The sequence below is a fragment of the Hermetia illucens genome, chromosome 3 (genome assembly GCF_905115235.1).
Source record: "Hermetia illucens chromosome 3, iHerIll2.2.curated.20191125, whole genome shotgun sequence".
NCBI lineage: Eukaryota > Metazoa > Arthropoda > Insecta > Diptera > Stratiomyidae > Hermetia > Hermetia illucens.
The window spans coordinates 116,922,019-117,066,197 of NC_051851.1; the positions used below are offsets into that span (position 1 = coordinate 116,922,019).

The following is a 144,179-nucleotide window of genomic DNA, read 5'->3' on the forward strand; positions in this document are numbered from 1 at the left end:
TCATCCATACGGATTAAGTGACCCGCTCACCGTAATCTATTGAGCCGGATTTTATCCACAACCGGACGGTTATGGTATCGCTCATAGATTTCGTCATTGTGTAGGCTACGGAATCGTCCATCCTCATGTAGGGAACCAAAAATTCTTCGGAAGATTCTTCTCTCGAACGCGGCCAGGAGTTCGCAATTTTTCTTGCTAAGAACCCAAGTTTCCGAGGAATACATGAGGACTGGCAAGATCATAGTCTTGGACAGTAAGAGCTTTGACCCTATGGTGCGACGTTTCGAGCGGGACAATTTTTGTAAGCTGAAATAGGCTCTGTTGGCTGACAACAATCGTGCGCGGATTTTATCATCGTAGCTGTTATCGGTTGTGATTTTCGACCCCAGATAGGAGAAATTGTCAACAGTCTCAAAGTTGTATTCTCCTATCCTTATTCTTCCTGTTTGACCGGTGTTCACGCCGCCTGCTCGATATGGATGAAGGTAGTTTGTACGTCTCGGGTGGTTCTTCCCATGATGTCGATATCGTCAGCATAGGCCAGTAGTTGGGTGGACTTGAAGAGGATCGTACCTCTTGCATTTACTTCAGCATCACGAATCACTTTGTCGAGGTCCAGGTTAAAGAGGACGCATGTTAGGCCATGATAGTGATCCTGCTGCTTTTATCTGGCCTCTCATATTGGTAAGGGTCAGCCTAGTCAGTCTTATAAAGTTCGTGGGGATACCGAATTCTCTCATGACCGTTTACAGTTTTACCCTGGCTATGCTATCATAGGCCGCTTTATAGTCGATGAATAGATCGTCAGGCATTGATTCGCTGTCCCATACCTTGAGCACAAGTTGATGAACCACTTGGTGTAACTGGTTACCTCCATATTTAACCAATCCGGCTGTAATTCCATCGGCTCCTGGCGACTTATGATTTTTTAACCGATGAATTGCAGTATTTGTCCGTCGTCTTCATTTGGTGAGACCTCCAACTCGCCGATGTTCTGGTTGTTCAGTAGCTCAACCCATCACTCCAATATGCCCATTCTGTCGGAAATCTGATTTCCCTCTTTGTCTCGGCAGGATGAGCATCGAGATGTATAAGGCTTCATCCTGCTGACTTGTTGGTAAAACTTGCGCGCCTGGTGCGGTTGCTCCCTGTACTTTTCTATAATAGTTCACAGACTTGTTGGTTCTCCCAGGCTTCCTTTTTCCGTCTGGGAAGTCGCTTCTCCGCTCGACGGAGTTCGTGATAAGTCTCTGCACGTGCCCGCGTTCTTTGAGAATGCAACATTACTCGGTATGCGACATTCTTCCGTTCCGTTGCTAGCTTACATTCATCGTCAAACCAGCCGTTCCGACTCCTTTTGCGGCTGAGGCTGTATCCATGATAACGTTCTTCAGGTGGTTGTGAACACAACACGTGGTCAATTTGGTTGAAAGTGGTCCCGTCTGGGGAGGCCCACGTATGTTTGTGAACCGCTTTCCGCGCAAACCAGGTACTTCCAACAACCATTTCGTGCGATGCTGCTAATTAAATAATCCGCAGTCCGTTATCATTTGTATTTTCGTGTAAGCTATGGGAGCTAACGTATCGCCTGAATACGGGCTCCTTCCCTACTTGGCTGTTAAAATCCGCAAGTATGATTTTGATATCATATCTGGGGCAGGCTTCGAGGGTTCGTTCTACTGCCTCGTAGAAGGTATCCTTCTCCGACTCTGCAGTCTCCTCTGTAGGGGCGTGAACGTTAATGATGCTTATATTTCTAAACTTGCTTTGCAAGCGCAGAGTGCATAGCCGTTCGCTTATGTTTTCAAATCCGATAACAGCAGGTTTCATTTTTTGGCTGACTAAGAAACCTACTCCGAGCACATGGTTTACTGGATGGCCACTGTAATATATGGTGTAGGGGTTTCTTCTCCAGGAAACCGGTCCCTGTCCAACGCATCTCCTGTAACGCTGTTACATCAGCCCTATATTGGGACAGGGTATCGGCTAGCTGCTTATCAGCTTCATCTCTATACAGCGAGCGCACGTTCCATGAGAAAATGTGCAAATCATTATTCCGTTGTCTTTGCCGGGTTCGTCGTTGTATAATCCGTCCAGTCCGAGGCTCCTGTTGTGGCTTCGTAACAACTTGTTTTCCATGTAGGGTTGTCAGCCATACCCAACCCCCAACCTGAAGGACCAGTTGGTACAATTTGTCCCGTTTTTAGGCGCGGCAGACTCGCCTTCATCCTTCTCCGTCTGCAGCTTTTCGTTAAGAAAGAGCTTCCAGTGGTCACCACGTGGAGGTGGAGATAGGGTTTGGTAGTAGAGCTGTTGCTGTTGGTTCAGCAGGCATTTCCCAGGTTTTATGCTCGATGTTTCGCCCTGGGACCTATACTATCCTTTGACCACCACCAGAGATGTTTGTTGAAAGTAACGGAATTTGGAGGGAAGGCTTTGTGCTTCCTTTTGATATATGGCTAAACTACATCTGAATATTTCCGCCTCATACGCCAAAGTGAAAATCACTGGCACTGAAAGTATACTTATAAAAAGTGGAGTAAAAGTTTCTAGACCCTCTATTTTCTGTATGAAATTTATATAGACAGTGGTTACGTAAACCTTTGTCTGGCTGTCCGAAACTTTTACACAACTTTTTTAGATCCACTGCCGAAATTACGGCCTTCTCATCTTGTATTACTTCAATCAACTGCTACTTATTATTAGATCGCGACTCCAGAAATCTTCTTCTTTGAAAGCTGCCAGGCTAATCTGTCCAACCAAGTACTCGTAAATCACTTCGGAAGCTATCAAAACTGTATGCGGTTGAGCTCCATCTTCCACCAAATTGTCTACTTTCCGTCCATAAAGTGATAGACTAAGTTGGCATGACTTTATCCGTTGTTGAGACACAACTCTCATTCGTATACAGAGTGTTTCATAGAAGACGACGGCAACTACTTGGCTTCCATAGTAGGTCTCGTTAGAAGGAAGGAAGGAAGTGGTAAGGAAAAAGTGGATAATGAAAATAGTGTATAAAGCTACTATTTCCGGAAATACCGGGGATAGGAATAAAGACAAAGCGCGGAATGGTCTGTTTTAGTTATATTTAAAATTCATTTTATTTACTTGTGTGTTATGTTTTATTATTGCGTCAGGTTTTAAATTTTTTGTCAAATCAATTTTCATCGAGATCGAGCAGGCGCACTGGTCCAACGGGAAGAATAAACGTCACATCATAGGGTCAAAGCTCTTACTGTAAAAGACTATGATCCTGCCAGTCCTCGTCAATTCCTCGGGGACGTGGGTTCTTAGCAAGAAAAATTGCAAACTCTTGGCCGTGTTCGAGAGAAGAATCCTCCAAATAATTTTCGGCCCCCTACATGAGGATGGACGATTCCGTAGCCTACATAACGATGAAATCTATAAGCCGTACCATGAACATCAGGTAGAGGATAAAATACGACTCAATAGGTTACGGTAGGCGGGTCACTTAATTCGTATGAATGAGGATGATTCAATATCTATGGTAGAAAAAGAAGACGAGGCAGACCCGGCCTGAGATGCAGCGACGCGAATCTCTTTACCTGGGAACCGGTTTCTGACAATTTTCGGACTGAACCATGCACCAATGGAGAAGGATGCTTTCTACAAGCAATTACACCCAGATCAGGAAAGACTTCCTAAAAATGGCGTTATGATCGTGATGGATGATCTGAATGCCAAGGTGTGATCTAATATTATCGTGACGGATATACGCTGCGGACTGCAATTTTCACCGCCCCGCCATTGGTGACCCATTGTTCATGCGTAGAAAAACTACGAGCAACCAGATTGACCATTTTGCGATTAGTAGTAGTAAGAGTTGTCCTCCTCGAAAAGGGTTACCATCTTATGGTTGCTTACGTTTGCTTGCGCCTTGCGTCCATCATTTCTCACATATTTTGAGAGCTGCGACTCACCAGCCGTTTGTATGAGCCAACTGTCGTTCAACAGTGGGAGAGCTATCTTACTGATCGATCAGCAGATACACTAAGTAACCCACCTGAAAATATCTTTCAGCATTGGGCCACCATGAAAAATGTTCTGCACAGGTCGTCGGCATAAGATGTAGTTGACTGTGGAAGCGGATCGATAAACAGAAGGGATTGAAGGTGCTTTCGGCCAGTGCGAAATCTCGGGAGGTTCAGCGTAATCCGCGCTGTGACAAAATGCAATTCGTTATTGCGCCCGTCAGCGAAACGGAAGATAGTGCAAAGCGCAATGACTTCAGAAGTGTATATAGCATCGCAAAAGAGCTTGCATGCGGCCATAAGTTTTTCCATGGTATTGTGAAGGGTTTCAACGGTCGACTTCTCATCCAGAATGACGAGCAGCTGAAGAGGGGATGGAACACTTCACCACGCCTCTTGTGGGTAAAGTGGTTAGCCACCATGTTATTCCACTCGAATGGAATAAGGGGATGATCGTTGAGGTTCCAAAGAAGAATACCCGTTTTGGGAGTGACAATTGGAGGGGTATTTTTGTGCCCTCTGTCGACGCAAAGATAATAGATAAAATAATCTTGTAAGACATATAAGAAGAGCTTGATCCCCAGAAGTCAGGCTGGTTTCCACCCCGGAACCTACTGGATTGACCACATCAACACAATGCGAATCACTCTGGAACAGTGTGTGGAGCTTAGATTTTTGCTTCACCTGTTTTTCATCGATTTCGGGAAAGCTTTCGACACCGCGAACAGAAAGTGTATCTGGACTGCTTTAGGCAGGAGAGCCATCCTAGACAAATTTGTAGTTATTATCAGAGTGACATGTGATGGTGCGAAATGTCACGTGCTGCAACGAGGTGAAATTTCAGAGGAATTTGAGGTCACAATCGGCGTCCGCCAAGGTTGCATCTTATGGCCGATATTATCTTTCCTCCTTATACGTGCTGCTTTGTCACTTGGATGTGGAGAAGTTCAGTAGATTGTTACAATTTTCCTCAACCACCTGGACGACGCTAATGATATGTGCTCCTTCACCAGGTCACCGCCCTTGGCCAAATGGCTTTAAATTTAGAAAGAGTGGCAAATTGAGTTGGACTGTGTATGGTCTTCATATATGTACACAACCAAGGTTCTTAATCTAACGGACGCTCTCTATCTACATCATTAGGAAGCGTGAATGAACTGAATGTTGCTCGGCGCATCAACAGTGCTAGATCCTCTTTCACTGTCCTGTCTAGAATCTGGAAATGTAGTAACCTCAACACCAAGGTCAAGTAGAGGTTGTTCTATGCTAGTGTTCCTTCTGGGTTACTATATGGAAGTAGCACATTGAACCACTATCACCACCTGTCTGCATCGTATCATCGGAGTAAGATAGCCTGTTACTACTTCAAAAGAAGAACTTGAGCCATGCAGTGGAACCCACTCTCCCCCAAGAACACTTGGCGCAGATCTATTTCTTTTTCTCTTTCAGAAAAAATAAACAAAAATATAGTTCGAGTTACTGCATTAAGTTCGACCTTACCTGATGTCTGGCTCGCGACAGCCTGACCAAGTAAATATATTCAATACTGTTATAAAAATGGTCATGCCATTGATGGCTCGGAAAAATGGTAGGACTTAGTCGACGTGGAAGGACGGTCCCCGGTCCTGTTAGCAAAATGAGGAAGATTTCTTAAACGCATAACGGCTTTAGGACGTAAGAAAATTAGTCAGAGCTAAACAAATGCGTGTCGGCACACTCATGGTACCTTTAATGATAAGACGAAGAAACTTCCAAGAGCTCTTCGGAAGGCCATCGAGCTTTATGCCATAAGCTTCGATGTAGAACTCGAAAGGTGTAAAAAGATTACACATGGATTTCTTTGTTTCGGTAAACCACATACATAATATGGTGTTGCCATTGTCATCTCGGGGGGTTTCCCCGAAGGCATTGAAGAGGTCGAGCGGTTTCATGACTGGCTGATTTAGCTTAGTTTAGTTTAGTTAACTGGGGGGAGCCACAGCTCCGAGCACTCAGGCCGTTATTAGGCCCATTGTACTATCCCCGTAAGTTGCCTATTCAATGGCTTCCCGCCTACGGTGTTCGCAGGCTTTAGCGAATCTGAGAACATTCTCAAGAGGCAGAGAGTGTGCAGATTCTTCATTGAAGAAAACCTTGCCAAGGTGTCTTCGTCTGAGATCTGAGGATGCCGGGGAGCTGCATAAAAGTGCAGGGCTGTCTCCTCCTCCTCCTCACATTGGCTGCACACAGCCGAAACCACTACCCCAATCTTTTCCATATGGTAGTTTAAGGGGCAGTGTCCCGTCAAAAGCCCTACTAGGGTTTTCATGTCCCACTTCTTAAGGGACAACAAAAATGCCGCTCTAGTGGCCCTAGGCTCCTTCACAAGGATTTTCGCTTGCCGACAAGGGTCCAAATTTCTCCACTCGGTTGCGAGGATCCTTGCAATTTCACCCTTCAGAGTAGACTTGACAGCAGATGGTCGGATTCCAAGAGCTGGTTCTGGCCCCACCATTGTGGATCCAGACCCTCGGCGAGCTAGTCTATCAGCCTCCTCATTACCGGCGATGTTAGAGTGCCCCGGCACCCACATCAGGAATGTTTCGTTCAGTCGGCCAAGTTTCAGCAGCACCTGATGACAACTCCACACCAACTGGCTTGATATGTTGGACAACAGTTGCAACATCTGTTCATCGATTTTAAAGCCGCCTATGATAGCATGGCCAGGGTAAAACTGTACACGGCCATGAGAGAATTCGGCATCCCGACGAAATTAATAAGACTGACTAGGCTGACCCTGACCAGTGTGCGAGGCCAGATAAAAGCAGCAGGATCACTCTCAAGACCATTCAACATCAACAGCGGTCTAAGACGCGCTATCATGGTCCATTGCAAAGATTTTTATGATAAACTGGATACTTGAGATGGTGCCTTGCCAAAAGCTGACACCAATGTACACAGAATATTGACCATTTTTGTTGCGTTCGTGACCAGAAAGATACTTTGCTTACTGAGCGACGAGAAGGATGCCGAGATTTCAAGTGAAGTGCTTGCTCATCTTTCGCTTCTACAAACACTGCTGACATTTGGAGCAAATTCCACCCGCTAGCGATATGGAAGTTAAAGGAGTAATGAAACGAATGAAATGGAGGAAAGCAACAGCACCTGATGACATTGCAACTTAGTTTTTGTAAGCGACTAAGCCAAATATTGAATCCCAGCACTTTAGCTCGGTGTGTAATTGAGCTGCGTGGTTACTCATGGAGAAACACCGTAACCAGCATTGTCCTCTCTACATTGCATTTCTGAATCCGTGCCAGAAGACCTCTTGCGCTGGGTTAAATTGCTCTACCGCGATTCGATGAGTAAAGTTTGAAGTGTGGCAGATATATCAAGACTATTTCGAGCACTCTGTCGGTGCTCATTAACAAAGCCCGTTTTTGGCCTCATGCAACACGATCTCAGACTGAATTTTAACAAAATACTTTTTTGACGATTGACATATAAGAAAAATCGGATACTATCACTGTCAGTGGCAAGCATCTCCTCAGCACTGAGCGGTTGTATGATGCTGTCAGCCAATAATGATCTGCATTATGAAATTGCTTTATGCATCAGCGCAACTTGGTTGAAATGGTGGCACATAACTGGCGTTCTTTGTGATGGATCATCAACGAATATTTCCAATCCAAAATGTACGGCAATGTCGTCCGCCTTGTCACCCTATGTGATTCTGAATGTTGACTTCGCAGCAATGGAGACAAAGAGGTTGCCTTGAGCCAGTGACGTTACTCGCATGATCACATCCAAAATTGTCAAAATTGTCTTCGATTGTATTTACATGTAATTCACGCTAACGCGAATGTTATACTTATTAATATCCTATCCCATTTCATTTTCGACCTAATATTGAACCTCATTCCAAAGAGAATCTAAGGCGTGGGAACGGAGACTTTTAGAGAAGGCAAGGGGTTCCGGAAATGTATTCATAACTGACTAAGGTAAAAAAATGTTAAATCGTAAAAAAATATTTATTCTAGAGTGAAATATACAGTACATAAAACAATCCATATATTTGCATATACAAATGTTTACATCACATTTGCTGTTTTCTCGTCAATGTCCACTTTACAGTCGTTTTCACTATTCTGCGCCACCATGCACGTCTTGATGTCTGGCCGACTAATTTCCTTGCGTTGAATGTAGTCAATCAATAGCTGCCTATCCTTGTCATTTAAATTCATATCCAACGGGCTGGGCTTCTTACAATCAATGACACTAACTTCGATCTCTCTGCCTTCATTTGCAGGCTTGCGGCATCCTAGACAAAAGAATACTGCAAATATCAGTGTTTGCGTTACACCACAAAAGAGCGATAAATAGTCTAGATGGTTTTCAGTTACGTAGCGGAAAATCCAGTTCAAGATGTAGAGCGATCGGTAGGATCCAAGGGCAAGCAAATAAATGATCATGTGTTTAGTGAATCCTCTTTTGCGGGTGAAGCACAATTGTGGTATAATTGCAACAGCTTCCAGGTATATGGAGAATGACCACAAAACCTCGTTCCAGACAAATTCATAGTTTATGAACATAGCCGCTATCAAGCAAGGAGTTATCACGTATCCAATGTGAACCGTATCGTATTCTTGTTCATAGGTTTTCCGGAACCTCCCATATATTAGACAAACCGTAGTGAGAGTGCATGCGATGTACGCCATTTTCATTCCAGTGTTGTACATGCTGAGAAAGTAGACGAAGAGATCCGAATAACGTGTAAGAAACACTATCAGAAGGAGAATTTGTGTACGTCCAGAAACTCCTATGCAGGATTTAGTTTTTGTAATTTTGTATAATAGCAGGAGCATAGCGAATAAGTGGCACATGTCCCCAAGGAAGCGAAATATATTCATCCTCCCCCATAGAATGAAAAGGTACATGTCTTCCCACATTTCTTCCTTCCGGGGATAGTAAAACTGAGTCTATCTGAAAATAAGAAAAAGATGTGTAAAAATAAGATAAAGATGCGTATGTTAATATCATTCATGCGAACGTTTGGAAATATAATATGTTTATGCTGTTTGCTTCTATCGATTGAACCTTTATTAAATTGAGAGTTTGCATGATTTTCTCACAATTAAAGTGTGTTAGTTTAAAATACGATTGTTTGACAAATGAATTCATGATTTGTCAATACACATATTGTTTCAAGATTCGTTGAACATTTTGGCGAAAATAAAGAGAGTTGGAAACGAAATAATATGATTGTTAATTATAGAACAGATTCAGAAGAAACAATACATAGGAACAATAGAAAAAAGGATATGCTTAAAACCGAATATCAAATGACAGATTACCATATCAAAAGCAGGGAAGATGTATTTAAATATACCAGATTGAAATGGACAAAAAAGTCTCCAAAGAAATGCAATGTAGTCTGCGTCTCAGCCTATTTGCATGGCTTCAACTAAATATATTCATTTTTTGCTCATTTTCGTTATCTCTCTATTAACATATGTCATAATTTTTAGTTATACGAAATAAAATTGAAAGTTTATATATGGCGAAAACCATAAAGTTGGCATTCATACTGAGGGCATAAATGACAGACACCTAAATCTTGCAAAAAACGTGTTAATTGCGTGACACACATTGACAGATCCTCTGAAGTAATTAACAGCTTCCTTTGCATCAGCTCCCAATAATAAACAAGGACAAATTGATCCCTCAAATATTTAATTAACTTATGAAATTAAATATCTCCGCTTTTGAATCTGATTTGGCCAGCGTGCCACAGCTCATGAATTGGCCGACACACCGAAGCCAGATCTCATCTACATTACACAGACTCACTTTGGCAATTCTCATGTTATAAATTTTACCGGATGCAATACTATCTGGGACCACCAAGGGGCACCATAGTACATTAGAAAGAATATGAGCATGTCCCGATCCTTGACTTCCATCTAGTTTCTGAGGCTATAAAAGCTGTTAGAAGCAGAAACACTAAATTAATTAAAATGAATGAGTCTGAACATACATAATTCTCTTCTTAAACATACAGTTTCACTTAAAAATCAGGCAAATCTGGGGATAAAATCTTAAAAGATTTTTTTTGTAGACATGATAGCAAACCTAATGCCAAGTATAAAGCATTTCTCTCCCGGATAACCTGCTTAAACACTCTAATCCGTTCGTTCTAATTAATAACAACAAATCTGTCTGTGACAATGCAAAGATAGCACCAATCCTGGCTGAAGCTTTTTACCCTTAACTTAAGACCGTTCAGTCTTCAAATAACCGTGTTATATCCTTTGTTGTGCATAGTCTGTTGACTCTAATAGTCGCAGAATCATTTGGGTGGAAATTGGTCCCATCTGCACCTAGGTAGTTCGTAATATATAGTATATGCATACATTATGTCAAACTACTGACTTTAGTGCAATTCTGACATTCAGAGTCTTAGATTGCAGTAAATATGCACAAAAACGACAATTTTGACCTATCATTACTTTGTTATTAATCGTGCGATTTCCAGCAAACATACTAGTATCATATTTTTATATTAATCTAGGCAACATGGTTGCAAAAATTTATGGTGCAGCTTTGTTTTTTTTTTTCAAATTTTTCGGTTGAGTGGCTTTTGAGAATGGACCCGTGAAAAAATTTCAGCTTTCCAGCTCCCGCACATTTCCCGCTTGTAACAGCTGAGTTCAGCTTTGAAAAGTACTAATCGAAACTCTTCATTTCATGCCAGAGGCTCAAGCGGAGAAAACCTGCTGAGCTGGACAGGAGCTCCAGGGTGAAAATCATACGGGTTTTATTTCTGATGAAAGTAAAACAGGTCTCGTTCTCAATACCCATTCAACCGAAAAATTTGAAAAATTCACAATAATGCATCTATATGAAATCTAGGGCTCAAAATACATCCCGTTCCAATATCTGCACAAATAAATTTAATAATAGTATATTACCATGTCTTAGAAATTTACCGGAAAATCCCCTTCCCCATACCAGAAATACAAAATCTGGCAGCAGCCTAGAACATAATACTCAAAAGTTTGAAGGCAATCCAACTATTATTAACAAAGTTATAGAAGGTTTCAGGTAAATTTATTGCACCCTAAGAAGTGTATAACGTCATCATCATACAAAGTGAACTTATATAAACGGCGGGGTCCATGAAGACGTTTTGGTTTTCTTTTTTTGTTTTTTAGTTATCTGCATATCAGTGTCAATTACTCGAGGGAGACATGTATATATATATGTAATAAAGCCGGCGAGTAGTAACCAGTATAATAGACATGTGTGTACATGATTCCGAGCTGTTTTTAAGGGAATTATTTTATATTATATTATTTTTTTGGCAAAATCGATTTCCTAAAAAACACTGGTTTTGCGTTCAGTATATATTCAGAAACAGAGTACAAAAGTTTATTCAGGTTTACTCACTCTAAAAATGTATCTATAGCGAATATTCTGAGTGCGCGCGTAAGCGTGATTTGGGAGGGATTCAGACAGCTGGTGATCGGAGCGGTGTAGTTGCTTTTCTTTTGTGCACCCTCCAGCGCTACGCGAAGAAATTTAATCTTTATAAAAAAAGATTTATGAAGATCTTGCACCGGAGCACACATACAAAATACAAATTAAAGCTTCAACGGTTGTGTTTGGATTATAGTTCAAAAACAAATGTATTCTGGAAGCAAAATCGTTGAAATTGCAGCCCATTGTGTTGTATGCCTTTTTAAAGAACCTTTATTAAAAATCATGGAAACCATGGGTATTTCGATTGGCAACACAGCAGCGGATTTTGTGCAGAGACAGGGCAACAATCGGATTAAGCTTGCCTTGCAGCATTGAAGTTTCAAAAGAACGCCGGTCAAGGCACAGGAAAATGAGTTTTTTGAAGAGCAGGAAGGAAATATGTATGGAGCTGGCATCGTTGATTGAGTGTAAGGTCTTTTTTTTCTTAATTTTTAAGACAGTTTTTTAAAAAATATTTTAAAAATGTTTTTCTCGAAACATTGACTGATTGATTTGATTTTACAAAAACTATTTAACCGATCGAGCTGAAACTTTGAGGGATTATTCGTCATATATATGGTTATAGCTCGTAGCAGAATCATGAATATCTGTTGTCATTTGAGCACCTTTTTAAACAACATAACCTCAAAAAATAAGTCGAAAAATCGAATAGTACGCCATTTTGTTATTATATTTTTTACTTAAATTACTTGATTTTGGTACGGGCTATAGCGACTTATTTATAATTTAGCATACATTTTGAGTTTTTGATTTCAGAGGTCCCTGAGTCGAGAAATCAGGCTTTGTTGTGGCAGCCATATCTGGGTCACATTGGATTATAAAAATTAAAAAAAAAATGTATTTTTGCATTTGTGAAAAAATCATACTATAGATATTAAAATTTAATATAAAAAAAAATTCTTAAAAAATTTGTGCAAAAGACTAGAGATGCCTCCTCAATTTACGTAAGTGCTTTTGTGCACGGAGTAAAGTGGAAATGCGTGAAGATTTGTTAGATCAATTTATCAGTGTTTATTTATTTAGGATGAACACAGTATTATGTCGTTGATATGTATGTACATACTCTAAGATACACTTAGAGTTTAGAAAAATATTGCGGAATATTTTGTATTCTTAGTTACATATGTACGAATGGAAAACGTGAAGTGGCGAGCTTTCGGTATTCCGACTGATTTTTAAATTTATATGGAGCTTTTAGATAAGAAACTTACCTTTCTGGATAAGTATATGACATAATATATCTTCGTTCAACATTATTATGAAAAATCAAAGTAAGAAGAAATTGGCAAAAATACAAAAATACAAAAGAATAATCGGAAACATAGATAATTTGTTCCTCCTAGGTACAGTTTTTCAGGGGTTGAAATTTAAAAGTAGTATTCAAGTTTTCTTCAAAAGGAAAAGAATGCGGAAGCAACAACGCCGACATCAATATAGACAACAGGAAATACGTCACCTAATAATAAAGTACTGCAGACAGGGAAAAACTGTCCGAACCATCAGACAAATTGTTGGTCGAAGCCACTTCACTGTTTACGACCTAATGGAACGTTATAAAGGAAATTTTTAAATCCAAAATCAGAGCAGAACTGCTCAGGGAGAAGACTAGAGCGCGATCCCTACAAAAAGTTGATAAAAATATTATTCTACCAAAAAAGGATGTTTGAACCGAAACGGTTGAAAATTTTCTTGGGAAATAGGATTTTCATAACAGAATAGCTAGAAAAAAGCAATACATCAGTAAGTAAAAAAACTTCCAAGACTTTAGTTCTCTAAAGAATTTTTGACTTTGAATTATTGACTTTGGGAAAACGGAAGCTTTTACCATTCAAATCATATTTAACTTTTTCTAATATAATACAAGTATTATGAACTGCATGGCTCTGATAGTAAAATATACATAGTATGATGGGCCACTATCAAGGAAGGTCAGGGGTGCGTTTTTCCGACGCAGGAATATGGGATTTTTAATTTATAGATGAGGAAGTGGATTGATTCCAATATTTGCACATCTTAAAGTAAAATATGCGATAAAGCGCTGAGGACCTGAATATATGATGATCCCAACCACATTTAGTATGTTGCTGAAACGTGGCTCATCTAAAACTGCCTAAAAAATCTGAAAACACCATCGCAATTATCGTATCTAAATGTTACTAAACAGGTTTAAGAAGAATTGGTAAGAGAGCTATAGAAATTAAGATTTGAAAATGTAGCGAAGTTTAAGGAGGCTATTAACCAAGAGTGAAATTATATTTCCCCGGAATTGTGTGAAAATCTCGCGCTCTCGATCCCCAGACGCTCAGAAGCATTACTAGAAATAAAAGGAAATGCTCCGTCCTTACTCTGCTGATAAACTCTTCAAGTATGATTTTGCTATCATACCTGGGATCGGCTTCGAGGGTTCGCTCTACTGCCTCATAGAAGGTATCCTTCGCTGACTTTGTAGTCTCATCTGTAGAGTTGGGAGCGTTAATGAGGCTTATGTTTCTAAATTTCACTTATGTTTTTAATGCCGATAACAGCAGGTTTTATTTTTTTGGGTGACTAAGAAACCTACTCTGAACGCATGATTTACTGGATTACCACTATAATATATAGTGTGGCTTTTCATCGGGAAAACGGTACCTGCCCATCGCATCTGGTGCTTAGAGGTGGCGGTGAGGAAGACGGGGCGGCAACTCTGTCGGCCAAACCAAAGCCAAGGGGCCGTGGAGAACCTCCATAGCACCGGGAGACACTGTACTCACTTTGGCTTGCCGGCCGTGATGCAGTAGGCGAATACTCTAAAGGCCTAATCAGAGCGATCAGAACCGAGTCTGCACAGGCACTCATCTGAAGTGGCAAATTGGTCAAAAAAACCTCACCAGGGGTATACTGGTACCATGGGAACCGAGATAGCCCCTGGACTCTCATACTTCGGGTGAACTCCCGTTGTATGTGAGTACAGCTCGGTTATTTGCGGTTGGCCCCCTAGTGGGAGTTTCATGGGGGTTGTTGGTTATGCTCAAGCGAGAAGAGACCTTCGGGCCTCGGGGTGGTGTTGCGTTTCAACACGGGTGCCCTACTCCTTAGTTCCATAGAGATTTAGGTAGGTCTTGCATCCACCAGTATGAATGCTAAGCCATGCACTTGGTATAGACTGGTACCGTTGTTGCTTGTCTCAGCGGGGCTCTGATTGGGGTCACAAAATCAATCCGTGTCCTAAGAAGACCGTGGGATTAAGTCTTCCAGACAGGTGCTCACGTTAAACCCTCAAGGACTTAACTGCCCATCGCATCTATTGTAATGCTGAGCTTTATATTTGGAGAGGGTGTCGGTATCGCAAATCGTTCTTTCGTATTCCTTGCCGGGTTTGTCGTTGTAAAACCCATCCAATCCGAGGCTTCATTTGTGGCTTCGTAAAAAGTTGTTTACTTTGTAGGGTTGCTAGCCCTACCCAACCCCCTGGAGGACCAGTTGACACATTTTGTCCCGTTTTTAGGCGCGGAAGACCCGCCCACATCCTTTTCCGTCCGCAGCTTTTCGTTAAGAAGGAACTCCCGTGGAGATGGAAATAGGATTTGGTAGTAGAGATGTTGATGTTAGTTCAGCAGGCGTTTCGCAGGTTTTATGCTCCATCGTGTGTACCCAATCCACGTTTCACCCTGGAAATTATACTACCCTTTGTCCACCTGCTCCGACTTCGATGTTCAGATCAATCTTGGCAAGTGAGCGGTATTTAAATTTAAATACATATGTTTATGTATCTGAATTGAATTTCGCGCCAACTTTAAAAGCTAACCGATTACTGCTAGTGATAACTGAACCAAATTTAATATCATTGATATCATTAGTTATTTAGTTAGGCTTACGTTTCTTAAACGACAATATTTTTGGTGATTTTGGCAATGTCTGACTTTGTAGAGAAATTTCGGTCGCAGACATTTTCATGTCAAGGAAATCAAGGAATTAGTGCTGAAAATTGTCAATTGACAGTTGGAGAGCTTATCGATATGGTTAGCGTTTCAATTGGATCAGTTAAAACAATTTTGAAGGATCACTTGGGACTCAGAAAAGTGGTATCTATTATAGTTTGATGATAATAAACATTCGTAGTTTTTGCATCATGATAATGCGCCATCTCACACGGCATTGATTCTCCGCAAAAAATCTACTCATATCATTCAACAACCACTTGGGTCAACTATCTGTGACTTTTGACTACGGCTCCGGGGACACCGGAGGCTATACCAGAAAATGACTTTTCGCGAAATGACATGAGCGACATTATGTGGAGTTCAAAGGGGGCTCCCCATACATGCAAAGGACAATGTGAATTTTTTTTTTAATCGAATGTGGGTGTCAAATGAAAGGTGTCGATTAGTACTTTCCGAATCTGGTATTAGTTTTGACATGAATTGTGTGCGCGAGTAAGGAGTCAAAATGTACACACTTAAAATAAAGGCAGGACTTATTTTCGGAAACTACCCAACCAAAAAATACACGAAATCCAAACCGCAAAATATGCCATATTTCGATATCTGGTCAAATAAACTTACTAATAGTATATTACCAGCTTTTAGAATTTGACTCTTAAGTTCATCCTAGTAGTACCAAATGTACCAGCGTAGAGGACAATGTCTCGCATATGCTTGCCAATTTTCATAGAAATTCGGCCATTAGTATCAGTTATAGTAATTCAAACTTATCAAATTCCTGCGAATTTACTGCATTTGAAGCCATGCACATAAGATGCTGAAATCATAACGAGAATAATCGACTTTTAATATATATGAAGAAGTTACTTAGGTGAACATATTTTCAGGTTTTATGTGAAATAAAAGGTTAAGGTTTTGTGTGAAACAAAACCTTATTAGAATCAATCCGATGATTCGATGTCTGTCTGTCTGCCTCACCCGATTTATTCGGAAACAGCTGGACCGATTGTCACAAAATATGGTGCGTGGTCTTTGAATCCCTTTACATATACCAAATGGCGCCACTTTGTGTTGAATTTAAGGGGGCTCCCCATATATGCTAAAGGGGGATGCAAACTTTTTTTCACAGAATATAACCATGCGGGGTATCAAATTAAAGGGCTTAATTAGTACTTTTCGAAGCTTCGGTATTTGATATCGGGTAAAACGTAGGAGAGTGGGAGGTCAAACTATGACCATCGCTCTGGAAAGCGAAGAGCTGGGACCCAACATTGTGGTTCAGTGAATTCTTTAATCGGGTTATTAAGGAAGGAAGAACACCATCTGACTGGCAAGAAAGTACCACTGTTCCAATATGGAGAAAGAAAGGTAGTCCAGCAGAATGTTCACATTACCGTCCGATCCGGTTACTTTCCCATACCATGAAGATTTTTGAACGCATTCTTGACAACCGAATTCCCGAAATCGTTGAAATAACCGTGAATCAAGCCGGATTTGTCAAAAACTGCGGAACTACTGACGCAATACTCGCTGCGCGGTTACTCATGGAGAAACACCGTGAGAAGCATCGCCCTCTTTACATTGCCTTTCTGGATCTAGAGAAAGCGTTTGACCGTGTACCACACGAACTCATCTGGTATGCTTTACGACAACACTTCGTGCCAGAAGGACTCGTGCGGTGAGTTCAATTGTTCTACCACAATCCGAAAAGTAAAGTTCGATGTATGGCGGGTGTATCAAAACCGCTTCGTGTATCTGTTGGTGTTCATCAAGGAAGCGCCCTCTCACCACTCCCCTTTGTTCTTGTTATGGACACCGTCACACGGGATATCCAACGTCCAGCGCCCTACACACTGCTTTATGCATATGATGTTTTCCTTCGCCTCATGCACCATGGTCTCAGATTGAATTTAAACAAAACTGAATTTTTAACGACCGTTCCCCATGAAACAGGCACAATCACTGTCAGCTGCAGTGATCTGCCCAGAACTGAGCGATTTAAATACCTCGGGTCAACGCTATCAGCCAATGGAGAACTGCGTTATGAAATTGCTTCAAGCATGAACGCAACCTGGATAAAGTGGCGTTCCACAACTGGTGATCTTTGTGAGCGACGTGTCAACGAACGTCTCAAATCTAAAATTTACCGCAATGTCGTCCGTCCTGTCGCTCTCTATGGTTCTGAGTGTTGGCCGACTATAAAAGACAATGAACGGCGTCTTACGGTAATGGAGACGAAGATGCTACGTTGGACTAGTGCGTCACACGTTTAGATCACATCCGCAATGAGGATATCCGCGATCGTTATGGGGTTGCACCGATCGTGGAAAATTTGCGAGAGAGGTGTCTTCGATGGTATGGTCACGCAATTCGTGCCAACGAGAATTTACTTGCCAAGATTGGTCTGAACATCGAAGTCGATGGTAAACGACCAAAAGGCAGACCTAAATAACGGCGGCTTGATACGCTAGATGGGGATTTGAAAGCCTCGAGATTGCACCCAGATCAGGCATTCGATAGAGCCAAATGGAGAAGTCGATCACGACGACCCAGCTTGTGAACGGGACAAAGGCTGAAGAAAAACTGCAACAGGTCTCGTTTTCAGAACCTATCCCATCTAAAAAAAAATCACAATTTTGTATCTAAATGAAATCTAGGCTTCAAAATACGTCCCTTTCCGAAATCTGTACAAATAAAATTAATAATAGTATATTAGCACATTTTAAAAATTTGACTGGACGCTTTAAGTGCGTGCTAGAAGTACAAAATTTGGCAGTGGTATAAGGGATAAGGTATAACTTTGATTTGAAGGAAATTCCACTATTTTTTCTGGATTTGAGCAAGCCAGTTTAATGTGTTGATGCTATTTTTCTCTTTGCAGCGGGTACACAACCGACAATTCGCTGGAATCCGTCCCATACAACGATCCGGCGAACTTCAACAATACTTTCTGGTATAATTTCACCACAAACTCTGCGCCCAGATTTCTGGTGCAAGTGAAGTGATTCGTATGTAAATACTACGTTGCTCTAATCTCGGTCAATATTTTCCTTGGCCAAACTTACTCGTTTTTCTATGTGCTTCGCAGACAATGCAGGTTTTCTCTTGTGAGAGATATCGGATTCTCGAAGTCTTTGCCTAATCTAAGCTTAATCTTCTTTTTCGGTAATATTTCCCTTGCTATAACCAAAGATCTTGTACTTGACACTCATTTTCTTGAAATAGCTAACTACTTGTGAATTTAACTGGAATTGAAATGAAAATTCCATTGCGATCTGGCTTTTATACTGGACTATTTAAATCCTGATTACCTCCTCTCTACCTTTATAAAATAAGGAAACTATGTGTACACGTTCTTAATAAACACACTCTAAATCGGAAATTTATATACATATATATGTAATAAGTATAGTATTCGGTAATAGGCAATGTTTGTTTGTTTAGGATGAGTATAATAATAATATTAATATGTACGTACATCTTGCAGTTTGAAAAACAAGTCAGAATACCGGAAGCTGGGCGCTTCGGGTGTAAAGGTTTTGTGTTCATCTGTGAGAAACATTTTTCCATTCGTATATAGTTACAAATCCAACATCTTCCTCATATTTTTCCAAACTACAAGATATGCGTACATATTACAAATTTAGATATTATTCTCACCTTAAACAAACAAACTGGCTATCACCCAATACTGTACATATCCATGCACGTATATAAATTGATCGTACTAATATTTCCGGTTTACTTCCTGCACAAAAGTATACGTATGTACATATATCGTACGTATATTGAATACCGCTGGTTTAGGGTAATTAACATTGATATATAAAGGACCCAATAACTTAAATAAAATGTTTCTTTGGATCCCCCATTCATGTGAGCTCACTTTGTTGTGGTATTGGCGAATTGATATAGGATCATGACGTCATACACAAAAAAAAAACTTGTTAGCACTGATGAAGGGAACAAGTGGTTCCCGAAATATCGCTATTTGCAAAAATAAATATCCACACCAACGGGAAAGAATCAACAAGTTTTTTATTATTTCAGATAATATGTTATGATTAACTTTATTCATGCAGATATCGGAACGGAATGTATTTCGGGGTCTAGATTTCGTTTAGATACATCACTGTGATTTTTTTCAGATTTTTCGGTTGGATAGGTTCTGAGAACGTGACCTGGTTCACTTTTTCTGGGTCATATTTTGAACCCTCACCCCCCTACGTTTTACTCAATATCAAATGTGCGACCAGATTCGAAAAGTACTAGTTGAGCCCTTTCATTTGATACCCCACATAGGCACATTTTATGAAAAGAAATTTTGCACCCTTTATTCACATGTATGGAGAGTCTTCCCTTAAACTTAACACAAAATGGCGCCACTTGCTGCATGTAAAAGGAACAACAGATCGCACGCTTTTACCAATTTTCGTGACAATCGATCTAGTCGTTTTCGAATAAATCGGGTGTAACCGACAGACACACATCGAATCGATTCTAATAATGTTTTATTTCACACAAAACTGTAAAAATATGGCATAATACCAGTTGTTCCCTTCCTCAGTGAGTTTTTGTCAGACAGCTCCTCGAAATACCGGTATATGAGGGAAAAAACTCAATATTCGGAATTTAAAAAATAAAATTTCTCTGTTTCTTTTTTTATTATAAAATAAGCCGAAAAACGAAACACACAACCGAAGAAATTACATAATTTGTTGTTTTTCACCTGGCCCCGAACTCCTCTACTTACCAGTACTTGGAATTGTTTATTGTGCACACAACTTTTGATAAAAAAATGCCACTATAGGACGAAGGGGGACGTAACATACGAGGATGTGTGTAGGCAACTGCTCGTCAGAGGTCGAAGGCAATGGGAGTGTACTATAGTAGAGGCGTTTTTTTTTTCAAACCGATAGTAATATTATCTCCTAACTGTAAACAATTATTTTTCCACATATTTGGCTTTTCCTAGTTACGACTTTGCTCGATTATAGTTGCATTGCCTTTCATGCATCATCGGCTTGCACTTACGAGTATATCAGCACAATTTCATCACCTCAGAAATGGGAAACCCAATAAGTGTTTCTTGCTGGCTATCCCCTTGTCTGTGCAAAGCGTAAGCAACTGAGAATTTGTAAACAAACTGCTCCCACATGCACGAAATGTTGTTTATTCCCCAAATCACTAATGAATACGTGGATATTTACCTAAATTGCGAAACTCAAAACACTTTCTGAAGCAGCAAAACTACAGCAAGTAAACTGCACTTTTTGACCTCCGCACTATCACTTTGCGTGCGTACCAGAACGCTCAAGAATAACTAGAACGACAATTCTTCGATAGTGAAATGTGTTGTGAATAAAATATTTTCATACTAAAAGCATTCGTTATTCGCTGAAAACAAGTCCACATTTCTGTAAAAAGTAAAAATATTGAAGCTTTCGCATGAAGTCCAAGCTTTTTCAATGGGGAGTTGATTTCATGTTATGTACGTACTTATATGTAATACGTAGGTCTCCGATATTTAATAGCAACCTCGTGGCGCCCTGAAAGCTTTGGGTGGCATTGGGAAGAAGTATCTCATTAGGTTTGGGGCACGCCAAATGGTGAAAAATAGTGCACATAAAGCTCGATTGCCGGTCGTTAACATAACAGTCGAAGAAAAATCGAGGGGACCAAGGAATTAACCAAAATTTATATTAGGGAAGTCGGGACAAGGTACCTTAAGGAGAAACCACACTAGGAAATTCGTGCTCGTTAATATTTTATGAGAGAAGAGCCGAGGGATTATCCGGTAAAGGTTCAGGCTTGAGCGCCTACGAAGTAGTCGCTTTATGTCCTCACGTTATCTTGCAGTTCTAAGTAAGTAGCGTATTTATAATTACTTGGCGTCATTTGTAGTTCAGTTCAATTGTATTTTGTTTGTAATTAAGAGTACGAAATGTCTTCATATCCAAAAGGCGACTTTTCAAACAATTTTTTTTTCAAACGCGTTGTTCTCAAAATGACGTTTTTCATATTTGAGGGAGTCGTAACTCAAAAGGTAATGAACGATCACTACGAAATTTGGAGGTATAGTTCTGTGTAAAATTACCAAGAATATGAACCAACATTTGGGACATCATATTTTTAAGGCGGCGAAAATTGAAAGAAAAACATTTCATCATCAACGGCGCAACAACCGATATCCGGTCTAGGCCTGCCTTAATAAGGGACTCCAGCAATCCCTGCTTTGCGCCTCGTCTTCTTTTTCTACCATAGATGTTGCCCTTACAGACTTTTCAGGCTGGATCATCCTCATCCATACGGATTAAATGACCCGCCCACCGTAACCTATTGAGCCGGATTTTATCCACAGCCGGACGGTCATGGTATCACTCATAGATTTCGCCGTTATGTAGGCTACGGAATCGTCCACCCTCATTTTTCGGTGGATTCTTCTTTTGAACTTGGCCAAGAGTTCGTAATTCTTCTTGCTAAGAACCCAAGTCTCGCAGGAATACATGAGGACTGGCAAGATCATTGTCTTGTACAGTAAGAGCTTTGACCCTATGGTGAGACGTTTCGAGCGGAACAGTTTTTGTAAGGTGAAATAGGCTCTGTTGGCTGACAACAACCATGCGCGGATTTCATCATCGTATCTGTTATCGGTTGTGATTTTCGACCCTAGATAGGAGAAATTATCAACGGTCTCAAAGTTGTAATCTCCTATCTTTATTCTTCCTGTTTGACCAGTGCAGTTTCATGTTGTTGGTTGGCTCGTTTTCGGTGTTGACGTTGCCATCATATACTTTGTCTTGCCTTCATTGATGCGCAGCCCAAGATTTCGCGCCGCCTGCTCGATCTGGATGAAAGCGGTTTGTACGTCTCGGGTTATTCTTCCCATGTTGTCGATGTCTTCAGTATAGGCCAGTAGTTGGATGGACTTAAAGAAGATCGTACCCCTTGCATTTACCTCAGCATCACGGATCACTTTCTCGAGGGCCAGGTTAAAGTGGATGCATGATCGGCCATCGCTTGCCGCAGAGAGAAAAGCTGATCTGTTGCTGATTTGCCTAGAGTGAAGCCTGTTTGGTATGGGCCAATGATGTTCTGGGCGTATGGGGCTATCTGGCCTAGCAAGATAGAGGAGAATATCTTATAGATACTCAGCAACGTGGTACCTCTATAATTGCTGCACTGTGTGATATCTCTCTTTTTATGTATGAAACATATAATGCCTCGTTGCCAGTCGTCAGGCATTGATTCGCTGTCCCATACTTTGAGCACAAGTTGATGAACCATTTGGTGTAACTGATCGTCTCCATATTTAACCAATTCGGCTGTAATTCCATCGGCTCCTGGCGACTTATGATTTTTAAGCCGATGAATTGCACGGACTGTTTCTCCTATACTTGGTGGTGGCAGTATTTGTCCGTCGTTTTCAGTTGGCGGGACCTCCAGCTCGCCGATGTTCTGGTTGTTCAGTAGCTCATCAAAGTGCTCAACCCATCACTTCAATATGCCCATTTTTGCAGAAATCAGTTTTCCCTCTTTGTCTCGGCAGGATGAACATTGAGGTGTATAAGGCTTCATCATGCTGACTTGTTGGTAAAACTTCCGCGCCTGGTGTGGTTACTTCCTGTACCTTTGTAGTTCACAGACTTGGTGGCTCTCAGGCTTCCTTTTTCCGTCTGTCAAGTCGATTCTCCGCTCGACGGAGTTCTTGATAAGTCTCTGCGCGTGCCCGCGTTCTTTGAGAATGTAACATTACTCGATATGCGGCATTCTTCTGTTTTGAAGCTAGCTTACATGCATTGCCAGCCTTTCCGACTTTTTTTGCGGCTGGGGCTAAGTATCTTTGTGACCGTGTTTTTGATAACGTTCTTCAAGTGGTTGTGAAGATCGTTTTTTGATGCTTCCTCTCCAGGGTCTTTGTTGACTGCGGTTACTGCGGCATCCATTTTGACCTTAGTTATAGGTGTTGCGGAGGGTATTGTTGTGAATGGCTTCAGTGTTAACTCTCACCTGATTGTCAGAGGGTGGTGTTATTATTCGAGCGAGCTCGGAGCACCATGCCAACGGGATAGTGATCCGGGTCGATATTGCCCCCCACCCCCTATATGTTTTGATATTCATCAAGGTGGCGCCGTTCAATCAGCACGTGGTCAATTTAGTTGAAAGTGGTCCCATTTGGAGAGGCACACGTATGTGTGTGGACCGCTTTCCACGCAAACCAGGTACTTCCAACAAGCATTTCGTGCAATACTGCTAACTGAATAATCCGAAGTCCGTTATCATTGGTATCCCAATGTAAGCTATGGTAACCGACGTATCGCCTGAATACGGGCTCTGTCCCTACTTGACTGTTAAAATCTCCAAGTATGATTTTGATATCATACTTGGGACAGGCTTCGAGGGTCCGCACAACTGCCTCCTTCTCCTGCTCTGCAGTCTCATCTGTAGGGGCGTGAACGTTTATGAGGCTTATATTTCTAAACTTGCCTCGCACATGCAGAGAGCATAGCCTTTCGCTTATATTTTCAAAGCCGATAACAGCAGGTTTCATTTTATGGCTGGCCTACTCAGAGCACATGGTTTACTGGATGGCCGCTATAATATATGGTGTAGCGGCTCTTCTTCAGGAAACTGGTCCCTGTCCATCCCATCTCTTGCAACGCTGTTACGTTGGCCTTATATTGGGACAGGGTATCGGCTAGTTGCTCAGCAACATTTCTTCTGTACAGGGAGCGCACGTTCCATGAGAAAATGTGCAAATCGTTAATCCGTTGTCGTTGCCGGGTTCATAGTTGTAAAATCCATCCTGTCCGAGGCTCCTTCCGTGACTTCGTAACATCGGTTTTGCGTGTAGGGTTGTTAGCCCTACCCAACCCCCAACCTGGAGGACCAGTTGGTACATTTTGTCCCGTTTTTAGGCACAGAAGACTCGCCTTCATCCTTCTCCGTCTGCAGATTTTTATAAAGAAAGAATTCCCAGCGATCACCACGTGGAGGTGGAGATAGGGTATGGTAGTAGAGCTGTTGGTGTTGGTTCAGCAGGCGTTTCCCAGTGTGTAAAATTTCAAGTGTTGTAAAATTTTTAAGCTTATTCGTTTCAGATAAAAATTGGAGTCTCTACACGTCGCTATGTTCGAAATATGATTCATATAATGTCGAAATTTAATTAAATTCCAAATAATTCTCTTCACTTAACAAAATTCTAAAAAAAGTGGGTGAAACTAAGCCTTCCGATGTGGTTTCCCCCTTTAAGGGGTTAGTTTACTGTCGAAGGAAATTTTTCAATTTTTTTGCTTACATATTTTGATAGCATAGTAAGTCAAGAATATCTGTTTAATGCCGATTCCACGCGTTTGGTAATCGTTGCAGAATCCAAATCTCCACAAATGTGTGAGTTGATTTCGGGGACCAAACATCGCCATCCATTTGTTTGCAAGTGGGTTTGTGTTTTATGAGCAGAAAACGAAAACTGTTTTAATTTGTCCAAAAAATTGACACTCGATTGGATTGGCTGGAAGTGCTTACAACCCTACATAATAATAATAATCGTTGGCGCAACAATCCATATTGAATCACGGCCTTGGAGTGTGTTAGAGCACTCCATTCAAGACCGTAACGGTACACTACAGGTTTGACTCAGAGACTCATTCACAGTTGACTCGACTGATATCCGACATCCAGTCACGATAACAAATCCTTCTGCCACCATTGAGATTTGAACCGTGACTTTCCACTACGACAGCCCAGCACTCTAACTTGAGCCCACCCTACATAAGCCAAGCCAAATACTCTATCCATTCGGTTGAATTTGCGATGGCGTGGTGAGGTTTGACAAACTTGTTAATCCGGCATAAAAATTCAAGTCAATATTTAAATTCGCTTAGATTCTACGGCCTTTAAACCCCCCTCCTTTCTGTTACACTTTTCGGAGCATAAGCGACTTCGAAAGGCTCGAACATCTGTTTTACGTAATATATACTTTGCATATATTGTATCTATGGATGTATGTATGTTATGTGAATAATGCGTATTACAGAATGTATACCTTATACTATTCATTCTAATTTCGGAGTATAAACATTATAAGAAGTGTCCAAAATGTTCAACTCTGGTAAAGATTTGATTGGTGCTGGTATCCAAAAAAAATATGGTTTCATAGGCAACAAGTACATTATTTCCGAAGATGCAGATAATGCAAGTTCTTTTGAAAGAAAATCAAATAATAGTACAATATATCAGATTAACACAGATCCAACAATATGATTATTATTGTTATTCTGTTCAGGGGAAATCGCACCGCGTCCTTAAAGAACTATTGTGCCCCTTTTACTGGGTATAGTTTACCTATTAACTATAGTATCTCAAGGAAGCCTATATCCGTTAGGAATTTTAGTATATTCGGTACTTCCAACTCCTGCAACTTTGCATCTGGTATTAAGTGTTCTCCCAGGTGCCTTGGCCTACTTTGTGCAATTGCCGGACACTATCGCAGAACGTGTATGGTGGTTTCAACACACTGCGCATTGAACATGCATGCAGTATCCGTAGATTTCCCTAGCTTCCCTAGGTGATAGTTTAGTTGGCAGTGACCAGTGTGAATTCCCACTTAGATTCGAAGGTTCTTCTTGGTAAGGTGTGGGCTAATCTTCGCTATTCCCCGCTATCTTGGCTCCTATAAAGATGGCTTAGGTCTGTTCTGAGCCTTCTTAAGGGCCTCTTCTGATTTCAGGCCTTCCTTTAAATAACGCAGGTACTATTTATCACCTGTGGCATTGAGACCTGTCTCCTTCCTGGCGTCTGATATATTGATCTCAGACGTGCTTTTGCTTGTCCTTGCTTTTTGGGAAATGGTATTTGCTGATTGTTGTCCTCGCAGTATACCAATGTTGACCTTGGATCTCCTGCTGACTTCCAAATTTCCCTTTTTGGGTGTAATCACCTGGCTCTCAGTATTTCCGAGATGTGCCTCCACCTGGTTAACCAGTTTGTGTCCGGACCGGGTCCCGCTTGTTTTGTTGTAGTTTTCTTTGTTTCTGTAATGTTACTTATTTGATTCCCACGAATATGGGGGTTAGAACGTTCACCGTGCCTTTGCCCCGTAGCACGGTAAGGTCAAACTTACTCACTGGGACCACTAGGTACCAGTGAGACTTCCTTCGAATACAGTCAGTTACCCCCGAGTGCAAACTCTACAATGGGTTCGCATGAAACCCTGTGTTGGGGGAGGTGTTTTTCAACTCCCCAGTCTAGATCCGTAGCGTTTTGTTAATAGTAAGGTCACCTCGTACAGGGCATGGCTATCACCACTCACTAACAACCTTGGTAGACGAGATGATTGGCCCTTGGAAAGCCAGGCATCACCCTAGAGGAAAGACAGCTCGCTCTCAGATAGAAGTAGGTTGACCAAAGAGAGCTATATTCAGTCTATCCTGCAATGCACTGCTAGACCCCAATATGATGTATTATTAGTTTCGGCCTTGGGTTAAGCTTGAAAGTATCTTGAAATATGAAACTTGTGATAGTGACCTATGTTAGGTTAAGAAAAATAAGCAAACGAATCGGCAGAAAAAAGCAGAAATTAGCTGCTGCGCAGATATTAGGGTAAATAAGTCGGCAAACCGGAAGTTGGATGCTTCAGCTATGAAAGATTTTGTGTATTTCTTATATAAAAATATTTGAGTGGATATTTGTCCCATTAGAATCTAGCACGTAATAAAAAAATTACATCCCCCTTTTGCAAATATGGGGCCCCCTCCCCCCCAGACGGACAGACAGACAGTAAACCTCATACATATCGTCAGGCAAGATTCGCAGAATAAGGGTAAGCTCAAGATTTTTTCAAATTTTACAAGAGTCAGTTACAACTGCGCGAAGTAAAAATGCTTCAAATTTTGCACACTATCTATCGCACATTTTAACACAAATAATTATTTTTTTGTTAATTCTCCAAACTTTTTTCGAAAAGTTTTGCGTTTTGAGGGCATGACAGTTCAGCTTAAACATAGTTGAAAATTAATGGCCCAACGGATTAGGCTACCGTAGCGGAAGGTTATGGTTCAAATCTCATTGGTAGCGGAGGGATTTGTTGTCGTGACTGGATGTCAAATACTAGCCAACTCAGCTGTGAATGAGTACCTGAGACAAATCAGGGTAATAATCTCGTGCGAGCGCAAAGCTGACCACATTGCTTCCTATAGTGTACTGTAGTGTACCGTTACGGCTTTGAATGAATGCCCTTTCAAAGCTCTGATCTAATATGAATTGTTGCGCCAACGATTGTTATTATTATTCAACTCGATGTGGTTTTGATATTTTTTCTCGTGGGGAGTAGCAATTTGACGCAACGATGCAAATTTGACCTACTATAACTTTGTTAATAATGGTAGCATTTTCCCCCAATTTTCTAGTATGATGCTTCCTATTAAAGTCTACCTTTTCGTTCTATTGTACGGATCTAGAATGAGCTTAAGGGGCGTTCGCAGTAAATAAAATTTCATACTATACTATTATTGAGCTTATTTGGGGAGATATTGTATGGACCGCCACATTTTTTCCAGATTGTTATATTGGGTAGTTTCGGAGAAAAGGTCTTTGAAACAATTGATCCTTTCCAGACCTGTACTCCTCCCATTTTCAACCAATGATATCTGCCTCTAAAAGTACTTATTTAGACCTCTGGACCACATGACTATATTCAGTGAAAAAAAATGAATAGCCCCCTTTTGCATGTATACTGACCCCTTCTCCCATCAAACTAAAGGTTTTATTTTCAACAAAACCTTAAAAGAACAGGGGAAAATAACTTTTTTAAATATAGGAACTTAGAATTTGACTTGTATGTCAATTATTCTCACTAATTATGATTATATGTATTATATAGAATAAAAAGTTCACCAAGATTTTGCATCGCCCAATTCCTTTTTCTCATTCAGAACTATTGAAGCGCTGGACTAAGGCAGACACTTTTTTGTACTTTTTGTAGATATATACAAGAAGCAAGTCGGAATACCGGAAGTTGGGTGCTTCAGATATAAAGGTTTTGTATTCATGTTACCTCTCACTGGTGGCAGTGAGATTTGTATCGTGATTTGACGTCGGATACCAGTCGACTCAGCTGTGAATGAGCATCTGAGTCAAATCAGAGTAATAATTTCGGACGAGTACAATACTAACCACATTGCCTGCTGCAGTATACTGTAGTGTACCGTTACGGTCTTGAAAGGCCCTGAATTAATATGGATTGTTGCGCCAACGATTATTATTATTATTATTCATGTTATATAAGGACGTTTTTCTTTTCGCGAATAGCTATGAATTCAAAATATTCCTTCATATATTTCTCTGATGTGTCCAAAGTGGCAATGACAAAGTGAGTGGTTACTTAAAAAAATTAGTTTATCAGAAATCGCAAAAAAAACCGTTTGTTGCTAAGGAAGTGAATTTTCTCTTTCTTCAAAGCCAGCGGTTTGCTTTTCATTCCTTTCCTTTTGGCATATTTGAATCTACTCATAACGTAAATAAAACCTTATTAAAATCGGTTTCCTGTCTGTCTGAATTATCAACTGTATCAAATGAAAGATCTCAGTTAGTACCTTCCGAAGCCGGTCTTGACATTTGTTGGAAAGGTGTGGAGTTCGAGGGTCGAAAGTGATAATTTATTTCACGGGCCCATTCTTAGGATCTACCCAGCCGGAAAATTTGAAAAACAAACAAGATGCTGCCACTTTATGGTGACTAAGTTCCGAAAGATCCTCCATACCGATGCCTGTTCAAATAAAGTAAGTAAGTAACTACAATTTTTAGGAATTGCTGCAAAACTCCCTAAGTTCATCCTAGAATCTATAATATAGAGCAGTTTCGTGGAAATCGCACTATTACTAACAAAGTTATAATGTATCAAAGTCTTTGCTTCTGTGCAAAATCAACACTTTAAATGTCAATATCACGCGAAAGTGGATATTCTCACATAATATAATGGGATACATGTCCACGCAAATGGTTTTATGAAAGAAATACACAAAACTTTTCATACCTGAAGTGCCTAGCTTCCGGTTTCCGACTTGTTATGTTTTTATGAAGATAATTCGCAAATATTATTTTGTATTACGTGAAGTGTTGTAAGTGTTATCTAACGACAACTGTTTGTATTACAGTTTAGCGGGCTATTTAATAATGGCGGAGCGAGTAGCTTCTCAAATTACTACCTTCTATAACTTTGTTAGTAATAGTTGGATTGCCTTCAAACTTTCCAGAATTGTGTCTTATATTCTTGCTTATAGGGTTGTCAAATTTCATACTTCTAGCATAAACTTAAGGGTCTTCGGGTAAATTTTTAAAATATAGTTATATGCTATTGTTAACTTTATTTGAGCAGGTATTGGAATGGGAAGTATTTTGACGCCTAGATTTATTGTAGAAATGCATCGCTGTCATTTTTTTCAGATATCTGGTTCACTTTTTGGGGCATACATTTTGAGTCCTCACTCGTCTGTGTTTCACTCAATGTAAAAAACGAGATTATTTTCGAAAAGTACTGATTGAGCCCTTGCATTTGATATTCGACATGACCATATTCTGTGAAAAAATATTTGCTCCCCTATTTCGCATATATGATAGACATTATCTTACATTATAGACAGACATTAAGCCGGTTATTAAGGATTTTTTTTCACACAAAGGGCATCAAATGGCATTGATGAAATGAGGACAATAAAGATAGGAGACTACAGCTTTGAAACCGTTGATAATTTCTCCTATCTGAGGTCGAAAATCAAAGCTCTTACTGTACAAGACAATGATTTTGATAGTCCTCATGTATTCCTGGATGACTTGACTTTTTAGAAAAAAATGCGAGCTCTTAGTCGCATTCCAGAGAAGAATCCTCCGAAGAATTGATGCCCCGTACAAAAGGAAGGACGATTCTGTAGCCCATATACAGACCAAATGTATGAGCGATACAATGATCGATTGGTTGTGGATCAAATCCGGCTCAATAGGCCTTTATATATTTCTAATACAACAACCAATCTGTGATATTGGATCACTAAAGGTGTTTAGGATCTTCTACAATGTGAGATCGACTAGACTAAGGGCCTGTATTCTGATATCAAATCTGTTAGAAGCAACCACGATGAGGTAATTCTGTGTCCAGGAACTAACTGCGGTCATTTTACAATACCAAGTTAATGGTAAGAGGCAAGGTGCCATGGTTACCTCTGTGTATCTTCCCTATGACTTTCTCTGTGCTTCACCGACGCAAGAACTAAGGGAGCCGGTAGTGTATGCGGAGTCAAGGGGTCTTGAACTCTTAACAGGTTGAGATGTGAATGTTCTATATATTGTTTACTGAAGAAGCAAATCCATTCCTCGAGAGAGAACCTACTTGATTTCATCACTTTAATTGGTCTCTGAGTGCGTACGGACAAAGTCGGAATTCTAGGAAAACGGGTTGGGAAAAGTTCAATAAGTTTTTTGCAAATAAAGTGGAATTCCTTAAGACCTTTCGCGATACAACTCAACTGGAAACTTTGAATCATACACTTTTAGAGTACGTTGAAGAGGCTTGTCCCGTTACTCGAGGGAAGGAGTCGTAGGACCTGTAAAGGACATTATCTAAGCAGCGGTGCTAAACGAGGGTACAGAGCACGTACAGCCATTGGACTACCTCTTGGTAGAAGATTAAGGAAATCTTCATACTAAAGCCAGGAAAAGATGACTGTTCGAATCCAAACAACTTCAAACAGTTCAGTTTAACAGCGACAATGGCTGAAATGCCTGGAGGGTCTGGTTGAACGTCACTTTCACGAGAATGCAACAACATGCTTACCAGCGTGGAAAGGCTTTTGCGTCTGCTCTCCCCACAACGCACCCTTTATTTGATTGACAGTAAATAAAGGGAATGTTCTTTCAGAGATTAGAAGAACAACCCTTCAACTTCCCAAAGAAATGAAATGTCTCTAGAATATTCTAGCTAAGAAGTTCCTTGGGAACAAACATATATAAAATATGAAACGAACTCTTACAGCTTATGGGTTGTGGAAGCGGAGGTTTGCTTCGACACGGGGACTTAGACCTCAACAATGTGAAATGAACGAAAAGAAAAAGGTTCTGGAGGAGTAGTTTAAAGAAAATGTGGAGTGGGCTTTTTTCTCGGGACAAAATGCAACCGATTTTCAGGCTGATATGTATGTGGTCCTGAAGACAACAACCTGGGTGATTGACAAGCGATCTGCAGCTCTGAGGGCATTGAGCAGTTTTTTGATCAACTTAAAAATCGGCCAGGAATGTAGAAATGACACTTTGGTATATAGATATGTAGAAATGTATGCACCTGGTAACCGGATGTGCTTACTTTCACCTCGAAAGAGACTGCAGAAGTCAGAACATCATAGTTTTTACCGACAGCTCTGTGGCTATAAATGCACTCCAATTCAAACAAGTAAACTCTCTAAACTGGTGGGGGCGTGGCCTAACAGACTAAATATGCTAATGTGTACAGCAGGGTCTTGATAGTCCAGATACTTAGAATGTATAAAGTTAACTATAAAGCGTCTTAGAATTATGATCGGAATACTCACAGATCATAATAGGATAATCTATCATTTATTAAAACCGTATCCTAACGCAGTGAAACGTCTACACATATTCTGCCCAGCACTCGCGCACTTAATTCTCAGAGGCAAGAAAAAATAAATAAACACGTATAGATTTGTTTATTACACGGAGGTGTAAAAGTCTCGCTCTAACTCAGCGTGTGAAATTCGTACACTGTAGATTGCGCTGGCCGACAAGCCATTGCTGCTTTCAACGATGGGTAGCAACTTGTTGTAGATGACTCTCTCCATAATCTACCCCATTGTATCCAACAAGCAGATCGGGCGATATGATGCTAATTATTGGGTTCGGAAAGCAACACCAACTTTTGCTTTTTACATCGAGCAGGGAATTTTCCTTCTTTCAGGCATGTCTCGAGGGTGTTTGCGAAAACGTCGGGCCTAGTCTTCACTGCCATCTTCAAAGGTTCTGTTAGGAATGCCATCTAAACCTATAGCTATTTTGTCGTTGATTTGACCACATATTAGCCGCAGCCTCCTTCCTCACTTATTGGATGGAGATTGGATTGGTATTACGCACTCGTTTTGCGGCCCCACCATTTGTTCTTCATTGTTTTCGTCGTGAGGAAACCGAGTTGCAACCATCTCTTTCAGGAGTCATGGGTGGGTTTGTGTGTGGCTCCTTTCGACTGTCGCTACCGAGCTTTTTCCTTAGCACTTACTCAAGTCTCCTTGTCCGAAAACATGCGGCTCCAAAACTTACGATTTTATTTTTCCACCAGTAGTAAGCTTCCGTCACCCACTTTGACTTGATCCTTTTGTGAATTTTTCTCTGACTGTACCATCCAGGGGAGCTCTTTTTCGAGTTCGATTCAGCTTTGATTTCCATGCAGATTGTGTGGTGATCACTGTGAGTATAGTCCTCACTGACTTGCTAAGCAACTCTTCCGGCTAAAGTGGCGCACATGTATGTCTATACACCCCGGGCGCCTACTCTGAAAGTGTATGAGGTCCCAACAATCGCTAATATCACCACTAGCTCCGCGAATGATTCGAGCAGAACACTTTCTCTCACATTTGTTTTCCGGCTGCCCCAATCAGGGGCCCATGTGATAAAATCTCCTATGATTTTTGGTTAACGTCCTCTTGCGTCCAGAACTAGGGCACTCAATATCTGCTTATACTAAACAAGGTGATATATGTGGTTGCGTTTCGCTTTCACGATACAAATCCCACTGTCACCAATTAGATTTGCACTGCGATCATCCGTACGACAGCCTTGCGATCTAATCACTCAGCTATCCGGACACAGCACCAATGAGCTTGCAGCATATATTTAATTTTGCGGACACTTACGACCTTGTACTTGTCAATATATGGTTCATTAAATGATTCGTCCATCTTCCTTCATTTCAACAGCAAAACGCAAATCGACTATATTCGCATAAGACGCCGACATATTACAACCATCACTGACGGCAAGGCCGTTCCCTATGGGACCATCGCACCTCAACATAGGCCGTTGACTGTAGTCTTGCGAATAAAGTCACCGATAAAACAGCGTGAGGAAGGCATTGGCTCCACGTATTAAATGGTGACGATTTTGTGAGAAAAAAGCAGAAATAATCACTTACGCGATTACCAACCATTACGAATCTAGAAGAACCTTGGGACCAAGTTAAAAACACGATCTACAAAGTGGCTTATATGAAACTCACCATCTGAGTGGCAAGTAAGTACCACAGTTTCAATATGGAAAAAAGAAGGCAGCCTAGCTGAAAGCTCAAATTACCGTTCGATCTGTTGCTGCTCCACACCATGAAGATTTTTGAATGCATTCTTGGAAACAGTATTGGCGAAATCGTTCAAATAACCGTGATTCAAGCCGGGTTTTTTAAGAACTGCGGAACTGCTGAAGTAATACACGCTACTCGGTTACTCGTGGAGAAACACCGTGAGAAGCATCCCCCTCTTTAAATTGCATTTCTAGATCATGAGGAAGCGTTCGGTTAAATGTCTAAAAAATGGTAATATGCTATTATTAATTCTATTTAAGCAGATATTGGGATGGGACGCATTTTGAATCCTAGATTTCGTATGGTGCACCATTGCAATTTTATCCTGATTTTTCGGTTGGGTAGATTCTGAGAATGAAACTTGTTACACTTTTTGGGGCACACATTTTGAGCGTTCACCCGATATCAAAAATATCATCAGTTTCGACGGATTGAGCCCTTTCATTTGACACCCCACATGACCGTGTTCTCTGAAAAAAAAGTTACGTCACCTTGCACATGTATGGGCAGTCTCCCCTTAAACTCAACAGAAAATGGCGCTGTATGTAAGGGATTCACAGGCCACACGCTGTCGCCTTCTATGGTCCTGAGTGTTGGCCGACTAAAAAAGACAATGAACAGCGTTTCGCGTTAATGGAGGCAAAAATCTTGCAGTGGGGTAATACGCATTGATCACATCCGAAATCAATATGAGGTTGTACCGATCGTGGAAAAGTGACAAGAGAGGTGTCTTCGATGGTATTGTCACCTGATTCGTGCTAACGAGAATTTACTTGCCATGATTGGTCTGAACGTCGGGGTCGATGGGAAACAACCAGAAGCCGGCCGAAACATCGGTGGTTTGATACACTGGATGATGCCTTGAAAACCGGCGTAACTGATCACGACGGGTTGATTCCGCTTGTGAATGGGACAAAGGCTAAAGAAAAAGAAAAATTATAGCCGCATCGATGTTTTTTTCCGCGGATGGTGTGCGAGAGTAAAAACCGCTTTTCCAAAGCCTCGCGAACCTACTCTTCATGGTGATCTAATTCTGCTTTGGTTCAAGATTTTGTCCGCGGTCACATAATTGAATTTCTTGAGCTCTAACATAAGATTTCTCTTCTAACGGGGCTCACATTATTTCGCAAATTGGTGAATTCGAGGTATGCCTTCACTCTGCTGAGAATGTCACCCTCCTTCGATCTTTACTTTCTCAAGGTACCACTTTCTTCAAGCCTTCACATTTCCCTTGTAAGATCCAACTCCCTTTCCTGGAAGCGCAAAATTATTGTAGATTCTTCCTCAGCACACATTCTCGGCTATTGCCCATTACTCACGTATGACTTTATCAAACACAGGGAAAAATGATTAAGCACTTAAAAGTAGACAACATACATTAATGTCGGTTATAGGATTGAATACATCATTCAGCAGTATATACTATAGTAGCTGCAATAGCCTCACTATAATTGTTGCGGGGAACAGATCGTAGTGAACATCATGATTATCAATGACGCGGCAGTTGGGTCAGGCGTAATCGAAAGTTCCAAACCTCTGACAACTATTCTTTTTTGTATCCTAACAAACACCATGGCTTCAACAATGGTAGGACCAAACTCGTGTCAGTGTAATAGGTCGAATAACACCACATCTGCAAACACACAAAGTTCACGGATAATTATTGTGAGTCTAGTGCAATAAGCAATATACCCGATAAAATGCTTGATTTGTTGACTATAATTTCTTTAAAGTATCGAAAATTTATTCGTAGCCGAGCCAATAGAGAAATGTTTCCAGTGCAACTGGGTACGGGTCGCAATTTGTGATTCTACTATGTCTACACCTGTCAAAACCTAAACTTAACCAAGTATAATCGTAAATAATTTAGGATTAACTATTTCACAAATACGACTTCATTGTTGTTATATTATTTTATTTAAATTAAATGCATTAAAATTTATAATAAAATAAAAAATATTCACAATCGATTGAAGGAAAAACTAATATTTCAGTGAAATTCAAACGATGAATATTTTTAAAACGAAAGAACGTAAAGAAGGTTGTGTAGCGAGAAGTTAATGTTGTACATTCGGAGAACCGAGATAGTATGACCGATTTAATAATTGAATGTGGCTAAACTTCACATAATCTTCCTTCTTGAATATTATTGCATTTAATTCGTCACTTCGATCCTATTTGGTTGTGTTTTCTTGTAGTTTGCTGTCGCTTTTGGGGAGACTTTTGGAATTTTCGGCTTTAGAGATAATGTCGATGAATGTCCATACTATAGGAAATATTCAGGTCATCGTAAAAATGGGCCTTATCTGTAATTCTAAAAACCAACTGTCTTTGTTCGTTCAAACAGAAAATGTAATGGTTATTCTACTCTACCTGGAAAATCTCCAAATCTTCCTCTACATCAATCGATTATCCTAGCTCTGATCCATTGACACATTTTCTGAATTGCTATTTGTTTGCGAGTCTTTCTGGATATATTCATATATTTTGTTTAGTTCAGGTGTCTCACGAATTAATTTCAAAAATTCGGCTAATTGTTGATTTTTATCTGGAAAAACAAAAACAAAAAATTAACCTTTGTTTGGATTTGGTTATGTATGAAAAAAAAACAATAGTAAACGAAATGTTGTTTGCAATGCGGGACTGACAGTAGGGGGAAAAGCCAGTATAAATTAGCAACGCCGTATTTCCTAGGTCCTCGAGCACCTAGTAGGTAGTAAATAATAGGAAATAAGAAATGGCGAAGTCAAAGCAGGAACTATCGGAGAAATGAAATATTGGAAGCAAACTTGATATGTTCTTTACATAAAAAGGGCCCAAGCCCCGATAAAATAGCGTTCGAGGTAATGTACGTATTTAGTATTGTCTTCACCAAAATGAAAATAAAATGCTGAGATCAGGAAAAGAGATAAATAAAGTATAGTTGGGAGTACTGTAATACGCTAAATCCTATCTTATCTCTGTTGGTGAACCCTCGCGTTACAGGTGGACCAAAAAAAACCATTTAATATTGTGGAAAAATACTAGAGCATCTACCTCATTGAGTGCGGCACGGCGGGAGCCGCTCCAATCGATAAATGAGCAACATTTCTTGTTGTATGGATGTCAGGTTGTGAGTAATAGCTAAATTTGGTACCCACAATGTTAAGACAGAGGAACGCAAAAGTAATTTGCCGCAACGATATCTGCGTAGTAGCCCATGCACTCAATATGGTGTCAGCATTGCCATCTCTGCGAGTTTCTGTGCAGTTACATTAAAGACGTAGAGCGATCCGATGAGCCGATGCTGAAACTCGTAATTGCACTCAGACAGATCGACAGGGTGCCGAGAAAGTCGCCTTCTGACAATTATACTTTAAAGACTTGTAACATGCATGTCGTCTTTGCTGGTGACCTTAATTGACATCCGAGGAAAAGGTTAATGGAACTCGGTGCTACGGGGGAAAGGCTTTGGACAACGCAATAAGATTGGCAAGCGTATTGTCAATTTTGCCGACACTCACGACCATGACATATTAATACATGGTTTTTTAAACGGTAGCAACAGAATATTGGACCGTCGCGAATTAAACCGTGGCGCAACTGCTGACCATTACGAACTGAAGAAGAGCCGAATCAAACCAAAGGTACAATCCACAAAGCAGCCTGCGCATCTCTCGGGGTAGCCAAGCCTGATAAGCGGTTCATTAACCGAGATAATTTGCTTTGAAATGACAGTGTCTATGAAAAGAAATGCCTCTATCACAAGTTTTTTCGTTGATAAAACGCGGACCAATTGGTAAATTTACAAGAATACGAACCGATAAGCATTCCTGGGTCTAGAGAATGTGTTTGACTGTGTGCCTCACAAACTCATCTGATGTGGGCAGCAATATCTAGTGCCAGAGGAATTCGTATGCTGGATTAAATTGCTCTACCGCGATACCAAGAGTAGTGCAGAAATAGAAAAACTAATCCATGTCTCTAACGGTGTTCATTAAGGACACTGCCATGCGAGATATATAACGTCCAGCGCCCTATAAACTTCTTTATGCAAGTTTTCTTAGCGTTTCACAACAAAACTGTTCTCAAACAAGTGGTCCAAAAGTAGAATGGGCATCTTACGCAGAACGGATTCCGAATGAATCTGATTAAAATATAATATCTTTCGTTGGCACCCACTCGCCCAAAACTGAAGGTGCAACATACTGTCAAAATGCTCATGATGATCGATGTGTAAACGCTATTCGTTGAAAAACGAAAAGTGATATCAAAATGTTGACTGCTAATTTATTAAGGTTTAAAAATAACATTTTAAACGGGCTGTTCTTGCCATTATGCCAGTATCGTGATCATAGACTAACAGTTGAGTGGACTTGGGCATTCACATCGGTATCACGGTTGATGATGAAAAGTCTCTAAGGCGATGGTGCTGCTTTTATCTGGTCTCGCATATTGGCCAGGTGCAGCGTAGTCAGTCCTATTAGTTTTGTCGGGATACCGATTTTTCTCATTGTCACGTACAGTTTGACCCTGATGGTGCAACTGGTGGAGTTTTTCCATCACTTGCCGGAGAGAGAAAATATGATGTTGTAGATTTCCTTGGAGTGAACCCTCTTTATTTTGGGCCAATGGAGTTGCCCAATAAAATAACGAAGAATATCTCATAGAAGAGATACCATGTTGCACTGCATGATAGTCCTCTTTCTATATATGGGGCAAATAACCCACCGTTGCCAGTCATCAGGCATTGATTTACTGTGAAAATTATGAGCATGAGTTGATGAACCGTTCGGTGTAGTTAGCCGCTTCCATATCTGATTAGATTGGCTGTAATTTCATTGGCTCTGAGCTCTTCCCTATTCCAAGTATGAATTGAGCAGACCCCCTATTGGCTCGTCGGCTTGTTTTGAAATTGTCAAAACAACAATTGTAATTCGAGTAGAATCCTAGTAGTTTAACGTGAGTACGTGCAGCATAGGCCAACCCCATAATCCTCTTCGCACACGGCTTGATTTGTAGAGCACAATCAGACCCCCGGCGGCCCAATGCAGGCTCAACATTCATACCAGTAGATGCGAGGACGAAATAACACTTTTACCGGAGATACGGGGTACGAAGCCTGAGTTAAACATCGGAATTCCCCCTTGAGCCCACAAGCTCTACCGGGGATAAGGAGACAGTCACAGTCACCAAGAACACATCCCCTAGGAATTCTCCTAAGGCATATGCTTTGAGGGACAATCCTGGTACGCGTGGTACCGATAACCTCTGTTGAGGCTTCGTGCCAAGAACCACTTCAGATGAGTTTCATGCAAACTCGATCAAATCAAACTAGGCCTCAGAGCATTCGCCTATGTCACTACTTAGAGGTTGATTTGGTGCTGACTCACCAGATAGGTTTGTTGCTCTGTGTGCTTGCTCGCCACCTCTGTGCATCCGTTTAAAGAACAGATATAGACAAGCCAGAAGCCGGAAGCTCGTCAGCGAATGCTCTTCGCTTCAGGTATAAAAGGTTTTGTTTGTTTCTTGTGCAAGTACATTTGAGTGGAAAACCATACCATTTGTACGTAGCCCATAATATATATATATATTTACCATGTCAAATTTCCCATAAATATAGTAATGTATTCCTATTAACTTAATTTGAGTAGATATCGATATGGAGAGTATTTTGAGGTTAAGCGGCAGCTTCAGGACTTTTTCAGATTTTTCAGTTGGGTAGTTTTTGAGAAAGAGTCCGTTAAAGAAATCATCAATTTTAACGCTCTGCACACACACACTCTGCAACAACCTTTACAATAAATGTCAAAATTAAGACCGGCTGCATGCCCGTAGAAACATGTAATCTACCGCATGTGTGGGCGTTCACCATCTTCTCATTAAATTTCGTATTAATCGGTATAGCCGTTTATGAGAAAAATGTGTGTGAAAGACAAACAGACAGACATTGAACCAATATGAAAGATTTTGTTTTACAAACAAACCTTTAAAAACTAGGGGAAGGTCATCCTGGAAATAAATCTAAGGAGCGCAATGCTGAAGTTTGCAGTATTCTCTTGCCTGAGTACGTAATGTAAAATTTTACCGAAATGACTTTCAGATTAATGCTGTATACGTCTCCGTTTCGTTCAGTCATTAGTTGGGTTAAAATATCGCTCAATGTTTCTTCACTATTAACAGTGGCATAGGTTCAGATGAACTATACCTGATAAACACTGCCCTGACTTTGAGTATAAGACTCCATAAGAGCTTGCGCCAACCCTTGCATGGCCTCACTGCTTTCATAGATATGTTACCATACACCTGAACATTGATAACAGCTTTCAATCTAGAAAGAAGTAACATGGATACAAGTGGGTAAACAATGCAGGAAGTACCAATAATGGTGGACTCGAAATAGTCGAATGAACCGAATCCGTTCGGGAAGGGGTTTAGAAATACCGAGAAAAATCGGCGCAAGTTCACAACGAAATGTCAGCGAATACGAACCCCAAACGACATTAAATGTGAATATAAAAGTAGATTTAGTCACAGAAATTCGCTAAATAATAAATGATGCAGTTGAGAATATTAAAGTGCTCTATAAGTTAACAGAATTTCAATGGTGGCGCAAGAAGATCAAAATAGAGATTCGAAAGAATAACAACGTTACAGCTTAGAGACGGGTGGGCGATAGAGGAACATGAACGAAAGTGGCTAAGAAACCAATGACGGAGAGCAAAAAACTGAAGCCTGTCTCTATTTTGAAACAAAAAAGGGCAAAATGTTGTATATGAAATTGCAAACGGGTGTATGCAAGGGACTCAAAATGGAGACCTATAATAGATCTTCAACTTAATGAGCGGTAGATAAGGCAACTGAACCGTAGGTGAACATGTGAAGCCATCAAATGCAAGGACATACCAAAGCGATCACAGCAAGCAAAATAAATAACTTTAAAACTTTCTGCTTCTTCTGATCCAAACCACCTGGGGCGGTTTCTAAACGAAAGAGCAAGGAATCACGGAAAGATCGAAAACTGTGATTGAAGAAGCCAATTCAGAGGATATACGTCGTATCACAGAAGGTGAATTGTATAAATTTGCGAGAAAATATTCCGAAGAGAGCATTGAAAACTGTTGCCCACAGATATGTCTGCACGTATCATGTAAAAATGCTTCGGTGAACTTAAGATAGTTATCGTGCTAATTTAGAAAATGGTAATAAAGTACTTAGGTTAATTCTAGTCATCGATATTCAGGTTTTAATCAAACTGTGATTTCTCTAATTGATAGTGGAATTATGATTGCCGCATTTAGACCAGGAATTGCTTGTTACAACGTTGCACGACCACTGACTGGTTTATCTGCATGAAACACCTGCGGCTGTGATTTCGATGCAAGCCAAATAATTCACTCCAGTTGCACTTTTGTCAAACTATGAATTGCTGTGTTGTTGCCGTTCGTGAAATGTATCAAGTCAACCCCGTATTTCTTCGAATTCACTGTTCACGACTGAGTCCCATTTTCGCAATCGTAAATAACAATTTGGTCGTCTTCCTTCTAAGAGTTTGAAGGGTCCAACGATGAGTAACGCGGAAAACTCTAATGAGGCTTTGCTTTGAACGATTTGTAGATCTTACTGGGACGGCACTGTAAATACTTGATCAGAATGATTTATGCTTATCGATACTATCTTCGAACAAACTCCACTTTATTATTTTTTTCTGTTCATCAGTTAAACCACGACAGCGTGCACTCTCCACGGCGGCTGGAACAGAAGAGACCTGTTGGTTTTCCATGCGGTCCCTTTGCTTCCAACCAACGGGACTTTTTCAGCGGTTGTTTTCCCCTCTCGTGGCGAGTTCGAATAAGCGAGGGAAAGCGCCGGCGAAGTCATCTATTCGCTCGCATTAACAACAATGACGCAATGGCGCAGCCACAAGGTAATTGTCATTACCGACACCAGTTAACTCTGTTGCTATTTGGTCATTGCAAATACCAAACACACGCTTAGGCCACGAAACATGCAATATTCCTTTGAAGTCAATTCGCAGTGTGGAGGATTAACATTCCAAACGTGCGATTTCTTTGCTGCTCATCTCCCACTTTTAACCAGGGCTACACTTCAAACTTATTGTGTAGTGAGCGATCATCAACCTATACGTAAATGTTGGCGAATTAAATTCTGATATTCCTAATAACAAGCATCATTCCATAGATTCTGCACTAACCAACACCCGTTACATAAGTATCGGCATGGACTAGCATATCGTTCGTATTACTTTTTGCTTCTCAGGTTTGAAAACCGCTGGATTGGTTCTTAAACCGAACCCTCCCTAACAAAAACAGCAAGTATAAGTACTTACCAGCCTTTGGTATTGAGGCAAGTGCCGCTACAGCTCTCAGTGCCGACCGCTTCAGTTCATCTTGTTTCTCGTACTCTTGCTTCACCGAATTGGCCTTGACTTTGAGGGTACAAGTGGCCCTCAAATGCTGCACAAATTGGTCCAACCCTAAGGAAATGACGGAAGAATTAAGAAAATATTGGTTTTCATACAGTAGAAAACTTACTTAAAAGAACCGCATCTGGACACAAAATTGCTAATCTAGCTGTCATCAAATATGTTAGCATCTTAATGTCGTAATGATCACGCAGACCAGCTTGCACATGATCCAAAAATTGCATAATATCGACACGATCCAAACCTTGTTCTAGGAGAGTATACATGCATTCGAAAGCGGCTTTTCTTATATCTAAACCATCGTCGACAGTGTGTTTGAATGGACCCATTTCCACCTCGCGAATAAGCTCATCTTTCACTTTAGTCTCAGAATATAACCAGGGAAGCAAATCTGGGAGCAAATCTCTTACCAAACTCGGCTTATTGTGAACAGCGGAGTTGAATGCAACAAGCGCCACTCGGCGAACAGACGGTTCAGGATCTCTAAGAGCAAATAAGAAATCGCCAATACATTGTTTCAGCAGAACATCGATGGGTTGCGGTTGATCAGAGATGGTAAACTTGACTGCGGACACGACAGCTGTTCGCATCAGAGGACTGCCGTTGTGTAGAGCTCGCTGCAGGCTGGGAAGTAACTCTTCTGGATTGACTAACACTAACTTGCCCAAACACTCAGCTACTACGTTTCTGGATCCTTCTTCGGAGCATTCACAGTGTTTGAAAAGTTGAGACCAGATCGAAGGAACTGAGGGCAGAAGTTGTTCCAGGCCGTTGGTGGTCGTCGAGAGCGATGATATTACTTCTTTCAGTGAGTGTAGGAGCAAGTACTGTCGTTTTGGCTGAGCTTCGATTTCTTTCAAAATGAAAGGTAAATATGTTGGCAGACTTCCTACAGCCACCGCGCCTAGGGCATGACTCGCTGCACTTTTCACATCTTCTGATCCGGCTCCAAAACATTCGATAATGGTTTGAGCTAAAGAATCAATTGAACTCAAATCAAAGTGCCTGCCGATTTCCCCAATTGTGAGCAAACAAAATACTAAATGTGAGTCTCCGCGTCTTTTTTGAATATCTGCTAGGAGTTGCGACGCCAGAGGAACTGCTTTTGTAGGAGTTTGCAGTGTCAGAGCTGCTACACATTTCGCCAGCGAATGATATGCTTGCTTATGAAGTTGTTCGTTGTGGAAGGACAAAACCGGTTCCATAAGCTTATCGAGAAGTTGCTGATAGCCGAGACCTGGTAGTTTAGCTTGCACCAAAGCTTGGAACAAATTAAGCGTACATGTTAGCGCCGTACCCTGTAACAGTGGAGACCGCACCAAGGTCATCACGTGTGGCATAAACTGCTCGTGAAGACCGTTTAGTGCTTGCGGTTGCTTTCGTGCTGTTGTTGTAAGTAGAACTAAGGACAGTTGAGCAACGTGTAAATCTGTATCTGAAAGTAATGGCTGAATTTCTGCCATGGCAGTCTGTAGTAGTTGTGGACTGAACATTTGACTGTAGTGATTAACCAAGGCGTCCAAGAGCGTCAACGAGGTTAGTTTCAATGCTCGTTGATTCTTCCTCAGGAACATACCAAGTGCCGGAATCACATCAGTTAAGATTGGACTGAGGTTCACTCGTAGAGGTGATGTGGCGATCATTGTCAAGGCCCGAACGGAGCTCAATCTTGTGACTTCATTTTTGAGACGTTCCATGAAAATTGGCAAACATGAAGGAAGTTCATCTTTCAGGAAGTCGCCCATATTCGCAATGATTTGACCCATACAAGCGATCGCTCGTTCCTTCACTTCCTGATCTACTTCTGACGACTTAAGCTTTTGGAGAGTCGCCTTGTATAGTTGGTCAACAAACGGTAGAACATTGAATTCAGTATCAACATCTAGTGGGCGAATCACTTTAACCAACTGCTGGAGTACCATAAGAGCTTCTGTTGCAATTTTATAGAAGGGGTCAAACACAGCATTCACTATCAATGGAACTAAGACTGGGATATGAGCGTGGAAAACCTAAACAAATTGGCGTTTGAATAATATATGGACTTTTAACAATTATCCGATATTACCTTAGGATTATGTCCTTGTAACAAACTGCAAACAAATCCTAACGCATCGATCTTCATATTTGATGTAGAGTTCTTATCACTTAGCGAATAATGGATTCCAGGCATCAAGTGTTCTAAGTGGTTACTTAAAGCACCTGGCAGCGCTGCGAGCAATTCTCTTAGGAGTAAGAAGCAATCTTGTCTGGTTTTCACTGATTTTTCGCGCATCAACGGTTGTATTGCTTTCACGATTTCAGCCACTTGATCTTGGAGTAAGTTTATCGGACCAGGTACATGTTCCATTGAGTCAGGGTCATGAGGTAGGTCGTCGGATGGGCGTGTAGCTTTCAACAAGGCAATATACGCGTGAAATATATCTGACTTAACGTTTTCTTCACGTTCTAGAAAAAAGCATTAATGTTAGGCAATGCTCCAAATTGAACTTGATATGTCTAACCTTTGAACCTCGAGATCAAAGCTGGGGACAGTGTCATATAGAACTCCTCCAGGGACTCATGCCGCGTTGAAATAACTGCTTCTAAACATTTTGCCGCTGATCGACGAACCTTCCAGCTCATATCGTCGTCATCGCTGTATTCTTCACTATCAATATACTCCTCGTCTTCTGTATCCATAGCGACACCTGCTTCTCCATCGTCAGCCTCATAATTGTAGTTTGGATCATATGTTACATACTTCATACAAAGTTCAGTGATCGTCGATATGTGTGGTCCTATGGCATCTGGACACCGATATACAAACGCTTCACAGGCTTGTAAGCAAAATTCACGCAATTCATCGTCTTCTCGTTGACTGTACTCTTTCAGGAGGAACATTATTCGATCAATGTGATTGGATAGACGATGGCCGGCTTGGCGGCTGTTAAAAAAGAATTAAATTGAAACAAAACGCAAGTGCCTGGAACTCTCCGTATGTGGGAGAATCGAATCAAATCAAATAAGATTCAAAATATTCGTTTCTTTTTATTTCTATTAAAAATCCAAAGAAGTTACTTGCCATATCGATGCTAAACACTGAATATACGTCCTAACAGCTCCACTATTTTGTGGATTTTCAAGCCCTTCCAGTAAATGGTCGATAACTCTGTTGTATGATTCGCCGTTGCAAAGGGTCAATAGATGTGATAGTGCCACAATTGTTCGTTTACGAACAGCTTGTCGTTGGGATCCTAATTGTGGAACGAGTGCTTTGAGTATGATATCATGGAATGGAACTAGAAAGTCTCCAAAACGTGAAAGCAGGTCTGACAAAATATCCAATGCTTCTAGCTGAACTGATACATCTTCCTGTAATGTATGAAATTAAGTAAAAAAGGCTTAAATTGATGATTGTATCAGATAATTTACATACAAAGTCTTGAATGAATGAAAGAATTGTGAATTTATCGTCTCATTTCAAAGTAACAAAGCTTGTTAATATCATTGTAGCCTGTAGATCGTTATAATATGCTGGGTTTCGAAAGCAAGTGAGACCTAACCAAGCAAGAACCAAGTGGGTAACAACTTCTCGCCAATTGAGAAAGTCCGAAAAAAGAATTAAAGCGCATCATTATCAATAAGCGGAAAATTTACTCATCAAACTGAAACGGTTGTAGGTAGGCAGCAAATGGAAGAAGTCACGATTGGGATGATCATGAAGAGGCTACACATAGAACCAGAAACAATTTCATGGCCTTTAAGCAGTGCCTGATCAAATGATGACAAAGTATAACTGAATTGTATATAATTGCAGGAAACATAAGTATAACGGAATTATGATCAGTGCAACTTAAGAATGCATTCTATTCATACTTGGGAAGCAACAACGCGGGGAACCGATGGAACATGGAAATCACGTGGTAGATCAGAGGACTCTGCACGAAGTAATACTTCATTCTTGTGTCACGAGGATATGGCAAGTGGAGAGTGGAATCGGGTTAGGCACACTTTTGCAGCTTGGTATAATAGCGTTTTTCACCCCGATCCATAATTAAATTCCAGAAGAATAGCTCGGATGATTTAGATTCTTTTTATAACAGTGTAGAACGCCAATGGCGGATTCCATCCACGCAACTGCCCTGCCGGCAGATACAGTTCGTTCTTAAGGGATTATGTCTGTTTGGAATGTTTTTTCTACTAAACCATCCCAACCAACGCAAAAACAGCAAATATTCTTAAAATTATTTTTTCTGAATCAGCCCATAAGCATTGTTTTAATAACCAAACTACTGAGCAGTCAGTTTCTAATTTCGGAAAGAAAAAAAGGAGTAAATTTTGTCTGTGCAAGCATCGGCTACGGGTCACCTTATGGGGAACCGATATCAAACAGAGTACTAAATTTGAGATTCCAATGCAGGATGAGGAATATTCAAATAATGCTGCGTTACGCACCAACATTTACTTCTGATGCAGACGAGAAGGCGGCTTTCTACGAGCAACAGAACGCAGTCCAAACCTATGATGAACAATCTAACACCAAGATGGGCTCTGATAACACCTTGCTCGGAGATTTAATGGAGAAACCCGTAACGCTAATGGTGAGAGTATTTACATCTAATCAGATTGGCTACATCACAATCAGCAATAGTTGGTGGGTTATCTTATGGATATTCGCTGACATCGGTCTCGAGCGGAGAAGCTAATATCAGAGCGACATATGGCGGCAAAAAATATCGCATGCTGTATCGATGTAAAATTTCATCGGAATTTTAAGTTGGAAAGGGAGTCTGGCAAGGTTGCATTATGTTACCAACACTATTCTTCTTTTTATCGGGGATGTTCTCCACGTTGCCTTGACCGGAAAACATGGCGGACTTGAATAAGATATGTCGTTTGAGCAGCTTAGCTGATGGCACACAGCCATAGACCTTGTACAAGTAACTCGGGATTTGGAAAAAGAAGCATCATCGGCATCATTTCGTTGTCTTTTTCCTACTGCAAGCAGAACGGCATATTTACCTTTTTCCTAAACAGGAGACCTTTCAACATCTCCATCATCCTCCTTTCCCATGTCCCATTCCAACATCTGCTCATAAAATATTAATTTTTAAAATGCCACTTTTTATTTTCTATTTCATAATTTTATATAAGAAGCTTTATCACCTTTCAATTACCCACGAACCTCTAAAATTAATTTCAATGTTTCAAGGTTAACATTTCGGAAATGATAAAAACGATCATTAGCTTTTTTGTTGTTGGTTGCGTATCGATTTAGTCATGTTGCATATTACGAAATCAGTTAGAATAACAGTGAAAGGAAAGGAAAAATTGAATTAATTTCCAGGGTGGATTAAATAATAATAATAATCGTTGGCGCAACAATCCATATTGGATCAGGGCCTTGAAGTGTCTCACTTCATTCAAGACCATACACTACAGAACACAGTAGGAGGCAATGTGGTCAGCATTGCGCTCGCCCGAGATTAATACCCTGATTTGACTCAGGTACTCATTCACAGCTGAGTCGACTAGTATTTGACGTCAAGTCACGATACAAATCCCACTGCCACCAGCGAGATTTGAACCGCGGCCTTCCGTATGACAACCCAGTGCTCTAACCACTGAGCTATCCGGACACTGGATTAAGTAGTTCGTGCAATTAGAGGAAAGCTGACGCTTTTGTTGTTGTTTGAATATTTGCGAATTTGGAGTGGTACAAGGCGTTGTGGGGAGTGAGGTAGATTCTTGTGTCGGGCTGTCAGATATATTCTATTTCTCATTCATAAAAGAAAGCGTGATAAGAACATAACTAAAATTTGAAAATTCAAAGTATATTCTTCTTGTGAACCAACCTTAGGGCTCTGGGAGGGGGAACTCTATTCCTCATTGATCGTTCATTTTACTAACCATCTATTTTTTCATATTTTTCATTATTAATTTCACGTTGTACATGCAATTTATTTCCTTTACTTATTCATATATTTTTCTCTCTTTTATTTTAAATTTATGTTTTAGCGAGCGACCGAGCCATTATTAAGGTTTTGTGTAAAACAAACTTTCTTGATACTGGGGAAAAAATGTACCAGATCCCGTTCTCAGGACCTATCCATCCGAAAAATTTGAAAAAAATCACAATGGTGTATCCATACCAGATCTAGACCTCAAATTACATTTCATTCCGATATCTGCTTAAATAAAACAATACTATATTACTATATTTTACAAATATACCCAAAAAACCCCTTAAGATCATCCTACATGTAAGATTATAAGTAATAACATAATGCATCATTTTGGAAACTTTGACAATGTATTTGAGGGGTAGTTTGCCGTGTAAGATAACAGATCTGACTAAAGAAATGCTTTAAATGCCTCATGTTTGGGCGCGGACAGGATAACCGGCACATTGTCGGAAGGGTAATTACTGGGATAGGAAGGCGCTGACCATTGAGAAAATGAGGTTTATTCAAATAAATTGCAAAGTCAGTCAAGATTTACTTTAGCAGACCACGTAGGAATCTGAAATGGAAATTGGCATCTTAAATGAAACGTATAGAAACCACCACAGTGATATCTGGGTCAGAAATTCGACTGGTAGAACGGTGATATTGACTTGTGGCCGACAAGCTATACAATCTACTGCGAATCAACAGCCAGTGGCTTAGTGTGGGCGAAAATAAGTGGTGCTCGACACTGTCGAGGAAATGCTTGCCAATTTTACGCTCGACGCAAGGGGACCAAGTCCAAAAGTGACTTCGGCGTAGCAGAGAAGCAAATGCATGGGGACGCAGTTTATTAAAAGGTTTCGGAAAGAGGAGTCTGGCTTGGTTGTAGACCTGCAATCTATAATAGATTATTCGCGGTTGTTGAGAACTAAGGAGGCCTTTCAGATTGCGGGTGGGGGATCCGTAAAGGCAGATCAACCATTGGTGCGATCAAATTTGTTACTGGCTTATCCGAGGATGTAATTCACGGAAAGGGTGGCACCAGGATATATTGCGTAGTGTAGTGGCAACTCTGCCATGTTATTTGCATAGCATGCTGGTCCCAAGCTCAGGTAAAGAAGGTTTGAGGTAACGTACTTTGAACTATCCTCAGTAAAACGATAGTAAAATGCTGAGTTTAGGAAAAGAGATAAACAAAGTATAGCAGGAGTTGTTCCACTAACCCCAAATCCTATCTGATTTCTCTTGGCGACAGGTCCTGCAATAGGCCGACCAAGAAAATGCATCCAATGATCGTGTTGCGCGACAGAACGGGGCCCGGTGCCGATATCTGGGTTCTAAAAGAAACCCGATAGTCTGCTGCTAAAAGCTGCGACCTAGAATGCGAATGCGGTCAAAATTTATACAAACTTCTCTATTTTGGGGGCCGACACACTGAATACGATGTTAACGTTGTCATCTGAGGGTTTCCATGAGTCGAACAATTTGATGTCCAGCTGACGAAGTTTTCCACCGTCACTGCACTGAGACCATTGCGCCTCAACATTGGCCGTTGATTGCCGTTTTGCGAATCAAGCCACCGATAAAACAGTGTGAGGAACACTGGCCCGCCGCGCATCAAATGGTGGCGGGATTACCAATCGTTACGAATGTCAAAGAGTCGTGGAACCAATTTAAAAACGCAATCCACGAAGCAGATTCATTGAGTTAAGTAAGTGGTTCATCAACCGAGATACTAGGCTTTAAAATGACGATGTTCAAATGAAGGTCCATAAAAAATGTTCAATTAAAGTCCTTAAGAAAACGTCCCTACCACAAGTCTCTCGACGATAAAACGTTGGTCAGACACCCCTTGTGAACAGGACAAATACTAAATAAAAACGCGAAGATTGCATGGTGGGGACAGTGAACGTGAACAATTAATTCGGAGTCAATTCCACAAGAGAATGCATTCAACAATGTGTAATATTCTCTCTTTTCACATATTTTTTTACCCTTAGCTTTCCCTATTACCCCTCTCAATTGCATAATACCCATTCCGTCCTTCATTTATAAACAATATCTAACACTTCAAATAATTAATTTGACTTATTTCTAAAACTACCTGGCAATTCTCCACTTCCTCCTATATTCAAGAATTCAATTTTATTTGAACAATTACGAATTTCTATAATAAATTTTGATGCAAGCGAAAATTGACCGGGCCAATCTTTTGTTGACCTTCATAAACTTGCCCATATTGCATAATATTGAATACAGTGAGAAAGTGATCCGTGATGCTGATGTAAATGCAAGAGGTACGATTCTTTTTAAGTCCACCTAACTACTGGCCTATGCCTGAAACGTACAAACTGCCTTTATCCAGATCGAGCAGGCGGCGCCAGATCTTGGGGTGCACATCAATGAACGCAAGACAAAATATATGGTGGCAGCACCGAAAACCAACCAACCAACAACATCAAACCGCACTGATCAAACGGGAAGAATAAAGATAGGAGACTACAACTTTGAGACCGTTGATGATTTCCTTCCTATCTAGGGTCGAAAATCACAACCGATAAAAGCTACGACGATGAAATCCGCGCACGGTTGTTGTCAGTCAACAGAGCCTATTTTAGCATACAAAAACTGTTCCGCTCGAAACGTCTCACCATAGGGCCAAAGCTCTTGCTGTGCAAAACAATGATCTTGCCAGTTCTCATGTTTTCCTCGAAGCCTTGGGTTCTTAGGAAGAAGAATTGTGAACACTTGCTGCGTTCGAGAGAAGAATCCTCTGAAGAATTTTTGGCCCTCTACATGAGGATGGACGATTCCGTAGCCTATATAATGACGAAACCTACGAGCGATACCATGACCGTCAGGTTGTGGATAAAATCCCGCTCAATAGGTTACGGTGGGCGGGTCACTTAATCCGTATGGATGAGAATGATCCAGCCCGGAAAGTTTATAAGGGCAATATTTATGGTAGAAAAAGAAGACAAGGCAGACTCTGCCTGAGATGGAGCGATGGCGTAGGTCAGGGCGCCAGACAGCTTTTAGGGATATCGGAATGTCTGGAGTTCCTTATAGAGGCAGGCCTAGACTGGATACCGATTGTTGCGCCGTTGATGATGATAATGGATAATAGGAAGAAACTCGATAGATGGACAAGTGCTGAATTTCTGAGAAGAAATAATGAATGGTGAAATTGACAATAAAGTTGCAGTGTGCGGAGATCGCTCTGGCATTTCAGTTCAACTTGTGATGGAACATTTCAAAGTTGTACTGCATATTTTTATCGGGTATTTGTTTAAAAGTGTGGTTAAAAAAAATAGAATTTAAAGCAATTATCAAAAATTAATGTGAAAAAGTGATCTTTGGTCGAATTGACGCAAGAATATTTTAATAGTGTTTGGATCTACAATTCCTGATAAACAGGCTATAGAACTGTACCTAAGAACGTCAAAGAACGGAACTAAGACAGCTGTTCTAAAGCGAGAGTTTAGAGAATTACAGCCGATTGAACTATTATTGTAAATGTACTTTCAAAAAGTAGTTTAAATAAAAAGGAATAGTGGTGACATTTTCGAACAGGCCAGGATTGTCAAATGTGCCCGCAGGGTTAGAAATTGAATATTTGGTGGACATTCTGAGAATCGAGAACTGCGAAGGAATTCCGAATAAAACGTCAGCAGTAGGTGTAAAAGAAGGAAGCCATCAATTGATGGAGCTCGATGACTGTTGCAGCGATTTACATATGGTTCTTTAATTCCTAAATACTATCTGAAATTTCTAACCAAATAGAAGAAGCAATTTCGTATTTATTTATAGCGTAAAATTGACCCTATCTGAAGATTTATCCAACAGAACTCTGGAGGAGATGACCTATAGTCAGATTATTTTGTTTAGTTTCCTTTTTTTTTTTGTTATTTTCATTATATTTTCTTTCGAATATTTACTATTTATTTTAATATTATTTTAACCTTTATGATTTCCCGTAGGCAATTATTATTGATTTTTAGTTATATCATTTTTGTTTGTCACTTTACATTATCTAAGATTCTTGTTTTATTTTTGGTTTGAATATATAAAGAACAACAATTTCAAATAAATTCGTTGATTTGAGGACCTGCTTTTCCTTTACTTCTCTCTAGCTCCGCCGCACTCTCATTTTTTAGGGGCATCCTCCAATAGAATGGTCTGAGGATGTCAAGCCAGGGTGGGAACCTCTAAGGCCGCGCCTTACCATACATCTGAGACAGGAGGAACATTGATCGAGGATGTGATCCGTCATGGATTCTACCTTTCTATCGCACTCGAGTCCGGAGTTTTACGGCTCCACATATGCGGTCAAGACGTATTTTTTCTAATTTCGTTTAACAGTTTAGCTCGCGCGATGTTAATTCGGAAGCCTCGCGCGAATCCCCTGCCTGTGGAATTTTCAGGATCCGATAAAAACACGTCAGAAAGGACACGTTAATTTTTGGCATAATGGCTTGTGGGGGATTGAATGGCTCCACACTGTTATTTGCCTAATTTTTGCTTACTTGATTGATGAGCGGCCAATTTGAGCCACTGGTACTACATTCGATCCCGTTCGTGTGAAAAGCGGCTTCTAATTTAAGAGGCCAGTTACACGATCAATTTGGCACCAGCCAATTATACTTGGCTGTTGAGCCACACTGAAGAATTTCTAAATTTTCGAATAATCAAACATGGATGGACCGATTGTATAACAGACTTTTAGGTGCATCTGACAAGATAAACTCAAGAAAAAAGGATTTAACTGTCCAAGTGTTGTTGAATGTTAGCTGACTATACGCCACTGCTTTCTTTGTTTGTCCATGGAAATTTAGAAGTAGATTTCTGCCAATCACTCCGGGCGTTGTTTTCTAATGGCTAGGCAAGATACTATTAAATGTTAAACGAGTTCCGTTGGCTTGAATTTGTTTATCGAAAAATGGGACAAATTTGACGTGACACTGTTTTCAAACAAGGCGCAAACAGCTATAATTTACAGCGAATTTTCGCTTTGTCACTGAACATATTGAGTCTCACTCAACTCAGACGCTTCATTCGTCGATTCTAACCTGCAAACTTATTATTTACGCTTTTGTTTCTGCGCTGCAGAACGTCCAATTCTACACAAAGCCATTCGCATATTTACCTTCTCGATTGCGTTGCTCAACTTTCCTGTAATTCTCTGGCAAACGTTGGGTGCTAACGAGTTGGACGCCTGTGGCAGTTCCGAGATTACAGTCTTTAGGCCAATGCTGGAGATGTCCCGTAGCTGCTCGTTGCTGGACACCATGTTGCCGCAAAGCGTGTCCACGATCGTCTCCACTTGGTTCTCCTTCACTTTGTTCACCAACGGGCCAAGGCACTTGACGGCCAGATTCTGGACTTCGCCGTTCTTGTCCTCGAGAAGTCGCAGCACGACCCGGACCACCTTCTTCTCTGATTCATCGTCCAATTTGATGCTATCCTTTTGGAGCTCTGCCATTAGATCGTTTGTTGCCATGAAACGGAAGTCCTTGTCAGGCGATGTCATCTGGAGGAGCCGAGAAATCCAAACATTAAACACTTGAAAATAACCAACATAACAGGGGAAATAGTCAACGAAGCCATCAGAACGTCCCGAATCCCGCAGTGTTCGATTTGTCAAAACGAAAGGCCACCATGCGACCGATATGCACTTACAAATGACGGCCGAATGCAGAAGCGGAATTGCAACATTGCCCATCCTACGCGATTTATTTTTGCAAGCTGCACGGGCCGATGACTGGGTCGCTCTGTGACCTTGACCGTCTGTGTTTCAAACTCCCGAATTTCACTCACCTTTTCCAGAAGATTGGCGATTTGATGATATTGATGGGCCGCCATTTCGTCGCCGACTTTCTTTGTTATTGCCCGGAGAAATTGCGATTTTACGGCCGATCCTCGCTTCAACCAGCACTCGTTTTCTAAGAATTGGCTTTTAAACGATTTCCACTTGAGTACGGTGCAAAATTCTGGCAACGTTAATTAGCACATCCACCGAATAAAGAGAAAATTCTAAGACCGGCGACACAGCGCAAAGAATTCGAGTTTTCAACAAAAACTAATCGAATGTTGTTTTCGTCGAGTTCGGGGTTTCCCGATCGGAATTTAATTCGTGCTAGGGTTGAGCAAAAGATGATTTTCCAGCACATGACATCAAGTGAAGGCGGAAAAAAATTTGAATAGTTGGAAAAGGACCGTTGGGGAATGCTTGATTACAGCACACGCTATCACACTTCAGTGTCCATATGTGAATACAGAATAACATTATACCTTTGAATGAATGAAAACCTGCCACAAGAGCAAACGTTTTACAATAAAAGACCTTGATACTTGCCGTTGTTGATATCGATGGCTTATCTGGGCGTCCTCCACGTCACAAGATACAGATCTAGGACAAGGCAATTCCATCCGTCTGATGCCATTTGTTATGTAAATCCACAATAGCAAAACTGCTGAACATTTTTTATTTGCGACCACATGCCATTGTGTCAACAATTTTTAACAAAATTGCGTTGTTGCCTGATAAATATACAAACACGGTACTGCACCACCGTCAACTTATCTTGTGGCGTGACGATTTCATCGTATTCTGTGAAAGGAAGGATGGGGTATTGCTTCACTTAATTTTTCATTCAAAACGCCGAGAGTGTACATTTCCGAGGAAATACTGACAACATCAGCCTTTAGTTGAAGAAGGATAAACTAAGTGGATCCGGGAAGGAACGTCGCCTACTTGAGGAGATCTGGTGCTAGCTCTTATTATGCTCCTTGTAAAAAAAGACATGCCAAGCTGCTAGATCTAAGTCTGTCGGTCTGCCAAGTCTACGTACATTTCTAGTTATTAGATATGCTTCACCACTAAGTACGGACCAAAACAGGGTACAATAGATCTCTTCTTCCACTTAGCCTCTTCATGGATAATTTTTCCAAATAATTTACCGAGCCAGCTGATTTAAGAGCATGAAAAGCACGTGGTGAGTCCGTAATAATCACTATAACGATGTTCACCTCCCTTATTTGTCTTGTGATCAATGCCTTGCTTGCGTTTTTCGTTCGCAGCTAATTTTATCGCCTGCTAAATTGCAATTGACATATCCATATACAAAAAGCCAAGAGGATTAGTTTTTGGAGAATAGGTGCTTTTCATGTGTTTTTCGATAAGATACGCTATATAATGGACCTAATTAATTGTTTTCTTGTTCATTCAATTAATATGTAATATATTTGTAATGAAAATTATTATTAATTATTAATTCATACTTGTAAAAAGAAATACAATGGACCATTTGTGAGCATTTGAAAATGGTAAGTTTAGTACGTTAGTATGACAGTAGACGTTTGGGGAAGACGAATGGACGTAAGGTTAGTAACTTGATGCGAATATCTCTGTGCAATCATCTTGAAACTGTTCTTCTTTTGCCAACTCTCCATGCTTTAACTGAGCACACATGAAGAGTAGAGTTTCTGTAGCGTGCTATTGATCAAAATTGGTGAGAACAGTGTGGACATTTTCTTACTTGGATATTTGATTGCATTTTTTACAAACAAATTACAACGAATTACCTTTTTTAAGCTTTCGTGTAAAACAAAACTTTATTAAAATCGATTCACTGTCTGTCTATCACACTCACTTTTCTCCAAAACTGCTATACCGATCCGAACGAAATTTTGGTGGAAAGATGGGAACTATAAAAGCTAAACCATGCAGTGACATAAATTTATCCGTAGTTTAAAGGGCTGTTCCCCAAACATGCAAAGGGGAGATGTAAATGTTTTTTTCACCGAATATAGTCATGTGGGAAATCAAATGAAAGGCCCCGGTGAGTAATTTCCGAAACTGTATTAGTTTTGGCATAGATTGCAAAATGCGCCAGTAAGTGACCAAAATTTGCACACTCAAAGTGAGGAAGCAGTTACTTTCGGAAATTAATAATAACAATAATCGTTGGGGCAACAATTCAATTGGATCAGAGTCTTGAAGTGTGTTAGAACATTTCATTTAAGACCGTAACGGTACACTACAGTGTACAGTACAGTAGGCTGCAGGAAGCGATGTGGTCAGCATTGCGCTCGCTCGAGATTATTACCCTGATTTGACTCAGGTACTCATTTACAGCTGAGTCGACTGGTATTGGACGTCAAATCACGATGCAAATTCCATCAAATTCCACTGCCACCAGTGAGATTTGAATCGCGACCTTGTGCTCTAACCACTCAGCTATCCGGAAACTACCCAATACAAAAATAATGGTATATTACTATAATTTTAGTAATTGACCGTAGAACCTCCCCCTTATGTTCATTCTAGAATCATGAAACGCAGTAATATGGGCTATGATATAAAGCACAATCCTACCAAGTTGTCGCTTCACTGCAAATTCTAAGAATGCCAGTATCACCTGAAAATGAATACTATGACATAATATATACATATACATTACGTGAAACAAGTGATCACTTAAATATTTTTATATAAGAAATACACAAAACCTTTCATACCTGAAGCGTCCAGTTTCTGGTTTCCCGACTTGTTTTTCTTTAGGAAGGTTAAGTAGTATCAAGATGTTTTAAGTACTAAACTACATAAAAGTTTTAGCATTCGGAGATAACTTTTTCATACTGATGTACCGATACCTTTAAAACTAAACTCTTTTAATATATTAATGTTATTTCCAAAACTAAAAAATCATTTTACGATCCATTTCAGTGCATAATCTATTTGATTTTAGACAAAGAATATGACGCTAACGTTACAATATGAAATCTTTTCTTTCTATTAGCGTTAGTGTATGCCGCTGCTTAGGCTAAACAACGCAAATCAGCTATACTATCACCTTGTAATTTGTTTCACCATTTAAATGCTTCCTTTATTATTTAAAAATTATATCCAAAAGTATTTATTAGAATAAAGAAATGTTTAAGGGGGTCATCCCGTGTGAAGGCCGTTTTTACGTTTTTTTTAGAAATTTTTGGTGAAGAACTGGATAAAGATACAAATACGAATTTTTCACCATATATTTATTAATAGCTTGAGCGTCCATAGTAATTTTTCCAGCCTGATCCCAAAGTGCGTTATTGAAATACAGAGCAATTTATACACCTATCTCCAAAAAAATGTGTTTTTCTCCTGCCATGCTAGAGGACGCTGCGATCATCTTAAAGAAAAAAGTAAACGGCACTTTAACGTACAGACTTAGCTACAGTCCACAAATTAGGGTTATTAAAAAATATTAAATGCAAAATTTTTGGTGCTATGTTCAACTTTTTTTTTGTTAATTTTGGTGTTTTTTCACGGCTTCTTCAATGAATAAAAAAAAACTAGTAAATGAATCGCAATTATCCTAGTTTGCGGACCGTAGAAATATGTTGTGAATAAGTCGTGAAAATGTCAGAGAATTTCGTTGGATAGATTTTGGGCTATGGCAGCCAATTTTCAACATGTAGTTTTGAGAAAAACGCATTTAAAAAGTCGAATGCGATTTTTAGCCATAAAACCTTAACTGACCATTAATCTGCTATACCTAATCCATAAACATTAGGTTTCTTGAAGAAACACATGTACAGCCTTGGCTTTAATTCTTGTCCTTTTAACGAAGTCATTCGAACCGATAAATACAAGCTTTATTACGGCGATCGACATAAATCTGACATGAACCTTTTCACGTGTTTAACACTATAATTTCCGAACGACTCCAAATATTAAAAAATTACTTTGCCCATACTATACTATATCTAAATACAATTGATACAAAAAAAAATCGATTCCGCGGATCCAACACACGGGATGACCCCCTTAAATGGCCGAAAAAGTCGATTTTGTAAGTAAAGTCTAAGTGTAGACTTGTAGGTAATTTAAATCTAGAGATTTAGTCAATAAGTCATTAGATATCTCTAATACTTGAATCTTCATCCTAGATTATTGATGCCAACAAGTCCGTTAGAAAACGCAAAATGGGTTCTGCCGTGAGGAACTCGTGTTTATTGCAATCGACCTTAAAAATTAGTAGAAGTATTAGTAGAAGGAGCAACTCAATTGCCGATATGAAATGAGCTATCTCTATCGCTCTATCAGGCTATCGAAACGATTTTTCATTATTACGTTTTCTTCTGGGTGAACTTCGAAATCTGAAAGAGGTCCGAACACTTTTTGGAGGTTCATCATAAAAATGAAAAGTCTAAAAAACGAGCTTCGAATTTTTCTATACGGATACTTTCAGTAGTTACCCGGTAATCCTCCGAAAGGAGGCGAGCGTGTCGTAGTCTAGCCATTCGATTCTACCATAATTATCTGACACCCGTCTGCTTTTGACTTTATATCTACGGAAATATTGAGTATTAGATACTGTAACTTTGTGTTTCTCAAAATATACATATTAGGAATCGGATAACGAGAAAAGGGTTATTCTAGGGTTAAATGCGTAAAACAGGGTATCATATTGAAAGTGTTATAGAAAAGAAAAAAGCTAAAAACACGCAGGGTAGTACCCAGGCCTTCCAAACGAACTGTAACCAATTCAATAAAAATATTTCTTTAGTTTTGATTTACATCTAACGAATGGGTCTAAATTTGGCTATACATTTTGAATTTTGGCATTTTGCCTGCGCCGTGCCGTGTTTTTGAAAATGTGCTCTCAAATGTACAAAATGGAATATGTATATCTCTTTAATGTTGCGTGCCTGCAGCAGATGAGGATATCATAAGTTTATAAAAAAATTGATTAAATCGATCCTAGAGTTTTAGTCAGAATTAAAGATAGGTTCGAGATAGAGGTCGAAAATGTAATAGACTTCGAGATCTTAAAGTTCGAGTCAGAGATAAAGTTCCGGATAGAATGAAAGAGCACCTCAGGCAGGGTCTGCCACATCTTTTTCTAATATAGATATTGCCCTCATAGACTTTCCGGGCTGGATTACCTTCGTTCATACAAATTAGGTCACTCGCCTACCACAAGCTGTTGAGCTGGATTTTATCAAAAACCAGATTTCGTTGTTATGTAGGCTACGGAATCGTCTATTCTCATGTAGGGGGCCAAAAATTCTTCGGAGGATTCTTCCCTCGAACGCGGCCAAGAGTTCGCAATTTTTCTTGCTAAGAACCCAGGTTTCCCAGAAATACATGAGGACTGGCAAAGTTGAGTCTCCTATCTTTATTTTTTTTTGTTTGACCAGTGAGATTGATGTTGTTGGTTCTTTGTTCTTTGGCTTTCATTCATGTGCAGGCAAAGATCTCGTCCCACCTGCTCGATCTGGATGAAGGTAGAATGTACATCCCGGGTCGTTCCTACCATAATGCCAATATTGTCAGTATAGGCTAATATTATAGTTGGGTGGACTTGAAGAGGATGTTGCCTCTTGCATTGACATCTGCATCGTGAATCACTTTCTCCAGGGGCAGGTTAAAGAAGACGCATGATAGGGCATCTCTTTGTCTGAGATCGTTGTTGATGTTGAATGGCTTCGAGAATGATTCTGCTGCTTTTATTTGGCCTCGCACTTTGGTCATCGTCAACCTAAAGATAGATTACAAAATTTCAGATCAACTTTCAAATTTTAACGAATAATATGTTAAATTAAAGATAAATAGAATTTTTCGGTTGCGGTCTTTTGTGTCGGGTCGTTGGCGTTTTATTGTGAGGAATTTCTGCACAACTAGCACCACCACATCTGGAACTGGGATTGGTTAAATGAGTGCGGTATGTATTGTCAAATGAGACAACCACTCTTTAAACGGTCAAAAGGATGTAGACTTACAAAGTTTTTTCCACAGCGGGACGGGGTGTCAAATGATTTAAAACGACGTCTTCTCGTTCCAAGGAAGCTCAAGTGATGGCCTGAATTCTGAATAAAGCGCTACGCCCAAGCTGGAGTGGTTCACAAACACTGACTACCTGACGTACCTCTTTCATATCTGTCCTTTAGATACTGTGAGGAAGATGTTCGAGTGGATGATATACAACAGGCTTCGCCCGTTCATCGATCTTAGGGATAGTCTATCAAAGCGACAATATCAATTTCCGTAAGTTCGTTCCACGTTTTTTTTTTTAAATAAAGTTTTATCAAAATCGGTTCACTGCCGGTCTATCTGGCAAACGCACTTTTCTTAGAAATGGTTACATCTATTGCCACGAAATTTGGGAGAAAATTTGGAGAAGTTGTGAACCCCCAGACATGCGGTGAATTACATTGTTGTAAGTTGAATTTAACATGTAGGTTTCCATGCACCTAAAAGAGGGTTGCAAATTATAGCCATGTGGGTATCAAATGAAAAGTCTCGATGGGTACTTTCCAAAGTAAATATTAGTTTTGACATTGGTCGCAAAGGGGGGGGGGGGGGGTGTCGGGGTCTGAAAAAGGTCAATTAGTTCAAGGATCCGTTCTTAAAAACTCTTCTTTTTCTTCGGCCTTCGCCCCGTTCACGGTCGGGGTCGGGTCGTCGTGATTGGTTTCGCCATTTGGTTCTATCAAACGCCAGATATGGATGCAATCACGAGGCTTTTAAATCCTCATCCTCCGTATCAAGCCACAGTTTTTTTGGTCGGCCTTTTGGTCGCTTACCATCGACTTCGATGTTTAGACCTATCTTGGCAAGCGAACTCGTTAGGGCGAATTACGTGCCCATACCATCGAAGACACCTCGCAATTTTTCTATGATCGGTGCAACCTCATATCGATCGCCGACATCCTCATCTCGGATGTGATGAAAACGTGTCATGCCACAAGTCCAACGCCACATCTTCGTCTCCGTTACCGCAAGACGCCGTTCATTGTCTTTTATAATTGGCCAACACTCAGAACCGTACAGGGCAACAGGACGGACGACATAGAGTAAGATCTAGAGCTCAGATGCGATGTCGTCAATTTTTGTTGCTTTACCAAATTTCATTCGTTTTTTTGCTTCCTCGACTTCACTTGCGCTGACAGGTGCAGGTTCTTCAGTTGAAATTTGAAATATTACAAATTTGTCAACTGGCGGGTGTTTTATTGTCGAGAAACTGTGGTAGAGGCGTTTCTTTTCAGGGACCTTCATTTGAACATCGTCATTCCAAATTCAAGTACCTCGGTTGATGTACCACTTACCTGGCTTTGTGACTCCGAGGGTTGCAGAGACCGCTTTGAGGATCGTGTCTTTAATTTGGTGCCACGATCTTTCCACATTCGTAATGGTCGGTAATTGCATAAGTGAGATCATTTCTTCCTTCTTCTCACGAAATCGAAACCATTTAACATGCGGTGGATTAGTGCATCCCTCACACCGTTTTATCGGTAGCTTGATTCTCAGGACGGCAATCAACGGCCGATGTTGAGGTGTGATGGTCTCATAGGCAACGGCAAAATGTCGGCGTCTTATGAGAATAATTACTATCGCCACTATAAAATGTAGGAAGACGAGACAATCGTGTGATAAACCATGTAATCATAAGTACAAGGTCATGGGTGCCCGCAAAATCGATTATACGCTCCAAACCTCTTTCCCCTATGACACCTGTTACCGTCTGCCTTTTCCCCCACATAACGATTAAGATCCCCTGCAATGATGATATATTCATCAGGAGGCCCGTTACAGGTCTTTATATCGAGAAATTGCCAGATGGCATCTTTCTCAACATCAGGAAATGAATAGTGCGATCAGCTGATATAATGGCGAGCTAATTAGCCGGTCAGCAAATCGTTCGACTTCTTTAATGACATCACGGAAACCCTCTGAAATTGCAATGCCAACACCGTATTGAGTGTGTGGGCTACCAAAATGGAGAAGTTTATAGCCATTTTTACCACGTTCGCGTTCTATGTCGCGGCTTTTGCTATCAGACCATTGGGTTTCTTGTAGAGTACAGATATCAATGCGGCTTTTCCGAAGGGCTATTGCAAGTTCCTCGGTCATTCCGGTTAGGGTGCCAACATTTAGCGTGCAGACACGTATTTGTTTCGTTCGGACTAACTTACTTACGTTCTGACGACGTCCATGCGTTAAGAATCCTTCGCCATTTCTCGACAGGACCGGGGCCCGTTCTGCCGCGTCGACTGAGGTGGCCGCCTTAGCATTTTACCGAGGCTTGTCACTCCATCCGATCATGTTATTTCTAATGAATTTGGATGCATTTTCTTAGTCGGCCTGTCGCGGGCCCTGTCACCAAAAGAGATCAGGTAGGACTTAGCATAATGGAATAACTTCAACTATACTTTTTTTATCTCTTTCCCCGACTCACACTTTTATTTTTGTTTTTGTTTTACTGAGGATAGTAGAGAGTGCATTGCATCCAACCCACCTCCTTTACCTGGGCTTGGGACTAGCATGCTATGTTAATTTCGAAATATCTGGTATCTAGTTCTCAAAAATTCTCCTATACGATATTTGCCCAATTAAAATTAATAATAGTATATTATTTTAAACATTTATTGCGGACCTTCCTTAAGTTCATCTCAGATCCGTAATGCAGGTAGATTTTAATATGAAGCAGCATACTGGAAAATTTGATGGAAATCCTACTATTATTAACAAAGTTATAGTAGGTCAAAGTTGCCTCTTTTCCGTAAAATTGCTACTCTCTTAGAGATAAAATGTCAATACCACATAACGCACGAACTATGTATAAGTAGAATCGTACCTACATGTTCTTACATTGAAAATCAGCAAAACCTCCCTTACCTTAACCCCTCACTTTCCGGTTTCCGACTTATTTAATGCGAAACTCAAGGTTCGATTCCACTTTTAGTCTCGGTATTGACATCCCAAATAATTGAAATGGTGTCTTCGTTTAAGGAAGTAGTATGGTGTGGCGTTTGAAATTTTAAGGATATTTCTTTATTTTTGTTAACAAGAAAATACAACTTTGTTTTGAAATTTTAATACGATTTTGATGGAAGCTTAAATTATACAACAATTTTTTTTTACCTAACTGCGCATTAATCAATGTATCTTTTATGGCCGAAGTTGACTCCTTGAAAAGTTGATCTCACTTGGGGAAGCACACAGCCTTCTGTGATGATCCGAATTCAAAAAAATAAGTTTCTTTCTATTCTGTAGGCTTGTCGGAAGATGTGGAATCTCAAAATCGTTGTACTTCTGGTGGCTACAAAAAGTGTTATTAGAAAATTAAGTTTATTTGAGTTTCCGCATATCGGCAGGGGTGCGTAGAATAAGGGATTTAATTAGAATTATGAAAAGAAGTAAGCAAATGGAGAAAAAAAATCGATTTTTTACAATCATCACTTCTTGAGAATTTTTCAAGTCTTGCATAAAATGTGTGCGTATCTGTTGCTTCATTTAAGTGCATTCTGTAATTGATGGTGATGTGAACTTGTACGATATTACAATGTAGCAACATTGATTGGTAACCTTGTACAATTGTGAAATAATTTAGGTTGTAAATTCCTCATTTAAAATGCGTCAAAGAACAGTATTTTTTGCTAGTAGCATATTGTCCTTTAATTTCTTCACAAATCGACGCTTTTGACCCATTGCTCCCACTTTCTCAATTGAAACCTTCACCTACCACCCAATATTCCAACCAGGATTCCTTCAAGAACACATTGGTGTCCTCCCTTGAAGTATTTCTGCGCAGTGTATAATTCATATCCTCGGTTCCCATTATTACGGCAGTAGTACCAACGCAAGAACTGGCGGCTTCCCCAAAAATAATATTCGCACTTGACAGTCAGAAATATGTATGTGGACCGTATCTGAAATCTCCAGGATCTCGTTATTTGTACAGTTTTTGAGTGATTGATAATATGTTTCGCGTTTGTCCTTAGTCTGTTGCAGAGTGCAGAGTGGAAAAGCTTTAAAGGATCTCCCTCTCTATATGGAGATGGTGTTCAAATACATGGAGTAAGCTCAAACAAGTGCAGAAGTGTCCTAGTAATGAGTAGTGTTAAGCCCGAAAGGACATTATCCTTCGACGTAGTCGCCACCAACTAGTGCATATTTATGTGTTTTGTATGGAGTGTCAATTGCTTTAAGGATCAGCAGTCGTTTGTGAATAATGTTTAGAAGCAAAAATGAGGGTAACATCGTGTACAAGTGCACAGTTCGCCTTCTGGAGGATTCCGAAGTGCTTGAATGTGAATTTCAGGTAAAATGAAGTAACTTTAAAGATTATATGTGCGGGAAGATATCACTAAGGGAAGGGTTCATGTTAAATATAGTGTAAAATACAAAAAGGACTGAGTGAAAAAATCAATTTTTATTATACCGCGGCGGCTTTTTATTGCATACTTCCTGAATTTGATTATAACCACCCTAGGGGATGCAAGACATGCTGGACTTAACCGCGATTCAGCCAAACGGGAGGGTGGCGAATGTGTGTTTTTCAGTCTACACCTATATGGAGATGTGAATGGGGTAGTTACTTCCAGGTGTAGCAATCATGTGATAAGCTTCAGTGTTGTTTTTCGGCGAATGTTCACTATTCAACGTCGCCTTTTGGAAAGTTTGCTTTACTCTGGTTGTGGTCAATCCATGTCCTTTCGCTGGCACGTTTAATTAAAACTTCTTAGACTGTCATAAAATGGATAAATTTAGATATGACGGAGGAGGAATGTGGCTATTATTGTTCTAGTCATGCATGGCATTTGTTCCATACAAACGGACATTTATACAGATGGAAGGTCTCTACATTTATGTAGCTATGGTTGAATGCATGTGTATGAATGTCAAGGGATGAAGGTTAGCCGGTGGAGTCGTAAAACAAGAGGTTTGATTAGTAACAGGCAACGTACATATGATTTGATTAGAGTATTGGAATCAACTATATGACGGTGGTTTTTGTGGGGATAAAGTGATCTCATAAAATTAATAAAAGGGATGTTGCTGTTAGTTTCGTTTTATATCAATGAAATAACTTCATTTAAACCAAATTCCGGAGAAGATAAGTTTTCATATGGGAGAAGTATGTTCGAGAATTTTTTCTTCGATTTTCGATTGTATATTCTATTTAACTTCTAATTAAAGCACTTTTTGCACAAAGGTAATTAAGGTACTTGACTGAGAAAGGCCTTTAACGCTTGTGAGTTCTGCCGTCAAGCACTTCAATATAAACCACATGAGCTGAACGAAATCATCTTTTGATATCTTAAGTAGGTCTACAGGCATGCCTTAAAGTGTCCATTTTATATATGCAAATTTCCCTTTGAAGATTTGGTTGAAAAACCCGATTGAAATCGATTTATTGTCCATCTATCTGATACTCAGCCGACTTCCAACGTTTGAAGTTATTATTATGAAAATCGTTGAGAATAAGGCGACTACGAGATCCCACGCAATGCAGTGAACAGCACTTGTGAGATGTGTTTAAGAATGCTTTCCATATATGCGAAAGGAGGTTTATAGCACAATCCCTTTCTTTGAATATAACTATCAGCAACCTATATTACTACACTTTCGAAATGAGTAGTGATCGGGGGGATTGGCCGTTGGGAATAATAAGCGTTAGAGGCTTAGAGTTCTAAAAATCATGCAACACAAGCTCGTATATGATAAACAATTAGAACTCTCTCTTTACATCCTATAATGGCTCCTCAGTAAAGACGAAGTGTATATATTGCGTAGGGGAATAAGTTTTTGCCATTTTTCAGCGTAAGGTAAGATTTATTTAAGCAATAAAATATTACATGATACAATAATATGTCAAGTATGTACCATTGGAAGTGACAACTTTATCCCACCTTTCATGCAGCATACGGATTCCTCTGCTGGTAAATTCGGGTTTTTTCGGCTCGATCCATTAATTGAGCCAGTTTGAGATGTTTTCTAAAGAAGTGAACCGCTCTCCAGTAAGGGCTGGCTGTATTCATCGGAATAGATTTGAATCCGAAGGTGCTATGTCTAGAGAATACGACGGGTGGGTCAAGATTTCTCAATTCTCTCCTTTTAAGTATTTCTGGACCGGTTTAACAGCGTGTGGCGTGACGTTGCCATGCAGCAAAATGAGTTTATCCTGTCTACTGCCTTATCCCGTTTTTCTTTGAGAACTTGATTCAAGCGCATTAGCTGCAGTCGGCAACGATCGCCAGTGATGGTCTTAGACGATTTAAGGAGTTCATAATAGATGACATCTTTCTAATCCCACCAAAAATAGGAATACTTTTTCTTGATATCGATGGACCTGGTTCACTTGGCAGCCAGCAAATTTTGTGACGCTTAGTGTTATCATAATAGATCAATTTTTCGTCGCCAGTGACGATTCGATGCAGAAACCCTTTTCTTTTGTGCGGTTCAAGAAGCGTCTCTTTCGATATCCCTCTCCTTCAATTGATGTGGCACCCAGTTACCAGATTTCAGACCATACCCATCGCGTACAAACGTTTACCGACGGTTGATCTGTCAACATCCAACTCTTTGGGAAAATCATCAAGGGCTCACATGCGTCTTCATCCAATAATTCTTGTAGTTGAGTATCGGCTGTTTTTTCGGGACGAACGTTGACATTTTTGACGCCAGATATAAAACGATGTTTACGCTTCAAATGAATGTTAATTACTGCGATCAAAACGTCTCACGTACACCTTCACAAGTATAATACTAGAACGAATATAAAAATAGTATCAGTAGCGACACCTCGAGGGCGGAAACTGATTACCATACCGAATATATTAGTAACTCAGGGCGAAATTTATTACAATTTATAGTGTAAGGTGCGTGTCCTTTTCAAAAAAGTATAAAGTTAGTTCAAATTAGTAATTTATTTTGTTTCATTTTACACAAATTCCATCGAAAATTCTGTTTTTTGTTTGACAATTTGTTTCATCATCATCAACCGCGCAATAACCGGTATCCAGTCTGGGCCTTAATGAGGAATTCCAGACATCCCGGTTTTGTGGGGAAATCCACCAATTCAATATCCCCAAAAGCTGGCTGGCGTCCTGGCCTACGCCATCGTTCCATCTTAGGCAGAGTCTGCCTCGTCTTCTTTGCCTACCATAGATATTGCCCTTAACGACTTTTCGGGCTGGATCATTCTCATCCATACGGGTTAAGGGACCCGCCCACCGTAACCTATTGAGCCGGATTTTATCCACAACCTGGCGGTCATGGTATCGCTCATAGATTTCGTCATTATTGAGGCTACGGAATCGTCTATCCTCATGTAGGGGGCCAACAATTTTTCGGAGGACTTTTCTCCCGAACGTGGCCAAGAGTTCGTAATTTTTCTTGCTACAAACCCAGGTCTGAATACATCTTGTACAGCAAGAGCTTTGACCCTATGGTGAAACGTTTCGAGCGGAACCGTTTTTAAGGTTTTGTGTAAACACAAAACCTTATTAAAATCGGTTTACCGTCTGTCTGTCTGTCTGTCCGTCTGTCTGTCTGTCTGTCTGTCTGTCCGTCACACGCATTTTTCTCGGAGACGGTTATAGCGATTGACACCAAATTTGGTAGGAAGATGGGAACTGTGAACGCTCACACATACAGTGAGTTACATCCTTTTACGTTGAATTTAAGGGGGGGTCCCCATACATGCAAAAGGGGGGTGTAAAATTTTTTTTCATCAAATATAGTCATGTGGGGTATCAAATTAAAGGTCTCCATTAGTACTTTTCGAAGCCGGTCTTAGTTTTGACATTTATTGGAAACGTGGGGAGTGCAGGGGGTTGAAAGTGATCATTTCGTTAAGGGGGCCATTCTCAGAAACTACCAAACCCAAAAATCTGAAAAAATCAGGAGGCTGCCACTATATGGTGCCTTGCCTCCGAAATACCTTTCATACCGATAGCTGTTCAAAGAAAGTGAATAAAAGTATATTACTATAATTTTTGTAGTTGGCTGGAAACCCCCCTTAAATTCATCCTAGCGGCACGAAATTCTGGAGTGACGTAGGCTATAATGTACAGCATGATCATACCAAGTTTGATGGAAATCGCACTATTACTAACAAATTTATAATACGTCGAAGTTGTTGCTTCTATGAAAATTGAAGACTATCAATGTCAATATCACCCGAAAGTGGGAATACGCATATATTACGTGCTACGTACTAAGAAATACACAAAACCTTTCGTACCTGAAGCGTCCAGCTTCCGGTTTCCCGACTTGTTGTAAGCTAAAATAGGCCCTGTTTGTTGCCAACAACCGTGGGCGGATTTCATCGTCATAGCTGTTATCGGTTGTGATTTTTGACCTTAGATAGGAGAAATGATCAAAGGTTTCAAAGTTGTAGTCTCCTATCTTTATTCTTCCTGTTTGATCAGTTCGATTTGGTGCTGCTGGTTGGCTGTTTTTTTGGTGTTGACGTTGCCGCCATATATCATGTCTTGTCTTCATTGATGTGCGGCTCAAGACTTCGCCTTAAAGTCGATGAAAAGATTATGCAACTGATGACCATATTCCAACAGTTTTTCCATCGCTTGCTGCAGAGAGAAAATCTGATCTGTTGCTGATTTGCCTGGTGTGAAGCTTCTTTGGTATAGGCCAATGATGTTGTGGGCGTATGGGGCTATCCGACCTAGCAAGATAGTGGAGAATATCTTATAGATGGTACTCAGCAAAGTGAAACCTTCATAATTGCTGCATTGCGTAATATTTCCCTTTTTATGTATGAGACAGATAATGCCTCATTGCTAGTCGTCAGGCATTGATCGCTGTCCCACACGTTGAGCATAAGTTGATGAGCCGCTTGGTGAAATTGGTCGCCTCCATACCACCAACCATTTGTTGATGCTTCATCTGCAGGATCTCTGTTGACTGTAGTTATTGCGACATCCATTTCTCTCTTATAGGTGTAACGGAGGGTTCTGCTGTGGATGGCTTCAGTGTTAACTCTCACATAATTGTCAGAGGCGATTCTGGGTGGTGTTGTTATTCGAGCCCGGAGCACCAGGCCAACGAGATATTGATCCGAGTCTATATTGGCCCTCCTATATGTTCTGACATTCGGCGGTGGTGGCGTTCGATCAACGCGTGGTTAATTTGGTTGAAAGTGGTCCCGTCTGGAGAGGTCCACGTTTGTTTGTGGACCGTTCTCCGCGCAAACCAAATACTTCCAACAACCATTTCGTGTGAGACTGCAGATGGAATAATCGGCAGTCCGTTATCATTTGTAAGTTATGGGAGCGAATGTATCGCCTGAATATGGGATCCGTCCCTACTTGGCTGTTAAAAAATGATCTTACTTATCATACTTGGGACAGTCTTCGAGGTTTTGTTTTATTGCCTCATAGAAGGTATCCTTATTCGGATCTGCAGTAGGGGCGTGAACGTTTATGAGGCCTATATTTCTAAATTTGCCTCTTAAGCGCAGAGTGCATAGCCTTTCGCTTATGTTTTCAAAGCCGATAACGGCATGTTTCATTTTTTAAGAAACCTACTCCTAGCACATGATTTACTGGATGGCCAGGATAATATATGTTCCAGTGGTTCTTCTCCAGAAAACCGGTCCCTGTTCGACGCATCTCTTGCAACGCTATTTAATCAGCTCTATATTGGGACAGGGTATCGGCTAACTGTTTGGCAGCGCCATTTCTGTACAGGGGCCGCACGTTCCATGAGAAAATGCGCAAATTGTTATTAAGTTTACGTTGCCGGGTTCGTCGTTATGGTGACAATCCAGTGCGAGGCTCCTTTTGTGGCTTCTTAATGATTTGTTTTTCGTCTAGGGTTGTCCGTCCTACCCAACACCCAACCCGGGGACCAGTCGATACAATTCGTTCCGGTTTGAGGCGCGGGAGGCTCGCCTTCATCCTTCTCCGTCTGCAGCTTTTCGTTAAGAAAAGCTCCCAACGGTCACCACGTGGAGGTGGAGATAGGGTTTGGTAGTAGGGCTGTTGGTGTTGGTTTAGTATGCGTTTCTCAGGTTTTATGCTCCATCGTGGGTACCAATCCACGTTTCTTCCCGGGACCAATATTACCCTTTGACTACTACAATTTATCTAATGTTACTAAATTAATTTTTTCAATCTATTGATTTATTTATTATAATATTATTAAATTTTTCCTAGAAATTTAAATTACCATTTTTATATAGAGAAGAGAATCAAAATATATATACCTTCGATAATGTTTTTATCCTTAAGCCTCACTTTGTTCCCACGCCTCGTATGTGTTGCTGTATTATCCTGCTGAAAAACGAATTTCAGAGAATTTTGGAAAATGCAACTAATTTCTTAACAAGGATTAACTTGTACTTCCTGCTATTTATTCTCTTTGTTGGATGTTCCAGCGATAACTTCCCGAAAGCGTAAAACACATTCCAAACTATTAATGAATCCCTTTTTAAGAACTATTTTTGCTCCTGCTTTAAATTTTTCCCCAAAATCGTCTGGACAAGAAAAGCCGATTTGTAAGGCTTCACACTAATATACACAAAACCTTATTAAAATCGATACAATTTCTGGCTATCTGTCTGTTTATCAGTGTGTCTATTGTTTATCGTTACAAGGTGGAAAAATTAGGTGGATCTACTTCTCCTACACCTCCCTCCGTGGGACTGCTCTGTAACATCGGATAGCGGTGCTGGATCAAAACTTAACTGCCGCTGGTTGTGGATGTTTCTCTCAATTGTTTTCTTTAAAATTTTCCGACCTTAGCTATACATGAATAGGTCGTAACGTCCTTTCGATTAGGGTCCAATAATTTGTTGACTTCTGCATGGACTCATCGATATTTTTAAGTGTTGCCGCCTTTCTGCGATAGCTCAAATCTAGTTCGGTCTTGCAATGAAATACAATATGCTCCACATTGTTGGCCATATTAGCGCATTTTGAGCAGTATGGTGAATCGTCGTTACCAAATCGATGTATCTTTGAATAAGAACCTCTACATATGTCCACTCAAGCATTGTTTCAGCTCATAATTTAATTCCTCGTGGTCTTTGAATGCGTGAAATGATTCGGTACATTTAACGTGCAATGACTAATTGGATTTGCGAAGGCTAAAGAATCATCCTGAGTGGCTGGCGTCGACTTAGAGGGAGAGCTCTCTTTAAAATCCAATACCTCATGCATATGTTTGGCAAACCACAACAAACCTTCGCAAACGGAAAGGTGTGGATAAGGTATACGGTTTGGTTTGTGCCGGAAGGGAGTCCTGGAAATTTATGGAATTATTCGAGGATTTCATCGTTTATTCGACACCACCCGGGCTTATAAAAAGATCATAATGAAAGAGCGAGTGGATAACGACCGATGCAGTATGTGTGGTTTTTCGTTATAGACGTTGGATCATCTCATTTCTGCAATACACGAGTAGGCATACTGTTGTATGTAAGGTGATCCATTAAAACCTTGCATACAAGCTTCCGTTGATCGCGGGAACATGTCCGGATTACCGGTATGAGCCGCACGTTGTACTGGATAGTTCTGCTTACAGCATGTATTGGGACCGACAAGTTCTAACTGATCACTATATACCACACAATAAGCCTGACTTATTGTGCTCGGGAAATCAAAGAAATTTGGCACCCGGAAAGGGTGGTTGTAGTTTCCATTATATTGTCAGTAATGAATGGTAGATTAATATGGAAATATGAAATCTCTCACTAAATGTGAAAAGCATTAAAAATTGCCTTCAACTTTTTTTTATCCAACTCCATGATTTAGCAGAATATTACAAAGCTTGTTGCTCTATTTAAAACTCAATTCTGCAAAGTTTCTAATAAAGAGCCGTCTTTCGAAACCGATTGGTAATGTGAAATCATGAAACTCGACTCCCCCATTCCTTCCACTAGATGATCCTCTTTACCCAGAACATTCCAAATGTTCGCCAGGATCAGGATAATGGAGCCTATTAACACGACTGAGCAGAGAACAACGATAAATGGGGATCAGGAGCAGACATGAAGGACAATAATTTTGAATTACGATGACATCATTTTCAAGCCGATTTTTGTGCTTCCACCCGGTAATTTGCACAACCGTTCCTTCGACAGACATATCCGTTTTGCTATTTTCCACGATATTAACACAATTATGGTTTATGAGTTCAAACTTATCGGCTAATCATCTGCCCGCTACCAAAATACTATAATTATCACCATTCCTGCACACGAATGGTCGACTTCGTGGCGGACCACTCACACTGAAACCTCACGATATCTTCAGGAAGAAATCCCAGCGTATATGTATAAAATAATAATAATAATCGTTGGCACAACAATCCATATTGGATCAGGGCCTTGAAGTGTGTTAGAGCACTTCATTCAAGACCGTAACGGTACACTACAGAGCACTGTAGGAGGCAATGTGGTCAGCATTACGCTCGCCCGAGATTATTACCCCGATTTGACTCAGGTACTCATTCACAGCTGAGTCGACTGGTATCCGACGTCGAATCACGATAGAAATCCCACTGCCGCCAGCGAGATTTGAACCGCGACCTTCTGTACGACAGCCTTATGCTCTAACCACTCAGCTATCCGGACACATACACAGCGTATATGTATGTTCCATTTAATATATGGTCCTCGGAGAGCGCTTTTGAAAAACATAGATCCACTTTATCAACAAAAAACGTCTGCACTCTTTATCACCGACATTCACTTCGCCTTTGGTATTCGTTGATCTCGTTCGTACAGTACAATGCACTAGACTCACCGATTACATGCATTTTATCGTAGAAACACTAGCCTTCGTTCGCCAGGGTATTTATGGAAAGCATCCTTGCTTCACTGCACTGCATGTCCGGAGTTTAATTTGTTTTCCGACACAGTTGCCTAAACCTGGAACCGCGAACGAACCCGACTACCTTTAAAATAAATGGGTGGCTATAACAATTGTTAGGCCGACACGGTTTTAAGTGTAAAGTGTGTATTTCATATACTTACATCAATCTTGACATTTCCTAGTTACCAAACATTAACTTTACTTTAAGAAAGCGCTCACATTGAAAGACTTAAACTTGGTAGAATCATGCATCAATTACTAAAAATTATAGTAACGTACTTGTTTGCACTGATGAAGGGAACAAGTGGTTCCGGAAATATCGATATTTGCAAGAATAAATTACCCACACCAACGAATAAGAAACAACAAGTTTTTATTATTTCAATTAATTAATCGTTGGAAACACCGCATAATTTCACTCTGAGTAACGTACTATTATTAACTTTATTTGATCAGATATCGGTATGGGGGTATTTCAGAGCCTAGATGTCATATAAAGGCATCACCATGATTTTTTCCAATTGTTTTTCGGTTGGGGAGGTTTTGAGAATTAGCCCATAAAAGAAATGATTATTTGTCAACCCCCGCCCTCCTCCTTGTGAATTAATTACCAAAACTGAGACCAATTTAATCGAAGGCTTTCATTTGATACCCCACATGCCCATATTTGGTGAAAAAAATTTGCACCCCCTTAAATTCCACGTAGAACGATGCAATTCACTGTACCCGTGAGCGTTTATCGTTCCCACTTTTCCAATAAATTGGGTGTCACTAGATACAACCGTTTCCGAGAAAAAAGCGCGTGACAAATAGACAGGCAGACGATCAGACAGACAGACAGACTGTAAATCGATTTTAATATTTTGTTTTACATAAAAACTGCTTAATTCCAGCTTGAAATACTTAGAAGTTAAAACTACTTAAACCTACTACAAATGCAATGTCGCATATTAGAAATCCATATGTACAGGCGCACATTACACAGGTCTGCAACCTGAAGGACCTAGAAAAGGCGAGCGGGGGGTTTCCTTGGCCCTGGAGTTTTCTGGGGGGCTCCGAAATGGAAATTTCAATTACAAAAAGGGATAATATAATAATAACCGCTGGCACAACAATCCATATTGGATCAGCGCCTTGCAGTGCTACTCTGTTGATCGATTTACGGAATTAGTGGATTTAGGCGTTTTTTGTTTAATTGAAGAACCTTTCCATCAAACTGAGAAGATATTCTGGAAGTGGTTTTACTTTCGCACTATATACGATATACTTTGCCTTTTTTCGACCTTTCCATTTATAGGACTTGCCCTGGTACGAAACCGAAGCCGTTTTCTTCCCTCTCTTTATTTTTGAGAATGATATTTTTGCCATTACAATGCTGCACAAGTCCAGTTGTTCAGGCTCTCTCAAAAAGCTTTCCTAGTTTGAAAAGTAGTGGATGATAAACTGGACACTGTCACATGGGACACTTTTCATTTTTTTTCATTTTAAAATCATTTATTTAAAAACCAGTGACTTACATTAAATACATAGCGTTTGTTTCTTATTACTAGCCTAAATGTAGCTTATGTGTCATAATTAAATATTAAAAACAAAACGGGTGGCTATTACAATGTTTGGCCTGCCCGACCTTCTCTGACATTACTTTTTACGGTGTATTTACTTTACACATAGATCTTGACAATTCATGATTAAAAAACCGGACATATATTTGAAAAAAACTGCGCCTGCACCTAGAGCGAGAGAAGGCTTATTTACTTACTTATTCTAACTTAATCTAATCTAATAAATAATACTTAAATCTAATTCTTATAACTAATGTTTTTCTAGCGCTCACAATTTCGCGCTTAACTTCTGTGCGCCGCTACCAGGCAAGGAGTGTCGAAGAGAGAGACAATGGCGGGTTTTAATGCAGAGCTCACAATTTGGCAAGGCCTTAAGAATGTGGCCAATGGGGTGGAGTTACCCTCCAGATAAAGTTGCCTCATGAGTGGATTGGGGTCATTCTCCGTTCTTTCAAAGAATCTTTCTAACAGGTTGAGAGCGAACTCTCGAAGAGGTTTAACTTTTGCTCGCCTGTACACTTCGGCGTTGCGGCCGCACTTCTTGGTTTTCCAATTGTACGACAAGACGACGCAGTGTCTCAAAATTTTGCGCTCGAAGGACTCGCACTTCTTCATAGCTTTGGTCGAGCAAGAGATCCATGTAGGGGCTCCGTAGCAAAGAATCGGTCTTATGAGGACTTTGTATAGGGTCAGTTTAGATTTAGTGCAAAGTCCTACTTTTTTACGAAGAATAGAGTAGATTTTACTTAGTGCACCGCGATCTCTGCTGAGAGCAAGATTAAGGTGGGGGTCGAATCGTAGGTGTTCATGAAATAGCATTCCCAGGTATTTCATTTGTTGTGAACTGTTTACTACGGTATTCCCGATGCGTAGCTTTAAGCGTTTAGCTTTTCTGTAGATAGATCCAGATCCCAAGTATCTGGATTTTCTCCGAAGTAAGAGTAATAACCTGTGTTTTAGCCTCGTTGATTTTTATCCCCCAGGTCTGGTAGCACTTGCAGAGATTTGTTAAGTATTTCTCTATAGCATTAGCTGCCTTACCGGGTCGGAGGCTCGACGAGAAGATAAGCGTGTCGTCAGCGAGCTGTAATAGTTCTGTGCCGCTCTCTGGGATTGGAGCGTCGATCGTGAAAATGTTGTAGAGTGTAGGTCCTGAAATGGATCCCTGCGGTACTCCAGAAGTGACCGGTAGGAGATCGGAATAATCATTTCTCACGCTGACGTAAAAATGCCTATCTTCGAAGAAACTTATTATAAGTCTGATCACCGGGATAGGGAAATCAAGGCTGATTAATTTGAAGATAAGTCCGTTGACCCACACGGAATCAAATGCCTTTTCGAGGTCTAATGCACACACTACTGTGGGCTTGTTATTGACGTTAAATCTGCTACTCACTGAATCATGAAGGTAGCTTAGTGCGTGTTGGGTTCCGTGCTTTGTCCGGAACCCGAATTGATGGTTCGGAATAATGTTTTTCCGATCGCAATGTTGGACTAATCCCACTGTCCATACTTTTTCGAAGAGCTTGTCCAAGTTGGAGAGAAGAGAGACGGGCCTGAAGTTTTGTGGTTCGTGGGAGCCGCCTTTTTTTAATGGCGATTATCTTTGCTACTTTCCAAGTAGTGGGAAAGTAACCATTATTGATGCAGTTGTTGAAGACTGCAAGAAGGAACTTCATTGATGCCCTAGGGAGGTTTTTGATGACAATATTTGCTATGTCATCTGGTCCAGTTGATTTTTGCCGTTAAGGCTTTTAGTGATGGCTGCGAGCTGTGATAAGCTCAAAAAGGTTTTTGGGTCATTTGGTTTGTAGGATGGGTTAAAGGTGGAGAAGGTAGTTAGTTTGAGTGAATGCTTATGAAGAAAGTCTTTGATTGTCGTGTCTACAATCGAACTGACGGCTCGGTTGTTACTAGGTGAAGGAGAGTTTAGTTGATTTAGGAAAGACTCCGCGAGTATTTGAGCTTTTCTAGCGTCACTGCCGATGTTTTCATTATTCTTGGTAAGAACGAAGTTTTTGGATCTGTTGCGGCCTGTCAGCCTATTTATATGTACAAACATATTAGATCCGGGTTTCACATCTGCTAGCTTGCGAGTGAGTTCCTTGCTACGGAATTGTTCCACCATTTGACGGATTAATGTACTAAGGCAGTTAATCCGCGAAATTAACACTTTATATTCCGTGTTAGTTCTGTTTCCATTTTTGTGGAAGTTTCGTTTGAGATTTCTGCGCCAGATTTTTCTGAGTTTCAGGTGTTTCATTATCTCGTGCGGCAGTTTATTGATCGATTTCGAGGAGCTTTGTATTTCTGCGTGGAGCAGAGTTGATGGCATCAGTAGCCAAGATGATGGCCTCATCGATTTCTTTGTCTGTTAGGTTTTGCGAGACAGTGATTTTTTTCAGGTTTAGCTGTGGTCTAATTCTGCCCTGAATTTATCCCAGTTAGTATGGGTGAATGATCTTATTGCACTGGGTACTCGATTTTGCAGTTGAGAGTTTAGCGAAAGTATAAGTTCAACTGCGAAGTGATCGGACATCCCTGGTAAAGTTTTGCACGTTAACACCTGCAGTGTGAGAGTGGTGTCTGCGGACATTAGAAAATAGTCAAGTATTGACTGACTTGCAGGCCAAGTTTTGGAAGGCCAATTTGTTGCCTTGAGGGACTTGAGGGGCTGTAGTTCTAGGAATAGTGTTCCTAGTTGTTTGGGTAAGAGGAGTTGAGGGGCTGCAGCTCTAGGGAGAGTATTCCTAGCTGCTTGAGCGTAAGAAACGCCCGGTTTGGCTAAGCTTTGTGACATCTGAGTCACCGCCTGTTTGGCTTTCATGGTCTCGACATTTTTTTTCGCCCTGCCAGCTTCCCTTCTGGCAACCATGTTCTTGTATGCCGGGCATCCGCGGTAGTTGGCGGGGTGTCCGCACTGGCCGCAATTGCAGCAAGTCGGTTTGTCTGCGGTGAGATTTGAGCATTCCCCTCGCACATGGGTTTTCGTGCACCTCACGCACCGGTGTACGATGGAGCAATTGATGGCGATATGCCCGAAGTTTTGGCAGTTATAGCACTGCACTTCTTGAAACGGCTTGACTTTCTCAAGCGAAATTTTCTGGTGAAGGATATATTTCACCTTAAATGCTTCGTTTAGATCTTGTTCTGGCTCGAAAGTAGCCATGAACAGCCCCGATTGCGACTTCAATGGAAGCGCCGGGTTCAGGCTGTGGGCCAGTTTGTCGGCTCGCGTGACTAGATTTGAAACACTTTTCAACTTTAGGTGCGGGTACTTTTCGTTGAGTTCGCGCATTATGTCAGCCGGGTCAGTCTCTCTATGGAGGGGTACTGGTCGTGGCATGCAGTCCCTTTTCCTTAATAAGGTTGAAGATCGCTGCATGATCCTCAAGACTTTGAGCAAAAATGAGGGTCCTATCGGCCCTCGTATTTTTTAGGGTTGCTTTTAACCCTTTCTCTTTTAATATCCTCAAGAATTGAGGAACATTAATTTTATACCCGGGTAGCCTGGGGGGAGGGTGCCTGAGGGTTTGCCGGAGGGGCATTAGCTCTACTTACACTCACCTTTTCTTTGTTTCTCTTTTTCCTCCGCTGGACGAAGTTGAACTCGTCGCCTTCCTCTTCTTGGATGACGACGCACATCTCTGTTGCTCGTGTTGTTGTTGTTCATGTTGCTGTTGCCGTTATTCACGATGATGTTGTCGTTGCTGCTGCTCCGACGTTGCGATTGACATCCTCCCTTCGAGGGATGCCAAGCGATCCTCTAGCCGCTTTATAATTTTTAGCTGACAGTCTAGCTGCTGGACCATCGCAGCCTTTTCTTGCTTTAGCCCCTCGATTTTTTCGAGGAGGGTCGCGTTCATTGTTTGCAGCCCTGGGGAGCTGCCTTCTTCTTCCGATGACATCTCCTCGGGGTGTATCATCTTACACCTCTTGGCGGACATTCTGTCCCCAAGCCCGTATTTGCTGTTGTGCGCAGCAGCTCTGGAATGTAACAATATTTTTTTTAATTTAATGTTCTTATAATAGTTACCCTTTTTCGGACGTGAATGACACCACTGTCCAGAACGTATACTTCCTTCTGGATTCTTGTTCAGCTCTGCTCTTAATGACCGTTCGCTTCGAGAGCTCGGAGGGAACTGACCCATGGGACACTGAACGTCTAGCGCTCTATATACGTTTTATGTAGATGATGTTTTCCTAGCGTCTCATAGAAAATCTCATCTCGAGCAACTTACTCAAATATGGAATGATCGTCTCGTGCAACACTACCTCAGATTGAATCTTTACAAAACAGGATTTTTGACTACCAATCCTAATGAAAGAAGGATTATCACTATCTGTGGGATTGACCTACCCAGAACTGAATGATTTGAATACCTTGGAATGTGAATGTGAATGGTGAACTGTGTTATGAAATTGCTTCCAAAATGGGCGTTCTTTGTGATTGACATAAATGAAGATATCCGCGATCGATATGAGGTTGATCGTTGGAAAATTGCGAAAGTCGCGTCTTTGATGGTATGGTCATGTAATTCGCGTTAACGAGAATTCATTTAGCAAGATTGATCTGAACATGATGGGAAATAACGCAAAGGTGGCTTGATGCACAGCGTATCAGCTTTCAGCAACGGTGGCTTGATACACTGTACCTGGCGACTGCATCCATATCAGGCTTTCGACTAAGCGAAATGGCGCAACCGATCAAAACGAGTCGACCAGGGTTCTGAACGGGACAAAGGCTGAATAAGAACAAGGGCAGGATTGAAAACTTTAAAGAGAAATTTTAAGAGAATATGGGTAAATGAAATTTATAATCTCGTCAGGTCTGATTGATTTTTTGCTGTTTAGGTTGTGAGTTGTGAAAAACTTGTTTAACTGGGGGGGGAAATCGTCACTTATGGGAGTATTTAGGGAGGATTTTTCTGAGTGTTATTTCACCAATCGCAGTTAAAGCTAGATCGTTACAAGGGTAGTAGGGCGAGTCTTAAAAGGATCCGCAAGACCTTTCGTTTTTCTAGCGTCACTACAGACAGGTTCCTTGTTCTTAGCAAGAACGAAGCTTTGGGATCTGTGTTTATCCGTCAGTCTGTTTATGTTCTGAAACATATTAGGGCGGGTTTTATGTCTGATAATTTCCGCGTTAATTCGTTGTTGTGGAAATTCGCCATCATTTCCTGGATAATAGTACTCAATCAATTAATTCAGGAAAGCAATGGTTTGTATTCTGTATTGGCTTTATTTCCATAATTGCGGCAGATGCGTTTGAGGTTCCTCCCACATACTTTTTTAAAAATTTTACTCTTAACATGATAAGCATGTTCATCGTTAATAGGATAAATAGCTAAAATTATAGCTTCATCGATTTCGCGTTGCGGGTTATGATTTGTTTTTAGTTCAGCTAATGCTCTAAGGTTGATTTAAATATTCCCCAGTCTGGGTGACTGAAGAATCTGATTGTTGGTAAGACCCCCTTTTGTATTTATTGGTGAGCGAAAAAGATCGTTGATCCATTTAAGCAGGATTTCTCTATTTTTATTGTCTGCCTTGTTACCCTAGAAGATATAGTTTGAGCCGCCAAAAAGAAGGAGGTATTTTGATTGTAACCGGAGATTGCCCAAAAATTCTAAATTATGACACAGTTGTTGAGTGTTAGAGTTAGATGTGATGTAGATGGATACTATCACGATCCGTCTACCATCGGTTGCTTCAACCATTCATGCCGCTGTGGAAGAATCTGGTAGGTTCTCGACGGTGACCTCCACAAGAAGATACTCATTTTGGACTAGGACGGCAGCCTGGAATTATTATCGTTCCGGACAATGTTATATCTGGTGAAATTCACGTTATGCGTATTTTTATGAAATCATGCACTCCGAGTTAAATGTGACAATACTTTATAAGTTAAGGATAGGTTTAATTCCAACGAATTGTCGCTGCTCATTTCTTTCCCGTCTACAGACGAAGTTAAACTAGTCTTCTTGTTGCTTCTCATTGACGACCTCTTCTCCGCTCCAGGTGCCCCCTTTGATTCACTCGTCGGCTCCTGCCGCCATGGACGGGATGACGAAATTACTTTGCATTTCTGCTGCAGTGTGATGTTCCTCGTTAACAGCGGGGAATATTGCCGTCAGCATAGATTGCAGGAATTTCACGGACAAGTTCGTCTATCGTTTTTGTCAGGAGCTCAATTTGAATGCACTGACTTTCATTTTGCCGTAGCACACCATCGTACTTACATAATTAGCATTTCGGTGTCCTTACTGGATTTCGCGGAGGTTTGTTGCGGAGAATGGAAGTCATAGTTTTCTTTGTCGTCCATCCGACCGCTTCTGAAATGTTCATATTTTGGATGTCGCACTCTCTTGATTCGTTGGTGGTTGATATCTATGTTAAAAAGCACGTAATAGTTCTTATAAGAAAAGAAAAATTTACTACGGAAATTGATCGACATAGAGTGTAAAAAAGTTTGTTGACGAGTCGTGATGTCCAGCGATAGTCTGGCGGCATTAGCTGTCTGTCTATCACTGCAGATTTATTCGGAAACGGCTAAGGATATTGACACGAAATTCGGTGAGAACGTGTGGTCTGTGAATCCATTTCCATACAGCAAGAAGCACCATTTTGTGTTAAGTTGTGTGGCGTTCCATACATGCGGGAGGGCGGTGTAAATTTTTTTTTTGCAGAATATGGTCATTTGAAGTATCAAAAGAAAGGGCGCAATTGGTATTTTTTGACACTGATCTTATTTCTGCGTTAAATATAGGGGAGTAAGTACAGTATAGCAAGTCTCGTTCAATTGAAAAATCTGAAAAAAAAATCGCGGATATTGCTATATTTACGAAATTTAGCCGAAAACCCTCTTAAGTTCATACTAAAAGTATAAGCACCGTTATAAGTAATAATATAATACACAATTTTGGAAAGTTTGAAGGAAATTCAACTATATTAACAAAGTTATTGAAAGTCAAAATTTTATATTTCACCTGAATCACACTATAAGGCGTGTATGACGTCATAATCATATAAAGTGACGTGCAGTCTGAGGAAATTAATGGTTATTATCAGAGAGACAAATGACGACGCAAAATGAGAACTTGGTTCAATAAGGTTACGTTTTGTCACCGATACTTTTTCTTCTCGTTATCGGTAACGTTTTTCATGCTGTCTTGTCTAGAGGAGCTGGAGGAGGAGCTGCACTGATGGTATGTGTGTGCTCTCTCGTCTAGCTATGTATCAAAAAGACAATAACAAGACAAGAAGACTAAACGAAGTAGATTAACCCCCAACGAATTGTTCGAAATTTTATGATAGGGAAATATTTCTGTTTCTAATTGTATTAATGGGCAGAATATTGTACCGTTGAAATGGCAGCAACAGCGACCTCCAATCAACATGTCTACGAGTACCTGGTCTGCACACAGCTCTTTGTTCGACATTGCGTCAGGCGAGATTAAGACCAAAGATGTGGTCGAGACAGTTGTTGACGAAAGCTAGCAGATTTCCACTGTTCCTGCTCTCATCCCATTTAACCTCACAGGAAGAACATTAGCACGGAATGACCTCAGCTTGATGTTGAGATATCTGTATTTCTAAATTTTGGACAAAGATGCGAAGGGAAATTCAGCGCTATTACATAGATATACGAAATATAAATTGACCAACGCCTCATCGTGGATAGGGAATCGAGCGTTAACATAACATAACAGACTTGCGACTACTTCTGCCTCCGAGACCACTTCCCTTTTGGAGCTAAGTTTTTTAGATTTACCGCGATACTGGGGTCAAGTTCATTATTTTCGCTGCTCAAGCGCATCAATAAGAGCTTTTACTCGACTTTACACGTCGATTTGCTTCCATGCTTTAGTAGTCAGGTAGATCTTATTGTGCTTTAAGGACGTAAGCACTAATTTGACTTGCGCTAGGGAAAAAGGCCTTTTCGATGACTGCCCCATGCTCTCCATTCTTGTGAGAAGATGTGGTCGTACTGTGAAAGCGAAGGGCGATGTTAGCGCCTCTCTTATTGCGCATATCCAGGAGGCAACTTCTAAATCTATTGCTGATCGCGTTTTAGTCGATCCGTTTAGATATACGTTGTTGATCAGTTGAATCTTAACTGACCTTATGACAGACCCCGTGCTCGAATAGAGTGTCGCTAGTGGCGAGGCGGTGGAAGTTACAGAAAGTCATAAACTTCTCATCCTTCTTATTACCGTCCAAAAGACCGTGTTTCCCAATCACATGTTCACGCAAGGTGTTGTCAGACCCCGCCTTCGCATCACCCATCATGATTACAACGTCACTTTTACGAAGTCTCTCCTGAACCATATTGTGTTGCTCATAGAAAGACTCCTTCTCCTCGGCATTAGAGGTCTCCGTTAGTGCATAAAGTACAATACGGAGATGTTCCTTATTATGGACCAGATGTTCTTCATTCTGGCTGATACCTATTCTCAGAAGAAGAAAGTTCGGTGCGCATAGCGGATGCGGTAAGCATTAATCCGACATCGGATTCACATTTACTTCCGCTAGGCTTACTAAAGTACAATAGCACAGTGCCAGGGAAGGGAGAGGAACGCTTCCCAAAGTCCCACCATATTAGATCCAGCATATCCAGTCTGTACAGCTGAAATTTCAACTGAAGCTGGATGATCGTGTAAGTGTAAGCGTTCGAAGATATCAGAATCCAATTCTAAATCGATCGATCGAGTGGGCTTAAGGGGAACTTTCAGTAAATTTCCAAGATATACAATAGAATGCTGATAATTCGTATAGTCAAGGGATTGATGATTTGGTACGAAATATCGGGATTAACAATTATCGGGAGGGCAAAATAAAGAAAATTAATTCTGAGGGCCGGCAAATTTGTACGAACTGGCTTGAAATACGAATAATCGATGTAAGTATAATAAATTATCTGACCGCACAATTGTTGGATTACTTGAGCGTGAGCCTCTAGATCTCGTTGCCCTGGGTTCGAATCCAGGTCTTCATGGATGTAGTCTTGCAGATCGTTAAGTATGATAATAATGAAACTGAAGCACAGCCTCATTTAAAATAAAATAGAAAAAAATAGCACTATGAAGGAAGAGCCATAGAGGGGTGAAAAAGGGTCTTATAAGTCATATTAAATTAATCGGTGGATATATATCATATATCAATCAATGTTTTAATTTTTTCTTTTTTTTTACAGCCGAATCACAAAGGATGCTTTCTTCTTGAATATGTCTGCGAGCAGTTAGACATTGCCGAAAAGGATTATTTTGGTCTTCGATATGTTGATAGCACTAAGCAAAGAGTAAGTATATCATTCATGAAGTTGTGATAAATCCTCCATTTTGGTTATCTTAAATGTCTAAAAACACAGGAAAAACTAGATATTATATGAAAAAGTCTTTATTCATTGTATTTTTTCCGATGGAACGATCCTACCTAGTCAAAAATAAATATAAAGAGGCTCTAGTGGTGGTGGCCCGCGGGAGAGTTTGTCGAGAACTCCCTGGAAGCTTGTATGCAAGGTTTATTGAATCACCTTACATACATCAGTGGCAATGCACCCAGAAATGAGAGAGTCCAACGACTTTAACGAACCACACATTCTACACTGGTCGTTCACCACATCCTCTTCAATTATGATCTTATTATAAGCTCGGGTGGTGACCATGTTGTCCTGAATGGCACACAAAAGTATTATAACTCCGTCTCAGCAGAAACTTGTTCAAAGATCTGTTCGACAAATAGCTGCCAAAGGCAATTCAGGTGTTTGCTGTAAATTGCCTTCAACTTCCATTCGTTGATCCGCTCCTGGTGTGATTTCAATCAAGATCAATTCTTGAAGTTAAGTGGGGTTAGCACACAGTCTTCCTTACAAACAGCCACTTGCAAGCAGCTCACCTGCTCTTCACTATAAAAATAAGCGCCTAGGTGATGCTGTTATGCCGCCACGCCACGCCCCTGCCTGCGATATTATGAGACAGGTTCATCAACTCCATGGCAGTGTTTGGATGATCCAATCGAAATTTGGACATAGTAGTCCATATCCGCCGCTGGACGTTTTCCAGATCGGTTTTCGTCAATGCAGGGATTGCGAGCATATTTAATGCGCTTACTTTATTCTTCCCCGAGAGATGCGATTTCAGTAATAGCTTTATACTCGCAGGGATTCAGGCAGTAAAGCACCCTTAAGATCACCAACTCGAGTATGGGTTCCTTGCAGAATTCCTAGGTATTTGTAGAAGTCTGTCTCGGTTATAGCTTCGATGTGGTAATTACCAATGCTATGTCAGGTATGTGATTCGTGATGACCTTTGCGAATGGTTTGGATCCGACATTTGTCTAATCCAAATTCCATCGGAATATCACGGATAAATATGTCTACTATTCGCAACAGACTTCTAAGGTGGTCATCAGTACCAGCATTTAGCTTGTAGACCATGCCCTTTAGTATCACTCAGTAGCCAGTAGTTCAGAGCCATACAAAATCAGAGGTGTTGGTACCCCAAATGAATTCACTGATAAGGTGGTACGCCACCCTTACATGACTGTTGCCAAAAACTTTATTATTTTGGGATCAATACGACGTAAACGTACGACATCGATTATCCAGCCGTGCGCGACGCTGTCAAAAGCCCTTGGCGTAATCGATATAGTAACTAAAGAGGTTTCTTTGGCCTCTAGCTGCTTGTACTACAACCGAGTCGATAATGAGTCCTACAACTACCGAGTCGATTATGTCCTACAGCTACCGAGTCAATAATGACAGAATGTTGTTGGTATTGAGGTCCGACTCTTTCACTAATAATGGACGCTCTGAATTTGTAGAGTGTTGGTAAACAAATTTTCGAGGTCCAAATCAGCGTACAGCCATTCAGAGTGATCGATTCCTCTCCCCTTCAAAACCAGGCTTTCGGATCGACTATTGTAGCGTTGTTACTAATCGATTTTTTCCAATGAAAAGAAATATTATCAGCGGTAAATTAACTCACTGAAATGTCTGGGGATGCTGCTTGAATGTCATATTTAGAAGAAGACCAAATGAAAACTAACAAATTTACCATCGTGGAAAGTCCTGTTGGGTCGGCTTTCCATTTCCAGTTTTCTAAAACATAGGACGCAACCACCAAATTCTTATGATTGTATGCTGTGCTTACGCAGAGACTGATGCGTGCTGACGTAGGTATTGATCACTATCTGATAACAGAAAAAAACGAAAAGCTATTCCGCTCGAACCTTTCAACATGCAAGTGTCGCAAGAGGAGCTTGGAGACTGCGAAAGCTCCAGTGCAAGAAATTGGCATAGATTGCATCTATCCATCGATGTTAATCGAGGATATATGTGTATATTGCTTTAAAACAGAGTTGGTGAAAATCTCCGGTTTCAATTGGTCTTAGGATGCTAAACAAGTAGCTATCGTCCCTACCTCAATTAATTTGCTTATGCAAAGGCAAGAAAATAACCAACGGCTGAAGAAAAAATTAGCAAAATCAGCTGTTTTTTTACACAATTTAAAAGTCAGAAGTTGCAAAATTTTAAGTTTCAACTTGGTTGTGATAATGACGATAGCCACACGTGTATAGAGTATGTAGTCAAAATTTCATCATCATCATCAACGGCGCAACAACCGGTATCCGGTCTAGGCCTGCCTTAATAAGAAACTCCAGACATCCCGGTTTTGCGCCGAGGTCCACCAATTCGATATCCCTAAAAGCTGTCTCGCATCCTGACCTACACCATCGCTCCATCTTAGGCATGGTCTGCCTCGTCTTCTTTTTCTACCATAGATATTGCCCTTATAGACTTTCCGGGTGGGATCATCCTCATCCACACGGATTAAGTGACCCGCCCACCGTAACCTATTGAGTCGGATTTTATCCACAACCGGACGGTCATGGTATCGCTCATAGATTTGGTCATTATGTAGGCTACGGAATCGTCAATCTTATTAATTTCCGCGGGATACCGAATTCTCTCATGGCCGTGTACAGTTTTACCCTGGCTATGTTATCATAGGCGGCTTTAAAGTCGATAAATAGATGGTGCAACTGTTGTCCATATTCCAACAGTTTTTCCATCGCTTGCCGTAGAGAGAAAATCTGATCTGTTGCTGATTTGTCTGGAGTGAAGCCTCTTTGGTATGGGCCAATGATGTTCTGAGCGTATGGGGCTATCCGACCTACCAAGATAGCGGAGAATATCTTATAGACGGTACTCAGCAACGTGATACCTCTACAATTGTTGCACTGTGTGATATCTCCCTTTTTTTGTATGAGACAGAGAATGCCTCTTTGCCAATCGTCAGGCATTGATTCGCTGTCCCATACCTTGAGCACAAGTCGATGAACCACTTGGTGTAATTGGTCACCTCCATATTTAACCAATTCGATTGTAATTCCATCGGCTCCTGGCGACTTATGATTTTTTAGCCGATGAATCGCACGGACTGTTTCTCCTAAACTTGGTGGAGGCAGTATTTGTCCGTTGTTTTCAGTTTGCGGGATCTCCAACTCGCCGATGTTCTGGTTGTTCAGTAGCTCATCAACGTACTCAAACCATCGCACCAATATGCCCATTCTATCGGAAATCAGATTTCCCTCTTTGTCTCGGAAAGATGAGCATCGGGGTGTATAACGCTTTATCCTGCTGATTTGTCGGTAAAACTTTCGCGCCTGGTGCGATTGCTCCCTGTACTTTTCTAGTTCACAGACTTGTTGGTTCTCCCAGGCTTCCTTTTCCGTCTGTGAAGTTGCTTCTCTGCTCGATGGAGTTCGTGATATGTCTCTGCGCGTGCCCGAGTTCTTTGAGAATGCAACATTACTCGGTATGCGGAATTCCTCCGTTCCGTTGCTAGCTTACTTTCATCGTCAAATCAGCCGCCTCCTTTTGCGGCTGGGGCTAAATATGTTTGTGGCCGTATCGATGATAACGTTCTTCAGGTGGTTGTGAAGATCATTTGTTGATGCTTCATCTCCAGGTCCTCTGTTGACTGCGGTTATTGCGGCATCCATTTTACCTTATAGGTGTCGCGGAGGGCTGTGTTGTGGATGGCTTCAGTGTTAACTCTCTGTTATTCGAGCTCGGAGCACCATGCCAACGAGATAGTGATCCGAGTCTATATTGGCCTCCCTATATATTCTGACATTCATCAAGGCTGAGAGGTGGCGGCGTTCGATCAATGCGTGGTCAATTTAGTTGAAAGTGCAAAATTTTAAGTTTCAACTTGGTTGTGATAAGGACGATAGCCACACGTGTATAGAGTATGTAGTTAAAATTTCAAACGCCGATAATTGTGAAATTTGGAGGTATGATGTTTTCTAAAATTATCAAGAATACGAACCATTTTTCGGATATTTCTTTCCTACAGCTACAATATTTGATTTAGCTCCTTTTCACTTGCATTCTGGTTAATATTCTTAGAAAATTAGTTGTGAAATTAAATCTCTTTTGGGTTCAGATAAAAATTGGAGCCGGTACGTCCTACAGTTGGAGAACTCTACGATCTTAATCGGACTAATTCCCTGTTACTTTATTTTTCACTTAAATTATTCAAAAAAATTCTTAAAGGTGATTCGAAATGTGTGTATAATGTCCAGATTTGATTGAATTCCAAGTAATTCTTCAAATTAAGAAAAAAAATCTAGAAAAATAACGTGAAAATAAACCTTCTACCTTGGTTCTGTTGCGTTAATGACAAGAACGGTACTTTACTTACCAACAGTTGAGCCGCAACGGATAGGTGGCGAGAATACTTCGAGCAGATTTCAACTGAAGAATTTGCTCATCCTCCACTTCCACAATCATTGCCGACATTTAGACCAGTTCCACCTGTCACCTGGTGCTGGTGCTCAGAGGTGGCGGCGAGGAAGATGGGGCGGCAACCCTATCGGTCAAACCAAAACCAAGTGGTCGAGGAGAACCTCCATAGTGGTGGCACCGGGAGACGCTGTAATCACTTTGGTTTGCCGGCCGTGATTCAGTAGGCGAATGCTCCAAAGACCTAATCAGGGCGATCAGACCTGAGTCTGCACGAGGACGCATCTGAAGTGGCAAATTGGTCACGAAACCTTACCAGGGGTATACTGGTACCATGAGAACCGGGGTAGCCTCTGGACTCATATACTTCGGGAGATTTCCTGCCGTATATGAGTACAGCTCGGTTGTTTGCGGTTGGCCCCCTAGTGGGAGTTTCATGGTGGTTGTAGCTATGCTCAAACGAGAAGAGACCTTCGGGCCTCGACGTGGTGTTGCGTTTCAACACAGGTGCCGTACTCCTTAGTTCGGTAGAGATTTAAGTAGGTCTTGCATCCACCAGTATGAATGCTAAGCCATGCACTTGGTATAGACTGGTATCGTTGTTGCTTGTCTCAGCGGGGCTCTGATTGTGGTCACAAAATCAATCCGTGTCTTAAGAAGACCGTGGGATTAAGTCGCAAGACAGGTGCTCACGTTAAACCTTCAAGGACTTAACTGTACTTCCTTACTGAAAAAATCAGACATTGCGAAAATTGCCAAATTTGTTTTTTGTCATTTAGAAAGTGCAAGCGTAACTATATAACTAATGATGACATTGACATGGAGTTTGGCACTTACTATAAGCAACATATGTCACTAACAGTAGTACCAACATGCGCGAATCGGCCACCTCGCGAAATTTTAATTAAATTTTTCGACACAGAGGTAGACCTGCTATTCCCGATTCTTCCCAGCTACACAAACTATCACATTTTAACCATTCTTTTCAATTTCCCCCTTTCAACGGTTTATTTTTTACCCAGTGACTCTTCAATATGTTTCTATAAATTTGTCCAGTTTTCCCTGAAATTAATTAAGTTCAATTCTATATTATGTTCGCAGCACTGGTTGGATTTGGCCAAGTCAATAATAAAACAAATGAAAGGTACGTGTTATGGTTTTTATTAACCAAATTGTGGAGTAACAATTTTGCAATTTCAGATGTCGATCCCATTTTATTTTCATTTCGTGTAAAATTTTATCCAGCCGATCCGTTTCGATTGGCTGGAAATGGAAGGCTTATGTTGTATCAACAGTTGAAAAGGGATTTGAGGCATGGAAGGTTGTATTGTTCGACAGGAGAAGCTGCAGCCCTGGGAGCATTGATTGTTCAAGGTGAGATATTCAGATTAGTTGTTGAAAAATAAAACCAAAATAAACTGTCACGTTTGAGTGAATAACGCACGTTAGTAGTTGATAATCATTTCACGAGTCGCTTCATTCGGATCACTGGCATCTTTATAAACGCGAGAGGACCAGCTTTTCTTGCGGCTACTTCTAGGGATTCGCACTGTAATATCGCTGTCCAAACAAAGCAGAGACCTATGGGTTACTTCGGACGAATTGGCAGCATCCTCTTCTGTAGCGAGTTCGGAAAATTCGAATTTCAAGATCCAGTGAAAACCTTCGATTGGTAATTTTGCTACAGCTGTCAGGTCGAGCGATGCATTTACAGTGGAGTAGGTGTTTTCGAGCAAAGGACATTGGAAGCGCGGCTCGAATGATTCAGCCCAAGTGGACCAAGGCGATAACTTGTCTATGAATTTGCTGCACATTGTTGCGACAGTGAGGGTATCGTAGTTGACACAGTAAGACATATCCATGTTGCACCGGGTTATTTTCGTTTTCAATTCAATTGGACGCGTGATGTTTTCCTTTACAACAATCGCGCCGGACATGATGACTTTGTTAGAGATGGGCCGATTGGGGACGATGCATTTGAATAATACAAGGAAGTCCATCTCACTTCGACATGGAGAGAAACGTTCCACTTTGAAGTCCTTGAGATTCTGGGAAGAGAATTCGATAGAATTATTTTGTATGTGATGAGATTTGATTTTAGAACTAAAGTGGAATTCAATGAAGATCGATTCTACCGCTTACTATCATTAAATATTTTTTCTTGAACCCTAATGTTATTTGAAATATTTTTCATAATTCGGTTACATGGTGATTGGGCGATAAATTCAAATTTTGAAGCTGAATTGAATAGTTTTACTTGTAATTCCAATGGTCATCGAATAGTTATGTAAGATGCAAAAACAAAGCAGAATTAACTTACAACACTAGGGGATGCAGTTAAGCTGGCTCCAATGAACAATGCGACTAATGTTGTAAAAAAAATCATTTCTACTGGAAAGTACATCACTCTTCGGCTGACTATAGTCACCTAACCCCGTAAAATATCAGAAAGTCTTTAGAACAGAGTCATTAAGCGCCCGGGGGTGTCTAATTGCCGCTTTTAATTTGGGTCACGGATCATTACCTTTAAAAGAGTTTTATTATTATATGTATGCTCCCAGCCGTCTATTTGGATTTCTGTCGACTCATTATATGAATATGAAGCAAAGGTCACATTTTTATGAAGTGTAAAATTCGAAATTTTGAATATGATTAACGTATTGTTTTGGTTTGTTTATACTTCATCAAAAATGGTCAAACATGTTAATTCGGAGAATTATCAAAATGCAGATGAATTTATCAAAATGCTAACCAATAGAATGATAAACTCGAAACTATTTTCTTTCCAAATCTAGAGGAACTGGGTGACTTTGATCCTGAAATTCACACTGGCGAATATGTTTCATCGCTGCGTCTGGCACTTCGTCAAACTGACGCCCTTGAGAAAAAAGTCATAGAACTACACAAGAAACGAGAACCTGGTCAGGAACCTTCTGTTGCTATGGACGAATTCATGGGGATCGCACGCGGATTAGAAACTTATGGAGTTGATCCTCATCCTGTGAAAGATCATCGTGGAACACAGCTGTACTTAGGGATAAATTATTCGGGTATAAGTACATTTGTGTCGGGGAAAAGAGCACAACATTTTCGGTGGCCAGAAGTGCATAAGTTAAATTATGAGGGAAAAATGTTTATAGCCCATTTGAGCTATACGGATGCGAGTCGCGAACCGGTAAGATACTTTGAACTTTCACTTGTTTGTATTATGATTATGAAAGCCAAAAAATCTTTTTTTTTTCAGAAAAAGCACACGATTGGCTTTAAGTGTCCTACAGGCGCAGCATGTAGATATGTTTGGAGATGTGCGATAGAGCAAATGTTATTTTTTACGTAAGTATATCGATTTTGCTTTATCGTATAGATTTGTATGTTTTGTGTTATTATAGGTTTATTATGGATTGTAGATTTGTTGTTCTTATATATGTGTGATATTAGAGTTCCATCGCAATCACGACTATTTTTTTTTGATTCGCCATCGTTTATTACATAGTAAATTGAGTAAGCACACGGTACGAAGGTTTTGTGTGAAACAAAACCTTATTAAAATGGATTTAATTGCCATGAAATTTAGTGAGAAGTTGTGATCTGTGAATCCCTTTATATACAGCAAGCGGCAACTTTTTGTGTGGAGTTTGAGGGAGGCTCCCCATACTTTGGAGAAGAAGGATGTACATTTTTTTTCCACAGAATTTAGACATTTTAGTTCTTCTTTTCTAGCTTCAGTTAGTTGTTTGCACATCAGTGTGAATTACTCGAGACAGACATGTGTATGTATGTATATGTATATACCCGAAGCGGCCAGCTTCTGGTATCCCATTGTTTACCATGTTGAGAGACTGGTTTAAAAAAAAAAGAAAAAGGGAATCCCGGGGGGAGGGGGCTTATGCTCCTGATGAAAACTTTGGTTGTAACGTTTAGATGTCATAACAGTATATTTGGATTTGACTCCTAATCCCATAGTGAGCAGGAAGGGTGATGTGGTGATGTGGGTGATGTGATTCTCGTTATTATTCAACCTTTCATAAGCCGAGCTGCCTCGTCTTGATCATGGCGTGTTACGTTACTGGTCCAACGCAACATTTTCGTCTGCTGTCATGGGTCACTCGGGTAACACTGATAGCTCTCTTTGTTTTCCGATTGGCATTCTTATCAAATTGGCCAGCGTTTTATCATCGAGAAACTTATGGTAGAGGCGTTAGTTTCTACGGACCTTCATTTGGACATCGTCATTCAAATGACTTGTATCTGGGCTTGGTGTCCCGGGGGGTTACATAGGCCGTTTTGTGGATCGGGACTCAACTTGATTTATTGATTGATTTCGATGTATAGAAATTGATTATATTATATTGATTTCGATGTATAGACCAATCCCTCATTAGCGCGAATTTCATGAATATATAATTAAAGACGCCTGTCTCGTAATTACATCGATCGCAGATTACGTCGTTAATCCCCGTGTTACGTTGCTAATCCCATAGAACATCTTCGTCTCCATTACCGCGAGACGCCGTTCATTGTCTTCTATAGTCGGCCAACACGCAGAAACGTAGAGGGTTACAGCGCAGATACACTGCGGTAAATTTTAGATTTGAGACTTTCGAACTTACGGAACTGGTGAACTGGTTAAACACTATTTTTCTTTGTAGTGTATAGAACAGAGTGCTTGTAGCAGTCATGGATTGAAGGAGGGTGTTCTGGTACATACTATGCACGAACTGAAGAGTAGAGGGTTCAATGCGGCCACATTTGAGGAGTCGTCTATAAAGGTGTGGTAAGAAAACATTGACGGGGATAATCGAGTGCTCATATTAATTGAAAGGTTATTGTAATGTGTGAACGCGAAAACATTACATTTGTATGTTTGCCCCCTTGCAGTCATTAGATGTCACTTTTTTTGTCTTGAGGAAAATACTACTTCTTACAAGCAGGGGCATCCACCGTATACTTCGCTGTTAGCTGTCATAATAGAAAACATTCAAGCCAACCTCAAATCAGGATTTTGGAAGGGCGGAATCATTCCAGTGTATAGAAGCCAAGTTTTATCAAGGCTACAAAATGCGACAGGAATGAGGGCGAAGGTATATAAGTTTCTCGTCGAATTAGTGGTTCACTACTATATTATTTGCAAAAATGCAGAAGACCTGAAACTGACACCAAAATCAGTAGGAAAAAGCTCGATGACCCACCGAACAGATCTGTTACTGTTGAAGACGGTTGTCGTGATGAATAAATAGCTGACCAGCCAGCCGATACAACTTCCACTTCTGTCAGTATAAGTTCAGCTCCCACGTCCCCAAGAAAGCGCAAGATGACTGCTGAGCCTGAAGAAGCAAGCATGCAACATGGTGAAGAAGAGTAACATCTTTAAATCATAAGTAGCAACTTTGTTTTCACCAAACTACCTGAAAAAAGTTCGTGAAGTACTGTGTAGCAAAATTTATATATGTGTATAACAATGGAGATGTAGAAGTTTTTTTATTCACGCAGATCATTTGGAAGCAATTGTTCTATTTTCCAAATCTCTCAGATAAGGCCAATATTCCACTTTCTGGCATTGTGTTGAAGTTGTAAATGCCTACACACGAAAGAGGACCTTCATTAAGGAAGACATACAGAAATTTTTTACGAGTTAATTAATTTATTTGTTTGATGAATGATTTACTGTTCTGTTTTGAATTTTTTTTTGATTTTCTTGTTTGTTTCAATGTTTCTGTTCATTTACGGCATTCCGTTGTTCAATAAAAGATGATTGAAAAGAAATGTGGTCTTATTCACGCCTAAGCAAGGTGACCAGCCAAAGAAATATTTGAAGGCGTTTTCATATGAAAAGCATAATTGGGCAATGTCACCCCTTTTAACAAGTTGACTCACCCAGTTTTCCATTATTAGGAATTTGTGTAAAACAAAACCTTGTTAAAATCGATTCACTGTCTGTCTGTCACGTGCATTTTTCTCCAAAACGACTACACTGATTCAAATAATACGTTATGGACATATGGGAACATCCCACGCATACAGTGGAATTTAAAGGGGAGGGGGAGGTCCCCATACATGCAAAGAGGGAATGTACATTTTTTCCACGTACCTATATGAGGTTAATACCTCGTCTCGATAAGTACTTCCACAATCAGATTTTAGTTTAGATGTAGATTGTGTCAAAGGGGCCGAGACAGAAAGCAAAGTCTTTAACTGATTTACAAGAATTGTTTATTTCACGTTTTTAAACCCGGAACATATTGTGGTCCATATCGGTCGGCGTCTCGAACTCGACTCCCTGCTACCCATCGTTGTGGTCGCGATTGCTCGTTTGTGACAGTTCGGCCACTCCTGACAAATCGGACTCCTGGCCGGGCACGTTCCCCGGGTCTTCTTCGTTGTCGCTCCCATCGGTATCGTTGTCGAGGAAAGGTGCAGCTGTGCACCACGGTTTAAGATGTTCGGCGTGGAACACCGAATTAAAGCGCCTTTGTCGACGTTGGAGACCTTCGATATCTTCAACGACGTATCGGTCGAACCTTAAGACTTTCGAAATTCCATACGGCCCTCGATATCGCGGCTCCAGCTTTCGAGAAAACCCCGTCGAAGGAGCAACGTTGGTAATCACGACCAGATCACCCTCCTGATATTGAGAAAGCTTCTTGCGCTGCCTATCGAATCGCTGCTTCCATTTTGCCTGCTCGGCTTCAATCGCTTTAGTTGCCCTTTCCCGTCGGATATCGATACTTTCTTGTGAATCGTTCGCTTCATCTTGGATGGCTTGTACGAGACGGTTATGAACAACGTCCCGCAATCGAAAATCGAATATGAGATCGTTCGGACTATATTTGGTCGTTGCATTTGTATTGCTGTTCAAAGTCCACTGGATGTCGCGGATAGCTGTGTCCCAATCTGAATCGCTTACACAGCTGGCTCGAAGACATTTGCAAAACGTTTGATTAATTCTTTCAATTGAGCCGTTGGCTCGAGGTGTTCGAACAGCTGTTTGAATGTGTTGGATCCCGTTTAATTTACAGTATTTGGTAAAGTTGTGAGAAGTGAAAGCCGTGCCTCGATCGGTGACGACAATAGCTGGTAGCCCAAAATACGAAGTCAATTCATTCAACGCTCGTATTACTGGCTGGGTGTTTACGCTACGGACAGCTTTTAAGACTGTAAATTTAGTAAAAGGATCGATGATTCCCAGGATATATTGATTTCCTCGTGACGTCTTCGGCAGTGGTCCTACATGATCCAGGTACAATCGCATGAAGGGAATAGGTTTCACAGTGTCGATGTATAGCTGCCCTTCGGCCTTCCCTGTCACCGTCTTATTGTACACGCATTCCATGCATGCTGATATATATGATTTGACATATTTTCTCATTTTCGGGAACCAAAAATCTTTCCTCAATCGATCTAAAGTTTTCTCCGCAGCAAAGTGTCCCATGTCATCGTCTACTCTCCATCGCATTGCCATCGGTACAACGAATCTCAACTGATCGTCAACTTTGCGGTACAAACGGTTGTTTTTGTAAACGTATTCGCGTCGAATCTGTGTCGCTTGTTCAGGGCTCATTCCTTGAAGAACTTTGACAATATTTGCTAACTTCATATCCTGCAGCTGGATGGTCGTCAAGAAATCGTGTTCATCGAGTTCCACCTTAAGGACGAGGTCGGCGACTGTCTTGGTTGGGTTTGGAGGCTCTACGGGTGCTCTGCTCAGAGCGTCTACATGTCGCATGCGGTCAGCACTTCGATGGATGTATTCACAATCGAATTCCTGAAGACGTAGCCACCATCTAGCAATGTGAGGATGTAACGGCGTTTTATTTTTCGTAGATGTTATTGCAGCACAATCAGTAATGACACGAAACCTCTTTCCGATCAAAAACATTCTGAACCGTTCCAGTGTCGACTATGGCTAGAACCTCTAGCTCATGACTGTGATATTTCGCTTCGGTCTCCGAGCACTTCCGACTGAAGTACATGACAGGTTTTAACCCGTTGTCGCTCTCTTGAAGTAACACTCAAGCAATTCCATTCGAACTCGCGTCCGTGTGGACTTCGTGCTGTCGCTTGACGTCGTAGATCTCTAAAATCGGTGGATGATAAAGAGCTCTTCGTAAGGTATCGAATGCTTCCTGTTCAAGAAATGTCAATGTAAATGGTTCCGCATCCTTCGTTTTCAGCAATCGAGTTAACGGTAAAGCTATCTGAGCATATCCTTGAACGAATCGTCGAAAGAAACTAGTTAGTCCAAGAAACCGTCGAACCTCGGTTCGATTACTAGGTGTTGGGAATTTCTGGATTGCATCGGTTTTCACTTCACCGGGTAGAAGACCTTCCTTAGTGATTCGATGTCCCAAAGAGGATACTTCGGTCGCTAAAAATGTACATTTCTTTATATTTAATGTCATACCGATTTCCGCTAATATTCCTAAGAACTCATCCAACGCTTCCAAGCCTTCTTTGATATTTTTGCTCGGTATGATGATTTCGTCAACATAAGATACTACTCGTCGTTTCATTCTCGATGTGATTTTTCGGATTTCTCTTTGGAATTTGAATGGAGCGTTGGTCAATCCAAATGGAGCTACGTTGAATTCATATTGGCCTATATGAGTGGCGAAAGCCGTATACTTTTTCGATGATTCGGCAATCGGGATTTGGTAATATCCTGAAATGAAATCCAGCGTAGTAAAGAAGGAATTTCCGGCCAATTGTGCCACTTGCTCTTCCACACTGGGAACTGGGAATGGTTCCTTCACTGTAATCGCGTTTAATGCTCGATAATCGATACAAAGTCGGTCTGTACCATCTGATTTCGCGACCAGTATGACCGGAGATGAATATTCCGACTCGCTCGGTCGAATTATTCCAGCTTTCAGTAGCTCGTCGATCATTTCTTCCACTTTCAATCACTTCGGGAACGGAACCTTGTAAGGTTGTAACACGGATTTCCATTTCGGTGGAATTTGAACGACCGATCGTTGATAAATTAGTAGAAAAACACTTATGCCATTTTTCCAATACTTCAAACAGTTATTCTTTATCGATTGATGATATTGGTCCGGTTCGTATGTTCTCGAACTCCGATTTCATTTTAAATTCACGACCGCGAATTGTGCAGCACCTACCTTCTTGCAGTAGAATATCGGTTCTAATGAGTATCGGCTTATCCATCTGCTTGTCGTCCACGATATACAAAACTCCCTCCAGTGTCACGTCGTCAATTCTGATTGTTGCAATTATTTTCTTATTGCAAAGGTATACAGCTCCACCGAACCCTTTAAGTTGTTGTGCTGGCTCGAATTGTTTAATCTGTCCAATTCGTTGAGCCTCAGACTGTCTAATCAAAGAACAGCTACTTGCTGAGTCCACAATACACTCAAATTCATCGTCGCCTATTTCCACTGTCTTCGTTAGCAATTTGTTGTCTGTGTGTTGTGCTATACGATTTATTGTCTCTCGGCGGTTGGCTTCTGTTCGCGCGACTGTCGGGCAGTCATTCTGCGCATGGCCAGTTCTATTGCATTTCACGCATCGTGGTCTTCGTTGCGGCTTCGGACAGTTCAACGACAAATGCCCTCTTTCGAAACAATTGTAACATAGCCTCGAGTTTTGATTTGCAGCATTCCGCAGCGGCGGCGATCGGAGTATATTCGTTCGTTCACCCCGAACGCTATTGGAACTATCGTTCGTTCCCGGATCGTTCGCTACAAATCGTCGTATGGCCACTAGCATTTCGCTTGGCGTGTTGAAATGCATCGTGGCTATGGCAGTTTGTAATGGTTTCATACAAAGCCCTCGTCGTATGTAATACACGATCGTTTCGTCGTCAAGCTTCGCCCGTCGTCCCATTGCGCAGACGCGGAAAAAATATTCTTCGGTTGTTTCGTTGTGTGCGCGACGGCTGCTATCGAGCCGCTGTCGCATATCTTCTGTCGTAAATCGACTGCGGAAATCTGCAATTAGCGCTTTGGAGAATTCTTCCCATGTTGCAAACGTCGTTTGCAATCCGTCAATCCATCGTTTAGCCGGGCCTTTCAACTTAGCCGCAAACAGAACGAGGTATTCCTCCCAGTGATATACCTGAGCCAATTTTTCAATTCGGTCGATGAATTGTTCGGCTGATGGGGACACATCGTCGAGCGGGTCAAATGTTGGTAGAATCCCGATAACATCTCGTGGTTGAAATACGTATTCCGCGGTCGGTTGACGAGTTGACGTCATCGTCTCGTTGCGCCGTCGTAGTGTCGGCTCGATATCGCCGAAAGCCGTTGAATGAGTCGGTGCGGTAATATTGAATGGTGTGCGTTGATGATGGGCTTCGGCAATAGCATCGTCGTCCTGGGGTAGGACAGCTGATGGAACGGGTGGAACAGGTGGTACGGGTGGTACACCGACTTGGCCATTTTTAATGGCCGCCATTATTGACGCCACATTTTCCACCAAAGCGGAAACCGTCTGTCGAAGGTCGTCGTCATTGTCCTCGATTTCGTTGTCGGACAATTCGATTTCATCGCTACCTTCACTGTCGATCAACCGCTTCACTAAATCCGGTTGCCGCCCGGCCGATCTCAACTCCCGGTCGCGCAGCAACTTCCGTAATACCGGGCATGTTAAATCTGCGATTGCGAATTTTTGTCGCGGCATTTTGCATTCACCGAAACCGAAAAGGAAGATCCCACTTCTGATCTGTCAAAGGGGCCGAGACAGAAAGCAAAGTCTTTAACTGATTTACAAGAATTGTTTATTTCACGTTTTTAAACCCGGAACATATTGTGGTCCATATCGGTCGGCGTCTCGAACTCGACTCCCTGCTACCCATCGTTGTAGTCGCGATTGCTCGTTTGTGACAATTGTAAAATGAATGAGTGATGGGTAAAAATGTGCAGGATTCATTTTCGGAAACTACCTAACCTACCTTCACTGCCAAGCACTTCAAGTTCCTCACATAGGGAAATACAAAACCATTTATATCTCAAACATCCAGCTTCCGGTTTCCCGACTTTTTAAAAATAATATCAAGTGAGTCAATGAAATGCACTAGTGATCTCAATTTTTTTTTTGCTTTCACCCAAACCATAACATTTTCATTATTCCATTATTCTTGCAGTAAATACAAATAAACTATGTACAAATGGAACCATAGCGTACCCAAATATTCTTACATAAAAAATCCACAAAACTTTTCGTATCTGCAGCCCTGAGCTTAAATTTACTGTGCATTCACCGCAAATTTCTTCTTTTTCCTCTCCTTTGAATATGTATATCGCACAAGTAGCTTAGTTTCAAATGTGCTTCCTCCTTTTGTTTAGTGACATATTTTATCATGTTTTACTTTTAGTGTAGTAAGAACCAAGAGTCGTGAAATATTAATGATATGACCAGAATGAGTTGTCATTAGCGTTATTTAATAAGATAAAAATTTGAAGAATAATTCTGTTTGTTTCCTCCTCAGGCTTCCAAATAGTCAAAATGCTTCAGTTGTGTCCGGCGGAGGTTTCTTTTCATGGGGCACAAAATTCAGATACAGTGGCAGAACAGAACGTGAAATCCTAACAGAAAGTCTGAACGCACTGCGTGAACAACAGCTGGCCAACTCAACGTCGCCCAGCAAAAGGAAAGCTAGCAGCGTTCCAGCCACACCGTCCAGTCCGCAAGGCGATCTAGCACAAATCCGTAAACTATTACGTAACTCATATATTTCAGGTTATCAATACCAATATCTCAATTATCATTCAGGATACAGCAGTCTACCACGTTCGGCGATGTCCGAACCATTGGGCAACTGCTCATCCGATCATATAGGGAATATCTATAATCCGGACAATGCAATGCAATTACTTGAGCCTGTCTCGGAAGAGGCGAGGAGAGCATCGTCAAATCTTCTGGACAATGCCAACAATCCCGAATTATCGGATTATTATTTTCGAGATTCATTTGAACATTCGTCGACCGAGAGTGGTTTGACAAATACATACGTTGATACGCAACGCTTGCACCATCAATTGCAGCAGCATCAACTGCAACAGACCAAACATCATCAGTACGGCTCGCGTAAAGAACAATCGTTACCGTCGGGAGCGCTACACAACCGTATGTTACTAGCATCTGGAGCAGCATCATCTGCGCCTGATTCCTATATATCGCAAACTTCCATTAGTAATTCAGCAGTAATTCGGCAAAATGCAGCCAATAGTGCTAAAAGCGTTAGAAAATTTAGTCTGCTTCATGCTTTCATTCCATCATTTTTATTTGTCGTCACCACCATGGTCATTTCGGCTATATTTATCCTAGAATCCGAGTCAGAGACTCTCGCACAAGTTAGAAACTTACCCGAAATGATTATTCTCAAGTACCATTATTATCAGCCATTGAAAGATTATATTGCGAAATACTTCGGAGCAAAGTCGTAATGAGGGTTGTTTTTCACTGGAGAAGATGGTAGAGTCTTTTGTTCGTTATGAAGTAGAGATTTCTAATCCGAGGGATAGATGCATTTCCATTGGTAAATGTGATTCGTGAAAGAAAAAAATAAGTTATGGGTTTCGGTATATCCAACTATGGCTTGTTCAAAATTATCTCTTACATAGAAGTAAAAAAACAGATATAAAGGACTCGGTTTGGGAAATTCGACTCTTTTTTTATTACCCATACTCACTCGTCCGTTGTTTACATTTTTTTAAAATCTTACTTCTCACGTGTCATGCAGAGAAATCCACCATTGAGCAGAGCTTCATTGGAATTCCTGCTTTCACCGTCTGTAGATAGTAGACGCTTTCCATTTGCGAGTTTCTTATAATTGCTGGATGATTTTCATTTGCGAAAGTTTTAGTAGTGAAACCAAAGGTTGAGTGATTGTTTATAGTTGAATTTTATACAGTTTAGATATATGTAAATAAGCTTCGAGAAGAGAGTAAGGAACATATTTATCTGGTACAATACCAAACACACTAATGCAAAACCCAAATGAATGGGACCACGTTAACGACAAATTTATTGCCAAAATATTTTTTAAGATTCACATGAACAGGCCCAACTGCACTTTTCTTATGAATTTCTACAATTAACAAGAACTTGAAAATTGGTATAAACATTTCATTTAATGAACACGTGTCTTTTTTTTTTACTTTCACTTTTTATGAATATCTGGCATTGCACGTGCACTCTATTCTCAAAGTCAGCAAATGTTGAAGAGGAGATTGACAAATCTAAATTTTACTTAATCACTCTTATCAAATTTATTTAATTCAAAAACCTTTGGTTTTGTCAGATGAAAGGTACTTAAAGATACTTGTAGAGTGGTAAGTTAGCATTGCAAGAAAAGTTTAAATTCTATTCATCTTAACTTGCAGATCTTCTCTATTTTTGCTCAGAATCTTACAATAAACAATATCCAGCATATGTTGATACATGTTTAAGCGACTGAAATCCCAGCATTCTTTCAAAAGTTTCAGCCAAATAGTACAGACCAAGAAGTATAATCCTTAAGCAAAAAGAATAATAGATTAATGGTTAATGATTTTGTTCATAATTCGGTTGTTAGGATTGAGACTTTAATAGTTCGGATCTTGTTTGCTTGAATGTAAACTCAGTTTACGTGAAATCTGACGAGTAACGTGCGTTTTGCAACAATTGATAAAGCTGTGCCTAAGGGAGCGTAACTGTCTTTAACTTTAAGAGGGTCATCCCGTGTAATGGCCGTTTGTTTTGGCTTTTTTTAGAAATTTTTTGTGAAGAATTGGATGAAGATACAAATACGAACTTTTCACCATATCTATGTTAATATCTTGAGCGTGCAAAGTAATTTTTCCAGCCCGATCGCATAGTTCGTTATTGAAATACAGGGCAATTTATACACTCATCTCCAAAAAAGGTGTTTTCTGCTGCAACGCTAGAGGGCGCTGCGATCATCTTAAAGAAAAAAAAGTAAACGGCATTTTAACGTGCAATTTAGGATTATTAAAAAATATTGAAATCTAAATTTTTGGTGCCTTGTTAAACTTTTTTTCCGATTTTTGTTGTTTTTTCACGGTCTCTCACTACTGAATGAATCGCAATTATCCTAGTTTGCGGACCGTAGAAATATGTTCTGAATTAGTCCTGTAAATTTCAAAGAATTTGGTTGGGTAGATTTAGGGCTATGGTGGCAGCTGATTTTCAACATTCAGTTTCGAGAAAATCGCATTTAAAAAGCAGAATGCGATTTTTAGCCATAAAACCTTAACTGACCATTAATTTGCTATACCTAGTCCATATAACTTAAGTTTCTTCAAGAAACACATGTACAGCTTTGTCTTCAATTCATGTCCTTTTAGCGAAGTCATTCGAACGCCATTCGGACACTATAATTTCCGAACGACTCCGAATATCAAAAAATCACTTTGCCCACATATTCTACACTATCTACACTATATCTAGATACAATTGAAGCCAAAAAAAAATTCGATTCCCCGGATTCGACACACGGGATGACCCCCTTAAAGGGCGCTATCATTCAGATTAAGCTCCGAGTATTGTTTGTTAAAAAAAATCATTTTTCAAGAGATGGAAATATTCGAAAGAGTAACCCCAGGGTTCACCTGTCTTGGGAGTGTGAGATAACCGACAAGCTAGGAGATTTTCCCTTTCAACAGCTTTCTTTGCAGATTTTTTCCTGTGGTCAACCTCATTATCTTTACTGAGGAACTAGCTTTTCCTCGCTTATGTCCTTAGGTAGTTTGTCCGTTATGTCTTTACTCTTTCCATCCCGTCATTCTTGAAGTATCTGACAACTTTTGGACTTCGTTATTTTTATGGTAATGTAACAGCTGGTTATGCCTAATCAAATGCTCTTTAATAACTTTACTAACTGCAGGTTCCTATGTAGATATTCGTTACGAATGAACTACGGAGCATCCACTATGCTTCTAAGCACTTTGTTTTCAAACGTTGGTATGACTACCAAGCTATTTGCTTTGGCATAGCCCCAGAGTTGTATGCCGTACGACCATAAGGGGTTTGAAATCTGCTTGTAAATTAGCAACATGAGCGACGGCGAGCTGGAAATTTTTTCTCAACAGCAAATACATCTGTCTGTATATGGTATTTACCTTTTCTTCCTTTTTTATAATATATCTTTTCTAGTTGAGCTCAACATTGAGTGCCATAACTAAATATTTAACCTCATTCGCATGTGATACATCTTGTCCGTTGAAGACCTTAGTTTGCAAAAGAAAACCTTATTGAAATCGGTTCAATGTCTGCCTGCCTGTCTGTTTGTGCTTCTGCTTGTCTGTCGGTCACACGCACTTTTCTCAGACACGGCGATACCGATTGACATGAAATTTGGTGAGAAGGTGGGAACTGTGAACACCCAGACATGCAGTGAGTGATATCGTTCTACGTTGGGATTTAGGGGGGTGTAAAATTTTTTTTCACCGAATTTAGTCATGTTGGGTATCAAATGAAACGTCACGACTAGTACTTTTCAAAGCCGGTCTTAATTTTGAGATTGATAAACCAGTAGCTTACTCCAAACTACAATTTTATTTTATTGTATTGTATTGTTATTTTATACTTTATACTTTACTACTACAAAGCTTTGTACTGATTAAGGGAGTAAGTTGCTCCCGAAATATATATACACAATAAAATAAAATTGCAGTTTGGGATAAGCTACTGGTCTATGAATTTTAGAATTAACTACAAATAGAAGACAATATTTAACCTCTTAGTTTTGAGATTTGTTATAAAGGCGGGGAGGGGGAGGGGTGAAAAGTGATGATTTCTTTAATGGAGCCATTCTTCTTTCCATATCGATATCTGCTTAAATTAAGTTAATAATAATATTGTATATTACCATATATTTAGGGAAATTCAGTCAAAACCCTCCTTAAGTTTATCCCAGAGTTATAAAAATTCAGTCAAAACCCTCCTTAAGTTTATCCCAGAGTTATAAAAGTTGGTATTAGTATAGAATATAATATGGAGCATATTATCCCCAAGTTTGATCAAAATCATACTATTACTAACAAAGTTACAGTAACTCAAAGTTGACTTTACCCTGTAAATTTACTGCAACTAAATATCAACATCACACTAAAGTGAGTAGTCTGACATGCTAAATGCATATACATAACGGGCTACGGACAAATGAGATAGTTCTGCACTCAAATATACTCACAAAAGAAACAAACAAAACCTTTCATACCTGAAGCGCCTAGCTTCCGGTTTCCCGACTTGTTTGTTTGTTAAGTTAATGTAGGTTGATTTTCTCTCGTTTGATTTTCTTTTCCATTTCTTGGTCCATTCAACAATGGGGTCAATAGCTTTTTACGGCTTTATGTAGCACATAACCTTATTTAAATCGAGCCTGTCACACACACTGTTCTTCAAAATAGCTACACCGATACAAATTTGGTGGACGCATAGGAACTATGGAATCCCACCTATACAGTGGGTGACATAAATTTAGGTGGAGTTACATACAAAAGGAGGATGTATTTTTTTCAGGTAATGTACCCGTGAGGAGTATCAAATGAAAGGGCTCGATCGGTACTTTCACGAACAGGCTATTCACTTTAGGGTGATATTGATATTCTATGCCATAGGTTACAGAAAATTTACATGAAACAGACCTACTATCGTCATCATCATCAACGGCGCAACAACCGGTATCCGGTCTAGGCCTGCCTTAATAAGGAACTCCAGACATCCCGGTTTTGCGCCGAGGTCCACCAATTCGATATCGATACGCCATCGCTCCATCTTAGGCAGGGTCTGCCTCGTCCTCTTTTTCTACCATAGATATGGCCCTTATTGACTTTCCGGGTGGGATCATCCTCATCCATACGGATTACGTGACCTGCCCACCGTAACTTATTGAGCCGGATTTTATCCACAACCGGACGGTCATGGTATCGCTCACAGATTTCGTCATTGCGTAGGCTACGGAATCGTCCATCCTCATCCAGGAGGCCAAAAATTCTTCGGAGGATTCTTCTCTCGAACGCGGCCAAGAATTGGCAATTTTTCTTGCTAAGTCTTGTACAGTAAGAGCTTTGACCCTATGGTGAGACGTTTCGAGCGGAACAGTTTTTGTAAGCTGAAATAGGCTCTGTTGGCTGACAACAACCGTGCGCGGATTTCATCATCGTAGCTGTTATCGGTTGTGATTTTCGACCCTAGATAGGAGAAATTGTCAGACCTACTATAACTTTGCTAATAATAATAATATTTCCAGCAACATTTTCAATATCGTGCCCCAGAGCATGGTTCTAAGACAAGAAATATACTATTATTGACTTTATTTGAACGGATATTGGTATGGTATTTGTATTTTGATGCCTCGCCACTTCCCTCTTATTACAACTGACTTGAATTGCAAAGTAGGACCTTTCATTTGATATGGGACGTGCTCATTGTCGATTAGCTAGCGGGTGGGACTGCTCCGGTTAATTTGGGTACGGTGAGTTGGAGGATAATGAAAATAATGGCAGTTGTCACTTAAATACCTAAGTAAATTATAAATATATTTTACAATTTGTTTACTGCCAATATTAATTTCCTCTAACCCAATTAAAATATTTACACGTTGAGAGCGTTGATATTTAGTCATGTTTCACTCATATTGACTAATCAATCGTAGTAATGATCCGTATACTAATTGTAAATAGGACTAGTTGATGACCAATCGATTATTAGATTACTTTACACCATGGGAACTGGGTTTGTCAATGACACATCGTATGGATAATGGAAACATTAATTATACAACAATGCGAATTGGGTCGCGAATAATTTATTAATTGAATATTTGAAATTCAATTCTCTTGGACTGATTGGTATGAGAATTATATTCAACTTGATGATGGGTTGAGAATAATGTAGGTTATATAGTGTCCAAGGTGATGTTAAATAGAATTTAACGGCGTGTGGGGGGCTGGGTGACCCTGGGAGTCAAGTCAGGTTCTGCCATTGTTGGTATAATAACATATCCTGCTCCATCTCGCTAGTGTCTGCTTGGATTGATCTCATTGACTCGTTAGATCCGTTCATCCATGTGAGGCGACCAAAAGGAGGATTCTGTTATCGAACATGGCTAAGAGTTCACAATTTTTCTAGCCAAAAATCCAAGTCTCCGAAGAATGCATGAGGACTAGCAAAATCATTGTCTTGTACAGTAAAAGCTTCGACTTTATGGTGAGACGTTTCCAGCGGAACATTTTTTGTAATCCGAAATATGTTCTGTTGTCTACCAACAAACGGGCACGGATTTCGTCGTGGTAGCTGTTATCGGTTGCAATTTTCGACCATAAGTAGGAGAAATTATCAACCGTCTCAAAGTTGTACTCTCCTGACAAGTGCCATTTGATGCTGTTGGTTCTTTGATGCTCACGTTGCTACCATCTACGTCGTCTTATCTTCATTACAACAACTCTTGCCACCCGTTCGTTCTGGAAAAAAAGTAGATTTTAAATCTCGGGTTGTTCTTCCTACAACGTCAATGGTACCGTCACCATAAGTGAGGTGGTTTGAAGAAGACTTGCATAAACATCGCGGATTACTTTGTCCAGGGCATCCCCTTGTCTTAGATCGTTGTCAATGTTGATTGGTCTCGAGAGTGATCTTGCTACTTTTATTTGGCCTCGAACATTGGTTAGATTCAACCTGGTGAGTCTTATCAATTCTTCTCGGGGTACCGAATTCTTCATTGGCCATGGACAGTTTTACCTTAGCTATGCTATCACGTAATAATAATAATAATAATCGTTGGCGCAACAATCCAATTGGATCAGGGCCTTGAAGTGTGTAAGAGCAAGACCTTAACGGTACACTACAGTACACTTTAGGAGACAATGTGGTCAGCCTTGCGCTCGCCCGAGATTATTACTCTGATTTCACTCAGGTACTCATTCACAGTTGAGTCGACTGGTATCCGTCAAATCACGATTCAAATTCCACTGCCACCAGTGAGATATGAACCGCGACCTTCCGTATGATAGCCTTGTGCTCTAACCACTCGGGTACCACAGGTGGCCTAAAAGTCGATAAAAAGATGCAACTGCAACTGATGGCTATATTCTAATAGTTCCATCACTTACCGCAGAGAGAAAATCTGATCTGCTGCTTATTTGTCTAGAGTGAAGCCTCTTTGACATGGACCGATGATGCTCTGGGCGTATGGGACTTATCCGAGCTAACAAGATAGCTGAGAATATCGTGTAGATGGTACTTAGTAAAGTGATACCTCTATAATTGCTGTACTACCTGATATTCCCCTTTTTATATATGGGAGAGATAATGCCTCTATGCCAGTCGTCAGGCATATTTAACCAGTTCGGCTGCTGGCGACTTATGGTTCTTAAACCGCTAAATTATCCTCTTGAATTCTGATTTACGGTTCCTAATACCATCGTCCGTGTTTAAGATGTTCTTCGCGAACAGCATTCAAAATGGTAAGAATAGTATTGAGCAGCGACCATGCCCATATATATGGAGCGACCCATCTTCGTACGTTTTGTTTTCACGGGACCACTGGGGGTAGTTATCATCGGTTAGTAGTACTAGTAAACCTCAAAATCGGAGCACCCGTTTTAGAACTGATCTGCAGCGTTCTCTCGAGACGACCGCCTTGAGTTGGTCTTCCGTTGATTTGTAAACGTTGCCACAAGGTACATTTTTCATTTCCAGGACCTCTTTTAGCGGTGAAATTGATATTTGGTTCGATGTTTATGGAGTTAGTGGACTTCTTTGATACATTCCAGGATTATTTTAGCCGTTACCTTTGTAATGACAGGAGATACGGAGATGTCCCTCTTCGAATTTTGACCAGCACCGATGATGGTTTCCCTTGTAATATTGTGGATTTCACGAATTGAATTCCGGTTACCAAGACGATCAGTTTCTCATTCTATGTCAAATAAGGAAAGTATCCAGCTTTTGTACTGAAATTACTATGTGCATCTTCACAATCAACGCTGTTAAACTGCAAATGGTTCGGGTGCCTAGGTACAAGGATGAATCGCTTATAAAGTTCCTTGCACTTGCTTATTAAGTCGCTGCTTAACACCTCGTGCGATCTGTTAGCCTCCTGCGTTTATCCGAGACACCAAATTGATCTCTAGGTTATGCATATCCATATATAGCGTTCAAAATGACACTTGATACCAACACAATATCTTCGGTTTCAAATTACACTAGTTTACAAATGTTAACTTCTTAAGGCTTTGTTGAAAAGAAAACCTTATTAAAATCAGTTCAATGTTTTTGTTAGTTCCTGCTATTGACACGGAATTCGATGGAAAGGATGGAATTATGAATCCCCATAACAGGCAGGCAATTATATAGGCGCACGTTGAACTTAAGGGGGTCTCCGTAAACTTAACAGAGGGGTGCAAATTTTTGTTTCACCGAATATAGCTATGTGGGGTATCAAATGAAAGGTCCCGATTAGTACTTTTTTAAGCATCTGCTGTAAAGGTCAGGTGTGCGGGGATCAGAAAAGGATAAATTAAATCTAAAAAAAATAATGGTGGTCCATGCACATGGCATCTAGGCTCTGAAATACACTCTGCTGCCTTCTTCAGCGGAAGAAGAGATACGTATTCGGGAAAATAAACAAAAAGCATTTCCAAAAAGAAAAATAGAATCTGTTTATTTGTTCGGACATGAATTCTGTCAATGCAAAAACGCCGGGCGGCGCACGTAATACCACTTCAGCTAGTTTCTTCAATGCAAGTGTTATATCCACAAAATTTGCTTTGCGACTCGGTTGTCTCAACGTTGAGCTAGGGCCTCTGTTTGCAATACTTAAATTTAGTTTCAATTTTATATCTTTTTGCTTTTTTGTTTTGAGAATTTGTATGAACTCCAACCTTTAAAGAAAAGTATAGGGATGAAATAGTAGTATTTTATGTAAGAGTTTATTATAGTTTACAGCTACAGCTGTGATAATAGTAATAATAATAGATTATTTGTTAACTAGAATTAATGCAGACGGATTACGAGATAATAATCAATGGAGGTTGGTCATTTTAGCCGCTATAACAAATATATATTTATATGGTTACCATTTTTCTCTTGGTAGGGTATAGCGCCTCAATGTCACCTACGTGTCACAGTTTTTGGTTTGCTCAAATGCGCTTCAGCCGATTTCCCCCGTCTCGTTGGCTATCTTGGGAGCGTGGGTTCCACTGCATACCATAGCCAGCAATGCAATGATCGCCTCTCCTTATTGTGTGACCCATCTACTGGCACTTTCGCCTTCTGATCACATCGAGTACGCGTGACTGGCCAGCGCCGACCAATTTCTTTGTTTGAAATAGTATCGTGTGAGCGTACTTCGACGATACGACGCCGACAGGATTTGATGAAGGCTTGGAGCTTTCGAGTTACTATGATGATTACTTTCCATGTGCTACTCCCATATAACAACACAGAAAGAACACTAGCACAGAAGAATCTTAACTCGATCTTTGTATTGAGATAACTGCGACATCCAATTCAGTGCTACCATCGTCAGAAACCACACTTCCTAGATATATCAATTGATGATGATGATTGATGATGTCTTCCATGCTTTGCCTTAATGCAGAAAGGGAAAGTGCGATAACCAGTCAAAGAAGCTTTGTAGGTGTTTATCTTCAGTTCTACCCATGACCCGGTGACAGAACAAATATATATCATCGGCGTAGTCAAGGTATTTCAGGAACATCGTCCATTGAACTCCTCCACGTTCTCCCGACAAGGCTGCGTGAAGAACATCACTTGGACCTTAAATTCTTCTAAGATTTCATCTTGATGCACCACGTACCATTTCGCGCTATCTCATAATAGCTACCAGTTTCTTTGGAATACCCCTCCCGTATAGAGCACGTCAGATATAGTTTCTGTTCACGTTGCTGAAAATTTTTTCGAAATAGATGAAGAGTAGGTGAAGCGAAGATTTAAACTCTACGCACTGTTTCAAAACGATCAGTAGGGTGTGGATGCGATCAATGCAGGAGGATCAGAAAAGCAACAATCCAAATTGGATCAGGGCCTTGAAGTGTGTTAAAGTACTTCATTTAAGACCGTAACGGTCCACTACATTATACTGTAGGAGGCAAAGTGGTCAGCATCGCGCTTGCCCGAGATTTTTACCCAGCTTTGGCTTAGGCACTCATTCACAGCTGAGTCGACTGGTATTCGATATCCAGTCACGATAACAAATCCTTCTGCTACCAGTGAGTTGTGAACTACGACCTTCCGCTACGACAGCCTAGCGCTCTAACCACTTGAGCCATCCAGACACCCCAATGGAGGAGTATCCCGAGCGAAAACCAGCCTGTCTTTCTGTCAATCAAATATTCGAGATATCCTTTGATGCACTCCAGGATTATTTTAGTTATTATTTTTGCGATGTCAGGGAGCACCCAGATACCACTCCATTTATCACATTCAAAATGGCTTCTTGACGATCATCCCTTTCTTCCACTCTCTGGGAAAGGATTGGGATTGCTAGCAACTTTACCAGATGTCATGCGGTTAAGAACTGAATTGTTGTTTCCACCTCTTCAACTGTTCATCATGGTGTATGAAGAGTCAAACGTTAACGTTCTTCACAGGGCCTTCGAACAATTTACGACCATATGCAAGTTCGTTTGTGATGCGATATACACCTTTGAACTCGTTGCATTCTGCGGCATCCTGACCAGTGCGATAACAAATTCCCTTTTGTCATGGCGGACACTACGCTGAACTTCTCTGAATTTGACACGGTATCGGAGTTCGAGCGCATCACGCCCGCCATCAGTCGCAGCTGCCAATAAAGCTTTCAATTCCTTTCGCTCTTCGATTTCGCAGTCAGTCAGATCTTATGATGTCCTTCCGGAACGTAGCCGGCGACTTGCGTGGCATCCGAGAACGAAGCATTTTTGTTGGCGGTCTAATGCTCATCGATATTTTCAGGTGGGCGACTCAGTGTATTCAATGTTTGATCAGCAAGGTAGATGTTATAACAAAGAGGGCCTGAATTCCGTTTTCTTCGTTCTTACCAGTTGTTTTTTTTTTAATTTATTATAGTAAATTGTTTTTTTTTTTTAAATTTGAAGTGAACAAAGAAAAGAATTAGCCTAAGTGCGGCAGCTAAGCAAATTTCTGATGTCGAAGGCTCTGATAGAGTGGGATCGTTCAATAGTAGCAACAGACACTAATGGCGGAAATCATGGTGTGATCTAATAAAACTGTCGAAAACCGTTTTTGGAAACAAAACTTCATTTACTAAATTATCAGCATTTTAGATTTCAATCAAAATCAAACGCACTGAAAGGCTCGCGACATTGTGTGCTCGCGGAAGAAACTTCAGGAGCCTGGCAACTGGCAGTTGCTCATTAATACCTCAAAATGCGAAAGTTTTTTAGTCATTTGTATATGAATATCAATTACTCCAACCAGACATATGTGTAGGTAGGTATATAGTATATGCGTGCTAATGAAGTTTGCGGGTAGTGTCTAATTCAGATAGATATACGTGCATATATGTGTACAGTATTCGGAAATAGGCAGTTTGTTTGTTTAGGTTGAGCGTAATATCTATGGCTGTAATATGTACGTATGTCTCGTAGTTTGGAAAAATATGAAGGAGTATGTTTGATTTGTAGCTATTTTTGATTGATTGATTTATCCGAGAAAAAAAACGTGCTCAAAGTAATTTTCCTAGTTTATTGTTGACTTATTTTGTTCTTAGAAAAGAAATGCCTGAGAAGCTGAGACCCTTTATCTTTAAACTGGTACAAAGAGACTCTAGTCAAAGAATAGTTACTATGAAATTCGGCATCTCCCAGTCCGATTCCGTAACACGACTCCTGTTGCAAGAAAAAAGGGTAGTGGGCATCCAAAGAAATTAACTGAGGCCCAGGACTATCTGCTTGGGCGGCGTTTGCATGTCGCAAATTAGGCCGACAACTCCTGGAAGTTGAGAGTCACTGAAATTTGTTCTTTTTCTGTCTTATTTGTGTTACATTATGTTTTCGTATATCTAGGCATGTAAAACCGATTACTTCCCGACCCAATCGAAAGCCATCAACATTGGAATAAACTGTTACGCAAGATTATGATTAGTGACAGAGCACGTTGAATGTAGTGTCAAAGGCTGGACCGACGTATCTTATGGCTTGGCTAATCAAAATTTAAGCTATTTCAACACAACACAACTATCTTTTGGAAGACATTAGGACGTGAAATACCAAGTGCCTGCGGTCAAACATAGAGGTGGGTCTATGATGATATGCTTTTGTTTTTTTCGTGATACAATAGGTTCAACGTTTAAGATCGTGGGTGTAAAGTCTGTAATTTATTATCGAGACCTATGCTAGCTCAGTGGTTAGACCGCTGGGCTATCGTAGCGGAAGTCGCGGCTCAAATTTCACTGGTGGCAGAAGGATTTGCATCGTGATTGGATGTCGCATACCAGTCGGCTCAGCTGTGAATAAGTACCTGAGTCAAATCAGGGTAATAATCACGGGCAAAAGTAATGCTGGCCATATTGCTTCCAACAGGATACTATAATCCAGTAGTCAGTATCCGTTACGGTCTTGCATGAAGTGCTCTAACACACATCAGAGCCCAGATCTAATTGGATTGCTGCGGCAACGATTATTATTACGCTACATCATTCTCTCAACAAATTTTACAACGATTGGACTTTTATGCACCACAATAATCTGAAGTTTTCGGCTCGAATGATGAAGAGCTGGCTGGCCGACAACCTTGTAAACGTTCTCCAATGGCCTGCACAAACCTCTCACTTTATTCACATTGAACATCTCCAGTGTATTGTTGACAGAAAGATCAGGGAAAATAATATTACAAAAACAACTGACCTCTACACCGCCAATGGCCAATGGGACTTCCAGTGTATTTGATTTTTTGGCTTATTGCCTCCATGCTTTTCATTCTCGTCAAATTTTTTGATTAAGAAATCGTATTTTAAACGAGCACTTTTTTTCTGCCCAAAAAATTGACTAAAATGGCAACGATGAAAATGGTTGCTTTATGACAACTTATTTCAAAAATTCAAATTATGTATCTAATTCTATATTAGATAAGTTACCAAATTATATATAACATAAAGGTTGAAAATACATTGGTTTTTTTTCCGGCACTGTATGTATGTTTAGAATTCCCTCCCTTGTTTGGGGATGAAACAAGGGTTGCTCTTTTGGGTGCGGAGCTAACTTCCTTAGAATTTCTGCTGTCTCTGCTCCATTCGCCTCAGGTTTCACGTTGGGTAATGCGGTTGTTTCTTTCAGCATGGCGACGCTGTTAAATGTTGGTTAGTATTTTCTTATGCTAAAGGCTTTGGCTACCTGGTATATACTATGTGTCGTATTTTGTTAAGCGATGAGAATCGGTTAGAATTAATACTAAGGTTTTTTTCCAGGTTAGTTTTGTGAATTTGTTGCTTAGAGTTCGATGTATCTTACTGGGTAGTTTGGAATAATTGTGCTAAAATGCATTCCTTAATTCATGATAGTATTATCGTTGTGGTTTGAATTTTAGGCAATGAATATTGAAATATTGTTCGAACCATGACGATTGTATTCAAACGTTTTATTCTTTGAAATAGGGTTATTTCCTGTCTTAAAAAACTCAAAGCGTCCACTTATATGTAAATAGTTACCTACGGTAAGCGGAAACACAAGTTGAGAGAACTATACATTTCTGGAGCAGGTTTTTCTTTCTGGAGCGTAACGTTTTAATTCATATGCAAACTGATGTACATAGGTGCAAAGCCTTTGACTTTCCCAGAATTAGAAAACTCGCAGGAGGCAGTATCTATGAAACTGGCAAATGGAACTTCTCTTAATAACAATGGAAAGGCTGTAATTGACTTCATTTTTTATAAAGCGTTGAATCAAGGAGTCAGGCTTTGAGAATAGTTTGCCGCGAAGAAGTATTATGAGTTAGGACAAAATTTAAGTAAATTCAAATGCCAATTATGATACAGTTATTAGGTGGAGATAATGGAATGTTGCTGGAAATAAAGAAGCAAATAAGCTTCATTTCAAGGTGAATTTCAAGTCAATTTTAAGAAAATGAACAGACTAAATCATATTAAAACAAATGTAGGTGTCCAATAGATATAAAAGTTTCAATGCAACAAAAAATGATTAAGAATGGAATAATACGAAGTTGTAGAATGCAAGATTTTGGTAGATTTAACAGAAATTAGAAGTAGTTTCATAAAGTATTTTCTATGGAAAGTGCTGGGAGTATGTAATAGGTGATACGAAACTAAACAGTGACAAAACTTTGCTAGCCTTCTAAGGACTGGAACCTGTTAATAGAATATGGTAACGTGATTTAAACACAATGTACGCAAAGATACCGCAGTAATAATTTTTTAGATAAAATCTTTAATATTTTTGAAATACGAATACATTCATATTTTCATTTCTTAAATTACAATCTACATGAATATAGGAAATAACAAAGTGAGTGAGACTTGCTGAAAGCTTCTCTTTCACAAAAATAAGGCTTTAAATAATTTAAAACTGCTTACTGTATATACTGCAATAAAGGCAAATAATCCTGAAGACATAATCAGCAACACAAAGGACAACGATTGAAACAAGTAATTTTTTGATATATGCTAAAAAAATTGTAGAAATGCTGTAAAATACGAAAACAAAGTAGAAAATAGGTTTTCCTTTCTTACGCTGGTGTTTCTTCTGTTGGCTAATAGAGTATAGCTGCCGCTTAAGCGTTTTTTATGATATTCTGTTTCTCAAAGCTTACAAGCCCTTTTGCCTGAGTTTTTTGGACTAGTTATCAAAAATGTTGATTGAATGTTGTAATTAATCTTACTATGTAATAAAAGCTTTTTCATGGGGTTTACGTGGAATATAAACTCACTTCATAATTCTCCGTATGGAGCTGCCATGGGGATACATAATTTTGACTATTGTATTCAGAGTTTGACAGGCTAATTGTCCCGAGTTTAAAAAAGTTAGGTTCAATTAAGAACAATCTTCAGAATGATGTATTTTATTATAATATTCGTTGAGGGAACAACATTTGCTATGACGAACATTATTTAGGAAAAAATTGGAATTTCCTAATCCCAATGTAAATAATATTTTTGTAATTTCAATCAATAATTTGATTGCGCACAATCATTAACAATCAAAAGGACACAATCCAATGTAATCAATTTGTACACAATCCCCTGCACAAATATTTTATTTTTATTACAACATAGTCAAAACCAAACGTTTGAACTTATTATATTGTCAACAATTAGTTTATTTTTATAGAATCATATTTGGAAGGAAAATGTGTACTTTATACCTGATTAGTTAGTTTATGTGGGTTATTGTTAGCCAAAATGTCATGAAAGTTTAACAATATCTTGTAGCAACGTTAGTTTCTCGATATAGCTTGTTTCTATTATAGTTATTTCAAGTACGTACGAATAGTCTTCACATGCAAAATCTCTAAAGTTTCAATTGAATTTCATTGTAGTTATTCATTAAAGCGATAATCTTAGTGGAAAAAATATATATTCGCCAAAATTGAGAATTTAAGAGACTTTTTGTAAACAAAGGAGAAAGATAAAAGGCAACAAATTAAAGAAAGTCTATTGAGAAATACATTTAGCGGTTTAAGGAACAAAGTGTAATAATTAAGGATAACTCTCAAAAGAAGTTAGTAATTTTTTGTAAGTAAATTAATGACATAACAGTGAAAGTGATTAAGGCAAATAAAAATAATCTTGTACCAAATTTGTTGACCATCTTCAAATTTTGACTTTAACCTTAAACCGATTCCCAGCTGCTTCAGGTATGAGAGGCTTTGTTGATTTTTTATGTGAAAATATCTGGGTACACGATAGTTCCACTTATATATAGTTCGTAGTGAATATTCGTTGAATATGCCCGATATCCAATTCGATGTGGTATTGACATTTTATCTTTTAGGGAGTAGTAATTTGACGCGACAGAGGCAATTTCGACTTACTATAATTTTATTAATAATGGTAGGAATTCCACCAAACTTTCCATTATGATGTTTCATGTTAACACCAAAACCTTTGCAATCGTATAGGGATCTAGAATGGTCTCAAGGGGGGGGGGGGGTGTTCATAGTAAATACTCAAAATATAATAATATTATTAATTTTGTTGGTCTGGGAGATATCGTAATGCAGATATTAGTAATTTTTTTTTAAATGTTTCGGTTGGGTACTCTCTGAGAATGGTTCCTTGAAGTAATTGACTCCTTTCGGATGAGCTTCTCCCCTTTGCAAGTAATGCAATAATATTATGTGGCGTAGATTCGATTAGTACTTGCAGAAGTAGATATTAGTTTTGACATTAGTTGCAAAAAGGCACTTTTTTGCTTGTATTTAATTTCTTCCATGGAACTTGGTTATTTCGTCTTCATCCTCGCCTTATCGTTATTTTGGAGTATTAGCAGATATGTGTACCAGCCCCATTGGTGACTTTACTAAAAGTCTAAATTTGGTTGTATTTAGTAGGCAACTCAGTGGGTTCATCGCCAAACAAAACCACATTGGAATGACAGATTCAACTTGAAATATCCCGGCATGTATTGGAATTTGCATTCTTTCGTGCTTAGCCCGTGCAGACTTGTCTGCTATTTGCATCAGAAATTGCGAACACCATCAATCCCTGGTACTTTCCAATTTAAAGCGAGCTGCAGATACTAATAATGATGGTTGGCCCAACAATCCATATTAGATCAGGGTCTTGAAGTGTGTTAGAGCACTTCATTCAAGGCCGGAACGGTTCACTACAGTACACTGTAGCAGGCAATGTGGTCTGCATCGCGTTCGCCCGAGATTATTATCCTGATTTGACTCAGGTACTCATTCAGCTGAGTCGACTGGTATCCGACGTCAAATTACGATACAAATCTTCCTCCCACCAATAGATTTGAACCACGACCTTCCGTACGACAGCCTTGTGCTCTAACCACGCAGCTGTAGGGACACACAGTAAGTACCTGATGGTAAAGATCGACGTCAAGTTGAGCTCCAAGTTGGGGCAGTTGGATTATGTGCGAAAAAAACCAGAATAGGCTAGTTGATCTCTAGCAACGATATATCGGGATGTTCAAATATAGTCGCAGGCTGGTGGTGAAATCCATTCTGTTATATTCCGCCCTGTCTGGACGACGCTCTGCACTGAGGGAGGTTGAATTCTGGTGTGTAGTGAGTTTCTGACAGGATGGAATCAGTCAGTGCCCGGTCATCGCGGGGATGATTTGTTTGGAACTTTTATTCATTTTTATAAGAAATGGAAAGCTAATAGATTCCTACATTTTTGTGGGTGGTTGGCTTTTGTAACGCAGTTGCAAATACATTTTTGAATGTTGTTAATTGAAAATGTTAACAATGTAATACTCGTTGGTGCAATGCTGGTGCATTGAACCAAGTTGTAGGATGATTATTGATGCGATGTACCGAAATCAATTCGTTGATCAGAATGCAAATCAAGGTAATGAATGACTTGTTGTGATTTTGAACTGTTCTGATGATTTATTGTCACTATACTATATTTAAATGGACAGTTGCTGTCAAAACCGATCACCCTTCATTTATGCAACATTGGCATAAGTAAACTTTTCAACGCTGGTTTTTGGTACATGATTTGATTTATTTATTTTTTTAAACATAAACACAAACTAACTTATACTTTATTTCATTTCATTTTTATTAGCACTCAGGGACAAAATATTAAATAATATAAAAATCTTACGTGATCAGCCTTGTGATTTAACCGATTCGAGAGCCTGTTGTTTATCAATACTTTCTGTATACAATTGTACGTCCAGCACCGTTTTAATTCTTCTTAGAATATTATCAACAAAACCTTTGCATACATTTGCAAGAATATCCTGCCATGTGGGACACACTTTCGCCTACAGCTTTTCCTGACTTTCCGTCTTTCCAGTAACCGACCTATTTAAGACACCTCGTGGATGTTTGCTGTGGTTGACGTCTAGAGACTGTGGCAGCCACTCAAAAATTGTGATATTATTATAGTACCACGCTTTTGTCGATTTTGCTTCACGCTTATGATAATTGTCTTGCTGTAGGGCAAGGTCCGAAACATTCACTTTTAATTTTTCTTTAGATACCGGGAGTTTGGCTCTTAAAATATCAATGTTCCAACATCTGTGACAAGCATACATCTTCATACTATTATGGAACCTTTGAAAATTTTAAGATTGGCTTTCTTTGCCATAGCTTTAATTTTCCGATCCCAAATCTCTGATTTTGAACTCATCGGCTCACAACATCTTTCCCCAATCTTCGATAGTCCTTTGTGAATATTTGCGAAATCTAGACCTTGCTTCGTATGCCTTGCTGATAAAGAGGGTTCTTAGCTGTGGCTCTTCCTCTAAACAGAGCGCCTCGTGAAATTCTGTGAATTATTATTATTATTTTACACTAAACTTAACAATATAACTTTACAAGCATATGCGACACACTTAGAATTAGCTAAGGAATTGACAGCAAAAGGGGCACCAATAACTGTTAATTTTGCTAAAATGGCTATAGCCCCAGAATCCGAGAAAGCCCGTAAGAGAAGTATTCACAATAAAAAACTAACGTCTCTCCGCTGTCAAAGATCGATGTTTCCTCATCCTGATATCCATCCTACCGCGACAATACCTAACTATGTAATTAATAAATGCACAATCAAGTTCACAATAAATGGACTAAAATTTCTGAATAAAGGCTTCAGCTATGCCGTCGCACCACCCCCTCTCATAGAGATTACGATAATGGACATAGAAGCAAAAATCAAGCACTTCGAAACCACGACCAAATATAAGATACGCTGGCAAGTGGAAAACATTATAAAGACTAACCAAACGAGTAGCAATACCCCACTCCAAGAGCCAAGCATTATCAAAGAACTCAACAGAAGAGAAGCTTACTACCTAAAGGCTGACAAAGGCAACGAAGTAATTACCATGAATAAAAGAGATTATGATGAACTATAGTATTGGAAAAGTTAAGATAGGGAAACTTCTTCGAATTAAGGAACGATCGACTTCCAGAATCCATTAAGTGAGTAGAAAATGTACTGAAAGAATGTAAACTCATTATCCTAAATCTTGCGAAACATAGAATAACTAATCCGTCATTTCCGCGAATTAGATACCAACCGAAAATCCAACCAGGGAGGTTATTGCCAATTTCAACTGATCCACATACAACATGGTTAAATGTGTAATTGATGAAATTAACAAACTAGGAAACATCAGTGAAGAACTCTTAACGAAATGGTCAATAAACTTAAGAATATGGAACTACAGAACGACGCAGCCATAGTTTCGTAGGACGCAATGGCACTATTCCCCAGTATACCCATAAAGGAAGTTATTTCGATTCTAGGAGATTGGTTAGTTTCACTGGACATAACATACGAAGGGGTCAAAAAGGGCCAAACTAATGAAGAAACTAGCAGCTATATACATGACAGAAAATTACTTCATGATCAGGGGCCGCTACTACTAAACAACCAAAGGGATAGCCATAGATAGCGAAAAGAAGATAATTCCACAGAATATAAACCGGTTACACCTCAATATCAAATTCACCATGATGGTAGACGAAGGAGGAGAAATCTCATTTCTCGGCCTCTAGGTAATTAATAACAACAAGAAAATAGAATTTGATATCTTTAGGAAAGATAGCTCAACACAAAGGACTATCACAAGTACATCGAACCATTCATACCAATACAAGGAAGCCACACATCATTCAATGATACACCGCCTACCGCCCCAATCCATAACAGATTCAACAAAGAAAGAACGATCATTAAAGATACCGCAACCCCAGATGATAGATCAAATGGTAAAGAAAAAACAAACTAGATTATCGAGAGACAAGTACACAACCTCGTACGAACAAAAAAAAAGTAAAAGCAAGGAATTTGTCAACGAGATACGGACGAATTTGTCTAAAACTGACATCCAGGTAGTTGGCTCCATCAGGAAATATACACCCAAGTGCCGGACAGTTAAGCTCTTGGGTGTTTAACGTAGGTACCTGTCGTGGAGACTTAATCCTACGGTCCTCTTAAGACACGGATTGATTTTGTGACCACAATCAGAGCCCCGCTGAGACAAGCAACAACGGTACCAGTCTATACCAAGTGCATGGCTTGGCATTCATACTGGTGGATGCAAGAATTACCTAAATCTCTACCGAACTAAGGAGTACGGCACCCGTGTTGAAACGCAACACCACGTCGAGGCCCGAAGGTCTACTCTCGCTTGAGCACAATCACAACCACCATGAAACTTCCACTAGGAGGGCCAACCGCAAACAACGGGAGTTCACCCGAAGTATGAGAGTCCAGGGGCAATCCGGGTTCCCATGGTACCAGTATACCCCTGGTAATGTTTCGTGATAAATTTGCCACTTCAGATGAGTCCCGGTGCAGACTCGGGTCTGATCGCCCTAATTAGGCCTTTGGAGAATTCGCCTACTGCATCACGGCCGGCAAACCAAAGTGAGTACAGCGTCTCCCGGTGCCACCACTATGGAGGTTCTCCTCGCCCACTTGGTTTTGGTTTGGCCGACAGGGTTGCCGCCCCGTCTTCCTCACCGCCACCTCTGAGCACCCCAAGTGCCGGACAACACACAGAAAAACGCGGGATATACTGGATGGAGTGCAATAACTGCTCCAAAACGTACATTGGCCAGACAGAAAAGTCTGGTTCATGCCGGGGTCAAATAGCACCTAAAGGAGGCAGATTTGGCCAAACAATAGGCACATAAGATCATCCGTGGCAAAACACATAATAGAAGAAGGGCCGAGTTGGAAATACTCAAAGAGCAAAAGCTTCGTACTGATGAAGGGAGTAAGTTGCTCCCGAAATATATCTATACACAATAAAATAAAATTGTAGTTTGGAGTTAGCTACTGGTCTATCAATTTTAGACTTAACTACAAATAGAAGACAATATCTAACCTCTTGCTCAAGATTTAGTATGGTGAACAATTCGTATTTGTACCTTCATCCAGTTTTTCACGAAAAATGCCAAAAAAAACAGCCTTCACACGGGATGACCCCCTTAATGGGATAGATAGAATCTGATAACATACCATACATTTTGAGTGATTTCAGCCATAAATTTATATGAAATTCTGGTAAAGTTTTACACTCCCTCGAAAGTGTGATCAGTTTTGAGAGTAATAGGATTTTTGTTTTTTGACAACCGTGTGACCAGAATTCACATAAAAGTGTAAAAATGTAATTATGCCATTTTAATGCGGACGATCAGTCAGTTCGTCGGTCAAATTATCCAGAAGCTAGCTGAAAATTATGCGGTCCGCCCCTAATGGGAGGAATCATTACCCGTGCTATCTTTAGGGTGCCGATATTATTTTTCTTTATTAATGCGGTAGCTTTCAAATCATTCGCTGCAATTACGCTACAACAGTAAAACAATTACGAAATTCATACAAACCTTCACTGCCGAAACTACTGATTCAGCAGGTAAAGATGGCGACTTCCTGTTTATATTGCCATCGAACTCTCAATTGAAAACAGCAAATGAGATCCACTCAAGTGAAAATCACTCCCTGAGAATTTTCTTTGAGATTGAAAAATATTTATATTCGAGTATTATAAAGTATTTTTTTTCGATTTGATGACTTATAATTGCCACATTAATCCCCCGAACATGCCAATTTGAATCAATAAAAAAATACATAGATAATGAATAAAAACAAAATTCCCTAGACTTTATATAATTCATGATTAACTGTGTCACTGCATAAATCACAATTCAGGTTTGATTAGGGTGTGGAGAAGTCACCTCTTATCACAGTCATACCGCACTCCAATCTGTCGCCTAATTTCATCTTGAATTCGCGCAATTAAAATCATTTCGTCGTGGGATAGAACTCGAGAGTAAATGCTTTTCGCTCGAATGCACTTGGCCGCCTCATCTGCCTCATATCTCAGTCCGAGGTAATTGCAAGAATTGGTTGCGTTGGAGTATTTTTCTGTTTCGGGGATCCACCAGGTTCGTATGTTGCAATCGGGCTCAATAAGTGAGAGGGGACAACAGTAGGACGGAAGCTGAAATATATATGTTTTATTAAGCGTAATATTAATATTAATGTAGAGTATCACGTGGGTGTCAGAACACTACCAAATTGTCTCTGGATTTACTCTTATTGGTTTGGAACCTCGAGTGAAAGTTTAGCTAAAAGACTCCAGAGAAATCAGAAAAAAGCATTTTGTTACATTTCCTCTAATTTAATAATTAAATAGAAGAGAAGTTGCAGCATATAAAAGAATTTTTTATTATGTCCTCACAGTTCACAAAGAATACACTCCATTTCTTCTCTTGGAGTAATTAGCCAGCAGAAGTTAGTGGCTTTGTGCATACCTAATCAACGGACTGTGTTCACCTTTATTTTTTCTCTATTTCGCGTGGATGATTAAATTCTCCTAGCAGCATCCTCATACCGAAAACAGAAAGGATTTTAATCTTTTGGTTGCAAGTAATGTTAACGAAGAAAATTAACAACTTCGTTGGTCAGGAAAGCAGGAGTGGCCGTAAATGTTTCGATAATCCGATGAAGGGCCTTAATGGTAAGTTTCTCATTCATGGTTACTAATTTAAGACGCGGAAAAGTACTTTATCGTGATCCTCTAAGAGTTTGTGAAATCAGCGTTTTGTTAAAGATGTGAAACGTAGACCAGACGGTGGAAAGAATGTTTGACGCCGTTAAGTGATGATGAGAGCACGTAAAAAGCCTGCAGATACGAGTATGGGTGAGACGGCGGTTAATTATGAACCGAAATTTGCAGACTTAAATTTCCATGACCCCGGGACTCGTTCAAAATAGTGGGAAGTATAACAGATTTTAAATAGACGTGTATGGAAGCCATTACAGTACGGCCGCTGCGGTATATCTCCGAAGTCCGCGGCATCATCGGTGGTGGCAGATAACTCATACAATCAGTCACGCGAATAACTTAAAAAGCGGTTGTGTGCCAGTTAGAAAGAGAAAATGAGACCACTCATGAGCAGCCAGTCCCAGAGTTGCTGGTGCGAAGTCCATGAGTGACACGCTTACCAACCGACAACTAACCACTATAAACTGCAGGCAACTTCGACACCAAGTATCGCGGAAGCGACTTCAGATATAATAACCTTCAGCAGCAGAAACACACTTAACGTCGCAAGTTCAACAATTGTCAAGCCAACTTGCAGAGCTTTGAACGAAGCTATATAAACGTCAGCGTTCACAGTCCAAGTGCGAAAGGCTTCGCCTGCAAATTAAATGTTGGTATTACTGGAGACTTAATTCCGAAACCACCAAATGTGCGGAACCCTGTAATTGGGCTTCGGGAGAAGTCCCGATACTCTTCCACTTGGAGATTTATAATTGCAGATGTTTCTAAGCCAGTATTCGGAACATATTTCTTAGGACACTGCCGTCTTCTGCCGGATCTCCAACACGACCGTCTCCGAGAGTCAATAACCCAGCCTATCTTCCAAAGAAAGTGGCAGAATATAGAATGCCGGCTGTTAGTAAATATATTAGAAGAAGTTTCGGGAAATAACTCGCCTGGCCAGAGTAGGAGAAATATCGTGTTAGTGAACTAGGCATCACATAGTCCACTGGCAAACAACTGCCTTCAAACCCAGATGATTAACTCCATTAACAAGCTAAACATAAGGGAAAAAGAATTTAAGCTCATGGTACAGTTCGGACAAACGTGTCCATCTAATAGCCTTTGGGTTGTACCCTTGCATATGTTGCCTAAAAAAAAAATAGCGAGTGGAGGCCATACTGAGATGACTGTGTACTCTGCGGCTAGATTTGAAACGAGAAGTACCCAATTTGCCACCGGAGAAGTCAGGAAGTTTAAGACCAATGAGGGAGAATAATCAACTATACTATATTTATACTATGACTCGAAAGCCACTACCCACATCAAAAGGCCGAAGCTCCACTGAGCAGGCTATGTAGAGCAAATGGACAAAAGGAGAATTTTTAAACGCCTACTTAAAGATATCGTAGAAGTCATCATCATCAACGGCGCCGGTATCCGGTCTAGACCTGCCTTAATAAGGAACTCCAGACATCGCAGTTTTGCGCCGAGGTCCACCAATTCGATTCTTTTTCTACCATAGATATTGCCCTTATAGACTTCCCGGGCTGGATCATCCTCATCCATACGGATTAAGTGACCCGCCCACCGTAACCCATTCAGTTGGATTTTATCTACAACCTGACGGTCATGGTATCGCTCATAGATTTCGTCATTGTGTAGGCTACGGAATCGTCCATCCTCATGTAGAAGGCTAAAAATTCTTCGGAGGATTCTTCTCTCGAATGCAGCCAAGAGTTCGCAATTCTTCTTGCTAAGAACCCAAGTCTCCGAGGAATCCATGAGAACTGGCAAGATCATTGTCTTGTACAGTAAGAACTTTGACTCTATGGTGAGACGTTTCGAGCGGAACAATTTTTGTAAGGTGAAATAGGCTCTGTTGGCTGACAACAACCGTGCGCGGTTGTGATTTTCGACCCTAGGTATGAGAAATTATCAACGGTCTCAAAGTTGTATTCTCTTATCTTTATTCTTCTCGTTCGACCAGTGCGATTTGATGTTGTTGATTGGTTGGTTTTCGGTGCTGACGTTTCCACAATATATTTTGTTTTGCCTTCATTGATGTGCAGCCGCCTGCTCGATCTGGATGAAGGCGGTTTGTACGTCTCGGGTGGTTCTTCCCATGATGCCGATATCGTCAGCATAGGTCAGTAGTTGTGTGGACTTAAAGAGGATCGTACCTCTTGCATTTACCTCAGCATCACGGATCACTTTCTCAAGGGTCAGGTTCAAGAGGACGCATGATAGGGCATCCCCTTGTCGTAAACCATTGCCTTGAGAGTGATCTTGCTGCTTTTATCTGGCCTCGCACATTGGTCAGCGTCAGCCTAGTCAGTCTTATCAATTTCGTCGGGATACCGAATTCTCTCATGGCCGTGTACAGTTTTACCCTGGCTATGCTATCATAGGCGGCTTTGAAGTCGATGAATAGATGGTGCAACTGTTGTCCATATTCCAACAGTTTTTCCATCGCTTGCCGCAGAAAGAAAATCTGATCGGTTGCTGATTTGTCTGGAATGAAGCCTCTTTGGTATGGGCCAATGATGTTCTGAGCGTATGACGCTATCCGACCTAGCAAGATAGCGGAGAATATCTTATAGATGGTATTCAGCAACGTGATACATCTATAATTGCTGCACTGTATGATATCTCCCTTTTATGTATGAGACAGACAATGTCTCGCTGCCAATCGTCAGGCATTGATTCGCTGTCCCATACCTTGAGCACAAGTTGATGAACCACTTGGTGTAACTGGTCGCCTCCATATTTAACCAATTCGGTTGTAATTCCATTGGCTCCTGGCGACTTATGATTTTTTGGCCGATGAATTGCACGGATTGTTTCTCCAATACTTGGTGGTGGCAGTATTTGTCTGTCGTCTTCAGTTGGCGGGACCTCCAACTCGCCGATATTCTGGTTGTTCAGTAGCTCATTAAAGTATTCAATCCATCGCTCCAATATGCCCATTCTGTCGGAAATCAGATTTCCCTCTTTGTCTCGGCAGGATGAGCATCGAGGTGTATAAGGCTTCATCCTGCTGACTTGTTTGTAAAACTTCCGCGCCTGGTGCGGTTTCTTCCTGTATTTTTCTAGTTCACAGACTTGTTGGTTCTCCCAGGCTTCCTTTTTGACATTAGTTCGAGCGTCCGAAAAGGGTCAGTTACTTCAAAGACCCGTTTTCAGCACCTACCCAACCCAACTACCTGAAAAAAAATATGGTGGTGAATGCACGTGGTATCATCTAGACTTCAAAATACTCTCCATACCAATACCTGTTTAAATAAAGTTAGAATCATCAACTTTTGCAGTAATGTAGGCTTTAGTATAGCGCATAATACTACCAGGTTTGGTGGAAATCGCGCTATTACTAACAGACTATTACTAACTGAGGCCGGTTTTGAGAGCAAAGGCAAGTGTACCGAAAAGCTTGAAGAACGTTGGACGTAATGTATCGCTCGTGAAGAATAGTATGTTGATGAATAAAGTCAAATTTCTAGAAAAATGTTTTTCTTAGTTAGACCGGAGACTTATTGAGTGATGTGTTAAGTGCCAAAATGAACCCCCGCGCACAGAGGCGTGAAAGTGACGAGATCCTGCAGTAAAGCCGCGCTTAGGTGTTGGTGAAACTACACCATCAACTTCATCAATTTTCTTTAATGCTTGGGATAGTCCATCTCTGTCGTTGACAATAGTCAACCTGGATGGCCATCCTCCAACTATAGAAGTTCATTATAAACTTCACCCTTCAGAGTAGACTTAGCAGTGAATGAACTAACGCCAAATGCTGGCCCCGTTCCCACCACTGTGATTTCGTGCTGATAATGATGCTATTTTTGGCATCACGGTTGATGCCATGGCTGCCAATTTTGAGAAAGGTCGATCCAGTTCTACAATTGCCTTTCCGAAAAAGTGTGACCCAGTTTTCATGATAAAGATCGTCCGGGACATTAGTATTTTGTCTCATTTGTCTATAGCTGCAGTTTGGTTCATTTTCATTAGGGTCTGTTCATTTTTCTTGCTTTGCCAATATTTTTGCTGCACCCGGTTGTGTTCATATGAATATTCTAGTTTTTCCTTGTGTGATCTGTATTACGTGGGAATAAATATTCATTGTGTTGTCCCATACGTGTTAAGATGCGCGATATTCAACCTCTTTTCTCATAGAGCAATTTTTTGCAGCATTTGTTAGTACAAAATTGGTAATCACATTACACAATACACATGAGTATGACCCAAAATACAACAACAGCTTGAACTTAAGATATCATTTAGTATCTTTTTGTCACATTTTTCGATACCATGTTTTTCGCTTTCAATAACACTGTTCTTATCTGTTGACGTTTCAGTCGCAAAAAAGTTTCGAAATATCCAGGTTGCTAGCCTACAAATTTATATCCATTTAGGCTTCTCTGCTCATAAAATAAATTTTTCTGATAATCTATTCAGGATTTATTCACAGACTTCGTTCTGCTTAAATTTCTTGAAGAGATCAAAATGAAACCTTGATTATTGGCAATATTTAGATACTCATTGAAAGGTAGATTGTCTATGAATCTTGCAGAGCCGCCAAACCCATTTTCATGGATTATTTTGTAGTTTTCTTCCAGTTATTTTGGAATGATTCCTTCAAATGTTAAACATCTTCATCCCAATCCATCCAAATCTTCTACCCAATAATGTTCGAAACCTAAAGGGAAGAAGAATTTCTCTAAGAATTCTAGCCGAAAAGCTTTGGATCCTGTTTGAAATGTTCTTTTCTCTGTACATAGAATATTGCTTTGCAATCAGCCTGGAACATCTTCCTTTATGTGAGGGATAAATGTAGCTCAAGGGAATTGAACGGAAACAATTTGAAGGTGTTGATAAAAATGAAAGGACTTACACAAACGGTTCCTTTTTTCGAGATGATCACCGCCTGGTTGTCGTATGTTTCCAAACCCGAGCAAACAATTCGCGCCATTCGGTTCCCCGAGAACATTAAATCTGCTTCGAAATACATGTCGACATTATCACTGTTGATTTTCCCAGTCGCTTTTATGGATTTTGGATACTCGTTGTAGCAGAGGAGAACGAACTGAATTGCGTACGCACCCAGGTCCAGAACAACTCCGCCACCTAACGCTTTGTGTGTTACTCGCCGATTCGTATCACTTTTCAGACCGTGCTTCACGTAAATCTCTCGGATGTCGAAGATTTCCCTTCTTTCCATCATGGCCTTGAGATGCTGGTATGATGGGAAAAATCTATTTAAAAGCCAGTTGAAATTAAATGTTTAGTTAGATGAAGGGATAGGAGTAGTTTCTGAATGGAAGGCCTTGACTCAATAGTGAGTTCGAATTGGCGGAAACCAATTCTAAATTTACTGGGAAGGTGCATATGAACTTGTAGGAAGGGTCAGACCAAGATTGGAGGGAATTAGGGTGCACGAACCTTGACCATATTCCGGCAATAGCGAAAAGTTCATGATGCCTGGCGTACTGCAGGACCTTGTCAGTCTGCCACTCGTTCATGCAAAATGGGGTTTCACACAAAATATGCTTTCCGTAGCGCAGCATGAGGAGGCAAACTTCGTAATGTTGTGGGTTCAAAACGGCTATATAAGCAATTTCCACCATGTCGTCTTGCGCCAAACTTTTGTAATCCGCGTAGAATCGTTGGATTTTAAACTTTGTCGCGAAACTCTTAGCACGTTCTTCGTCATGGCTGCAGATTGCAACGACCTTATGTTCTACCGTGGTTAAATTCGTACTTAGCGCGTCGATAAACTTTTCCGCGATACTCCCAGCGCCTACTATACCCCAGCGAAGCGCCATAATCATTGGAACGAGTGTAAATTCCAGCCGAGGTGTTGCACATTACTGAACGATGGCTCCTGGGTGCAAATTGATGACTCTAACGTTAGCTTCGTTATCAACTCTAACTTTTTTTTCGGGAGACGCGCTGATAACGAGGATGGTCAATGAAAGTCTACTAGTGTGAACAACGAGTGCAATAAATGTTTTTGATTGCACTTTTACAGCTATTCCATGATAGCAGAATGAATGCTTGAACGCTGGCCACCATTTTATTTGCAAATGGCGCCCACTGCAGTCTTCGTAAACAACGTGCGATTACACGTCTTGTGTTTACGATGGATTTTGATTAACACTTTAGTAGACAGATTTATCCGACATCAAATCAAACTGCTATTGTTAAAATGACAATCATATACATATTTAACCAAAAAATTGCGTCGTAGCCCAGGAAAAATGTCATATGCACTTACCTTAAAATTGCGTATTTATAAAATATGATCCTTGATGGCCTACGTTGTATGGTAGTTATGAGGTACATACACTTGGTAATTATAGCTAGATAAGAGAATGTTCATAACTCTTGTTTTCACCCGTGCGCTTGTCTGTCCGGTTGTCTTCATCTGGCCGTGGACTTTTCTGAGGGCTCTGGGACTCTAACGCAACAGATCAGCCGCCCATGGTGTTCCATTCTGAAGAGGTAGACTGTTCATCGTATTCGCTACATGTACACAAAGCCTAAATGAGCGGAAACCAATTGCAACGCGGAAAGCTCTATTGATACCTACCAGCAGGTAGCGTGGCAGACAACACAACTTAAATATTCATACTTACCAGAAGGGAACGTATTCAGCACAGAGTGTGTCGCACAAAAGTATATTATTATATATTCGCTCTTCATCCCATAGTTGGATGGAAAGTATAGCTTTTTACTTAAAAACAATTGCCCTATTTACATGACTCCCAAAAATTATTTTATTTACAAAATGGGACAATGACACAACAGGAAAACAAAGTACATGTTTCTTTCATTAGATAAATTGACGGAAAAAAAATATTCGCTCTTAAAAAAGTTTACAGCTAAATTTATAAATTTAGTACTTTGTGTTACTTCCTTTAGGTTTGGTTATATGTTGTAAACGATTGTGCATCGAATGTGCCAATTTTTAAGGTTTTGTGTAAAACAAACCTTTCGTACAATAGCCTTGTGGTCTAACCGGACACGGATTGAAAAAAGATAAAAAGTTGAGTTTCACTGAATGGTTTTCCAATTTCAGGTAGATTTATTACTATTTGCCTTTCTTTTGCAATAATTTCTTTCATTTTACGGCCCATTTTCTTCACATTTTAAATTGACAGCTGCAGATCTAAAATGTGGTCTTAAAATTTGTCGCTTCTTACCTGGGATTCCTCGAGATATGTAAGTTTCATTTGCTGGGCATCAGACGTCAGTATAAATAGAAGTCTGCATTGCACTCTATACATGAAAGGACTTTATATTTGTAAAAATTGTGCTTGAATTCTTGAGAGGCCCTCAACGGAGCAATTTTCTAAAAAACTCGTGTGTATGTCTATGCTTCTTCGCTTCGAATGGAACGGTTTTCCCACTTGCCTACTGGGATGGAATCCAGCACAAATATTCTTTACAAGAATTCAGATGTGTAACTTTGCTATGCTGTTAACATAGTATGCTCGTCCCAAGCCCAGGTTAAAGAGGAGGGTTTGAGGCAATGTACTGTGTACTATCCTCAGTAGAACAAAAATAAAATGCTAAGGTCAGGGAAAGAGATAAATAAAGTATAATTGGAGTTATTCCACTATGCTAAGTCCTACCTGATCTCTCTTGGTGACAGGTCCCGCGACAGGCCGCCCAAGGAAATGCTTCCAATGTCGTTCGAAACAAGATGATCGGATCGAGTAACAAGCTTTGGAAAAATGCCTTGGCGTCCACCTCAGTCGACGCGGCAGGACGGGTCCTTCTCTTGTCGAGCAATGGGCAAGGGTCCTTCACGGATGGACGGCATCAGAACGTAAGCAAGTTAGTCCGAACAAAACAAATACGTGTCTGCATGCTAAATGTTGTCACCCTAATTGAAAAGACCGAGGAACTCGCAAGAGCCCTTCGGGCTCGGCGATGGTCTGGTGCCGAAAACTGCGAAATTGGACGTGAACGCGGAAAAGATGGCTATAAGCTTCTCTATTTTGGTAGCCTACATACTCAATATAGTGTTGGCATTGCCATCTCAAAGGGTTTCCGTGATGCCATTAAAGAAGTCGAACGACTTGATGATCGGCCTGGCAACTTGTCGATGAAAAGACTTGTCACGTGCCTATTGACGACTATATCATCATTGCCGGCGATTTGAAAGGCAGACAGTAACAGGTGCCTCGGGGAAAGGGGTTTGGAGCACACAATGGGGGTGGCGAGCGTATAATCGATTTTGCGGACACCCATGACCTTGTACTTATGAATACATGGCTCATCAAACGATTATTTCATCTTCCTACATTTTATACTGGGAACAGTAAAACGCAATCGACTATTATGTCATAAGACGCCGACATTTTACCACCGTCACTGATTGCAAAGCCGTTCCCTATAAGACCATCGCACCTCAACATCTGCCATTGATTGCCGTCCTGTGAATTAAGCCACCGATAAAACAGCATGATGATCGCACTGGCCCGCCGCATACTAAATGGTGGCGATTTTGTGAGAAGAAAGAAGAAATGATCTCATTTACGCGATTACCGACCATTACGAATGTGGAAGAACCTTGGAACCAAATGCAAGACACGATCCACAAAGCGGGCTTTGCAACCCTCGGAGTCACAAAGCCAGGTAAGCGGTACATCAACCGAGATACTTGGCTTTGAAAAGACGATGTTGAAATGAAGGTCCGTGAAAAGAAGTGCCTCTGCCACAAATTTCTCGACGATAAAATACCGGCCAATTGGCAAATTTATAAGAATGAAAACCGGGAATCAAAGAAAGCAGTCGCTGTCACCCGAGTGGACCATCACAAAAATCTTTACGATAAACTAGACACTCGGGATGACGAGAGAGATCTCTATCGACTTACCAAAAGCCGTAACGAACACACACAGGATATCGTACACTTCTGTTGTGTTAATGACAAGAATGGTACTTTGCTTACCAACCGTCGAGCCGCAACAGATAGGTTTGCGAAAATACTTCGAGCAGATTTCAACTGAAGAATTTGCTCATCCTCCACTTCCACAATCATTGTGGACATTTAGAGCAATTCCACCTGTCAGCCCAACTGAAGTTGAGGAGGCAATAAAACGAATGAAATCGGGGAAAGCACATCTCATCTGAGTTCTGGAAAGCGAAGAGCTGGGACCCAACATTATGGCTCAGTGAATTCTTTAATCGGGTTATTCAGGAAGGAAGAACACCATCTGACTGGCAAGAAAGTACTACTGTTCCAATATGGCAAAAGAAAGGTAGTCCAGCAGAATGTTCAAATTACCGTCTGATCACTTTACTTTCCCCTACCATGAAGATTTTTGAACGCATTCTTGACAATCGTATTCGCGAAATCGTTGAAATAACCGTGAATCAAGCCGGATTTGTCAAAAACTGCGGTACTGACGCAATACACGCTGCACATACCTCCGCTTAAATTCATTTTTAAGGTTTTGTGTAAAACAAAATCTTATTAAAATCGGTTTACTGTTTGTCTGCCTGTCTGTCCGTTACACGCATTTTTCTCGGCGACTGTTATAACGATTGACACCAAATTTGGTAGGAAGGTGGGGACTGTGAACTCTCACGCATAGAGTGAGTTACATCATTATATGTGGAATCGATGTTCCCATGCATGCAAAAGGGGGGTGTACAAATTTTTTCCGCCAAATATAGCCATGTGTGGTATCAAATGAAAGGTCCCGATTAGTACTTTACGAAGCCGGTCTTAGTTTTGACATTTGTTGGAAAGGTAGTGCATGCGGTGGGTTGAAATTGATCATCCCTTTAACGGACCCATTATCAGAAACTACCTAACCGAAAAATCTGAAAAAAATGAGGAGACTGCTACTATGTAATGCTTGGGCTCCGAAATACCTTTCATACCGATATTTGTTCAATTAAAGTAAATAATATATTACAATACTATAATTTTTAGTAATTGGCTTGAAAACCCCTCTTATGTTCATCTTAGCTCCACGAAATGCAGCGATGTAGGCTATAATATAAAGCACGATGCTACTAAGTTTGGTGGAAATCGCACTATTACTAACAAAGTCGCTTCATTGCAAATTCAAGACTATGAATGTCAATATCACCCGAAAGTGGATACTCTCACATAATATATGCATATATTACGTGCTACGTACCAATGGGACAAATGCACACTCAAATGTCTTTACATAAGAAATACAGAAAACCTTTCATACCTAAAGCGTCCAGCTTCCGGTTTCCCGATTTGTTTATGAATAAAAGCGACGGGACTAATGCAAGTGACATTAATAATTAGCACTTACAACGTAAATAGTGCCTCTCGCAGTTCTCAAAACGAATTCATTCAACAATAACTGTTGGAAGCAGAAAGCGCCGCCACATTGCAAATGACGCAACAAACTCTCTATCACGCGTCGCAAAAGTTCGATTTTCCGAACTTTTCTGCGTGCCGCATTGCGCATCGGACTTGTTGTATACTGTCGCATACAAGTTCGTGTAATGAACTTCAGTTGGTAGCTCTCTGACTGCGATCGCGCGCAGTAACTCCCCTGTTCTGTTTGGGCCTTTACACACCGAAGCACAATTCGTTTATAATTTAGTAGCAATGTGCAACTCTTTATGTGGCGCGCGTAGCAGCGAGAGCGGAAATGATTGGTGATTACTCATCGCATATACACGGTACATATATTTTTGCTAAGCTTGCGCAATAATAAATTGTCAGACAACTAAAATTTTTAGTTCTCAATGTAAATATATATTTCGGGAGCGACTTATCCCCTTCATTAGTACAGCGTTGTACTAAAAATCGTAGTTTGGAGGAAGCTACCTCTTTTCTATCAATTTTAAGCTAGACTACAAATAGCAGACAAAAATCTAATCTCTTAATAAATTGTCAATTATTGATATTGCAATATTTTTCCGAAATAACCCTTTCGATAGATTTCGAGAACAATAATACATGGGACGTTCATTTGAACTATCTTGCTTTGCTAAGTTGGGATATATAATCGGTCAGGCGCGCCCATACCGGAATGCATGCAGACATAAGTGTATGTCCAACGCCGTTTTAAGCTTCGTGTTATCTTACTCGTAAATATGAGCAAAGTCTTTACAACTTATGTCCCTTACAGCCATTAAGGGACCGATTCGATACTTCTATACGATTCTACCGATTAGCTGTAAATTCAAATTCGTCCGCCACTTATTGCGAAAGTTGGTTGTTCGCCTACTTTTCAGGATAGTGAAATTAGTGTCGGGTAAATATGGATGAAAAAAAAGTAGTTCAAAGCTTAGATGGGAGAACTGATAATATGTATCATGGTAAATCGAAATTATCAGCTGTAACAAGCAGTAATTAAAAAAATATACTCAAGTAAAGAGATGTCTCGAAGGATGTGGAATTTCGAACGAGGGCCAAAAAAAATACTAAGCAAAATTCATAACTTGAGGAGTCAATTTTAAAGTGAATTTAAAACTACAGAAATACAAGATCTGGCCAAAATAGTGATGAGTGGCAAATATCAAAGGCCAACAAACTTCCTTTAGCTGCATGCATAATATTCCTCATACTTTGCGCGTACTTCTTTAGCGTCGTTTGAAAAGCTATGACTACCCTGATGTGCCAAAAATAGGAGTTTATCTATTGTCAAATTTCCACGTTGCCAATTTCCAAGGAGGTTTTATTTAAAAAAAAAAAATCGAAAACAGTGTAGGATCCTCAACTCTGAGCTCAAACTTTAATTGGCTATAGAAAACGATAAAAACCCACTCCCAAACCCACAGGACTAGTTTTCTCAGCCCTTCATTTCTAGAATGGAAGCTAGCGCTTCAGGAATGAATTTTTTTTTGTGAGAAACCTTGGGTAACGGATATTTCCTCTACAATGAGCGGTATTATTCCTACAAATAAGTCGTAACACATTCAGCTGGACGCTTGGGATATGAAGGTTTCCTGTTTATGTTATGAAAGGAGCTTTCTACATATTTTTCCATCCAAAAAATTAGAAAGTTACTTCATATATAAATATTTTGCTCATCTTAAACAAGCAAATTAACATTGCAGCAGATTGCAGAAGTAGCACTGTATCCTAGAAGAACGATTGTATTCGTTTCTTGATTGTATACCTAATAACTGTAACCAACGGGAATTATGTTGCGTACTTCCATTTGTTTCAACTTCACATCTGTTATTTTCCCCTTTGTTACAGTAATTCAGGTTGCCGCCTAGAAAGAATGTCATTTTTCCTTCCTTCAAGTTAGGCAGCTCCTCACCTCGTGGAAACTCCCGCACATTCTGAAGATCGTCCTCCTTCCAGAAGGCGAGAGAAGATGGAGAGGAGTTACTCCCTTAAGCGCCTCCAAGGATACCGTTGGGCATGTTTGTGAAACTCCCTGTCTGTCGTGCGTAATAATAAGGTAGCCTTCGCTGGATTAACGCGTAGCCTTGCCTTCCTGTACCAGGCAATAGTGATTCTTAGTGCAGTTTGGCTCCTGCTGCAAGTATGGGAAGCTCTCTTTAAGCTTCACATAAACGTGTCACCCACTGTATGCGTGGAATTTCATAGTTCCTGTATGCCCACCAAATTTCGATTGAACTGATACAGCCGTTTTAGAGAAAAAGTGCGTGTGCACGATAAATAAGTAGACAGACTGTAAACTGATTTTAATTGATTGTTTAAAACAAAACCTTAACAAATATGGATACCACCAGAACACAAGTAGACACAAGGGTAAATGGGTCGCACATTTATTCCAATAGAGATATTTTGCAGTTTCAAAGCAATTTTTATTTGACACTCTGCAATTTAATTCTGGAGAGGGTCACTTAAATGCACTTTTATATGCAGAAGGCCACTACAAAATTATTTTATTTAAAAAAAAACGCAATTTCGGTTTCGACGCTCTCTTTTGCTTGTGCACTTACTCCGCGAATATAGCGCTTTTCATCCAAACTATCTCTCCTCGGACATTTTATTCAAGTACACATTCAGAGTTGAATCAACTGGTATCCAAAATGAAATCATGATACAAATCCCTTTGGTACTAGCGAGATTTGGTCCGCGATCTTCAGCTACGGTAGCCTAGCCATCAAACCACTGAGTCACCCGGACAAGTAGTAATATGTCACAAATTTCGAATCCGCTTGCTACTTTGAGCAATGAAGTTTTGAGCGGGGTGCGGATTTTGGAGGTTTCACCAGATCCAAGCTCTCCCTTTGGGAAATCTGTGGAAGATATGCTTTCCTTTTCAGTGGAAAACGTGCACTTAATGTCTCAGGTATATTGAGTCTGAAAGTAGAGTACAGCAACTCGTATAATGGGAGAAACTGGAGACCCCAGCACGGCCAGTCCGTGGCGATATTGATCGATTTCTCTTCCGCTTCTACTAGGTAAAGCGAATGAAAGGGAAGCTGATTAGGTGGAGGAAAGTTGTCTTATACCGGTATAGGAATACGGATCTATACGGACCAGACATCGTGGAGTATGGAAGGATTCCAGCCGACGGCAAATGAGACCACCGCGAAGAAGATGGAACTCTTTGGGAATAAGGAAAAGGACGTTGTTGCACTGGACGCAGGGAAACGGAACCCTCGATCGAAGAGATGACAAGCCAATAACCCTCGTGAGATAATAACACTGGACCTAACAAGCTATTCAGTTAGCAGCGATGTAGCATATGAAACCTGATCCTTTCTATTTCCTTTCTACTGGCAGCAAAAGTAACACAGGAATACCCTTATATCAGGTACAAGAGCCATGGGTTCGGTTTAATAAAATCAATGGTTGCTTTCAAGTAAAGGTGGCTAGAATCTTCTACAATGAACCATCCAAAACACCGAGATCCTCTTGGGTAATATTTACATTCAAAGTCTTGAATTTGCAAAAACTTTGGCTATGGCTACATTGAACTCGCATAGGTGCGCTTTGAAGTTTCAGTAAAAAATGCCAGAGCCACTTCTAAATCTTATTGCTGGAGCTACTCAAGAATCCAATCATTCTTTTCAGCATGTTTGGAAAGACAATGGACTCTGTCAAATGGCACTGATTGGAGTGACGAATATGGTAAAATATAATAATTTCCCTCCCACATTAAAAGTGAAAAGACAAGTCTATCATCAGATTGGTTCCCTTCTGCTAGTACTTGAAGAAAATCCGCAGTTTTTGCAAATATACACAGGGAGAACAATGTGTGCCGGGTTCAGTTAGTAATATATAAAATTCTTACCACAAGCGACGACGCGATAGTTGAGGGGGCAGAGCTTCAGCCTCCCAATCTCGCTGCTCTTGGTTCCAATCCCAGTCATCATGGTTGTCTGCGTTCGTCTTGTGTTTGCCTCGTTACCGTGGACTTGTCATCTATAGTAGACCGTGTTTAGTGTGATGATAGTGAAATTGACGAATTGTCTGATTGTTTGGATGCCGTATACTACCCTAAGCAGTGGAAAGGAGACACAAGATTAAGCGGAAGAATGGGTGGCCAGCAATACTGCGGTCTTCTATGCCCGTGGCTTAAAAGCAGAACAATGTTCTGGAGCAGAGTTCTCTCTCTCAATGAAAGTTGGGATTTTTCGTACAACGGTCTATGAGGCTGATGAGCATGCTTGGCCTCGGCAGGGAAATGGGTTCTTAACTTAGTAATTTGAATTCCTTGTGCAGCTTCAGCTCTAAATCCAGGCGTTAAAGTGTGGGTGTGTGAACAAGGAAAACTTTTTGAATCAACAGAAAGTTCTAATTTTACCTACGTCAGAATCTGCAAGTGACAAAATTTATTTTTACTCCATCATATTTGTCGCTAGCTCAACATCTCTGGCTATTTGGATTTCATCGAAAACAATTAGAAATAACCAAAAGAGGGACGAATTAGAAAAAGATACATTGTTAAATTATCAAAGTTAAAATCGATGTTCTAAAGGAAATAATTCGCATTTTTCAGAACTAATCAAGTATTCATACGATTAGTTTGTTCCTTTAAATAAATGTTTCATGTCTGATTACGTAAAACGCTCTTCTCGGCCAAAAATATAGTTACTTTAGTTTTTCATTTCTCGACCTGATTTTTTATACAGTTGGGGATCAAAATGCGTATTTAAAAAGTTCTAATCGAAGTAACAAAATTTGGAGAAACGCTTGACATTAATTCGACAAAAGAAAGTTCCAGTGATAGTCGCAGTTTGGAAGTTTTTTAGCCGTACTTGTGGAATAATATTTATTTGGGCACTGTATAAATCAAGGCTGCAACTGAAAGCCTAAAAAGTAGTTAAAATGGTCGACATAAAGGGTGGCGACTTCGCAATGCAACCGGCCCCCCAACAATCGCTCGGCCTCGAAGCCTCAGCCATTCGAAATGGGAGCTGTTCCTATTGCGAGACGATGTACAAGAACCTTCAGTACTTGGAGAGTTACCTGCGGAGTAATACCGCAAAGAACTCTTGCAACAGTTGTGCGACTTGTCTCTCGTTCCTCCTTTACATGAAGCAGCAAAGCGTGACGCAGCCGAGGCTCGACCAATATATCGCCGGGGAGCACGGTTCGCCGCAGCCGAACAAACTGCCTTCGGATGTGAATACCGATTGTTATGCGATGCAGCAAACGGTTACTTACCATCCGAGTAAAAGTGCTGCCTTGGGAGTGGCGCCGTCTGCCACAAAAAAACCGCGTCTGAAAAACAGTGGGAGCGTGGCTAAAACCAAGTCGTTCCTGAAACCTAAGCTGACGGAGATGACACCATCAAGGCTGTCCAAATCGCAATCTGGGGTGACAGCAAAGAAACATCTTACATTAGATGGGAAAAAGGCGAGAAAGCTGCGGAACGTGGACGGGAAGACTTCTCACAAGACCACGACCGGGTTGAGCGCGGATGCGGTGCCGAAACCAACCTCCATGATGAGCAAATATTCAGCGGGAAACAGAAGAAAACGCGCGAAAATGCCATCCACGAAGTCATCGCTCAGCAAGGATTCCACCGTGAAGTCGACTAAGCAGAAGAAAAGCCGCGCGCCGAGAAAGAAGGTTAAGATTTCGAAGGTTTAGGAGATCGGCGTATTTGTAAATTGGTGTAATAAAGCAAATTTAAGAGTTCGTAACAGTAGAGATTTATTGCCTAACCCAAAGCGTAACTGGTTGAATAAAAAGTGGCGATTTCTACCTAGGGCACTTGTCTATGCAGTCGAGTCCGCTGGGACGTTTTTCGTCTCGCTTTCTGCGGCTGTCTTGGGCGGGTGCACGAGCACGTTGTCGATGAGACCCAGTTCCTTGGCCTCCTCGGGACTCATGAACTTGTCGCGCTCCATGAGATCCCTGAGCTTGTCGTACTCCTGCTTTGTGTGTTTCGAGTATATTCCGATCAGCTGCTTTTTCAGCTTGACGATCTCTTCCGCTTGGATCTGGATGTCCGTTGCTTGCCCTTGCGCGCCCCCAGACGGCTGGTGGATCATGATCCGTGAGTTCGGCAGCGAATACCTCATGCCTTCTGCGCCAGCCGCGAGAAGCAACGATCCCATCGAGCAGGCTTGGCCCACGCACCAAGTGGCGATTGGAGGTTTCACATATTGCATTGTGTCGTAAATCGCCAGTCCCGCGGTAACAACTCCTCCCGGTGAATTTATGTACATATGGATAGGTTTTGTGCCGTTCTCTGACTGAAATAAGTTCACATTCGTGTTATAATTCTAATCACACAGTTTAAATCCAAAATTGTACCTGTAGGAAGAGCAGTTGCGCTACGACCAGGGAACTGAGATCGTCGTGTATGGGTCCCATCAGGCAAATGATCCTTTCCTTCAGTAGCCTCGAAAATATATCGTAGGCTCGTTCTCCGCGCCCAGTCTGCTCGACGACGATCGGAATTAATCCTAAGTGATCCACTGGGGACGTCCCGAATAATTTCGTCTGGAGTTTATTGACCTTTCTCACATTCTGTAAGGAAAAACATTTTCACTTTGTGGTATTGAGTTGATTCTGTGCTAAACTTACGGCCAAATTCAGTGATTTGAATAATCTACATGACGATTTCAACATATTCACAGAATTCTTAATTAAACTTTTAAAGAATTAAATAAAACTAAAATTGCTGAAAGTACAGGAATGATAAACACTTCCCCTACCGCAAAGTTATGACGTTTCTAACAATCAGCTGTTTGAGCCGGCCGTGGTGGATAAGATAATTCGTTCAATGTCAGTCGAGGTGAAGCTGACTCAAAACGGAGCCGAAGTTGAAAAATACTATAGTGACGTCATTGCAGTTTCTAATTGGGTGAGTTCCAATATAGTCTTGACGGTTTGGATTTTTGTGGAGGGAAATGAACATAGAAAAGTTCTGGTCCAGTCGTTGAAGCTAAGAATCGGGTGCCACCTCCTTATTCTTTCGATCGACATGAATTTTGGGGTGGGAGTAGAGGGTGGTATAAGAAACAAGAAATTGAAAGATAAAAAAAAATTTTCTTTAAATATCTCAAAAAATGAAAAAGGTAGCGAAAAGCCACTAAAGTGCAAACATGTAGCTTTTTTCTAGCTAAAAAATTAAGTAAGTGGTTCCTCACTATCTTTTTTATTTTTTCAGATATTTAAAGAAAATTATTTTCTTTGAATTTTTTGTTTCTTATACTACCATCTACTCCCATTCCAAATCTCATTTCAATCGGTCTTACCCAAAAGAATGCGAAGGTTGAAAACTTGATTGACTACAATATTATTGGGATTTGTGATGTTGATTTTTGGGCAACAAGTGATGTGACAATGCAATATGCTTTGAATTAGAGCGCTTCATTGTGGTTGCATATTGGAGAAGCTGTGGGCCTTGTTACTTTTAAATTCCCATTCCGATTTGCCTTCAAATTGGCATATATATTGTGAACTTGAATTTAATTTCTAGCGATTTAAGGGGGCTATTCAAATCTGTCAATTGTCGGCAAGTTACTCCCACTGAGAGTGATAGGGCTCTTACATTGGAATCGGTCATCAAATATTCTGTTTTATTTAGATTCAATTTGAGACCGTGTTGCATGATGGGGTCACTCCATTTTTGAACAAATTACTCTAGCTCAGCTTTACTATGAGGCGTGAGGAAAACACCATCTGCATAGAACAGTGTTTAGGACAATGAATAAGGGAAAAGGGTCATTAATATCTGCACTCTGCAAGAAACTCGATGGTGTGGTGCCAAAAGCTGCGAAATTGGACACGAACGCCGTAAAAAATGGCTATAAACTTATCTATTTTGGTAGCCCACATACTCAATACGGTGTTGGCATTGCCATCTCAGAGGTTTTCATGATGCCATTAAAGAAGTCGAACGATTTGATGGTCGGCTGATGAAGCTCACCGAACCATCGAACGAAGGTTGACCTGATACCGAGATAGATGCCTTCTGGCAATTTCTCGATGAAAACACTTGCCACGTGCCTATTGACGACTATATCATCATTGCCGGTGATCTTAATGGTCATGTGGGTGAAAGGACAGACGGTAACAGGTGCCTTGGGGAAAGGGGTTCGGAGCGCGCAATGAGGGTGGCGAACGTATAATCGATTTTGCGGACACCCATCCGATCCGATCGCATTCACCCGAGCGTTCCATTACAAAAATCTTTTCGAAAAACTGGACACTCGGTGATGGCAACAGAGATCTTTATCGACTTGCCAAAAGCCGAAACAAACGCACACAGGATATCGAACACTTTTGTTGCGTTAATAATAAGAACGGTATTTTGCTTACCAACCGTCGTGCCGTGACGGATAGATGGCGCGATTACTTCGAGCAGATTTCAAATGAAGATTTTGCTCATCCTCCACTTCCACAATTATTGTCGACATTTGGAGCAGTTCCTGTTAAATCCTGTTGAAGTTCCTGTGAAATCGGGGAAAGCCACAGGATCTGACGACATCGCATCTGAGCTCCGGAAACCGAAATAATCGGGTTATTCAGAAAGGAGGAACACCATCTGACTGGCAAGAAAGTACCACTGTTCCAATATGGAAAAAGAAAGGTAGTCCAGCAAAATGTTCAAATTACTGTCCAATCTGGTTACTTTCCCATACTATCAAGATTTTTAAAAGCAATCTTGACGATGGTATTCGCGAAATCGTTCAAATAACCGTGAATCAAGCCCGATTTGTCAAAAACTACGGAAATACTGACGCAATACACGCTGCGCCGTTACTTATGGAGAAACACCGTGAGAAGCGTCGTCCTCTTTACATTGCATTTCTGGATCTGAAGAAAGTGTTTGACCGTGTGCCACACGAACTCATTTGGTATACTCTAAGACAACAATTAGTGCCAGAAGAACTCGTGCGCTGGGTTCAATTGCTCTACCACGATCCGAAAAGTAAAGTTCGAAATATGGCGGGTGTATCAAAATTGCTACGTTCATCAAGGAAGCGCCCTCTCACCACTCCTCTTTATTCTTGTTATGGACAGCGTCACACGGGACATGCAACGTCAAGCGCCCTACACACTGCTTTATGCAGATGATATTTTACTAGCGTCTCAGATTGAACCTCAATCAAACTGAATTTCTGACTACCGATCCCCATGAAACAGGCACAATTACTGTCAGCAGCAGTGACCTGCCCAGAACTGAGCGATTTAAATACCCCGCTAACGGAGAAGCTATGAAATTGCTTCACGCATTAACACAAGCTGGATGAAGTGGCGTTCCACAAATGGTGTTCTTTGTGTACGGCGTATCAAGGAACGTCTTAAATCTAAAATTTACCGCAATGTCGTCCGTCCTATCGCTCTCTACGGTTCTGACTGTTGGTCGAATACAAAAGATAATGGACGGCGTCATGCGGTAATGGAGACGAAGATATTGCGTTGGATTAGTGGTGTGACATGTTTTAATCACATCCGAAATTAGTATATCCGCGGTCGATATGGGGTTGCACCGATCCTGGAAAAACTACGAGGTAGGCGTCTTTGATGGTGTGGTCGCATAATTCGTGCTAACGAGAATTTACTTGGCAACATTAGTCTGAACATCGAAGTCGATGGTAAGCGACCCAAAGGCCGGCCGAAACAACGGTGGCTTGGTACACTGGATGGGGATTTAAAAACCTCGGGATTGCATCCAGATCAGGCATTTGATCAAATAAAATTGTGAAACCGGTCACGATGAGCCGACCCCGGTTGAGAACGGGACAAAGGCTGAAGAAGAAGAAGAATTGGCGAAATGGGCAAAAAAGTTTCTCTAGGGCCAGGTTAAAGCAGACGTAAGATAGGGCATCCCGTTGTCTTAGAGGTCTCGAGAGTGATCCTGGTGCCTAGTCAGTCTTATCAAATTAAAGTCGATGAAAAGATGGTGCAATTGATGTTCACATTCCAACAGTTTTTCCATCGATTGCTGCACATAAAAAATATGATCTGTTGCTGATTTGCCTGGAGTGAAGCCTCTTCGGTATGGGCCAAAGACGTTCTGTGCATATGGGGCTATCCGACCTAGTAAGATAAAGGAGAATATCTTATGGATGGTACTCAGCAACGTGAAACCTCTATAATTGCTGCACTGTGTGATATCTCCCTCTTTATGTATGGGACAGATAATGCCTTATGGCCAGTTGTCAGGCGTTGATTCGCTGTCCCACACCTTGAGCATAAGTTGATGACCCGCTTGGTGTAGTTAGTCGTCTCCATATTTAACCAATCATTTGCTGACGCTTCATCTCCAGGATCTCTGTTGACTGTGAGGGTTCGTTCTACTGTCTCGTAGAAGGTATCCTTCTCTGACTTTGCAGTCTCCCCCATAGGGACGTGAACTTTATTCAAATTGATTCAATGTATGTCTGGCCTGTTTTGTTTTTTTTTTGACGTTAGAAAAAAGAATAGTTCAAAACATATCACTGGTACCTACCATACGGTTATGTGAGACTTTTACTCACTAAAAAAACACGTTCTCTTTCGCTTACAGATTAGTAATAAACTGGGGCTCGTGTCATTATTTGTCATTCCATTCCTCAGCAGGTTGTGGATTGCCTTCATTAATTTTTCCACTGCCATCCAAAATGTTTCAAAGGATGGTATGTGGTCTATGTTATTTTTGGATGACAAACGCGCCTCGACCCCAATTATCGAGTCCGATCTTTGTGCGGCGAACCCAGGCAGTTAAAAACAAGATGCTTCGCGTCCTCATCTCCCATCTCGGGCAATATAGAAACTCGCCACGCCCGAAGCGCTTAGGAATTGGGTAAGGTCGTAGTAAACTTTACATTACCTTCGTTTAATCCATTTTGAGATATCTGGAATAATTGTGCGAACCCAGCGTCCTTTAGGTGAATCGTTCCATCTTTTTTGCCACTCGAAAATAGCTTCACTTCGTATTAATTGCCGATGGGAGGTACAGGACTCGCCGATCGCAAATGATGATATGCGTTCGTCAAGATGTCTATTTGACTGCTCTCACACATGCTGCTTCGTATGATGTTGTACGGTAAGCGCACGACGTTCACAATGTACTCAATCGGTATGGGGCTGTGGTTTTTCTTCTAC

The 144,179-nt window shown here is 40.5% G+C and overlaps 6 protein-coding genes across 8 annotated transcripts; 2 read left to right on the forward strand and 4 right to left on the reverse strand.

The window, feature by feature from the left end:
• Positions 1 to 7,983: 7,983 nt before the first annotated feature.
• On the reverse strand, positions 7,984 to 20,810 carry LOC119651827 (ER lumen protein-retaining receptor-like). 2 transcript variants are annotated; one of them, XM_038055619.1, is made up of 2 exons: positions 20,644 to 20,810; positions 7,984 to 8,954 (listed from the first exon to the last, which is right to left on the reverse strand). In XM_038055619.1, exon 2 carries the CDS (start codon positions 8,918 to 8,920, stop codon positions 8,063 to 8,065), a length of 858 nt encoding a protein of 285 aa, XP_037911547.1. In that variant the 5' UTR covers positions 8,921 to 8,954; positions 20,644 to 20,810; the 3' UTR covers positions 7,984 to 8,062. The 2 variants fall into 2 exon arrangements, with proteins under 2 accessions (XP_037911547.1, XP_037911548.1); XM_038055620.1 differs by lacking the exon at positions 20,644 to 20,810 and adding an exon at positions 20,187 to 20,328.
• Positions 20,811 to 35,680: 14,870 nt separating this feature from the next.
• LOC119651063 (cullin-associated NEDD8-dissociated protein 1) lies at positions 35,681 to 54,215 on the reverse strand. 2 transcript variants are annotated; one of them, XM_038054398.1, is made up of 9 exons: positions 53,952 to 54,215; positions 53,281 to 53,664; positions 45,269 to 45,558; positions 44,709 to 45,130; positions 44,273 to 44,652; positions 42,317 to 44,216; positions 42,112 to 42,258; positions 36,156 to 36,330; positions 35,681 to 36,088 (listed from the first exon to the last, which is right to left on the reverse strand). In XM_038054398.1, exons 1-8 carry the CDS (start codon positions 53,994 to 53,996, stop codon positions 36,197 to 36,199), a joined length of 3,702 nt encoding a protein of 1,233 aa, XP_037910326.1. In that variant the 5' UTR covers positions 53,997 to 54,215; the 3' UTR covers positions 35,681 to 36,088; positions 36,156 to 36,196. The 2 variants fall into 2 exon arrangements, with proteins under 2 accessions (XP_037910326.1, XP_037910325.1); XM_038054397.1 differs by having other exon boundaries at positions 35,681 to 36,096.
• A 9,514-nt stretch (positions 54,216 to 63,729) lies between these two features.
• Positions 63,730 to 101,786, forward strand: LOC119652937 (FERM domain-containing protein 5). The gene is made up of 8 exons (XM_038057326.1): positions 63,730 to 64,228; positions 83,508 to 83,612; positions 89,166 to 89,208; positions 89,265 to 89,438; positions 90,860 to 91,239; positions 91,309 to 91,397; positions 99,511 to 99,731; positions 99,795 to 101,786. Exons 1-8 carry the CDS (start codon positions 64,139 to 64,141, stop codon positions 100,466 to 100,468), a joined length of 1,776 nt encoding a protein of 591 aa, XP_037913254.1. The 5' UTR covers positions 63,730 to 64,138; the 3' UTR covers positions 100,469 to 101,786.
• A 19,998-nt stretch (positions 101,787 to 121,784) lies between these two features.
• LOC119651109 (trans-1,2-dihydrobenzene-1,2-diol dehydrogenase-like) lies at positions 121,785 to 128,615 on the reverse strand. The gene is made up of 3 exons (XM_038054474.1): positions 128,132 to 128,615; positions 127,584 to 127,944; positions 121,785 to 122,152 (listed from the first exon to the last, which is right to left on the reverse strand). Exons 1-3 carry the CDS (start codon positions 128,518 to 128,520, stop codon positions 121,883 to 121,885), a joined length of 1,020 nt encoding a protein of 339 aa, XP_037910402.1. The 5' UTR covers positions 128,521 to 128,615; the 3' UTR covers positions 121,785 to 121,882.
• Positions 128,616 to 137,957: 9,342 nt separating this feature from the next.
• Positions 137,958 to 138,725, forward strand: LOC119652116. Its single transcript, XM_038056057.1, has one exon. The coding sequence runs from the start codon at positions 137,958 to 137,960 to the stop codon at positions 138,723 to 138,725; it is 768 nt and encodes a 255-aa protein (XP_037911985.1).
• A 38-nt stretch (positions 138,726 to 138,763) lies between these two features.
• Positions 138,764 to 139,828, reverse strand: LOC119651110 (ATP-dependent Clp protease proteolytic subunit). Its single transcript, XM_038054475.1, has 3 exons — positions 139,668 to 139,828; positions 139,395 to 139,610; positions 138,764 to 139,333 (listed from the first exon to the last, which is right to left on the reverse strand). The coding sequence occupies exons 1-3, from the start codon at positions 139,710 to 139,712 to the stop codon at positions 138,854 to 138,856; spliced, it is 741 nt and encodes a 246-aa protein (XP_037910403.1). The 5' UTR covers positions 139,713 to 139,828; the 3' UTR covers positions 138,764 to 138,853.
• Positions 139,829 to 144,179: the final 4,351 nt, after the last annotated feature.

What these genes read in the sequence shown, in the direction of transcription:
- LOC119651827 (XM_038055619.1), bottom strand. Translation starts at nt 8,920, where the DNA reads ATGTGGGAAGACATGTACCTTTTCATTCTATGGGGGAGGATGAATATA.
- LOC119651109 (XM_038054474.1), bottom strand. Translation starts at nt 128,520, where the DNA reads ATGATTATGGCGCTTCGCTGGGGTATAGTAGGCGCTGGGAGTATCGCG. An exon ending in ATTGCCGGAATATGGTCAAG is followed by an intron (nt 127,945 to 128,131) that starts GTTCGTGCACCC and finishes GCTTTTAAATAG; the next exon opens with ATTTTTCCCATCATACCAGC. An exon ending in CGAAAAAAGGAACCGTTTGT is followed by an intron (nt 122,153 to 127,583) that starts GTAAGTCCTTTC and finishes TATATATTTCAG; the next exon opens with CTTCCGTCCTACTGTTGTCC.
- LOC119651063 (XM_038054398.1), bottom strand. Translation starts at nt 53,996, where the DNA reads ATGGCGGCCCATCAATATCATCAAATCGCCAATCTTCTGGAAAAG. An exon ending in CAGTGTTTAGCATCGATATG is followed by an intron (nt 45,131 to 45,268) that starts GCAAGTAACTTC and finishes CTTTTTTAACAG; the next exon opens with CCGCCAAGCCGGCCATCGTC. An exon ending in TGCCTCAATACCAAAGGCTG is followed by an intron (nt 36,331 to 42,111) that starts GTAAGTACTTAT and finishes TTGTTTTTCCAG; the next exon opens with ATAAAAATCAACAATTAGCC.
- LOC119652116 (XM_038056057.1), top strand. Translation starts at nt 137,958, where the DNA reads ATGGTCGACATAAAGGGTGGCGACTTCGCAATGCAACCGGCCCCCCAA.
- LOC119652937 (XM_038057326.1), top strand. Translation starts at nt 64,139, where the DNA reads ATGTTTAGAAGCAAAAATGAGGGTAACATCGTGTACAAGTGCACAGTT. An exon ending in TTGATAGCACTAAGCAAAGA is followed by an intron (nt 83,613 to 89,165) that starts GTAAGTATATCA and finishes TTATGTTCGCAG; the next exon opens with CACTGGTTGGATTTGGCCAA. An exon ending in AATAATAAAACAAATGAAAG is followed by an intron (nt 89,209 to 89,264) that starts GTACGTGTTATG and finishes TTGCAATTTCAG; the next exon opens with ATGTCGATCCCATTTTATTT.
- LOC119651110 (XM_038054475.1), bottom strand. Translation starts at nt 139,712, where the DNA reads ATGTTGAAATCGTCATGTAGATTATTCAAATCACTGAATTTGGCC. An exon ending in TCAAATCACTGAATTTGGCC is followed by an intron (nt 139,611 to 139,667) that starts GTAAGTTTAGCA and finishes TTTTCCTTACAG; the next exon opens with AATGTGAGAAAGGTCAATAA. An exon ending in CGCAACTGCTCTTCCTACAG is followed by an intron (nt 139,334 to 139,394) that starts GTACAATTTTGG and finishes AACTTATTTCAG; the next exon opens with TCAGAGAACGGCACAAAACC.